General features: G+C 40.0%; 6 protein-coding genes across 16 annotated transcripts; 3 read left to right on the top strand and 3 right to left on the bottom strand.

Moving 5' to 3' along the window:
• Window positions 1-27,507: 27,507 nt before the first annotated feature.
• On the bottom strand, window positions 27,508-32,632 carry si:ch211-151h10.2 (uncharacterized protein LOC567699 homolog). Of its 4 annotated transcripts, XM_041993892.1 has the most exons (10): window positions 32,067-32,632; window positions 31,236-31,336; window positions 30,468-30,720; window positions 30,307-30,371; window positions 30,026-30,164; window positions 29,561-29,679; window positions 29,293-29,473; window positions 28,580-28,663; window positions 28,407-28,502; window positions 27,508-28,319 (listed from the first exon to the last, which is right to left on the bottom strand). In XM_041993892.1, exons 2-10 carry the CDS (start codon window positions 31,310-31,312, stop codon window positions 28,041-28,043), a joined length of 1,293 nt encoding a protein of 430 aa, XP_041849826.1. In that variant the 5' UTR covers window positions 31,313-31,336; window positions 32,067-32,632; the 3' UTR covers window positions 27,508-28,040. The 4 variants fall into 4 exon arrangements, with proteins under 4 accessions (XP_041849826.1, XP_041849827.1, XP_041849825.1 ...); XM_041993893.1 differs by lacking the exon at window positions 32,067-32,632 and having other exon boundaries at window positions 30,307-30,368; window positions 31,236-31,394; XM_041993891.1 differs by lacking the exon at window positions 32,067-32,632 and having other exon boundaries at window positions 31,236-31,393.
• Window positions 32,633-33,551: 919 nt separating this feature from the next.
• On the bottom strand, window positions 33,552-43,633 carry prdm10 (PR domain containing 10). 3 transcript variants are annotated; one of them, XM_041995395.1, is made up of 24 exons: window positions 43,598-43,633; window positions 42,364-42,496; window positions 41,987-42,148; window positions 41,722-41,781; window positions 41,345-41,449; window positions 40,841-41,015; window positions 40,383-40,624; window positions 39,800-40,000; window positions 39,612-39,684; window positions 39,366-39,483; window positions 39,154-39,274; window positions 38,790-39,059; window positions 38,653-38,664; window positions 38,125-38,469; window positions 37,765-37,920; window positions 37,498-37,677; window positions 37,314-37,424; window positions 37,035-37,235; window positions 36,791-36,931; window positions 36,433-36,603; window positions 35,939-36,076; window positions 35,600-35,774; window positions 35,415-35,512; window positions 33,552-34,347 (listed from the first exon to the last, which is right to left on the bottom strand). In XM_041995395.1, the coding sequence occupies exons 2-24, from the start codon at window positions 42,433-42,435 to the stop codon at window positions 34,162-34,164; spliced, it is 3,513 nt and encodes a 1,170-aa protein (XP_041851329.1). In that variant the 5' UTR covers window positions 42,436-42,496; window positions 43,598-43,633; the 3' UTR covers window positions 33,552-34,161. The 3 variants fall into 3 exon arrangements, with proteins under 3 accessions (XP_041851329.1, XP_041851331.1, XP_041851330.1); XM_041995397.1 differs by lacking the exon at window positions 43,598-43,633 and having other exon boundaries at window positions 39,384-39,483; window positions 42,364-42,724; XM_041995396.1 differs by lacking the exons at window positions 38,653-38,664; window positions 43,598-43,633 and having other exon boundaries at window positions 42,364-42,722.
• Window positions 43,634-50,856: 7,223 nt separating this feature from the next.
• Window positions 50,857-103,245, top strand: aplp2 (amyloid beta (A4) precursor-like protein 2). Of its 5 annotated transcripts, XM_041994134.1 has the most exons (18): window positions 50,857-51,149; window positions 77,892-78,065; window positions 79,829-79,958; window positions 84,459-84,571; window positions 86,557-86,768; window positions 86,970-87,169; window positions 87,476-87,643; window positions 89,856-89,989; window positions 90,390-90,464; window positions 90,790-90,948; window positions 91,981-92,109; window positions 94,117-94,216; window positions 94,943-95,116; window positions 95,783-95,818; window positions 97,218-97,300; window positions 98,297-98,374; window positions 100,781-100,936; window positions 101,209-103,245. In XM_041994134.1, the coding sequence occupies exons 1-18, from the start codon at window positions 51,078-51,080 to the stop codon at window positions 101,308-101,310; spliced, it is 2,295 nt and encodes a 764-aa protein (XP_041850068.1). In that variant the 5' UTR covers window positions 50,857-51,077; the 3' UTR covers window positions 101,311-103,245. The 5 variants fall into 5 exon arrangements, with proteins under 5 accessions (XP_041850068.1, XP_041850072.1, XP_041850069.1 ...); XM_041994138.1 differs by lacking the exon at window positions 87,476-87,643; XM_041994135.1 differs by lacking the exon at window positions 95,783-95,818.
• A 2,030-nt stretch (window positions 103,246-105,275) lies between these two features.
• st14a (ST14 transmembrane serine protease matriptase a) lies at window positions 105,276-121,549 on the top strand. Its single transcript, XM_041994133.1, has 19 exons — window positions 105,276-105,632; window positions 107,367-107,526; window positions 108,763-108,893; window positions 108,990-109,060; window positions 109,177-109,343; window positions 109,447-109,482; window positions 109,608-109,842; window positions 110,273-110,415; window positions 110,502-110,605; window positions 110,694-110,806; window positions 110,894-111,030; window positions 111,107-111,211; window positions 111,955-112,062; window positions 112,659-112,784; window positions 114,780-114,902; window positions 115,057-115,240; window positions 117,055-117,326; window positions 120,026-120,162; window positions 120,635-121,549. Exons 1-19 carry the CDS (start codon window positions 105,591-105,593, stop codon window positions 120,791-120,793), a joined length of 2,553 nt encoding a protein of 850 aa, XP_041850067.1. The 5' UTR covers window positions 105,276-105,590; the 3' UTR covers window positions 120,794-121,549.
• A 1,197-nt stretch (window positions 121,550-122,746) lies between these two features.
• On the top strand, window positions 122,747-132,134 carry dhx34 (DEAH (Asp-Glu-Ala-His) box polypeptide 34). The gene is made up of 16 exons (XM_041994843.1): window positions 122,747-123,776; window positions 123,952-124,263; window positions 124,357-124,611; window positions 124,700-124,802; window positions 125,053-125,270; window positions 125,357-125,531; window positions 125,919-126,112; window positions 126,189-126,290; window positions 126,375-126,641; window positions 126,798-126,971; window positions 127,075-127,180; window positions 127,377-127,483; window positions 128,028-128,282; window positions 130,380-130,568; window positions 131,540-131,684; window positions 131,770-132,134. The coding sequence occupies exons 1-16, from the start codon at window positions 123,075-123,077 to the stop codon at window positions 131,910-131,912; spliced, it is 3,447 nt and encodes a 1,148-aa protein (XP_041850777.1). The 5' UTR covers window positions 122,747-123,074; the 3' UTR covers window positions 131,913-132,134.
• Window positions 132,135-133,593: 1,459 nt separating this feature from the next.
• Window positions 133,594-139,199, bottom strand: spred3 (sprouty related EVH1 domain containing 3). Of its 2 annotated transcripts, XM_041994846.1 has the most exons (7): window positions 138,949-139,199; window positions 137,179-137,344; window positions 136,843-137,011; window positions 136,694-136,755; window positions 136,452-136,610; window positions 135,624-136,220; window positions 135,315-135,537 (listed from the first exon to the last, which is right to left on the bottom strand). In XM_041994846.1, exons 1-7 carry the CDS (start codon window positions 138,957-138,959, stop codon window positions 135,415-135,417), a joined length of 1,287 nt encoding a protein of 428 aa, XP_041850780.1. In that variant the 5' UTR covers window positions 138,960-139,199; the 3' UTR covers window positions 135,315-135,414. The 2 variants fall into 2 exon arrangements, with proteins under 2 accessions (XP_041850779.1, XP_041850780.1); XM_041994845.1 differs by having other exon boundaries at window positions 133,594-136,220.
• Window positions 139,200-143,485: the final 4,286 nt, after the last annotated feature.

The raw sequence follows: 143,485 nt of genomic DNA, 5'->3' as shown, positions 1-143,485 counted from the left end.
CCACCCTGATCTGTAAATTAACTATATATGTATGTTTTTTTTCTCCCTCAGCCTCTGTATCAACCTAACTTTTCTCACCACTCTTCATGAGGAAAGCTGGTGCACATTTTCCCAGACCTGAAAGCTTTCACCACCGTAATACGCTCTTTCCCTGTCCAATTAGTTACACTAACTAGCTTGTCCAATCTGTGAAGGCCTGATTTATTTCTTTCGTCTATGCTGGTTAATACTGGCAGAGTGTACTGTAACAATTCTAATTATCAAACCACTTGTTGCTCTGTCATGGTCCACCTTTCCACTGACCCTCAGCCCAAGCTCCATCCATTCTTCACACCCTCTCTATTGCTCTCTGGCCCTAACTCCAGGATCCTCAGCAGAGCCAAATAGCTACGAGAGCAGAGAGAGAGACCTCTCTTCATGGAGGGGGGAAAATGCTGAGAACAAGTCAGAGTTAGAAAGGAGGCCATTGTAGGGGGCTGGCCTGGGGACAAGTCACCCATTCAGATGCGGCCAGCCGTGTACAATGGCTAAACTAACATCACTGACATTTGGAGTTGCTCAAGCTTTAGAGCAAGAGGAAAGAGGAGGAGGAAGGGTGGGCTGGTGAGAGCAGTGGTGTTGGAAAAGGCTCCTCAGAGGCACCAGCTATTGATCAAAAATTCATGTCATTGGCTGGGATCAGACCAGTGTGCCCTCTGTTAGCTTTCATGTGCTGAAAAAGCAGGAGGAGGGGAGGATATCTGAGATAGGCACCTTTTTTAAACTCAGTCCCTACGGACCTTGTTGGACTGACAAAACCAGGCCACCCATGGCCACAGGGGGCCATCTGGGGCCAACAGGGTGATAGAGAACAGGCAGATGCTTGATCAAAGCAGTCAGATAACACTACTTGCTACTTGCTATAAACAGAGCTTTGATTAATGATAGGATGGGCAAATAAGTACCTCCCATGATGGCAATTAATGACTCATTCAGCTGCTCTTGACTAAAATGGATGCGGCCTGCATCAGTGACAGAAGAGGGCTGTGATGGCTAAAATTCCTTAAAAGGCTTAAATATGCCATAAGAGGAGGGTCCTTTTTGTCTCCTCCATGCTGGGGTTGACAATTCACCTGTTTGCTACTTGGCAGAACACTATGATATGCTTTCAAACCCTGTTATAGTCAAAATATGCCCAACAAATAAAAATCTGACAAAATTCTGAAGTATTAAGTATTAATTTTTTTTGTTTGTTTGGTTTTGTTTTGAGGAGTTTGTTTTCGCTCACTCCCTGTTTACTTTTAGTTGCACTCATTATTTTGGTTAAGTTGACTAAGTTGTCACAAAAACTTAGTTATGGTTTTGGAAAAATTCCCAGTTTGGCTGAAAAATCATCATTTACAGGATTCAGACTTAACAAAACATCAAGGATTTTGGGAGTGAGAGAGGTCGAGAAAGTTCCCAAACTGATAAGTAATTTAGACACTGCACGATGCCGCAGCAGTTTTGCTTTATGCAGATACACACATCAGCAACCAAATAAAAGCACACCGGCCATTTTGAATGTGCACCATGGCTGATTCTTCAAAGAAACGCAAGAAGACATTATCAGAGCAAGAGTGGAAAAGAAAGACATAAGAGATAAGACAAGAGTCAATATCAAACTAACTTTTACTGACTGGGGGGAACTCAGAGCACAGGTAGGATGCAAAATGCTGACGTAGCTGTTGTTAGGAGGCACCTCACTGAGAAAATTTGCCAGAGGTCAGTGGTACTTCTCCTTCAGTTATCTGAAGACTGAAGAAATACCTCTACCCCCCCAATTGTAAGCCAACAACATGAATAGGGGGCATTACACTGTACCATCCAGGTTCTGTTGAAGTGCAGGTTCAGACAATTATAAAATCTTCTATCAGTTCCCTAAGATATTTTTTCCATTACCTGCACTTTGCAGAACTGTTTGAACAAGGTTCACCTGTATGCAGCAGGTGACGTCTGTGGTGAAATCATAAAGAGCTGACAGTAAACCAGAGTAGGAGAATGCTGAATCGTTAGCTGAAGGATTCCCTTTTTTAGGATCCATATGGTTGTTAGAGCTGCCAGAAAACCAAGATTCTGATGCAGCTCCACCATCGTTTTGGCCCACAGTTATCTGCTCAAACAACCGGGACGAGGGGGTTTTTAGGTCTGACTTTCACAGCTGCCAACATCTCTCTTACTCCCCCTCTGTGAAGCACACAGTCAAGGATTCTCCATGAAAAGGCCACATCGACACTCGTCTGCCCAATGACGTCCACAGATTGAGGGAAGGCCCCCACTTTGTTTAAACAAGCTAGTGCGTGCAGCTGGAGAGGTAAACAAGTACAGACCACCTAGCCTGTGCTGCCTTCCCTGCCAGTCTGGAAACAGCCTGGCATGGGCTGATGGTACTATATGCCTGCCATTGTACGGTGGTGCCACTATAGAGATCCTTCTTCTATTCTCATTGTAGCTGCTGCTCCCGAGGAAAAAAAAAACCTCCATTCATGCAGTGGGCACTGTTCAGTCTATTGAATGCAATAACATCTGCTAAAAGCAACAAACTGAGAACCTGATATATACTCAGGACTGACCTCTGCTCACGAATCAGAGCCTGAACAGGAGGTACTTGATCATGGGTCATGAACACACTTCCCTGCATCTCTGCCTAACACACCAATGCACTTCTAGGTCACTCCATGAGCATCAAAATCCTTAAAGTCAGCAAAGGCAGAGTTTGTGTTGATTTAAACTGCATTTATGGGGTTTTCTTGACTCTGAAATGATAAAACTGTTGTTCCACAGTTTTTTTTATTTTTGAGTAATTTACTGTGATTCAACATTGGTTTAAAGAGAGTATATCACAACAATTTTCAAAATGCTCTGTTCTTCACAGATGCTTTTCATGAAACGTCCAATCACACAGCATGAAGCTGCTGATGTGTTAGCTGTTAGTATGTTTGGACAAGAAATGAGGGATTCGCATATTCTACCCTCAGAGTTGAATACACATATGCATGCTGTGTGTGTACAGATTAACACTTACTGCAGCCCGCATATCGGGGCCAGCGGTTAGTCATGCATTCTCAGGGTGCATCGCTTTCTGACAGCTGTGGAGGCCTGTTAACACCCCAATCACATACGTGATTATGACTCTCTTAAGATAGCGAACCACACGCAGCTCCTGTTGGACAAAGACAGGCTTGTTTCACACTGCCCAGTAGATCCTGACATAACCCCTGCTGGAACAGCCGGCCATTTACATGGGCCAGCATCCAGCTCACCTTTTCTGTCCTGGGAGGTGAGGTTCAGGGGGGGAGAGCCATATTCCCCTTGGCGAACATAGAAGTGGGGAGTTACAATCGATACTCACACTGTACACAATCTACACTCATAACATGGCACGGTGGGCCACCCCCTGAGCAAAGGCCACCCAATGAAGTCTGGATACAGATTCGAGTTGTTCAAATGTTTTTTCCATTTGTTGACATTTTTAATTCTTTGCAATTTGTGTGTCCCAGGATTGCAATGTGCAGTTTCGATTTAATTTCACTGAGTCCACATGGGTGATGGGAAATGGGTCTAACATCCCTGTCCTTCAGAAATGAGGAACATCCTGCCAACACCTCTCTTCATCTGGAAGAGACATTTCTGCAGCAGAGACTAAGAACCTGTTTCATAGGAAACAGGGAGGATAAGGTTGCAGAGCCTGCAGAGTGCTTCAAAATGAGAATCTCGTATCATCGGAGACATGGCTGTAATCTTGTACAAATGCGTGCCACCTTCTCAACTCTTGTACAGTTTTGATGCAACACTGACATCATGATATCACTAAAACACTCAATAGACAGTTTAACTGCTGGGAGTTTGACTTGTGTCATATGTTTTCAGACCTGTCACCATTTTTGCTTCATTACAACATCAGCAAAAATATATATGTTGGACATATTACAAATATGACACAATGACCACTAAATAAGAAGCTTGTGTGCACAATGTTTGCAGAGGAAGCATCAAGCAGATCCTTGCTAGTCGCTACAGTAGCTCAAAATATTTAAAGCAGCAAAAGAGAAGTAAACAAATCTTAAAATTCTGTACTTCTTTTTTTCACATTCCCAGGCCCAAAACTGATATCAATTAAGCTTCATATTGTCTTGCTTCAGCTACAACTGGATTAGCATGTTATTCCATGTCATTTGTGAATCCCAGGTTTAAGCAGAAATTTCTGACAAGTAAGCAAATAAAGTTCTTCTCAAATAAGTTTTTATTGTCAGTTTTTGCTAATTTCATGACAAAACTTTCAAAGATTTCAACCTTCTAAAAAGATTGACATCCAGTCTGTATGATACTCCAATACCATATACACTGACTTCATAGATATGACACATCCAGAGTCAGAAAAATGTATATCTGAAAAAATAAACTACTTTTTGTTTGTTTTGTCTTTTTGTGAGTGTTCATTGATTCTAGATAGTATGGTATATAAAAATATACAGTCTTATTATTATTTTTAGGTCCTTTGAAGATGCACCACGGAACTTTAGAATATTGTCTAAGTGACTCACTCCCTTAACAACAGCCCATTTTGCGTGCTACCTGTACTCTGAGCTCTCCCCATTCAGTAAAAGCCAGTCTGATGTTGACCCTTGTCTTATCTCTTGCTCTGTCCTTTAATCTCTTTCTTTTCCTTTCTTCCACTGATAGTCTCCTCTTGCATTTCTTTGCTGAATCAGCCATGGTGCGCATTCAAAATGGCCAGTGTGTTTATATTTTGTTGCTGATGTGTGACATGGTGCATGAAGTGAAACTTAACTACAACCTCATGCTTCATCCATGAGGCAAACGTTTTGAAGTACGGTCTTATTTCTGTAGATTTAATTATGTATGTCTATTAGTTGTAGAACAGTTAAACTTAACACTCATATCAGCAGATTCAACCACAAACATCACTTCTTTCTCTGCTTTATATCTGCAGTAAGACCTAATTGGAGAAAAAGGAAGTTGCCTGAAGCAGTCCAGTGAATCATCTCTTTCTGTCTGCTTACTCTCCTGTCTCTCAGTCTTAGTTCGGGCAGATCATACATCCCGAAATGTTCTGGTCCAGTCTTTGCACTTCCAACAGCATAATTCAATTGTCTTTTTATCCACAGGCGATGAATAACCTCTGAATAGTAAATCAGCTCTGTGGCGTCTCATATCTGGACTGGAGCGCAGCTCTAAATGGGTCCTCAGGGGCCTGGATGGAGACAGACCAAGCATGCTCCATTCCATCCCCTGCTGGTGCAAATCAAAATAAAAAGCCCTCTGAAAGGCTCAGCATGTGCTCAAGTCATCCAAGGCCCCATCGAGAATAACATGGGAGAAAATACTTGCCTGAATGTCATCCACATTCCGGCCGGCTGACAAATAAAGTGTTGTCTTGTCTCAAACGTGGCTTTTCTTAATCTCTGCGTTGTGACTTTTCATACAAGACTAAATTAAAAAATGAGTCTGTTCTGTTGTTTATTTTCAAAAGAGTAAGATGGCTAAAAAAGTTTTGTTTATCCTATCACGTGAAAAAAAAATGGGACAAGGGAAATGCAAGGATTTGGCCATTGGGTTAGTTACCATGTTAGCATGTGTGAGCCATACTTTCAATAATTGAAGCACAGTGGCCCTATTTATCAAATAAATGTGGAAATAAGCACACATCTGATCGGAGGAATGATCTTACAATTTGATCGACATGTCTTTTATGAAACATTTGTAACTCAACTCAGCTTTATTTATAGAGCACTTTAACACAACACCGGTTGAACAAAGTGCTGAACACAGCATAGAAGCAAAATATTTAAAAGAAAAAATATATACAAAGTAAAAACAGAAACAATAGCAGTAAAACAACAAAACAATTAAAACAAGAAAACAAGAGTCTCATGCAAAATAAGAGGCCAGATCATAAAAATGGGTCTTCAGGCAGGTTTTAAAATTGGACAGTGATGGGTCTTCTCTAACCTGTAAGCGGCAAGGAGTTCCACAGTTTAGGAGCAACAACCGCAAAAGCTTTATCCCCTCTGAGCTTCTGCCTTGACCTCTGTACCTCCAAAAGAAGCTCATCTGAAGCGCCGGGTTGGTGAATATGGGAAAAGCAGCTCAGAGAGGTACAGTTTGGCCAGAGCATTTAAGGATTTAAAAACAAATAAAAGAATCTTAAAATGAACTCTAAAATGCACAGGCAGCCAGTGAAGCAATGCTAAAATAGGTGTAATGTGGTCTCTCTTACACGCTCCAACCATTAGACAAGCAGCAGTACTTTGGACAAGTTGGAGTCGCGAGAGAATTTGTTGATATGGCTGACTCCAAGATAAATTGTGTTACAGTAATCCAGGCAGGAAGTGAAGGCATGAATTACTGTCTCAACATGCGGAGCAGTTGAAAATGATTTTGTCTTAGCAAGTTAACAAAGGTTAAAAAAGCTGGACTTTACCACCAATTTAATCTGGCAGTCTAGTTTAAAACCGCATTGAGGTTTGTTTAATAATTATTTTCAGGGTCTGCTGTGCTGCAGCGCTAATCCACACTGACTCAAACATGCATACACGATCTCAGACCGCATGAGATTTGATTGTATCCCGCACTCACGTCCAAATTAATAAATGCCAAGCCTTGCATGGAAATGGTCGTGCTGACAGATTTTCATTGTATGTTCATTTGATAAATGAGGGCCAATGTGCCTAAAACCAGTGTAAGCTCTCAGGCGGAGTTCATGGTCTTTCATTTGTTTGACTGTGAAAATTATTTTGTGCCCAAAATTTGTGTGCTACACTGTTCCACTCCGCCAAAAAAAGTAAGAAGAGAAACCAGCTGCATGACATTATCCCCATGTTATTCTAACCAAAGTTTGTCAGAAATTCCTTCCAAATTTCAGAAAAATGCTTTAACTTAACAAAATGGCACAATATGTCTCCTTATTTAAAACCAAGGAGAAATATTGGATAAATGTTTAAAAGTCACCCAGATGTTACAAATCCGTCTAGAGTGAATTTGTTTCAAGAAATTTAATAAATCAAATCTACCAATGGTTTGTTTTAACAACTATTGAAACAGAAAGAAATAAAAGAAATGATGGTTATAGTGAGGATCTTTCCTACAACTACTGCAATCCAGATACTGCATCTAACCCACTTAAATTCTATTTATTTATTATGGAAAACCCCTTGAGATGTAACATCTCGTTTGCAAGGGGGACCAAAAGAAACATAAAGACATAGACATAATAGTAGACAAAACAATATTACAATATACCAAGCATACTGTATAACACTATATATAAATGAAGGACAATACATGATACGACTAGCACTTGCTTGCTTTCACAACCCACTTCTACCAAAACTATATAGAAATGACATTAACACAGAGTTTGTGTCAGTTGCAGTTTACACAATTTCAGATTAATTGATAAACCATAAGGAGCCGTGTGGAAACAGCATTACAAGCACTGACAAATTGTTTTGAGGTGAGTATTGAGTAGAATTCTGAAATGACAATAGGATGTTATTGACCTCAAAGATGCAGGTAAATGGTTCCAGTCATTAGGGGCCTTACAGAAGAAGAACTGCCGACCTGCCTCCTTCCTCACTAATGGAACAATAAAGGAGAGATTTTCAGAGTTTCTTAAAGAGTAGGAGGACGAAAAAGGAATTAAGAAACTTTTTAAATATGGAGGTAAGTCAAAATAAGCACATTTAAAATTAAATTGAAGCCAGTGGCACCGTCTTCTCCCGTCAGGCTGTAACCAGTTAAGTTTCTCATATAGAGTACAATTATGAGTTCTATAAGGACATCTTAAGATGAATCTACAGTGAGTAGTAAATAAGATATTTAACGGTTTAAGATGTATATCATATGTATTTTGATAAGTTATGCCAGCATAATCAATAATGGGTAATATCAACTGAGAGACAATTTTCTTTTTTATTTCTTGTGTGAAACAGATGAACGGTATAAAGGCATTAAACAAGCGTAAGTTCTTTTGATTATGTGGTCAATATGTGGTTTAAATTTGGACCAAATTCTTGGTCTAAAAGAACACATAAATATTTAACAGTAATTTCATGATCCATTAATGCTCCATTATCAAAACCGATATTTACATTAGCTGATTGAAGCGGATTTCGGGTACCAAATAATATGCAAATGGTTTTCTTTAGGTTAAGTTTTAGTAAATTTACTTTTAGCCAGTTTTGAATTAGATTAAAATCGTCCTGTAGTAGTTTTTGTAAATTATATGAGCCAGACAGATAGATGACAGTGTCATCAGTATACACATGTGTTTGACAGTTAATATAGACTTGAAGAATATCGTTAATAAAAATAGAAAATAATAGGGGGCCAATAGTAGAGCCTTGTGGAACACCTTTTTCAATAATACAGTGACCAGACTGATCATCAAAAACAACAAATTGACATCTGTTATGTAAATAAGCACTGAACCATAAAAGAGCATTCCTATTGAGTCCAACTAAATACAGTTTATCTAGAAGTAAGTAGTGCTCTCCTAGCAGCCAGAATGAAAGCCTGATTGATTGGGCGATAAGATATCAAAATGATAAAGATAACTGTATAGTTGTTGGAATTACTAATAATTACAGGACATAGGCAGGTTTGTTCAAGGTCCATACAGATGCACAATGAGAAAGGAATGCATGGTATAAAGGTTTATATAGATTTTTTTTTTATGTAAAAACTACTTCTAGAAATTTTCTTGCATTAAAAACAATGGATCATGTGTAATACTTGTCATTATACTCAGAGGCTTAATCAGAGCCATGATACTCTTCATCTGGTGATGCCAGAAAGAAGTATTACTTCTGTATTTAACCTTGAGACTTGCCACTTGGAAAAAGTAGCAGTTTAAATAATTTGGGGCTTCAGCTGTACATTTAATATATTAATAGTTTGTATTCTATAAGTTATATAATTTTGAATGTAATGGACTAAAATGTATCTGATTTTAGGCTGAAAAATCTGCTCCCACACTCTGGAGGTGCAACAACAGATACTCCTACAGAGACTGAAAGACAGTGAACAGACTGTGAAGGTTTTGTCCTTAAGGTGTTTAGATAGGCACTGAATATTTTCTTGGCAGTTTTAATCACCTGCAGGATCATCCAATTTTGGGCAGCATACATCTCATGCAGCTTGTTTCCAGACATGATGCTTTTTACTATAATTCAAACAAAGTCTCTGAAGTTCTTTAAAAATTAGTCAATGGGATTTAACTCATTCAAATATACAGATTAGTTATAAAAGGTGCAAAAATCATTAGTTAATATAATTAAAAGCATTCAAATTGCAAATTATAAATTAAGAGGGATGTCTAAAATTACCTTTACTCCAGTAATGAGTTGTGTCACCAGAGACTTTTATATTTTACACAATGTATGTTGCCAAAGTCGATGTTTTGTTTTTCTTTTATTTGCATCCTATAAAGCTTGTATGTTGCATTTTCTTGGTCACCATACATACTGTATGTATATATCTGTGCCAATAAGTCTAAACAAAGTCAACTTGCTGTATGTAAATGCTTACGTTTGCATATGTGTGTAGTAAAGTGGGTGTCTCCCAGCAGCCGATGTTGGAGTTTTGTCAGAATAATTTGGTGGGAATTTTCATGAGTTCCAGAGGGCCACAGAGGGCCACAGCTGGGTTACAGGTGGGGAGAGGGGGGGGGGGGGGGGTTAAGGAGTGAAGAACATTGGACCCCTTCAGGGCCAAAAGCATCAGACAGTTTAACACACAGATCTAAAGAAATGGGATTTGGATGAGCAACAATTATCCAAATTACCATAGTGTTCATGTCATGTCTGGCAGTGCAGGTTTGCATATACTTTGGTTTCTAACCTTCTGTTATCTTTATGCATTTTCAATTTCAAGCATGGATGTACCAACTGACCACATTTAATGCATTCAGTTTTTTTCTTGGACCAACGACAAACAACAGAGATTTTAAAAAAGAAAGCAAGACAGAGTGGCAATTACCTCAGCTCTTGGCAGGGATTCTAATTAAAACCAAACTTGTTTCCTTCAGTGAACAAACATGACAGGCGCTGAGCAGAGGAGCTTTTTTTCCACCCCAGCCAAAATATTAAGTGAGTGCAGGTGCTCCAGGAATGTCTACAAGGGTGGGGGCAAGGCAGAGCTGACCTTTTTCTTTCTCTATTGTGTATGTGAGTCTCCATATATGTGTTTATTTATGTATTTGAGCATGTGTTTCCTCCAAATGCTGACTGTTTTCACGCATGCTTTGGTAGAACAGCAGAGCAGTACATGCAGCAGTTTGTCTTTACGCCCTTCTGGAGCATCACTGTTGAAGAAAACTGGAACAAAAGCAAATTATTTTTACGTTAGTCAGAAGAGGCTGGGGGCTGCCCTAAGCAGGACCAGATGCAAAGGTCCTGACAGCTCCTGGGCCTGATTGTAAGAGGCTCGGTAGCCCCACTGGAGCCTCTGACAGGATCCACAGAGGCTTGGCAGACAGGACAATTTCCTCTCTGCACCCCTTACAGCACAATGAATACAGTATGTAGCACCTGATTGCTGTCCAGTAGAAATGAATCTCTGGGTTTCATCTTAGAGGACCATAAGCAGGGATGTGATTTAACTAACATGCATTTTGCCAACAATCTAGAAAGAGAAACATGTCTAATTGTAAACCTCAGAACCATGGGGCCATCATGGTACCAAATCAGCCAGAAAGTGCCTCCCCCCAAAGAACTTCACTGCCAAACATGATTGAATTCAGGGCTGAGAGAAATGCTTCCTAATCACTATGCCACCCCACTGCTGCAGTAATTGTTCATTTTTCATTATTGATGTTCATCCATGGCAGTGATTCATTCTCATTAGCAAAGTTTCACATTTAAGGAGTTCCTGGAAGTTTGCAGTCACTGTAGCAAATCTTTCAGCCACCAGCAGGAATTGGAGGAATTGCAGACCTCCAGTGTGGGTGGGGTGGGATATTTTGATAACTTCCTGTGGGTTACACATGCCTCAGTAGAGGGGTGCGAGGAGTGGAAAGGGACACCTGGTCCAGATTGACACCTTGGGGCCAGGCAACCAGGTGATTTGCCTTAGGACAACTTCCTAAAATGAGACTGCAGTGAAGGTGAAAGAGAAGGGATTGGTAGTTGTGAGCTGTTTGAATAAACAGATAAAAATGAGCTTCTGCAGAATACTTTACCAGAAGCCAAAGGCCACAAAGCACAGTGCCACACTGAATGCAGCAAACAAGTGAGACAGTATTTATATCTGCCACTGAATTCAAGCTACATCCTCTGCTCCTGATGGTAAGATAAACTATGTTTACACTGGCTTCATTTTTCAGACATTTAACTGCACAATACTTACATAATAGCAAAAAAAACAATGGATTCAGCTTTCAATCTCTGAGATGCCAGAACAGCAAATTGCTGTTTGCATTTCCAAATTACACTGATATCATCTCAGTTCTTTAAAAAATGTTGTTTTTCCTTCCATCTTGTCACATAGTAACACTTTGAGAAGAAGGTCTTGATGAAGGCCTCGATGACATAAAATTACACGTATTAGAACATATAGTGAGGAGAGAGAAAGTAGCAAACAGCTGGAAGGAAAATAAAGCAGCAGCTCTTTGCTGCATTCACGCTCTCAACAGTAAATGCTCTGGAATATTTGCTGCTACGATCACATGTCGTTTCCCCGCCCAATTGACCAAAGTGTCCCGGACTATACTGGTGTAAATGTACCCTCAGACTGTCGTGTTACAGAATATGTAACATTATAAAGATTTAAAGTTCACTCCAGTCTTTCCCCAAAATGTCAAACATGTGTAATATGTAGTAGTTTCACAAAAGAGTCTTTAAAATTGTGAGGTGACAATGTTTTTGGAGATGAATTATCCAACACTCAATAAACAAAACTAAAATCTGAAATGTGACACAGAGATAAAAATCTCTTAAACCCAGTTGGATTCTTATTAAGACTAATTAATGTCACAAATAAAAATCTTTATTTTTCCACTGAAAAAGAAAATCTGTGAATTTTAACACTGGCCAACACTTTAGAACACATCCCCCCTCCCACCCTTTTTGGCCTTGGTTAAATGCTGGCTCTCCTGGTCACGTCTGCCTCTCACATTCCTCCGGAGTCCCGCCTCGTAGGGCCAGGCACCTTGGCACAGCGCTGACAGGGAATTTTCCACAGGTCGTCAGTGGAAGGGGCACACAGGCCTACCTTTGTTTGTGCTTTTACTGCCCCCTTCTCTTCACACACATTCATTTTGTATCTGCTATCACAAACTCACAGAGACTCACAAATATACTCACATTAAGCGTGGTCCAGATGTTGGCATTTTAAGTCTTTACCATGTTTTCTCATTCCATTCTCATCTATTAAGCCTCAAGTTGTATTTTCAGTCTTCCATGATGAGAAAAAATGTACAAACTAAAATGCATTAAATCAGTTATGTTTACAGCTGCACTGTTATAGTTGTGACATCACTGTTGGCAATGGAGACCTGAGAGTCTTGATGATCATTAGTGCAGCAGGTCTGGATATTATGAGGATAATCATCTTTTATCAAAGAGAATTACTATGCTTGTTTTATTCAAATAGACAATAGAAGCACAGCATTAATTTAAGCTCTTTCACAAGACTGTACAGATTCTAAATTGCAAAATCACATTAATACAATCAGACTGACAAAAATGGATGATTATATCACTTATACAGTATAGCTAGTTTTAATCCTCTTGTTTTGGGCTACATAGGGTATATAATAATTAGAAATAGCCACTGAGAATTCACAAAATAGTCACCATCTTGTTCAGTTTTAATCCATAAGTAACCTTATATGGACAAGATGCTTTCCCATAAGTGATATGTTTAATGTTTTTGTTGTCACTGTTTTTTTTTTTGTTTGTTTGTTTGTTTGTTTTTTTTTGTTTTTGTTTTCCAGATGAAACGTGAAAATTAAATATTGGTGGATGGTAATGTGAGCTCTTTTTGCTGTGTAAGCTACTGTCAGCTCTCTAATATAGAAATAATATGCTTCAAGAGTTACATAAGACTCAATTATATACTCCATTATGAATGTAAATGAATGAAATGAAAATTAAATAAAAATGAAAATGAAAAATATGTTTTTTAACCTAGAGGGAAATTAGTTCATCCTTGTTAAACATCGTCAAACAGCATGATCATTGTCAGTTTTTATAACATTATAGCAAACATGACGATGATGGGAGAGACCAGGATGATGCACGTTTTCAGAAAGAGACATAAGAAGAAGCAGAGCAGTGGACAGCGGCGGCCTCTGCAGCCATGGATATGTTGAGGCTTGATACTGCACAACACTGCCCCCAGTTTCCCAGTTGCACTGCTGTGTTTCCTTCATGTGGCAATGTATCCACAAGCTTTCTGAAAACGGACTGAAAACACATAAAATGAACACAGAGAACAAAAAGAAAGCTCCATCCATTTATGTATTTAACGTTGAGCAGAAATGAACCCTTAGTGTAATTTATGTATAAATTTATGTTTTCAGGGTAGAGCAAAACTGTTTGACCAATCTCACTCCATAGAAGTATGGAGTTACATCCATCCCGTAAAACCAGCTGCTTTTAAGAGAGGTGTAAAGGTATGATGGAAAAGGGAGCTGTTGTACTGTATCGTTGTGATATTTCAACCAAAGCAGATATTTAATTGTGTGAACACAAAGTGAGAGATAAGCAATGACTGTATGATCATTGGGTATGTAAAAAAGAAAAATCTGTGTCCTGGCTTTAGTACTACTTTAAAATGTTTTTTGAATGATTAATATGTAAACAAATATTATATGTAAACCAATAAAATTGTATTTAAAAATGACTAAACAGCAGTGCACCTGGCACTAAACCATAGCAGTCAAGGCTATAACGGCTGTCAAAGCTCAGTGCGAGTTGACCTGATGAGAGGCGCTCAGGGATTATTCCCATGTAAAGACAGAAGCTTTTCCCCAACTCCCTGCTTGTTACCCGCCGGGCCGCTTTGAGGCCCCCTGGTGGCAGGGTAATTAAAGTACCATAGCTCAGCCAAGCTGCAGTAACTCTCCCAAATCCACAGAGAATGACCAGAGCCATGGGAGCTCCTAATCCTGTTTGCGGCCATCGGGAACTACTTCAGTCCCAGCCGGAAGATGGGGAGGTCGGGGACCGCAAACAATAGTCCAGCAGAAAGAGGGGGAACAAGGGAGGGTAGGAAGGAGTGAGAGGGACAGCGAACCTGCATTGAACCTCGCCCCATGTCTCCCTCTGTTTTATCGCTTTTGTTGGTGAAAAGCAATCTGCAGAACCTCCCTCTTCCCTGTAACTTGTCATGACATATGTGACAGGCTCAACCTGATTTTTAATTCAGCAGGTTCACTGAACAGGATAAGGGCATGGCAGTAAACAGATCAGCAAATGACCCACCCAGTAATGATTCATTTTCATCAAAACTGGACATCAGTCACTCTTATGCTTTATAAGTTTTATCTAACTTTGCTCATGTTTATGGACGTTGTGGATGTAATCTAGATAGCAATAGCTGACCTATGCTAAATTATCCCTTTAACATTTATTTTCAAAGTAGAATTTGTGTTTCTTCGCATGACCTGCTCCTTATCTTAACAGGCTGAACTCTTGAGATGTTGTCTCCCCAGTTTCATTGCTCATATGGACAATAATCCTCCACCTTAAGAAGACAGAGCAGGAGAGAAAAGGGCACAATGGTAATCCAGCCTGCAGGTTTGTACCCCTCATGTCCCCTATCTTCAGGGGGTTCAAATCTGCCCCACCTTCTACTGAACAACCCAGCACCAACCCAAAAAATCCAATTAGATTCCTTCATTAACAAACCCAGCAGGAGTGGTAACAGTAGTGGCCCTTGCACAGACGAAAACACTCTCACATCTACATACATGGACTGCAATCTGCACCTGCACATTCTCCCACACTGCAGGGTGTAGACAGGACTGTGCACACTGTGGGTGCAGACAAGACAGTGAACACTTCTGGGTGTAGACAGAACGGAAGGCATGACAAATGTTTTTGGGAGTTTGTTGACTCATTACCGACAAGCCTGCTGAAAACTTTATGCAACATTCAGCTCTGAACAAGTTGCGCTTTATGCTCACTTCCATGATGTGATGTCCTCAGAGACAGACTCAACACTGTATCTCAGCATGACGCCCTTTTCCAGCAAGTGCACAGCTTAACTTCTCAAGAACTCACCAACTTCTCACTGACTGATCCAAATGTTACAAAATAGTGTCTGATAAAAATCTCAACTACAAAAAATCTTTTTGACCTAGATCTCATTCATTTTCTAGAAACCAAGGTTGAAGAGCAAACATTGCAGCTTTTCTTAAACTTTTATGTTAGCATTATTTATGACATCATGATAGCTACTTTTTAAAATGTTATCAACTTCTAAACTTCTTGTTTTAGGCTCAGTAGTTAATCTATGATTGGAGAGGAATCTCAGAAGACTACAACAAGAAAAACCACATGGGTGAGTTTCACCAAAACACACGTCCCTCTTCAATCTTAATTATCCACCCTGCACGCTCTGTTGCCTCTATGCTATAATGGGAAATCCAGTGTAATTATGAATAACTGTAAATGACCTAATTGCTTTTTTTGAACCATAATGAGCTACATCTGTCATTTGTATTGTTTATGGTGTTTTGTTCCCTTTCCAGGCTGAACCACTTACTTCTAAAGCAAATAAACCTCAAGTATGATGCTTGTATTTTATTGACCCAGAGTTTGCTTGGCCAGGATTTCTGGTGCTTGTCTGGTCCAAGAAATGAGCCACATACAGTACATCAAAACATGGGTTGGGTAGCTGTTGGTGAGACAGCAGGTTGGCTACAAGTAGAGCTGCTGGCCAGAGTAAACTGTGTATGGTAGCCAATCCCCAAACGCACACCCTTTCCTCTTCCTTTGTGTCATTCATTTTACTGACAGTCCAGAGTATGACACAAGATAGGGGAAAAGAAACATCCATGGCGCGGCTCCGTTGTTGAAGGACACAAATTACTTAATTCTTTTTCTACAAACTCAGCCTTTTAATCCAAACTGACGCATCCCTGAGAAATCACTTGGGCATATTTCTCTGACATTTCCAGACTGATTAGCATGTAAGTGGTGAAGTTTCTTGTCTTACCTCTCCTCCCATATTTGTACTTGTGCTTTGTCTGAAGGGTCAAAGACAAAAACTCCAAGGACTCTACAAAGTAAAGCGATGTGCACATGCTGTTTTAGTTCAGCAGACACCAGTACGGATATAGTTGGTTGCATAACTACAATGAATAAAATATTTTCCTGCTACCGCTTACAAACAGAGACATTTGAGAAGAAGACTAAACAAAGACTTCTTCCACATCATGAGTTCTTGTTCACGCCCATTTCCGCTTTGGTTTTTCATCCTGCTCTGAGGAGCTCGTTCCATCTCTCAGAAGCAAACCCCCACATTCCAGGAGAAATCACAGACTCAACAGGCATGAAATTCATTTCTCACATGGCCGCATCTGTGCCTCCTAATCATAACCTGGACTGACAATTCAATCCCATACTCCATCGCCTTCTTTCTCCTCCCCACTCACTCTGTCTCCTGTGAAATTCCCCCACCACCTCCCCACCTCCTTCAGCCTCCCTAATTGCATTGCAACACTCCCACCCACCATCCGCTAACCCCCACTAACCACCATCACCACCTCATTAGACCCAGCAGGAAAAAGAAAAAAAAAAACAATTAACAATGCCAACGATAATTACAGTAATGACCGTAAGGGAGTTAGTGACCTGGTTCCTTGTCATGGCTCCATCCAGCCAACCTTCCAGAATTACACCCATCTTCAGGCCTGTGGGATGAACAGCAAGGTGGGTTAGAGTTTGGGTACCAGATGTGGTGTCAAGGTCAGTCTGAACTAACTGACTAATGGCTGGTCAGAGCAGGTGATTAGGCTCTAAGTAGCTGAGAGGGGAATCCAGCTTTGTCCCCAGGCGGGACAAGGTTTCTGGGCTGTAATTTTATTAAGCACGGGCCAACAAATGCTTCAATTTATCATTTGTGAGCACAGAATGAGATAAAAGCAATTAATGCATATGGTCAGCTCAATGACTGAAATATCACAATGGTTGATTCAGCTGCAGGGCTTCCAGGATCCTACCAATGTTGCAGCACATGGCTAATCCCAGAACCTTGCGCATGCATGAGAGGGTGGTTGAGGGACAAGAGTATTGCAAGTTCTGGTCAATGTGAGCTCTTCACAGGTGAGTGTGCCGTCAACCATAAAAGCTTGATGTAAAATGAACTTGTAGGAATAGGAAGATGTTGGCTAAATAAATCAGAACTATGAAAAAAATACTAAATTATTTGCAACATGAATAACTTCTCATTACTACTGAGCTAAGAGCAGTTTAAGCTGCATGACTGCATGATTTTCAGCTAAGACTTTATTAGACTGTCTGCAAAATAGGAAGGTTCAGTGCTCAAAATGATCAACTTGTCTTTGGGAATCAGACATGTTCATGTTCCCAGTTGGAAAAAATTATTGGAATATACCCAAAAATGGTTCTTGTGATTGGGAAAGGCACAGAAACCCAACCTTATGATCTAACTGGGCTTCCCTTCACATAAAAAAATATAATTTCAATAGCAAGCTGTTTATAGAGAATGTGAAGGTATAACACACTGTTTTGTCTGTTTGTGAGGAATACGCTCCCATTATATCCATTTACAACCATCGTTGTCTAGTTAAATTTTGTTTTGGTTGCACTTTCTTTCAAAGGTCTGTTTATTAAGCGAAATATCAATTAAATTTACAACATGTAACATGTAAATCATTCCCTGGTTGCACTTTCAAATTTCACTGAAAATTGTCAATTCTATTGGAGAAGGTAAAACAAGGGTGTGTCATTAAATCTGTCTTACTTGTATTTCTGGTCAATAGCAAGTGTGGTCAGTGAGTACATCAGTATGCAAATCTTAATGGAATTCCACATTGAAACTGGATGTGGCATCATTCTCAGGCAAATGGAGTACAGCGTAAGTACCTCACACCACCCCACTTATATAATTTTGAATACCCCTTGAAAGTTGCATGACTTCTTGCCTCTCCAAACCTCTAGAAAGCAGCCACATTCATGGGAGAAACGCCAGCTTGAAATAAAGCGGAAACCAGCTCAGCCAAGGTGCTAATAAAGCACTTCTTTATCATTATGGCTAAATCTAAGCTGATGGTATGCTGCTGGTTTTACTAAGTCCAAGTCTGCTGTACTCCATTGTACAACACACTTCTTTACCAAGTCTGATCAAAGGAAGCATGAGTCTATTAGTGTGAGTGTGTGTCTTTGTGTGTACAGAGGGTGTTGAGTAGCATGCGTCAGTGCAGGCCAGGGTGAGGGTGCTCTGGCAGTCTGGCAGCACTGTGCTCCAGGCCCCTCGCTCCCTGGATTAATGCCGATTGTTTGGGAATGACTTGGAGCTCCGGACCACACAAGGAGACTGAGGGGGAACGCCGACCTGCGTGGGGGCTGCAGGAGAGGGAAGCGGAGTCCACGGAGACTTTTCAGCAAGCATCTCTCTTCTATATTTAACTGTTTCCGTCCGTTCTCCATCTTCCTCCACCATACACGTATATATTCTTTCTCTCTTTGTCTATAAATTTCAGTCTTGCTAGTCCTTTTTTTATTCAGCCTTTTAAAACCCAATGAGCTGCATTCATCCCTCTGCCTTCCTTGGGTCAAGATTAAACAGCATTTCTTTGGCTACAACCCCTACCTGCCCTGGTGTGTACATGTGTGTGTGCATGAGTGTAATGGATGTTTGTAGTGTTCTGTGGGAGGTCTGAAGTGCCTTGTGGGAGACGCAAAGGGAGGGATGTGAAGAGGACAACAATTCATCAAAACACAGACTCTGGCTTCGATTAGCTGAACTCTCACTTTGTGCATCACTGTATTTTTGGAGTAAGTTATTAAAGATGATCTCTCTGTAAATACATGAAATACATATATATATATTTATATATATATATATATATATATATATATATATATATATATATATTTGCTGTGTAATGAGTCAGCAAGTTAGCCAAACTCTCCCACAAACATGCTTACAGAAAGCTCTCTCTCTGCTTGTTCAGCCCTTCAGACCAAATTAAATGAAGAAGGAGGGAATAAAACACATGAGCTGACAATCAAAGGAGACACGAGACTGACAGCTGTGTTTGGAGCAGGGTGTGGGAGGCTGGAGCTCTGCAGATTCACTCCATCCAGAAAATGGCTCTGTGACCTGTCCAGATGCTCGCTGTGACTTGATAGCATTCATGCAGGGGAGATGTATATATATATATCAAAGTGTGATATCAAATTAGTTTTATTCATTGTCTGGAATGGATGAACTCACAGTCTGGGATGGTCGGCTTTAATTTCTGAAAAGATGGACAAAGTATGTGTGTGCGTGGAAAACACAGGCATGTATACTGGTGGTGGTGGAGGATAATCTGATTGAGAAAAGTCTTTTGATGTCAAGAAGCAACATTTGAGAAAGAAGCCAGACAAGACCCTGAGGGAAGGATGATCCTGGTGAGTTTGCAGCTGAGCACTTTTTTTTTTTTTTTTTTTTTTTTATTTGCACAAGACTCAGGCCTATATTATGAAGCAAGACAGAGAGTCTCTTCCTCCTACTCTTTAGGCATGGGAGGTTTACTTAGTGGAGGAAAATGACATGCTCCAGATATAATATTAAGGACTCCAACTTTCCATCCATTCATTCATTCATTCATTCATTCATTCATTCATTCATTCCTTCATTCATTCCAGCTAATAGGTGAGAGACAGGATACACCCTGGAGAGGTCACCAGTCCATCGCAGGGACTGGCGTGCACTAACATAAAACATAAGATGGCCAAGACATGCCAAAATAGATGATACATACTCATTGACTTTTACTGTATGTAAAAGATTCAAATATCCATTATGGTTATGGTGTCACCCACTGATTTTTAGACTCCTAACATGGAACCTGCAGTTTTAATTTGGGCTGCTTCCCCCATGCACCCCCAAAACCAGATTTTACATCTAGTTGGTGGATCTGACTTAGAAAAATTGTCAGTCACAAGGTAATCCTGGTTGCTTACTTTCTCTACACCTGTTTCATCCTATTCACGACCTGAGAGGGGCTGGAGCATACCTGTATGTGGTCGAGTGACAGATGTGGTACACCCCTGAACACAGTCTCTGAATGAATTAGTGGTGTCCCTTTAACATCCATTTTGTAAGCTTCATCCATTTTATTTGTATTGACTGGTCACCCTATTCCTGGGCGCCTCTTTTTGAATGAACATGCTCATAGTCAGAAAATCCGGGTTGACTCATTATGTCAGTAACTAGTATTGTCCCACTAATTAAAAAAAAATGTCCTGGACACATATGTTCAAAAAACAGAAAAATACACATGACAACAACTTTGAAGTAAAGAAAATTAATAAACATGTCAAATGTGACATGTTATATATCTTTAAAATATTTGACAGCTCAACTGACTTGACACTGATTGGTCATCGCAGAATGCAGGTGTTATAACACCAGCTCTGTCCGTCAGGATGATGAGTGTAGCAGAAAACCACAGTAGTTATGGACACATCCCAAATATTAAATATAACATCAGAAGACTTTAGACACGAACATCAGTTTTAATTTAAGTATGAAAGCCTGCCAGGTTTCTGTCTGTTCATGCTTCACCTTCACTGACACACTGCCTTACTTCCACACTCCCATGCAGACATGGAGCTTGATGGAGACCAGGTTCCATGAGCTCTCCTCAAAACCGCAAGAAAAACTCAGCCAGCAATGCTACAGCATCCACTTTCCTTCAGTTGCTGTTGTGATTTTCATCAGCAATAAACTCCCGCCTCTGGTTTTCTTTTGCCTTCTTTCCTCACCATGTCCAACCTCCTTTCCCCTCCACCTCTTCTTTAGATGATTCCCCTCGCCTCCGCCTTGTACACTACCTCCAACACACTACCCCCATGGCCTGCCTCTCTCAACTGAAGTTGCCAAGAATAAGACAGGCTGATGTGGGGGCCCCATGAGGGAGGCCCCTACACTGGTGAAATAGTGTTCTCCAGCCTGAACACTCACTCCGCTGAATTCAGCCACTTGGCTCTGTTTATTTAATATTCAGTCAGCTGTGGGGAGTGGGGTTAGCCACAGCTTATAAAACTCAGTCAGCATGACCAAGATATAACCCCCCCACCACCACCTCCATTCTTCAGCAACCACACTTGCACGCGCGCACACACACACTCACACACACACACACACACACACACACACACACACACACACACACACACACACATTCACTGATACATTTTCATCTATATGGTATATATCACAAAGTATGACAACAGACTCAGACTTTGTAGGTTTTATGCATATTATCCTTTTCATGCAATAGTTGTAACAATAACAGTCTTTATTTTTATAGCAGCGTTTTAAACAAAGTTATCATGTGTATAATTTATTTCAAGGAAGACTTAAATGAAGACCAATTTAAACAAGGAGGTAGCATTTGAGCACATTTTGCAGTTTTAAGTCATCCAAATGTCAACAAGGAAGCAGCTTTTTAAGCACATGATATAAGTGGAAACACCACACAAGAAAGAAAAGAGAAAAATTATGTGTGCTTTTTTCATTTTGTCCTTACGACACTTTTTTCACCCATGCACATCAAAGGGGATCTCAAGGACATAATGAGCTTAACTTTTTGACTGGCAGTAAGACGACTGAAACAAAGCAGGAAGCAGGAGAGACGTGAGCTACGGCGCAACCTCAAGAGGTGAGTTCAGAAGATGGTGAAGTGGACAAATATGGATTTGTGTGAGCAGGGATGGGGTGTGGGGTGTGGGATCCTAATAATTCTCACAGCAGCTCATATTCACCTCACCCTGCTGCGTGAAATCCCAGCAGGCTCCATCTATGGCTTGACTGGAAGACTCCATGGCAACCTCCAGGGTCAGGGGTCGTAAAGAAAGGTTGCTTTTATCTGCTAATGAGGTCGATACCTGGGGCTCCATGTCTCTCCACTTCTTTTTCTCTGTGTAGTCAAAGACAGAGGGAGGGGGTGCAGCGGTTGTGAATGCCTGCCAAGTGACACCAATGCCATCTTCACTCATCTCTGCTGTGCATACTTTGAGCCGAGGCGCTAGGCAGGAGGGGAAACTCGTACTGGGTACTGCACTGTAGGGAGGATGACAAACGGCTCTAAAATTGCTGTCCCCCAGTCTGACTCTTCATTGCAAACTGACTATCGCACTAAAAGTCACTGGATGATGGTGCCCATACCTTCATTTTAGGGCTTTGATTGATTGCTTGTGCATCAACATGGTTTGTGTCGCACAACACTTACTGTTAAAGTGGCTTGTGATTGATGTTGTGTTTTTTTGTTTCTTGCACACAAATCTGCAGCACTAAAAAAGTAGTGACACACCAGTCAAACAAACCATATGCTTAACACCCATCTTTCTAAAATCACTCACAATTTAGGAAAAGTCAGTGTACTGTCTGAGTTATGGACTGCTTTACAAAAGAAGGTTGTGTGAGACATTAGGTAAGCTGTTAATGCCCCTGGAAAACACACTTCACTATATCACTGGCCCATGTGCCCCTTCAAAGGGGCAAACAGGCACCTTCACCACCCCATCCCTCTCACACACACGCCCCCTGTCATGTCCGCAGAACTGAGAAAGGAGTCCATTAACTCTGATTTAGTGGCAGTGTCATGCAGTCGGCTTTGTGAGGAGGTGACATTCAGTGAATAGGAATCAGAACCTGCTCCCCTCCTCCTCCATCTTTCCTCCTCTTGGCTCCATGCACTGGCATGTGGAAGAGTTGGTGTGTCTCCGGTGGGAGTGTGAGGGGTTCACGGCTGTGTGTGTCGGGGGGTGGGGACATGGATTGAGAGGGTTTTGCTGCCACATGTCTGAGTGGCGGACTCTTTGTGCCTGGGCCAGCCTGTTTGTTTAGCCTTTCCTCAGAGAGCGCCTCACACATCGCTGCTTCATCCAGAGAGAGGAGTAAAAGTTGTGTGAGGAGCTGGTTTGAAGATCTAACAGCATCTAACAGCTTGGATTTCATGTTCCAAAAACACAAAAAAATAAAACCAGAGCACAACGTGTAACAGTAACTGTACACTGCGTGACTTTCATGATAGCACACATTGAGTTTACATGTAATGAGATGTGTTGTAGGCTTAATAAAAAGCGGTTATTGCTAACAACACAAAAAATTTCATATGTTAAAAAACACATTTCATTGCACACAAACAGAAAAATGCAACATATTGGAAAATGAAATATTCGACATATCAGTAAACAAATCAATATGTAAAAATATGCAATAGAAAACAGCTAAAAAAAATTTTAAACAGCATAGTTTTAAAGAATCATTTAAGAAAAAGAACATTTCAGAAGCATATGTCATGGTATTTCAGGAAATGCATCAAAATATTTAAAAAATATTCAGTAACACGATGAACTTAAACACACACTGCAAAAATGTTATTGAGTTTTCTCCTTCTTTCAGTCTTGTGTTGTATTTTAAAGTTGTATGTAAGTTTCTAATGTTTTTTCTATCTTTCTTTTGTTTTTGTTGGGTTTTTTTTTGGTTTGTTTTTGTATTTATAAATAAATAGATTTTCTCTTTAGTCATTTTTCTAAGATCTTTTTGTGTTTTCTGCTTTGTTGAGTTTCATGTCTCAAGTATAAAAAAGGAACAGTTTGGAACTTTAACCTCAATAATAAAGTAATTAAATTCTCAAGGAAAAAAAAAACTATTGTTAATCAAAGTTCCTAACTTTTACAAAGCCACGGTCAGTTTCGTATTTTCTGTGAAACTAATTATGGCCTAAAATATATTTTTGTAAGATTCTACCAAAGCAAGATTATAAATTTAACAGAATCTCTCAGGATTAATGCAGCCTCATAAACCAGAATATCTGAGACAAACAAAAGCAGGAAATCCAGAGTTCAGACTTTTATCATTTGCAGATGCTTCAGATCATTTCCAAAGAAAATTATTTTTTTAGGGTGGAATGCTAAGAAATCAAACTGTCAGTTCTTTTGGCAACACGATAGAAGATAAATAAAAGATAAAAGACAGGTGATGTAATGCATGCCAAGGTTTTAACAGTATTATTCCAAGAACCTGAAAGCAGAGATTTATCATGTGATATATAAAGTCACGGACAGCTGCATCTGGAATGTTCCTGTAAGTTTGTGAGATTTTAATCTGGACAAATAACTCAATGTGATGTTTAATTTTTCACATTTAGTAAAAGTCAGGTTCCTAATTTATTATGTAACTACAATGAACAATTATTAATCTAGATTGGGTTATATTACGTTCAGTTGGACATGCTTTAGCTGTCCACACAGTCAGCAGCTGCTTCTCGTGACCTCTGTAAGATCTTCCCGTCCGGTCTGAACTTCTCCCAGCAGCGGTGGAAGCTCAGGACTGGTTTCCACCTCTGGCCTTAGTGGTGTCAACACAGACGGTGAGCCACATCCATGTGATAGAAAAACAGGAGGGCAGGGAGGTCAGGATTGATTACTTTTCCCTGCTCTCTTGGAAAACAAAATGAGAAAATATTTACACAAACAGGAAGCTTAGCATTTCCTAATGATTGGAAACACGTTGAGCGTGGTGCGCGCTTCCTCCCCCCGGACTAATTGTGTTGTTTTCTCACTCAGCATGCACATATACACCCATTTTTACACACATGTACACACAAAGAGCAGGATGATATTTATGTCAGAACAGGGAACTGGCATTAAAGGTTTGAGAAAGATTTTAAGAGGAGTTAAGCTTTCTTTGACATTAAAGTCTGGATGGTGGGATGTTTGAAGCCAAACTAAAAGCCCATTAACTTGTTGAGTTCAGGCTTCCCTCCAGCCATGTTAGATCAACCATAATAAGTTGCAAGTTTATGGACCTTTTGCTCCCCAAATGTCTACCATGTTGCTAATTGCGCACATCTGTGACTGGTGTTTTGATGTTTTGTCTCAATGTGCAGCTGTCCGTTCCAGCAGCCTCTGGTTGGAAGTGGCTTGGCCCTCCGCTCTCTGCATTCAGGCCTTTAATATCAATCAAATGTTTACTTTTAATATAGGTGGTTTTTTTTTTTTTTTTTTCCTTCTTCGACCTGAAGCCCTTTGAGGTCTCGTTATATGAAGGGCAGTATAAATCCAGTGTTTTATTATTATTAGTTTTATTATCATCCATGAATGTAGTGTGTGATCAGCAGCATGGCTTTTTACACTTCAAGTCTGAAATTCAACTTGCACTAACGCTTAAATATTAGAAGTGGAATAAGAAAAAATTCTCTTTCAGCCTCCAGATGGCCAATGCCTTTTATGTAGTGTGTGATATGGAGCAGAGACATGTCAGGACTGATGTTTGTTCAGGTTTGACACACAGTTTATGTCTATTTAATTAACTTGTCAATCACGGCTCCATGAAATCATTAGGTAAGCTAATATTTAATTATAAATTCTCAGCCCTGTCAAGTTATTTCAGCCATTTTTGTTATTGTACTGAGGTTGTGGATTTCACAAACTTTTATTAATGCTTTTATTAGTATTGTTGCTTGTGTATTTACATACAAAGGTCTAATGAGATGTGCAATTTGAATACAGTCACTGTTATGCAACAACTCATAGCTGTCTGGATTTTATTAGTTTTTATTGGGTACTGGAAACAAACAGCTATCAAAGTCCAGTTTCTGATACAGTTTTATGTATTTTCTGCTGAATAAATACTTGTATGTTAACAGAAACAAGAAAACAGTGCAAACCTGAGTGAGTTTTCTTTCTTTTTTTCATACTTGTTGCAACTTTTTTTCACATTATCCATAAAATGGATCTTATTTTTTCCACTCTTTAGATGTTGACATTCAACCGCAACACAGTAAATGTCTCTGACATTAATTTGAAAGTAAATCTTGATCCCATTCACCTACTTACTGTGTAATTCTTCATAGATTAAATTCTCGTTATCTCTGTTCTTGTGTCTCAACTTTCCAAAACTCCTTTTCTGTAATAAAAACTTTCACGTTTGCTTTGTGTGTTTGTCTCTGAAACAAAGTATCCAAAGAAAACAGATATTGACTGGTAATGAGACTTTAAGGTGGATTTTAAACAGTTTATTTAACTGTTCTCTCAAGAAAGTTTTGCGACAAGGTCTGGAGTTTGTTTATATCGGCTATCACTTTTACTGCTGTGTGGTGTCTTGCAGTGCCATCAGAGGAGGGATCAGCACAAAAGTGCGCTATGTGTACTCCAGTGAAATCTGATCTTGAGTAATTGTCAGGATAAGGCGAGGGATTGACCTCTGCCATGAACCATATTTTCTCAAACAACACACACTTGAGCTGGCTTTGAAATAGCCTCTCCTGCAGGACCAGAGTGGTCCATGAGGAAGCTAGTCATCAACGTTTTAGTGTAGCTAAACAAAGCCCATGGTAATTTCATTTGCTCTTATTCTTACACTCCCAGTGAGTAGCTGATGGCGTCACCTCCCCCAGTCTCCATCCCTCTGCTGGTCATAACATCTCATACCAGCAAGGTGAGGGATGGCTTCACACTAACAAAACCAGCTCATGAAACAAAACTTTTCTCTTTTTTTATAGAGTGTGTCTCCTCCACTTACAATAGCATCAACTCTTCCCACTGTTTTCATTTATTAAAGCAGATCCAAAACTGTCTTTGGTTTGTCCTCTGACTGATGAATGTGCTCACTGTTATTTATGGCATCAAAGACCATTACATTCTGTGTTTTCCAAAGCTATTCATGCGACTTGACAAAGCAAAACAATTTTTAATTCAAATCGTCAAACATTCACAGCCGTGTCCAGACATAGTGTCTTTGGTGCTTTGACATTTCAGATCCTTTAGAGTTCAACTCGCATTCCTTTCATCCCAGATCCCCCGGGAGTCCACCCCACCTCTCCCAATCACTTCCACAGTGTGAGGGAATCAGACAGATGCATGATCTGGCAGATGGTAGGCAGGTCAATGTTCAGATGACATCTATGGTATGCACACTGTACAGAGTCACCACAACTGGCACTTAACGGCTGCCATGAATGCTCAGATTCCCGCTTGAGCTCCTTTATACTCCTGCTTAGAAGGTTAGAAATCTGTTTGAGCAAACTATGTTGATGACACGCTGTAGGGTGACTGAATATGGATCACAGACATTTGCGTCTTTTGAAAAGGTCTAAAGGGCTGCTCAGTTTTTAGTAATAACAGGAGGGCTTCCGGTGTTGACCTCCACTGCCCTCTTCTACCTATCTCTCCCCCCACTCTGCCCTAAACTTGAAATCCCTGCTTTGAAGGGCTCAGGCTGTTGCAGTCACTTAGTCTGACAGAGAGACACATAGAGAGTGGAAAATGTCTTTTAAAGAAACAAAAATGTTTTTTAATATTATAATCTGCATTTAATCAAACAAAACACACACACATAAGAATGTAGCAATAGAACAACAATCAAATATCCAACCATCAATGTTTCCTTGCAAGTAAAAAGAAATCTAATAATCAGTTAAGTTAACACAGATTTGGGCTTTGATAAACTTGTCCAAAGCTTTCCTCTTACACAGCAGAAAGCAGCGGGAAAATGCAGGCTGTGTTCAATCACTGCAAAGCTCTGAAATAAACAATCTGTCAATTCTCATAGAAACTGGTAAACAACGCCCCCTTGTGTTTGAATAATCCTCTTTTCTGCTCATCAACTTACAAAGTGAAGGATGGATTCAGAAAAAAAAAAACATTTTAAAGCATTTTAACAGCAGAGTGTAGTCCCAAACAAAATAATAAAATAAACAATAAATATTCAAGGTAAGGCAACAGCAAATAAACAACATTTGGAAATACCTTATAGTTGATATTTACAAAACTCTTCAAGTCAAAAAAATGTACATGTGATAAAAATCACTTCCTCCTTCCAGATTCGCGCAGGCGTCCAAAAGTGGAGGTGAGCTGTAGCGCCGACCTCTCGCACAGTGACAGCGGAGTGTCTGCGGAGGTCAGTTCTTCCAGTGACACATCACTAACATGTTGGGAAGTTTGTGGAGAAGCTGAGCCTGAATGTGTCCTGTCAGTAAGAGTGAGAAATCCATCCTGATTTCCTTTTCCAAGACCCTCCAGGTGTGCCTGGAAGGTAGCAGTCTGTTGTTCCAGGGAGCTGAAGCCCTCCTGCACCTTGTCAAACTGCAGAAACAGAGATGTTTCCAATCCTGCTGGGTTTTTAAAATCATATCTGAGTGTGTTTTCTCCCACAGCAGAGTTTTAGTTTACCTGCTCAATGTTGGACTGAAGCAGCAGCTCTGGCCAGACCGACTCACTGCTGCTGTCCACCCTGCTGCTGATGTGAGTGTGACTCCAGGTTAACTCCTGAAGAAGATGAGTATAAAAATTAAGACAACAGTAAATATCAGAGATGATTTTTTCCTACATGAGGAGAACTTTACCTGCAGCAGCCGCATGCTGTCCTTCAGATGAGCCTGGCAAGACTGAAGTCTGCTTCTGTAGTGACCCAAGACTGTAAATAAAGTCTTTTACAAACACACAGACTTTAAAGGCAAAGACAAAAATTAACAACTCCAACAACAACTCCATTATGTCAAAACATTACACAAAATTTGCACACCTGCACACCCAAGCAAGAGAAAGTCAGCTCCAAAGATATCTTTGGATCCCTTTTTTGCCTTTTTAGGAGGTTTTTAAGGTACAGTGTGTAAGAATTACTGACATCTGGCAGTAAAGATGAAAATATCCATCATGGTATCTAGTGGTGAAAATATGGCAGCTGATATTTATGTGGACCCTCTGCAAGTAGATGTGATATTCTTGGTTTTAATTGTTTTAAATGATATGTAGATTTTTTCTGATATATTGATTTAGACAGTCTGCACCTTTACATGTTGGCGTGTCATTAAATTAAGCCTCCATGTGCTCTTAAATCCACTGTTTGTTTGTAGGTGCGGTTCTTTAAAGCCTGGGCTTTGAAAACCACGACGTAACATAAGCAAGTGAGTCTGGTGTTGAACAGAGAGTGAGGCCGACACTATCCGCAAAACATCGAACTCACCAAACACTTGAAATTTAAAAAAAAAAAAAAAAAAAAAGGAGATGTTTGCATGTCTCTTGGTGTATCAGCAGACAGATTTTCACACCTGCTTACCTCTGCATCTGTCTGGGCCGAGGCCAGGTCTCTGTGGCCTTGGCCCTCCTGTTTGGTTAGCGTGACCCCAGCATGCAGCTCCTCCAGCTGGGCCCAAAGGCCATCAAGGCCCTGAAGCATGTCATTCACACTGGCCTCAAAATCTCCCTGCACTTGGACGAGGGTGCGTAGGGCCTCTAGCCTGTCAGAGGGGAACGTGTGATGTTAATCGCACTAAATTAGGTTTCAGAGGCAGCAGATTGCATGTCCTCTGGTGGCTGAACCTCACCTCTGCTGCAGATAGGTGCAGATGAGCTTGGGTTTGTCTTTAAGTATGGAGCCTCGATCCACTTCTTCAAATATCCCCACTGACCCAACATTAACCTTCTGAAGTGTGTGAGCCACTGCCTGTAGTTAAAAGGAAAGGAAAGAGAGGCTATGGTTACTGTTTGAGGTTTGTTCAGCTAAGAAGGAAAAGAGACAAAACATCAGAAATATTCTCCTCCAGTAAGTCATCTAGTTAATTCACAAAACAGAAAGCAGCAGCTCTGTGATTGCATGTGTTGCCTGCGGCTACAGTATATGTGTATTCCTGAGAGTAACGTCTGATCCCTGTAATATTACCACCAAAGACTTCAAACTGATCTACATGCAAAGACCAAGGAGATAACTAATTCTGCTAGAGGCTGCTGTGTGTTTGAGAGAGAGCAGAAGGCTGCGTTTTCTTTGTTTAAGGTGGTTTTCTCCATCTAACCTCCAGTCTGGAGAGGAGACCTTCAATATGGGGCACACTTGGGTCTGGAATAGGCTCCTGAAGTACACAAAGCAGCAAGCTGTCAGTCAGAGCAAGGATCAGGGACACTAGGAGGTCTGAGCTCTGAGTTTGAGACATCCTGGAGGAAAATGTGTAGATTTAAGAGATTCTTTGTAAATTAGTCAGAATTTTATTTTCCAAAAACAACATTTTCTTTCTAATTTCTCCCTATAATCGAAAACTTGATTGAAGAAAACATAATTGAAATAATTAAGTCTCACCATAAATGCTGGTTATTCTGGCTTTCAGTGGCAGGTTCCTGCTGTTTCCTCTGTGGAAGCTCCTCCTTAAATTAAAGCAAATTCACTGAACAAACCAAACTCCATTAAATAAACCAAAAGGGTTAAAATGGAACCGGCTCAGCTTATGCAGCTGCTCTCACCGGGGATTTTCCTGGCCGTAGGCAGCGCTGCAGGGCATAAATACAACCCCCCAGAACAATCCATAGCAAACAGACTAACAGCAGCCTGCAGCACACCTCCACCGTGGACAGAGAAGGGTGCAGCAGCATCTCCAGCTGACAGACTGACCACACTGCAACCACCGGAGCAAAACTGTACCAGGGTCTCAATGTCCTCAGGCTCTGGGACCAGGACATGTGCTGGACATGTCCTTCATCTGGTTTTTGATTTGAACTTAAACCAAACAACAGAGATTAACAGTGGTTAAACGGATTTACTGAAAATAAACAAGAACAACATGAGAGGATTTCAATTTTAACCCTAAATTTGTGCATCCTTGTTCAGGTGTCTTTGCATTGATATCTTTGGCAAAACTGTACCTGAAAATCTCTGTAATCAGTTTTATATTAGGATAAGTTATTGTATCAGAAGTCCAACACTGAAATATGAGGCGAAAGATGTGGCAAGAGATGGAAATTTACAAATAACATGTCCATCTCTCATGTAATCTAAAGTCCCCAATAAAATTTTTTAAATTTTAACTAGTCGATATTTTCTTTCACAACATCCAGTTCCTGTGAAATGCCATCATCTGCTAGATGTGAAACCTGTTAACACACACAATGACAGATATCCACTTAATGGTTCAGAAAACATTTGCTTTACAACCATCATTACACACATAAGCTTCTCTTCCTCAATCAATCAGATTAAAAGTTATCTGTTTTAAGACACAAATGTCCACCTACCTCTGCTGCTGTTGGTTCCTCTCCCCGTCCTCCCTTACCTCCTCCATCCATTTGCTGGCCCAGTCCCAATCCCCCATCTCTCCCTGTCCTGCTGTCCTGACCTTTGGGGAGGACAAGAGTTAACCGAGGCATGACACAGATACAAACATGCTGGTTGAAACTGCAGCAGAGCCATTAGGTGCCCATAGGCGCCTTGCAACATGACAAGCTTGTTTAACTGGTTGGGCTGGAGGATCTCTTTTATTTAAGTAGTGACTTTTCCCACATTTCAGCCATACAGGAATGTGTTAAACACACTAATCACAAGTGTGTAGAGAACAAACCCAGCTCCACCCAGTTAACCAGGAGCAAAAAAAAGCTAGCAGCATGCATTTAGTCCAACAAGTAAAAATGAAGGCAGACTCTTTTAAATCATTTGTACTCAGACAGGATTTTAAAGTGAGAGGTTGTTTGACCATTAATGTTTACCAACTGCTCTTTAATAAGCTGTGAAACCGGTTTCTGCTCTTTGAGATGATGCTGCCATCTAGCGGCTAGAATAAGAATAACATCCAGGTGAGTCAATGGATCTGGACCTGGACACCATCATTTTGTATGTCAAACACTTTCATAATGAATTTAAATGAGCTCCAATAAGAATCAACCATACCATGAAACAGATCATGTCATTCTGACAACAGAATACACTAACAAAACCGACTGTTGATAAAAACTCATTTATAAGTTATCTGACATCCCTACAATTTAGAAATGTTTTACCAGAAGGTTTAATCTCCCTTATTTCTCTCATCTTTATTACTTTATAGTTATCCATTCTTTCATTCTCTATACCTTTTATTCTAATTCAGGGTTGCGGGGAAGCTGGAGCCTATTCCAAAAATTTGCAGGCTTTATAATATAACTTTTTTCTTCTCTAATGAACCTTTTCTGTCTTTCAGCTGATTATCGCAGCCCATTTTGCAGCTACTGTCCATCAGTTATCATTCAAAGAAGCTGCTTTTAAGGATCAGTCTTTAGTTAATTAGTTTAACCATTGGATTCAGATGGTGCTGGAGATAAACCCCTTTAACTTAGTAAAGCCCCCTTTAATGAATCAAAATTGTGTTGTAATGATTGTAAGAAAGAAATGAGCATGTACTTAAATTTCTATTCTTATTCTATCTTCACTGAGTCTGGCTGCTTAAAGAGAACAGGAGTGAACAAATATTGATTTAGACTGTTCAGTCATCTGAAACTTGTCTGGAGGTTGCTGCTGCTGACCAGCTCAGCTGCTAATTCAATTATTGATCGAAGGAAACTTGGTGACCTCAAACAGTTGGTGCTAAGGTCTTACAGGCATGGTATTACTTGTTCTACCATTTGATCCATTTCTGTTAAAGCTTTAAACCGCAGAGAGCAGCTCATCAGTTCGGAATTTAGTTTTCTGGGTGCGGTGGTTGTCAAAAAAAAACAAAAACTATATATATATATATATATATCTATATATATATAGATATATATATACACACACTCACATGCACACACACACAAATATCTTTAATCTGAGGTCTTCAGGTGAGGGTCCGCAAAGGAAGTTCCCTGCTTGAATTTTTGCTTGATTAGACTATTTTTTATTTATACATTTCCTCAATAATTTATATTTATATAGACCTGAATCCAACATACTGTATTAAATGAATAAATGGAGGCAGACGTTATCTTTCGGTTAAAAATACATACATTCAACACACACAGGAGCTGTGTACAGCTGGGCGCCACTTCATTCACTACTCAAGATTGACCTAGACCCTGTCCCATCAAGCCTCCTGCACACAAAGAGGAGGGCCCTGTTGTCACTGTTGCTTTTGTGCCAATAACAAGGATGATGTTACATGCCAGCTCTGCCAGGTTCCCAGTGACTGGCTAACTGTTGCGAACTGGGCTTCGTTATGAGAAAAAAATGTGACTAAAAAACTACATGAGCACGAGAGACACCCTCCATCTCAGAAAGTACAGCTGCTGATGTAGCCGATTAAATGTGAGAAAAGAACTGAAAATATACATATAATTATCTTGAGTTTATCTTACCAAAATTTTCTCAAAGCTAAACTAACAACAGCTTCATACAAGCTCACAATCAGCATGCCATTCAGCTGAATGGTTGTCCCTGCTCCATTTCTGCATCTGTTTGGGGGTCTTTGGCCTGAAAAACATTGAAGACCCCTGCCATAAACTGGTAATATTCAGTAACTGTGAATAATGGGTGCAGTTTTCTTTTTCTAAAATTTACTATTAAAACACTGGTGGTTACAAACCTCAAAAAATCCTTGAAAAGAGCTCATTCTAAATTTTATGAAGTAGATTCCAGCATGAAAAATGAGAACAACCCTCCATATTGCACAGAGGAAGCTGATGGAGAAAAATCACATCACTTATCAACACTGTACTGTAACATACAACAGATGATGCATGACAATTTGTAATAAACAAGATCATGACCTGACATTTTATACTGTTCTCCATATTTGCAAGTCATTTACAAACACAATAATTAAAGAACTGTCTGTAACATAATATGCAAAATCAGCATTCAGATCTGTACATGACTGAGCTCCCATCATTCCACTGCATCAATATGTTGATGTAGTTATATTTTACATTCCATGTATTCAAAATGAGTGTTTAGATGATTTTTTATTGTTTACATATTCTGTTCAGAATAAAAACTTCACATTTTCTCTCTTCACTCATTTTATTTTCCTCATAAAGTTCTGGCAGCTTGCAAGGCAACAGTTCAGACACATAAAACTGTGCTGGTCTGTTTTATCTCAATGTACACAAATCTATACCCGTACGGATTTGGTGGTGTACTTTATAATTCGTGTGCGTACAAGCTGCCGAGGGGGGAGTTGCGCATGATCAGTCTGCAGGTCTGGACTTTCAGAATTCACGGTTTTGTGATGTGAACTTCACTGGTGCCGCTGCCGTTGGTGGTTGTGGTGATGATGTACTGTGTGGTGGTTTGCTGATTCTCAGGTTGCTCCAAATGTTCAGTCTGAGCCTGACCTGTGCTCTGAGAAGCGGTCGGCTTAGTATCCAGGTCGCTCTGACCCTCAGAGATGACGTAGTGCGTCTGGAGGGATGACGACAGATTTAGCTTTAGCTTGTTCTATTTAATTGTCTAGGATGCAAACATAATCTGATAACGATACAAACAGGTATATATATGAAGACGCGAACTCAACAACAAATGATTAAATCAAATCAACTCAATTGTCCTTAATCACATAAATGCTCAAATACATTTTAAAACAGCTTCTAGAGATATTGTTTTTAAATAAACTATAAATTCTTACATAAGAAATGTATTTTCTGTAGAAATTCTGAATGATTTCACCAAAATAGTTTTAGACAAAAATACAAATAAAAAAAAGAAAGAAAAACAATGAAAGATGTAAGATCGTGTTCCGGTCATCCGCTGTTCATTACTGATTTAAATACTTGACTCCTCTCTATTTATAAGCCAGTCATGTAAATTACATAACACACTTGTCTGACAGTAATGCAGATATTGTTATAGGTGCAATAATATGTTGTTTTTATGCTTTATAAGATTTTTAATGCAAATCAGCTCTTCCTCTTCCTGAGAATGGCTCACTGGCTCTGATATCTAAATGGCTGACTCGCATCAATACTAGACCAATGAAAAGTGAGTCCATCTAACCTGAGGGGGGATTTAATAACTACTGGAATGGGTCCTTAAGATTTCTGCAAACATCTGAGGGTACATCAAATCTTAATTTACTTTTTTTTCTTACTTTTAACAAGTAAGACTTGCCTGCTGCTTGTTTGTTTTGTTGATATTGCTGCCTACACTTAGCTCAGCATTGGCAGGCAAATGCAATAATCTCTCACTATTATACCAGTGGCTCACAATAGTTTTAAAATAACTATATTATTTATTCTGGGACATTATATCGACTAAACAAAAGTAGATATTGTGATACTGTGACAGGTATATATGTTCAGTACCTAAAACAAAGTGATCAAGCTCTGCTGGAATAGTAAAAGTGAGAGGATGTGTAATTATTTTGTAGATATTTCCTTTCTGTCACCTCTCAATCTGAATTTTCACAATCATCAACATTGTTCTTGCTCTGCAGAATTCTGAAGCGAGGACTTCATAAACCAATCACTCACCGTTTTCACCTGGTTACTGTTGACTCCAGATACAGGGGTGCTAGCTTCAGCTATCACATACTGTGCATGAGGTAGAGCCATCATTTGGATCTCAGATGCTGGAAGAGTAAGATGTTTAATTATGTAGCAGAGAACTATTAAAACATACAGGGCCTGGTTGGAAATTAAAACAGTGTAGGACTTACAGTAGCCTCTGTAGTTCCAGTTTCCAGGTATGTAAGCATGCTGCACAGTTCCCTGCTGCTGGGTGCTGTTAGCCTGGAGGGTGTGACTCTGAGCTAAAGTGACAGGGGTCAGCTGGGCAGGACTTAGCTCCTGATTGGGCTGCTGAGAGGTGGGGCTAAGCGGTTGGCTGGTACCCTGAAAGAGTTAAAAATTATGCTAGTTTTACATTTTAGAGATGGCAAGGATTCATCAATGAGTTCCTTAGCATGCTGTGATTTTTTTAGAGCTAACAACTGGCTTTTCAGATTGTTTGGATACAGAATGAAAATTTATTAAATGAGTGAAAATTGTGGGTTTACCTGGGTGGCACCTTGTCCAGTACCTGAGGGCTCTGTGACTTGGATGTGTTGAACCTGGATGGAGTGCTGACTGTAGCCATGTGGGTCATGCAGCTGGCTCACATCTACAGTCGGGGCCTGAGAATGTGGAGAGGAAGCCTGGCAAACACATGAAAAATAACAAACACTGAAAACAAATTTCCAAAGAACAGCAAGAAATGAAATGTGGTTTATATGCAGAAGAGTCTGAGCTTGAGCTGCTTGTTAAAGAAACAGCAAAAGCAGTCTAATTTTTATAAATGGGCCACATGTTAAGTGTAAAGATGCAAAGTGCTTTGTTTTAAACCTCAGCCAATAGTTGTACTTTTAGACCCAATCTGTATGTTATCCATCTAAAGCCCTGTTGGCTTCCAGGAAAAATACTTGTGCACATGCCAAAAAGTTCCTACTAATCAAAGTGTGCTGTAAAGCTGAGTGATAGTCCAGATGTTGTGATGCTCAGTCTGCTTTCTTACCGGAGCTACCTGGACGACCTGCAGCTGAATGTGTTGGGGTTGAGACAGGCTACCTCCAGCCTGTGAGACGGGGATGTACTGGATTCTCTGGTAGTCTCCCTGCGCTGTTCTGTAGTCTGAGGTGAGTGTTTGTGACAGTTCTGTCATGGCTTGGGTCAGCAGGTCTGTGGTCTGAAGAAAAGAAATCACATGTTTATCTTATACATATAAACATCTCATATATTTGTTGACCTTAAATTGATCTATCAAGGTATTTGATTCATGTGCTCCAAAAGGACGTCTCTTATCCTGTTATTTACAATTTCAGAATCTACATTATTGTAATTTATGTTTAAATATTTACAGTATCTATTCCTACCACAACAGCCTCAGTGGTACCATCTGCAGTGATGACAGCAGGAGCGTTACTGATTACAGCAGTGGTCAGAGGAGCCTGAATACTGTTAGCCAGCTGGGCAAACTCTGGGTGTTTTTTCCTGATGTGCTGAACCATCTTAGTCTGAGAAAGAGGCAAATTGTTATGAAAGTTCTTAATAGTGTAAATTATTGCTGCTTAATTAATCTCAATTAGGGGATTGCATATTTAATGAAGTCAAACTAACCTTGCTGCTGTACTGTTTGGCACAGTGAGGGCAGCAAACTGGTGCAGTTGCAATGGTACCAGTCAGCTGGGTGTGTGTGCTCAACATTGGGTCTGGCTCACCAGGAGCAGCTGGACGCAGTTTCCGGATGCTGGGTGGCAATTCTGCCCCAGGGTGGTTTTTCAGTATGTGAGCTTTGCGCTTACTGGCACTCTTGTACACCTGAAGAGACAAATTCATTTAATAAACTAACACTGCAAATTACTTGTTTCACTGAGGACCAAATGGGAAAGAACAAACCTTGTCACAATACTGGCAGAAATAGTCTCTGTTGGGTTTGATAATTGGCAGGGTTAGCTCAGGCACATCATCGATACGCATGTCTGGATGACGCTTGGACAAATGGTTTACCTGCAGACAGAAAAACTGAGGTAAGAGTACTTGAATTCAAAATAAGAATAAAAGTCTAAGAATTACAGCTCACCAGCATTCCTCTGCGCCGAAACCCCATCATGCACACTCTGCATTTGAACACAAAGCTCTCGAAGTCGGTGGTGGGGACCTTCATTTTGAGGGCTTTGGAACGGTGGATCCGATCAGCCTTCTTGGCTTCTCTGTCTGGATTGTGCATGCGCTGCATATGCTCCCGCAGCTTATCTTTCCTCTGAATTTTACAAGAAAATAAAAGATCACATATGTATAATGTAACACTATGCCCGTTTTTCCCCTTTGCTCTCCTTATTCAATTTACCTTGAATTGTTTGCCACATGTTGAGCACAGGAAGTCCTTGCGATCTGAGTGGCGCAACATGTGCAAGCGTAGCTTGTCCGGTCGACAGAAGGCCTTTTCACAGTCTGTGCACTGGAAGATTTTCTCTGAATGAAAGCAGCGAATATGCTTCTTCACCTGCAGAGGAGTATGTATTTACATATTAAAATATTTAGTAAAATATTTGAAAATTGTATTTCCAGGAACATCCAACTCTCTGGACTTTAAGTCTTTGACTTAAACCCTTCAACTTCCAGGTTCTTCCCCCTCCCTCACTGCTGTGATCAAGTTCGACTTTTAAAGCCATATAAGGCTGTCATTAACGCACAGGCTAGCACTAACCTGGATGAAGTCGCTGAATGTCTTCTTGCAGGAAGGGCAGGTGAAGCAGCCGTTCACAGAATGCACCTCTACGTGATCTTTTAGCAGCTCTAGCCTTTCAAATGTTTCTGGGCATAAGAGACAAGAGTAGGAGCGGTTCTCTGTGTGCACCAGTAGATGATCCTCCAGGGCCGAGTCACTCACGAAGCTCTTGCTGCAAATGTGGCAGGAAAAGTTGTAAGCGTCTCGGCCGTGAACCCGCAGGTGCTGATCCAGCTTGTCTTTTTCCCGAAAGGCCTTGCCACAGTGGGTGCATTTAAAAGGACGGAAAGTCTTTCTGATGAAAAGGTGCTGCAACGCTGCGTTCTGAGACGGAAAGGATGTGGATTTATTAGCAGAAAACCACAATATGCTTTCTGGCAAGTATTCGTTGAGACACAAGAAAAGAATGATAGAGGCACTGCAATGTAAAGGCAGATCCATTTCCCACATAAACATAAGAAATCTTGAAACCTTATGTTTTCCAACCATCCTCCAGCTTTCACCTACCTGTACATCCAACTGTGAGGGAAGCACACAATGAGGAAAAAAGACACAGCTGTAATGCGCAGCATGAGCACATTTACACCCAATACACACCATTAAAAACTTTGGCCCTGTTTAGTGGAAAGAGTCTCTGGTCTCACCCGTATTCGCTTTGCACGACGCAAGTCCTGTGATGTGAGGTGGGAATCTGATTGGCTGCTCTGAGATGGATCCTCCTTCAGTGGAACTGGCAGGTCCGCACTGGAGGGGGGCGTTAAAGATTCTGGGACTGGTTCCCCAGCAGGCAGCTCAAGTTGACCCTCTGTTTCAGTCCCAGTCTCCCCGTCTGTCTCCATCTCAACCTCCTTCAGCCCATTCTGAGCTCCTTCCACCTGCTCATCAAGTGGCTTCTCTGTCAATTCCAGCATTTCCTGAATAAAAAGTTAAGTGAAACATATATTTTTTAAATAAAATTATGTTCAACTAGTCATTTAATCAAAACAACTAATATAGATGTTTCCCAACTGTTGTCTTATCTCCACTGGCATCAACTGATGGATCTAAACGTATAAATTTGGGTGGACGTCCGGGTCTTCTTCCTGTCCCAAATCTCTTCCTCCCTCTTCCTCGACCCCGACCTCTGGATCTAAGTGAAGAAAGTCATTGTGAACAGGTTTAAGGAATGTGGTGGAAATAATGAGAGATAGTATGAGTTGAGGCGGTGACAGTGTTTTAACCTTGAAATAGAGCTTAACTTGTCATCATGCATATTGAGGTGTTGCTGCAGCTGCTCTGAGCTCACAAAGCGGCGGTTACATTCATAACAAGGCCAGTTCTTCTCTTGCTCCCGGAGCACTGAAAAAAGAAAAAAGAAAGAAAAATTGAAGATCAGGACTAACCAGGACTACTGAATGGACTTTTTAAACAGTTAATAACACAAAGCTGTGACACTTTTGGTAATAAGTAAACATAGGAGTGCTTACCTTTCCTCTCCTCTTCTGTAACATCATGGATCTTCTGATTTACAAACTCTGCATACGAAGCTGCATACCACACCTGCAAAATAAAAAACTCATTAAAAACTTCTTTGGCTCCAATAAAGTGTCTGGAAGGTGCAGCACCTACAATATGAAGCGGGACACATAAGACTGTTCCATTAATATTCACTGACCTTAAGCTCTTGCTTGGGCTGGATGTTCTTGATAGTTGTGTAAAATATTTCAGAGCCATACTGATAGGCCACCAAGTTTTGCTCCAGGTGATTCTGAGCAGGTCTCACAAACATCATCCAGTTACAGTTGTCTTCATCAGAAAGGTCCAACCACATGTCATTAGGCTTCTCTCCATCCTTCTCTGAGTCCAGCATGCACAGCTGAAACACGGATGAGGGCAAAGTTTATTAAATATAATTGGAATACCTGCAGAAGAGCGGATTGTGTACAAATAAAAACTCCCTGAGATCTTGTTTTCCCAGCAATTTCATTCACAAAAGTACACTTAATTTTTTACATTACAATTAATATTCAAATTACTAGAAACCGACACTTAACATTTTTGATATGACTGTATCAATAATAATATCCCAGAAAGAAGTGAGAGACTTTAAGTTCTCACTTCCTGCAGCCAAGAAGTATCCCTACCCTGTATCATACCTACAAGCAAGAGAAGATACAGTAGCTGTCATAAGAAAGTCAGTTTTATCAGTCAGCTTACAGCAGCCAAAAAGAAATTAATGTTGCCCTGTGCTGACTTACTTTCAAGTGAATGTAATGGTCCTGTAGTTCACTCTGTGGAACTAGTGGCCCTTCCACGGGGCCAAACTGTGTACGCTTTGGGATGCGTCTCTTGGAGAATACCCCACCCAGGAAGCGATCGATGTAGAGGACTAAAGGCAGACTGGCCCTTGCCTTGGACATCACTGGCCGGTTGGGGATGGGATGCAGCGGGCCGTGAGTTAGACAGACTGAGGGGTTGGCCGTGTTGCACTCCTCACACCCTGAGATGACACAAAGTATTGTTTTTATCCTAAAATATTTAAAGTTAGTTGTTTCGCGTAACAAAGTCAGCCACCACAATTGCTTGTTGCATTATTTAATTTTATATTATTTCTAAGGAGGTGGGGATTAACAAATAAAGATTACCCGTGTTTTATGCAAAAATCAGCTGTAACATCATGTTCTATTGACAGACGGTAATGGAGGATTTCACTCACACAGGCTGTGAGGGCTGAAAGATTGAGGCTGCCGCAGCTCCCAGTCATCCATCTCAGAGTCTTCGTCCTCATCTTCGTCCGAGTCATCCGTGGAGTCTGTGGCTCCGAGCGGGCTGGTGGGAGGATCTGAGATGTCGGCCATAGCTGTGAGCGAGTTGGACACAGACAGCTGCTCCTGTGTGTAAGATTTTTACAGTTATCTTCACTCTGATGGTCTGTTAATCTTTGTAGAAAACATTGATTCTGAAGCTCAGCCTTGACCTGTTCACATTTGGAAATACAATTCATATCTAGGAGGAAAATATTTTAAAAGTTAAGATACAAACTGAGCTTTTTGGAGGATCGTAGTGCAGACTTATGTGCTTATAAAACAACATTTTTACTAGGATTTTACTTTTCAACTGGAAAACGCAACATATCATGACATAAAGTAACAGTAAACAGCAGTTATATATTCCCTTGTTAGGATAAATAAACAGCCACACAAGAACAACATCTCTTCACCTGGGAAACTGACTCCAGGAGGGCTTGAGGAGCATCTGCTACATTGCTGAGCACATGCAGATTGGCGGCATTCATGTTCTGTCCACCAGGCAGCAGAACTGTGACCTACAAATGAGATTCAATATGTTGTAAGGATCTTTAAAGCGATGTGGCACACAGTGAGCTAGCAGTGTGGTAAGTATGTACGTAAGTAAATTTTATTTATATAGCACTTTTCACAGGTTAAAAGCCACAAAGTGCTTTACAGAGAGCAAAGAATAAAAGCAATCACATATAAGTACATAAAACAACAAGAGAAAGAATAAACATAAAATATAGCATGAAAACATAGTAGTAGTAGTTGTTGTAGTAAATATATTAGTGCTTGTTAAACCTACCTGCTGAGTCGTGCCGTCCTGTTGAATATAAGCCACTTGTGGCTGATCAGCAAATACAGTCTGAAAGAAAGTTGATGGCATGTTAATAACAAATTATCTTTGAACAAACTACCTTTTTGTCTAATAGGTGTCTAGGATACAATCTCATCCAACTAAGATCCTAGTTTTAATACAACAGTGTTGTGTCCAAATGAAACATTGAACTCCACATGCTCGTCATAGCAGTATAAACAGATTCTAAACTCTAGACAAGACCCTACTTCACCTGAGATCCATCTGCAGGGTGTATGTAGACCAGTGTGTGCTCTGCAGACTCTACAGAGGTATAGGAGTTTCCATCTGCTGTGTAAACCACCTGCTGCTCTCCCCTGTCCGCTTGATCTCCACTGTACACTATCTGGGCCACAGTGCCACCTTCAAAATGCACCTGCAACAGGTGTACACATAACCCAAACGCTTTAAAGCATCTTCAGCAATTTTCCAACTTTTAGTGGGTAAACATATAAAAAAAAAAATGAAATTCTATTTTTTTAAATATCTCTGCATATTGACTTTATTTAGCAACAAGAAAGAACATTTCCAGACTATTTTGAATTTTTAATGGCTTTTCATACTAATCTTGCTGTTCAAAGGATTGCAGACCTGTGTGGGGTTGCTTGAATCATTATTAACACTCTGACTCCATACAGTGGATGGTTCCTGCTTCGTCTCCATGGCAGCACAGTACCAGGCCTGTCCAGGCACCTCACTTCTCTCCTGAGACAGCTAAGGATGCCTGAAAAGCACAAACATAAGATGAATTATGTCATTTATGGTAATAGCACATATCATTGTGATGTTAATAACAATTCACACAGAAGTAATATACAAGCCTTTGATCCTAAATGGTAAAATAGAGTTATTTTAGTTCAAAACAGAGATTTTAATCAAGGATTTTTCTTAGGAGTGTATCTGGGGAGATTTTTGAATGGGTGTCTTTACTGTCACACTTTTATCAATGACATATTTTATTACTGGACTTGTACAGCAACAACGAGGGACTGCCGCAGCCATCCCAGCTGAGCCGATCTGAAATCATCCTCACGCGCCATATGAAACTAAGATTCATGCATCTCTGGCCCTAGTTTCGCTCGGCTGACAGTGCACGCACGCCAAAATAAACCAGCGTGTTGCTTGGTGTACAGAGCCGTCACACAAGACTCTCAGCGGGGGTACGTGGGGAAAGCCGGTTTGCTCACGAGGCCGCCGGGAAAACGACGTCCACAAAGAACCGCATCCCGGCACAACAGCCAGGATGAAAAATCACGATTTTGTACACTCATTCAAAATTTTAGTTGGTATAATCAATAAAAGATTAATTTCCCCCCTATTTTAACCCCGCAGGTGCTCAGTCCCAACCGGACCATACCACAAAAAGCAGCGCTGTAGAAATCCGGGCATTTACTGCACTGCAACATTAGCAATACGGCCGTGTAGCCCCAATGTAAGGCCGCACGTTCAGACAAACTCAACTTGTCAAATCACAAAAGAAAGGCCGCTTTTTGCGATTTTTAACAGCACTAACAATGAAGGGCTAAATATCCTAATATTTTGGTTAGACCCACCCGTCCCCCATTTCTAGTTGAGCCCAGCCCTTCAAGTCTACGGTGAACAAGGAAGAACGGGCTCCATTTTGGGTGGGACTAACAACAACAGCTACGTCCAAAGAGACCTACAGAAAATAAATACATCTTTTACCGATACACACACACTAATACAACCTACACGTTTATTTTACGTTAACTCAAATATTAATGGACGACCGAGAGACAGAACTATTCGTTATTTAATCCCTGTTAATCTTACATGATGTAGAAAACGAGCAAGTTGTTCTTACCTCAGAATGGTAGCTGCAGAGATGGCTGCATTGCATATATTAACATAACCTGCCTAGCAACACGCATGAGCGTGGTTTCTGATTGGTGGTTAATTACTTTGGCGCAATTGGTGTATGCCTTAAAAAAAGATACACTAAAAAAACACAAAAACAAGTTATATACAAGCAACTTTTATAATATTAAATTTTACTGTGTTGTTTCTAATCATAAGACAGCCCAATTTTCTTCCAATGTTTAAACATTTAAAAGTTAGATTTCACATTTACAACCAATCACAAAAATTTCACACTGAGCTCGGCCAGTTGAATTCAAGATGTTTATAGCTTAATGTTGACAGACAGACAGACAGACAGACAGACAGATAGATAGATAGATAGATTATATATTTTGGGGGTTTATAGTTCTCTTTGGTGCTAACTATTTTCAAATAATGGTTGCTGTTTGGGTTACTCAATTCATGTTTGGATTTATGAATGTAGGGTTGCTCAAGGATGAGAGTATTGCTGGATACAGTAAACAGAGTAATAACCATTTAATTGCTTTGTATTTAATTTCTTTAGCTCTGGGATAGATTACAAATTTGAGTTACTTTGGAAAGAACAGAGAGACTGAGTTAATTAAAGGTAATACATCTTATGAAATATATTTAAACATATTTATTAATTAAACATATATTGTTTTGTTTGTTAATTTAATTACGAAACCAGTCTTATTAATTATGGGATACATCAAAATTCCAATATTTTAAATTTAAATGATAAAGGAAAAGCATTCAAATTTAACTGAATTTGACATATGACTGTTGTTTTTAATTTAAAAAAATGATCATGTGACAAGACACAACCACTATATATCCAATAGATGTATCGACCAAATGCCTTTCTCCATCCATTTCTCCTTATTGAATAATGACTTGTTCTTTATTGTGATGGATCTATTCTTGTGTGTTATGTGGGGTGTAGTTGTTGTGATACATCAGTTTTCAGTATAGCAATACCTGCTGGTGAAACAGTGACAGTTTGATTGGAAAGCATTGATTAAATAACATACATTTTTCTTAACTAAATATAATCACAGACTTAAATTTGGTCCTTGTTACTGTTATTAACTTCCCAACCTATTCATTGTTATCAGTTTTTTAAACAATTCTGTAATAAACCACAACACTAAATAACATGGCAGGCAGTTTGCATTCTGAAAAGCACTTATTTAAAGATGTGTTTTTTCATCCATATATACATTTTCTGTACCACTTAGTCCAATTCGGGGTCATGGGGAAGCTGGAGCCTATCAAAGCAATTAGCAGGTGAGAGGCAGGGTCCACCCTGGACAGGTCACCAGTCCATCCCAGGGCCAACACAGAGAGACAAGCAACCATTCACACTCACGCTCACTCCTAGGGAGAATTTAGAGTGACCAGTTAACCTAACATGCATGTCTTTGGACAGAGGGAGGAAGCCAGAGTACCTGGAGAGAACCCACGCATACATGGGGAGAACATGCAAACTCCACACAGAAAGGCCAAAGTTCAAACCTCCACCAGCTGAGGCTCGAACCAGCGACCTTCTTGCTGTGAGGCCGCGGTGCTAACCACATGCTTTAATAACTGTTTTTATCCAAATGTTACCGGCATTTATTTATTTATTTGTTTATTTGTTTGTTTGTTTGTCTTTTTGTTTTACAACTGTTATCAAACTTGTCACAATCAAAGAAATGCTATTTTTCTCCAAAATTCTTCTTAAAAGGCAAAACATACCTCCAGTTTACATCTTTTTTTTGTCAGAGTTTTTCAATATATTGTTTTTTGTTTGTTTTTTGTTTTGTTTTGTTTTGTTGTTGTTGTTGTGTTTTTTTGACTCTGTATTTATAGCAAAAGGTCAAGTCTGTAAAAACGTGAAGACGGCTGAAGTCCAGTACTGACCAGATTGACCAGTATCTTGAGTGGATAGTGCTCCCTAACAGTGAAGAGTGTAACTAAACACTCTCAGAAATGACTGTGAATGTCCACTTCCACTGTCCACTTGAATACTGTCTAAAATAGTCGCCAAAAATGGTCAGATCAGACCATCACTCAAAACAGAGAAAAAATACAAGCGTTATTAAGCTTTTAGACTACTTAAATTTAAGTAATATAGTTTGAAGGTGATCGTGAAAAAGCTGGAATCCAATGAGCTTATTAAAGGTGTAGTTCCTTATTGTTAACACTGAGGGGCGCCAAACATTCATTATTTAACAACCCTGGCAGAGACAAGCAAGCTTTTAGTTTACATTCTCCTTATTATTACAACGCACAACATTTTAAGAATAATTTCAATTTAATCAATAAATGTAATACTTTAATTTTAAATTGAATTATTAGCAATTTAATAAATTTTAACAATACAAACTATTTTTAAGAAATACAAAAGTCATAATTGATTTAAAAAAAAAGGATTTTATTGATCAACTCAAGAAGCTCTGGTAAAAATGAGTCACTTTTATTTTCAAAAATTTTCAGGCCCTTTTACATTTTGACACTTTTCATTGTAAGTTTCATTAAAAATCAATTTCACCCTTTCAGTTAACGCTAAATAACCAGTTATGCCAGATAAATAATAGAGTTTTAGACACTTTAGCACTTTATTAGAAATGGACTCTTTTATGTAAAGTTTTCAGATCCAAAAACGCTCAAAACCAAATTGTCAATAAATTAAGGGTAAATGATAAAACAGTGGTTAACAAGACTTTATGGTAAAAGTTATTTTTTAGAAAGGATTTAAAAGAAGACAGAGAGTTTACTTATCTAACATCATTAAATTACGTAAATTTAATTTACGTAATACTTTACAGCCACACTCGGCCCTGTGGAGAGAACAGCGGTGTCAGCTCTACACAGATAATTTATGGATCCTAAACTGAGCATACCCGTTTCTGGTTTTATGTTACCTGAGAAACTGAAAGAAAAATTTCCCAAAGTTGTTTCAGGGGTGTGAAGGGGAGGGGACAAAACAACATATTTTAAGATTAATTTGCAAATCCAGCGTATTTCAACACATTTAATAAATAATGTTACAAAACAAATAGACTGGTTTCAAAGATTAAATTAGCATGATTTTAACAAATCAGAGAAAATTACAAATGACAGAAAGACAAAAATAAAATCATAGAAGTGTCATGCTATTTGGTGTTTGTGTGTTTAGTTTAACAAAGGCAGTATAACGCTTATCTATCTGACTCAGAACAGAAAAATATCCCTATATCTGGTTCAGCTCTGTGGTCAGACATGTGTCCTGCACAGCAAAATCAGCAGTGTCAATTAAACTCTAATAAAGTTATATTCAACACTTTTAAAGTGTCTATATTGGTCCACATTAAACCGAGTTAATTTAACACTATTGAAAGTGTTAATGACTCTACACTGTGTCAGAGTTAAAACAACACTTTCAGGAGTTGAAATTTAACACAGGCCGTGTTGAATTTACACAACAGTAGTATAGAGTGTCAAAATTTAATTTTCAGTGTGTCAATATTAACACATTTTTAGATTCAAAACTATGTTAACACTATAAACAGAGTGAATTATAACTCTATATTTAACTCTTATATAGTTAATTTCTATTTTAAACAACACTACTGGCAGTTAATTTCTATTTTAAAACACTAGTGGAAGTTAATTAATAGTCCTAATTTCACTCCCCCCAAAAAAATTACATACTACTAAAAATGATAACAAATAAAAAAAAAACACACAATACAAAAAACTTTATACTTTGAATCAGCCTGTGTTGACATTTTAACATAACAGCACTGCCTTAGCTATAACGTCCCGACAACAGAAGCGCTCCACAACAACAGATTACCCAATATGACAATGTGGCACAATGTATGTTTTCTCATCCATCGCATTGGAAAACTGTTTGTCATAGGGCCTGTAATAAATCAACTCATTTATAGAAAAAACAGCAAATGAATCTGTCCTGTCCTCAACAAAGTATGCATTGAAGAGATCATCAAAATAAAGAATGTCCACTCTGCAATTCAAAATAAAAGCTTGATCAACATGTATAATGATATTTGTAAAAATAGAATTTCCATATTTGTTCTAATACAAACAAACATACCTAGTAAATATTCTGTTCCATAGTTTCTTAACCATGTTGTGGTTGACACTTCAGAGTATGCATTCACATTAAAAAGAGCACTTAATATGTCATATGACCACCGTCCAAGCTGTGAATGATTACCTTCTTCACTGGACCACACTCAAATCTTTGAAAACTAAAATTTTCCCAGTGGTAACCTAGCTGTCTTTGGTGTTGTTTTACCAATGCTTTTGTAATATTTTTTTAAATTCTACACAAATCTCTTAAAAAATATGTTTGGCATGGAGATGAAGTAAACCTCATGCACCATACATGAAGGAGTGGACCTATTTTATGAATGCAGCGCGGATAATGTATCATAAGGTGATGCTTTGGAATCAATCTTTTCTGAGGAAATAAAGATTTGAACAGCTTGTGGTGATCACTGATCAAGTGCTTCAAATAGTATGTCATACCCTTAGTTACAATTTGAATCAAGAGCAGGAGCAGGTTCCAATAACTGTTTTCTCTTTCCACAACATCACCAAAAATTAGAGGAGCATTTTTCACAAGACACCCCGACTGGATTGCGTTGAGTCCAAAATCCTTACTTTCATCCACCTTCAATCCACTTGGTCTATTTTTCTCTGAGTAGAATCATAGTTAAAGCTTTGGATCCTCTGTGACAATGATTCCATAGACAGACACTTCTGGTTGACCAGGTGCTGAAAAACACGTTTCAGTTCATACTGCACTACACCTTCAATCAAATCATGCATTACGTTAACTGCATAATTATCAGAGGTGTGAAAAAAATGCAATGTATTGAATAAACATGTCTTTTTTACACCAAATGTTGAACCCGACACAGAATTTTCCTGTGCAGCTGCACAATGTTCTGAATGGATTTCTTTTGTACGAAAAACCATACCAGGGTCATCTTCAATGAAGACAGCTTGTAGCTCATCCTTACTGGTTAAACAAAATCTACAGCAATATGTAGCGCTAAAGGACTCAGCAAAACCAGATAGTCCATGTAAACCTAGGTTATCACCTGTAACTTGGACCACAGAACCTAGCAGTGGTGAGTCTGAAAAAGGCACTTCAGGTCCTTGTGTTTTAAATGTTTTAAATTTGTCAATGAGAGGCTTTAGTACATCATCAAATCTATATTTCTTCAAGTCTTGTGAGTGAAAGAGTGCCACAACATAAATATTCATCAATACAGAATTATACTTTGGTGGAAGGTTTCTTAAGATAAAGTAAATGCAACCAAGTTTGTGTATTCCTTTCTTTGAACCTAAGGGATGTGCAGTCTCAAACTCATCAAAATAAAGTTGAATCTGTAGAGCGTGTTTTTTCTGAGAAAACAAATATTTTTGAAGTATGAATGTCTTTGTAAATGCCCTCTTTGTGTTGTTTGGCTTGCAAGAAACTTTCACATAATTCATGGTTCTTGAAGATAGACTTTAGCGTTCCCAAGATGGGAACATACATAAATTTATCTGTAACAGGGATCTGATGTAAATTCCTGTTGTTTGACCTCTGCGCAGGTCAAACCGTACTCCCAGAACATATTCAACAGGTTCTACTATTTCCCACTTTTCCTCAAAGACGTTCTGTCGTTTGACTCTTGTGTTCAAGATTGAGAAAGAATTTTATAGTTGATCAAAACAGTTTTCCACCTTCTTTTCCAAATCTGTGTTTTGAAATTCTGAAGTACAGCTGAGAACTGCTTCTCTCGCTTGACTGTGAAGGTTCTTTGTAAGTGCTTCCACAGACTCTACCATTGATTGGACTGTGCTCTCAGCGACAACAGATGCTTGTAACTGTGCTACAACAGAACCACACATGTTTAACACATGACGACTGACAACAGAGAACTGGTTAGTAATTGGTGTAAACAAGTTTACTTGTTATTAAGTCAGTAAATTGCACCTTTTTTGTCAAAAAGGTCTGAATACATCTTCTCTTTTCGCCAAGTATTAAACATCCCATGTATAATTTGTGAATTCAAACAATCCAAGCAGATTGAAATGAATAATCAGATTATTGTTTTTCTAATTTCAATTTGTGCACACTGATCTTTAAAAAATTCTCTTTTGTGTCGATAACATTGCCACCTAATTTGGGAAACAGAAGTCACATTTTCCAGAGGTCAAGATAATTATACCAAAAAGTAAAATTTTACAATTATCAATACAAATCAGACATTCATACCTCAGCGTTGGGTCAGGGTTGCTGTGTGAACTTGATATATTTCATTCTTGAATTAAAATGCATCAATATCTCATCATTAGTTTGCTGCAATTAAACAAAAACAGACACATTTAGCCCAAGATTTATTCTAACCAAGAAAAAAACTGAAAAAGCAGCGTTTTTAAATCATATTTAACTTTATTAAGTTAATATTCTGCTTTAGTTTAGAACTGCATTATGGAATTTATATATAGTTTATAAACTTAGTACAAAAAAGTAATAAAAAAAAAAGATAATTGTACTCTGAACGAAAAAACAGCACACTCGGTCTGTTCTGTTTTTGCTTCTCATCTAGAAGGATGGAGGTCAGAGATGATCATATTTGTTCTAGAGAGACAGCAAGAGCTGGCAGTGTCCTCCAGGAAGGACAGAGGGCAGTCTATTGTATTTTCAGCTGAACTCATCAGTCTCTGCAGTCGCGCTTAGTCCGCCACACTGATGGAGTGTGTCAGTCAAGACACTGTCGATGGTGGAGTAGTAGAAGGTCACCATCAGCTTCTCCTCCAGCCTGAAAAGGTGGAGTCTGCTGGGACTTGTTTGCTGACCAGGACAGCTCCACTGAAATGTGAGTCCCAAAGGATTTTAAAAGGGTTAGCGGTTTATAATTAAAATCACGTGGACTATTACTCAGAGATTCATAATTCATTCTAATAGCACGTCTACAATATTTATTTTTGCTTTCTACTGATAAATAATGGAGCAATAAAATGACAATACTTGAGAATAAAATGAAGGGCCTAAAATGAGTTTGTGAGTTGATCATTCCAGTCCAAGCATGTCTGTAAATAATCTCTAACAGTTTACAAACCATGTCTGGTTTGTGTTTTGCGGACGGTGTACGCAGCGGGCCGCCTGGCGGCGCAGTGCGCGCGGCCGCGGCGCAGATCAGATGAAGCAGAAGAGGGAGGAGGGAGAGCAGCCGCGCCACAGACACACACAATCCACATTTCCAGAGGAGCCCGACACTCAGTCCCTTCCAACATTTTCTGTCGAGCTCGGTAAAGAAAACAAGCAGCGCAGATCTCGCCTCGCTCTCCGGGATCGACTCTGAAGTTAGTCCCAGGACTTGATTTGCTCCTCATTTTCCTGGACGACTGCTCACAAATCCAGCTGAGAGGATATAAGTTATTTCCAGCAGCAGATCCGGAGCTCCTGGAAGATGGGTTCAGTCCCAGCTATATCTGTCCTCGTTTTAGGCATTGTGGTGCCAACGTTGGCCGGCTATATTGAGGTATGTGTTATGAAACATTTGTGGGCCAGATTCTCCATTTAAATCCGATCATCGCTGCGGGTTTCTAATGGAAAAGCAAATGTTTTCGGCTTCATTATTTGTCCTCTACTCCCATGAGGTACTTCTGACTTAGCAGTGATTTCCTGACAAATGTTTGATCAAGCTTCATGTTAAACATATTGATCCAGCTGCTGCCAAGATTCCCACAAAGTGGAACTGATCATTTCAGTGAGTGTTGATAGAATGGTTGTAATTGCTCTAAAGGTATAAAATATGACCAGCTATATTAGATCTAGTTAAATATTAATCAATTTGCTTCCAGGTCATTCTACACCTCATTCTTGAGGAGAGAGATTGCAGTTTGTTGGTGAGTTGGACTGTGTGGGTCCGGAGTGTCATGTGAGCTGGAATTATAGCAGGGCTTGCTGCAAAGATCAAACGAAAGACAACTGGGGCTTAGTCAGGCCTCTTGGGACACACAGGACCTCTGCAATGGATCACAAACTGTGTAAAGCATGTTGGACATTAGGAAATCCTTTACCTAAGGACTCAAATTGTGGCTTATCCTGTCTCAACAGGATGGCCTCCTTCACACCAGACAGCTCAGCAGAGTCTCATTTTAATTAGCTTGTAGTGTGATGTATTTAAATTAACTAAAATCACTTAACAGCTGGTTTCTTAAGCAAGAATGGTCCAAATTCTTAATAAACACTAGTCAGACATTTAACTTAACTGATGTCCTACCTCTTTGTGCCTTCTGTGTCACACATATGTGTCCCAGGATAACAATGCACACATTTTAGAGCAAACAGTCCCACGCCCCTGCACCCACTCAGAGGGTAAACACAAGTGCTTTTCCTCAACATTTTTAAGAAGACGTCTCCTCCTGGCTCTATTCTGCACCAAGCCAAGAAAGTACATATCAGAGAATGGGTTTCCCCCCACCCCCCATTCTGCTTTTGCGACAAACCTCGGCCATTTTGAAGCAGTGTCGGCTGGCATTGTGTGGAGGTAAATAATAGTTATTATGTCCCCAACAAAATCTTTGCATCTGCACTCTACAAAAGACCTGTCCTCCCATGTAATGATTTCCTCGTCAATCAGCCTCCCTAGCCACACAGACGTGCCGGTCGATACTGTACAGACTCTCCTGAGATGATTAATGGATGAAATCAATGGATTTTCCTGATCAGTCACCCAAATTAAATTGAGAAATGTTGGTTTCTGCTGTGCATCATGACTGTAAGGTTTCCTGTGGTTTAATTAGTTGCTGATGTGAAGGACAAGGCATTTTTCTTTGTTGAGCATATACACAGAATATGGATTTTCATTAGCTGTTTTTTTTTTTTTTTTTTCTGCAAATAGATGCTGACAAAAAACAGAATTTTTCACTGTTAGTAAACCAGCAGCCAAGTTAATTTGTTATGTATTTAAAAGCTAGAGTTGGAGATGGATAAGAGTAAAATCTTAATAATTATAAATGTAAAAAAATGTACTTCATAAAGGTTTGTTTCAACTCAGCAACAAGTTGAGTTTGGAAGTTTTTCTTACTCAAACATGATGGAAATAAAGACAAAGCTGTTTTGTTGGTACTTTGGATCATGCAGAGACCAGACAGGTAAAATAGTTTCAGTCTGTTAGTGGCAAACTGAGGCTGTGATTTTACTCACTTAACAGGCTTGACTGTACTTCTGAACTTTGAGCTTAAGTTTATAGTCAGGTGGGAGCTGCTCAGGTGGTCATCCGCCTTCCATTGTTCCTCATGTCTTTCTGTCCGTTACTGCAGCTCTTCTCTTGCTATTCCTCTATTTTTAAGGACTTTGAGATTAGCCAGCTACTTCAGCTGTGTAAACAGGTTTTGTTTTGTCAGATACCTGCGAGAGATTGTTGTCTTTTTGTTTCTTCAGCTGGGTTTTTACCCCTCTTATCTGAGCATCTGTGTCACAGGGTTTTCAGGTTGCACTGATTCCCGATGGTTTAATAAAAAAATAAGTCTTTTTTTTTTTCAATTTTTCTAACTTATGAGAAATCCAGAGTGGGCCGTTGGATCTTATTAGGAATTAATTTGAAAATGGGGTGCAAGCTAGAACCACAAACAGGTTTACCAAGAGAGTTGCATCACTCTGAGGCATTTGCTGATATGGCTCCCACTGGATTAATGGAGTGCAGAATATCTGGAACTGTTAATGCATACAGTACATTTTATTCTCTGCTGACTTAAGCAAGCAGAGATTATCACAACGAAGGAAAAAAAATTTACGCAACAGCACATAACATTTTTTAGCCAGTCATAAAATCTAAAAAAAAAAAAAAAAGAAAAAAAAAAAGTTCATTTCCTTTCAGCTGGCTTTTGCGTTGACTATATCAACATGTGTCTACATTTAAGGCAAGACTGTGCTTGTATGTTAGAGTGCAGACCTAAATCATGCTGGTGGGGAGACTTTGGTCTCGAAGAACCTGCATGCAAACATGCTGCAGCCAGAGTGGCTGCAGAGTAATGGAGAGGAGAAACGCTGGATAATTGTGCACAGGGAGAAGATTTTTGCAGCAGAGATGACTGTGGTGTTGTGCTTGTAGCTGCTCAGTTGCAGCCTTCTTGGAGCAACATTTTTCCACTCATCATCCAAAGTGTGTGTGTGCTTCTCTTTATGTGCGCCTGTAACCGAGCATTGATAAAGCATACTGCTGTATGCTTTTATATTTGTCTTTGTTTTGGATAAGAAGTAATGGTGAGCAACTGGTTGTGATTGTTCAGGGTGGGTGAATTGAATCTCTGTGAAGGCCTTTAGTGCTTCCTTGAAAGGAGACAACCCAGGCTGTTAGAACCGTACAGAGGAAAAGAAGAAAAGAGGGCATGTTTCAATCCGATCAGCAACATTTGAATTTGATATTGATCTCTAAACATTGTACAAGCCTCCTGTAGCCCTTCTCTCAGCTGTTATGCTTGCAATTTCCTTTACACTTTCTGCTGTGTCAATCAAGTTGACTTGAGTTAAAATGTGTTCAGTCTCTGGGAAATAAGCCTGAGTCGCCATTGAATTTGTAGATTAGAGCCTAAAACCTTGCTTTCAGTTGTTGGGACAGCCCTGTATCCTGCGAATCCTCTTAGCGACAAGAAACACTGGGTGCTTATAGATCTGCAGAGAGAAAGGTACTAATCCTGGAGCCCTGCCCCAGCACACACTCCCTCACGTCACCCACCCACCCACTCAGACAAACCCTCATTTCCACACCCTGCAGAGACAAACTGACTTCAAAGTGGCACAGAGCACAGTGACTCACCTATGCGTAGCATCAGTGGTGTAGCCTGATTTGTGCTCTGTGACTAACAGTATGAAGGGATGTCTGATTGAATCCAAGCCTTTAATCTTTGAGCTTTCATTACCTCAAAGATACCTTCCTGCCACTCGGCTCATCTACAGATTTCTGTCTACATCTGTCCCTGTCTCCTCCTTAAACTACCATGGCTGCTTCTTCGTCCTAGCTCGTGCATGTCTCCTGGAGTGATTCCATCGACAGACACACTCTGGGCTCATCCCGAGGATTTAAATAGAGAGGCCTCATCATGCGAGCCTTGTTCTCACGATGCCAGGCTTTGTCTCCCAGGCTCTGCATGCGCTCTAATTATCCCATGTGAGGGGAGTTGTCTCCCTTTTTTTAAACTGCTTGTGTGTTCGTGTGCAGATATATTTTTTGAATCCTCTTGCAGCTTAGCTCATCACATATTTAGCTCTTTTTTTTTTCTTTCTTTCTTTCTTTCTTTCTTGGCAAGAGTTCCTAAGCAGCTGGTACTTGGGACGGAGTGAGTGGGTTCAAATCAGCGCACCCATGACTGCACATCGTTTAAGTTGCATCAGGCCTGCTGCCATATGTAGGGCAATCTGCATAGCCATGTCAATCCTCCTTGTGTTTTGTGCGCGTGGCCAAGGTGAATCCTGCTACACCGGAACCTGTGTGCTTTTCATAATAGCTTCACTCAACACTGATTCTCGACAATTAGATGCTCAGCTTGAAGTGCAAACACCTTCCTTTACTGTGCTGTGAGCAGCTCCCTTACTGCGATAACACTGACAGTAACTACCTACTGTAGCTAATTCGGCAAGCATCTCGTTAAATGGAGTCCTGCCATTTTGGACTTTATTATTTAATGTATTTTCTGTTTGTCAGTGTAGGTGGGTTAAACCCTGTCAACCCCCTGCTCGCCCTGTAATAGTGTGTGTATGTTGGAGAGTCCCCATGGCTCTATGAGTCACTCTCCCTGCTTCAAATTTTATTCCTATGAATAAAATATCTGCTGTGCTATCTATGAGTTACAGTGCACTTGTATCTCTGCTTACGTCCCTGCCTGTCTCACCCCCGGTCCCTGTTTGTCCATATGTGAGGAGGAATTTAACTGTTGGTCCCTCTTGGGTTTTGCTCTCGTTTTGGAAGATCAGTGAGTCGTACTCGGGCTCAGATGAGGCTTTTGCGCTATACATATACATATATATATATATATATATATATATATATATATATATATATATAATTTTTTATTTTTTACATTGTACATCAGGTGTTCCCTATGATTAGCAGGAAAAAAGGAAATAAACAGAATTTTAAGCCTTGTAGACCATTAGGGATTTTTTTTTTCTTTTTTTTTCTTTTTTTTTTTGTCCCTTCAGGTAAATTTTCCCTCAATTTCAAGCAGCCGTTGTGGTTGTGTTGCTCCCACTAGGATGATTGTTTTTTAGAAAATATTTAACTTGAAGAACTTTGACATTTCAATTTAAGTATTTCTTAAAGGTCAACAGGACCCTGGGGACAAATTTACTACCCTGTCAATGCTATAAAATGAACAAAAAAAAACAAAACAGATTAAAAAAATTTCACTTTTATTTTTACTCAGATCTTTCAGTCAACTTAAGGCCTAATCAAAAATACTAAATATGTAAATATTTAAGTCATTTAGACTCTTTACATGCCCCTTTGTCTACAGGTCAATGTTTTTATGAAAAAAAAGTTATTTTCATATAGCGTATGTTGTCGGGGACTGGGATTTTATTAAAGGTTGAAATCAAATGTTTTTACTATTTTTTTTAGTAATTAAAGATTGATTTTAAAAAAGAAAAATGCCCCAGCTCCCAAGCATGTATTTTATGGAAAATAACTCATAATTGTTTTTGTTATTTTTGTTTGTTTTGTTTTGTTTTCCATAAAAAACTGTTTCATGTAAATAAATCATATTTTAAAGGGTTGAATTTTTTTTAATTACATATTTGGTGGTTCTGATTAGGGTTGAAGTTGATTGGAAGATTTGAGCAAAAGAATGGAAAGCAGTTTTGGAGGTAGGACATTTTTTACCTCCAATGAACCACAGGCAGTTTTTTCTCTTCATTGAACCATCACCAGCTGAATGGTGTGAATCTTGTCAGATGAGTATTCAAAATGAAGTGCAGATTTTAACAGAGGTGGCACTTTATTGTTATTATTTTTTGTCTTTTTTTGAGTGCATCTTCCTTTTAGAAGTATACCTCTCTGTTCACAGGTTTCTGTCTTTATTTTCTCTGGCTGTGCATGCAGCATGCTGGGAGGCTGTGTCATTTAGGACGATCACAGACACAATGTCTGTTCTTTTATCATTTGTGACGATCTGAGGCACACAAGAAGTCATGTTTGATTAGCTTCTTCTCTCAACTTACCCTCATGTAAATGTAGAAAAGCAGAGGCCTACAGTTTTATGGCTAACTGGGGAGGGAGGTGGTGCTTTTGTCTTGATGAGCTGACTGAATGACTGGCAGTCTGTTTTGCTGAGGAGCGTTGTACAAATACTCTGCCTCTGCCAGTGAAAACATGCATGTTATTTCCAGCTGCCCTTCTGTCCATTTGCCTGTCTACTGAACTACATTCACATTGCTGTCCTTTTTCTGTGATGGAACTGGTATTATCCAGACTGCCAAGGGCAACCTGGACTTCCTGTTGTGTCTTTTCCTTCTAAAAGGTGATCATCTTTTTTTTGTTTGTTTGTTTCTCAAGAGAGGAGGGAAGAAAATGTCAGAGCAGTAAGAGATAGAAGCATTGCAGTGTAACTGTATACCCCCAGAGAGAGGCCTGTACTGCTGCTGCTGCTGCTTGGGCTGTATGATGCCCCTGTTAGCAGCCTGTCTGATACAGCATTTTCTCAAGGAGAAGGTGGCCAAGGACAAACAGCAGTCCCACAGGATGGTGCACTTGGGACTAAGACACAACAAGAAGAGATTTCACTCAAAACAGAGGGACAGGGGAGAAGCTGGTATTCTGAGGCAAACCAGTGTTTTTGTTCTGTAAAAGAAATTTGATGGAAATTTCTCCTTTTAGCTTTTCTACTAAATCCTCTTTAGGCTCATTCCTTCACGGACCATATTTAGTTCAGTCATAGGTGCTCATGCATGATGAAGGTCGAAATCCAGCAGACTCCCTCCCTACCCTCACAGTTGTAATAAATGATGTTTGCGCATTGTGTAATTTTGGGAGAAGGGGAAACAAAAAGGAGTTGCTACACTCTGAAGTGATGAAATTTGGAACTTTAATGGAGCCTGAAAGCAGCTGCAGAGAAAAGACGCAGACTGACAAAGAGGAATTTGCAGTAAATAATTTTAGTGTGAGGAAAGCAACTACCTACCCTGGCTGAGTTTGATATCTTCTGCATCCAGTGCTCTAAAATACAGTTTTAAGATTTTATCGCAAACAAATCCACATATATGAGATGCTAATTTATTATTATCTGCTTAATAGCCAGTAATTTAATTGTTCCTTCAATTTCCAAACACTTCACTGCAAATTTTCTATGTCACTGATGTTCAGAGCCAGATTATCGGCAGCATATTTAACATTCTGCACTGTAACCCTGGTATGATCCACATAGTATTTCTCTTTTTAATTCTCTAACTAATGACCAGTGGAGATTTTCCATTTATCTGTCACAAGGAGTTATTGTAGGCTACTTTTTCACTTACACATCCATGAAATGACACCTGTAGTCACAATACTCGTGCATCAAACCATGAATTCACCGTGCTGTCGTAGGAGGAGTTGAAGGACCATCATTTGACATCACTTTTCACTAAAGCCTTTTTCCATTTTGTATAACAGCCGCTAATGAATGCTGCAGCTGCACACCTCCATCAGCCATTCTGATCCGAGATAAAAACCAATCAAGCACTCCAGAGAATTCCATTAGTCTGATGAGATATGAATATAGCTCAGAGCATAAATCTGAAATAGTCTGCTGTTTTCAGACAAACCCATTTAAAGTCATTTGATCATCCTCAACTAATTATAGAGGCTTCTGAGCAGCGAGCTGCCTCATCCGGACTCCACCCCTTTAATTCCTCACCTTCTTTTCCAACCACTTCACTGTTCATCACATATAGTTTTTATGTTTTATATTAATCATCACTTTTCTATTATTGAGCTGCTGGGATCTGAAGCCGCTCCCCAGTTGTGTGAGGGATTTGTAAGCATTGTAGTTGCTGTCATGGTGCTTGTTTGGATTCAGGATCTCTCCCTGACAAGAATCAGGATGCTGCAGAGGGGTCTGACTTGCTGCACACTGTCGGGAGAGAAACAGGAAGTGGGGGTGCAAGGTCAGACAACTAACAAAACCCAAGAAGTCTGGTAGAATGGCTTAGAGATGGATGGTCCTGTTATGAAGCCTGCATCTTCTCCATGGAGACATGACTGATTAGCTGTTGGCCTCAGCGTGTCTCTGTAGAGTTATATTCTTCACTAATCTGATTGAAACCCTTCTGCCCTCCCCCTGCTGAGAGACTGAGGGAGGGCAGAGCAGGGCTTAATGACAGATAAGCATATCTACATTACATCCATCATGTTCCCCCAGTAAAAATGACCTCCTTTGTGATGCCTGGAGCATCTCAGAGTGAAGCAGAAAAGAGGGTTGTAGCTGCTTCAGTGCTTATTTTCTGCAGGGGGGTAAAATCAGTGCACAAATTCATTTCAAAACAGCTTGCATGGTTGTGGGAGAGCGACTCGGCATGCAGGAGCTGGTCTCTGGATTAATGTCCTTCTATTCTATCCAACTTGAGTAAGTTGGTGATGAAAAATCATTTTAATAAAAAATGTTAAACATTGAATACATTCACAAAAATTAGTTTTGCAAGTTGAAAATGGAATTTAAAACCCTTAAAGAGTGTATAGTAGATGCAATTTGATGGTTGTCTCAATGTCTTTATTGATGAAAATGTGAGATTTTGATCTTTCAGTGACTCATATTTGAGAAACAGAGAATATTTAGTGATTTGATGAATGACCTGATTTTTTCCCTTTCTTGCCTGAATCTTTGTACAGCTATGCCTTTTAATGAAAAATACTGAACATCCAGCAACTAGAGCCTGTACATAATATGTTCAAGCTAGAATGTTTATACAGAAAAAAATACCTTCTTTTAAGATTAAGAAATAAAAAAGAAATCTCATTAATTTTTATTCATTAAATTAATAAAGAAATTAAAACGGATATTATATATCTGTGAGATCTTTTGCCCATTCCTCAGATTTGGGATGTAGGTGAGTTTGTTTTATCATATAGTAAAATTATCACCTATGTGTTTTGGGTTGTTGACTTGCTGCATGACCCTCTTTCTCCAAGCTTTCTGCAAGCTGTCAAGCAACAGATCCAAAGAGAAAGGTCCTTACCATGAAACTACCACCACTATGTTTTACAGATGGAGTAAATTTCTTATGGTGGACGGTAGCATTTTGCTTTCCTTAAATTTAAATTATTTCTTTTATTTAATTGTATTCAATCAGCTATCTACAGATCCTTTTTCCAGCAGCTTTCTGGCTTATTCACATGATTTTTTAAGCTGGTAACTGCAAACAGCAACAAGGTTATTTTCATAGAGCAGTGTATTTCTCCTCACTTCCCTGCCATTTCAACCATCGATTGTCAATGTCATGCTGATGGTCGACTGATGGAGTGTAAACATTAGCCAATGTGAGAGAAACCTTTAGTTGTTCCTTAGTAACCTGCCGTTTGTCTCTGACCTCACAGACTCTTGCACACCTTGCTCTTAAAGCAATCTTAATTACTCAACGTCTGCTGAGGAATTTCCTCCCTTACACAATCCGTCTGAGTGGCTGGTGGATGGTAACCTCTTCTGAGGTCCTCAGAAATCTCCTTTGCCTGTGCAGTGATACACCCACCTGTGTTGAGAAATCCCACCTTTGAGAGATCAATTAATTTCCATCCAACTGGACGAAAATACCTGACTTTAATGCCATTTTTTAAACTGTCTCATACTTTCAACTCTTGAGTGTGTTTGAACTAGATTATTTTCCTGTGTATATATCAACTTATATCAGTCTTTCAATCACCACTGTGAGCATTTCCTGATATTAACAGTTAAAAGTTGGTCTAAGACAGATAAATGATAATAGAAGTGCATGTTCAGAACTTACTGTCAAAAGAGATGCTTGGGTAATTTAGAAATGGTTTGTTCAGCATAGTGTTTATAATCCTCTCAGCACTGTGAGCAGAAGACTTATCACAGCTGAGCAGATGGTGATATGAGCTTTTAATGCAGCTCAGCAAACTTTGTACGACTTAAAACGTGTTCTGAATCCCAGCAAAATAAAACTCATCATATTGTCAAATGAAAAACTGAAGCTTGTGAATCTTTCAACCATCAGCACCATTTAGACTTCTGGGATTGTGTTGGTATCCAGTACAAATATGTAGGAAATGGATGAGTGTGTCTCCTTTAGAGCAAACATTCACTAATTGGTTTTAATTAAAAATTTAAAAAAAAAAAAAAAGAAAAAAAAAAGCAAATCTTTCATAGTCTTGCTTTTGCTTTAAGGTTGAAAGAAGATTTGCTGCCACCACTATACATTGTGTGATGGGGCTGGGTGGTCTCCCGTGTCCTCCTGTAAACTAAAAAACTGTTGTAATTTTTTTTATGTAACTACTGTTGGTGTGCTCCTAACTTATCTGGAGGTCTACAATCACCAAAAAAGTACTAGAAGTTACTGTTTTTGTTCTGTTTCCTTTTATCTGTCCCCAGTGTCTCACCGCTCTGGGATAAATGCGTTTAAATATGCTGCTTTTTCTGTTTGGGATTAGAAGCAAAACCACATGAAATAAAAGGAATTAAATTGTATTTTTGGTTTGAAATGATTAATCGTTCTGGCCTTGTTTGGCCTGCTTTGACTGTGGGGATTAAATATTCTGAGGTTTTTAGTTTTCTCAGCTTTTGATGTTTGAATTTCAGATATTTTATCATTTATTTATACCATATTTTTTGTGTACAGTGTGTGCTATGTTGTGTTATTTAATGTGTCTTGATCTGCAAAATTGAAAAAGAGACATTAAACCTTAAGAGTCTTTTTTAAATTGAGGTTATAATAATAAAGGGTTGTACAGAGTCAGGCAAAATGTATAGAAGTAAATAATAGCTGTTGTTGTTTTACCTTTTTATTTATAATGTATGTTATAATCTAAGATAGTCAGCCATTATGTGAAATATAATAGTTTTTTCTCTTCAGAAGTGGGTTTTGGCGCTGGTCTCAAAACCTATCACCTGAGCCTGAAGTCTCAGGAAGAATAAGTAAATCAGTCCACTCCTGGGAGAAAGTTGCTGCTGCTAACACAGTAACCTGCCCATCAACCGTATATATATGCAAATGAACTGAGAGGATCTGTCCTAGTAAAGATAGACTGCTTGCTGTGGTTTTGTTATATTGAATCCAAACATGTGGGAAGTTGTGGCTTCAAAGTCAAACTAGTCACAACAACTTTCCACTGTCTCCTCTCTGCTTCAGTGCTCCCAAGCAGTAAATCTACCACCTGCTATCATCTCACGTTGTCAGATAATTTGGAGACATAGCTGCGTGTCCTTTGTCTCCTGTTTCCTGCAGACTGTTCTCCTGCCCCACCATAGCTATGTCTGCCTTGTAGCGAGGCTATGTGATATTTCCATGTTGTCCTTGAAACTGCATGCTTTCAATGTCACCTCCCACCAAGCACCACACTTCTCCCCACAGCTCCTCTGATTTAGACATGGTGTTCTTCCTTCTCTCTTCTCTCTCCTCTGATTGTTCTGAACCACACATTGTAGGACAAATTGGCTATTTTATGTTTTACTTTGTTCACGGGAACATTGCGTCCTTTCGCTTCTTTCACCGACATCTCCTCTCAATATACTACCTCTATTACATTCCTCGCCTCATGGCGAGTTTTGCTTTCCCAATTTCTTTTTTGCTTTCTCAACAATTATGTGCTCATTAACCGAGAGAGTTCAGGCTGCTGAGAGAGACGTCAGTGACAGGGCTGGAGGTCTCACTGAGATGCCCTGTTACCGTGGTTCCTTTATTGACAAGTCAGCCTGCTTGTCTGCCAGCCTGCCTGGTCCTGAGGAGCAGCTGTGTGGAGCTGCATGCTGATGAGTGTAGTCATCCAGCAGGAAAATGAAAAAGTACAAGTGGGAGTGACGGGAGGAAGGAAGGATGCAGCAATGTTTTCACTCAACTTTGAGGATATGAGAGGAAGGGAAGGACAAGAAAGGAAAGTGAGCATAGGTCATTTCTCTAAAATCCTCTCTCCTCAGCATGAGAGATTATATGACTCTGCTCTCCAGCAGACGAAAGAGAAAGGCACACTCCTGTGTCTAATCCTCCTCTTTTAAACTGCTGAGAGTGCAGTACAAAGTGGGGAGGGTCTGTGTCCACATAAAGTGGCCTGTGGAAAACACAGGCACGTAGTTTAAAACTAACTGAGCTCCACCTAACAACTGCTTAAGCCCTAAATCTCCAGTGTAGCCACTCCCAGTCCCCACCACCCACGTTTTCCTGCTTGTCGATATGCCCTCCCTCCATCACATAGAAATAAAGCCAGCAGTGTCAGAAACATCCTTCCAACCCTCATTAACTTCTCTTAGGCAGTCGCGACACTTCTACGCTTTCTGCACTTCCCTCTTCTTCTCAACTCACCAGCTGAACAGACCTCCCACCCTGCTCAGAGAGGCTTTTAATAAATGGGCAGGCGATGGGCAATTTAATCATGCTAATGTGTACGTTATGGGGCATTGCTTCGGCTACTTGATCTCCATACTGGCTCAAAGGAGGCTGCAGGTGGACAAATTCAATTTTGGTTTGGCCAATCATTTACACAAACAATTTTATTTTTCTTTAGCTAAAACAGATGCTTCTCAGACATAAACAATAAAATCAAGGCTAAATGCTTTGTTTGACTTGAGGGTGAGGCTAGTTGTTGTGTCTATTTCAGTCATAAACATCTGGCATAGTGATGTCAAGAGTAATCCGCTCCACACCACGTGGACTGTAAGCCTGGATAGAGATGGCTGAGAGGGTCCCTGGTTCACATGGATCAGAAAGCTGGTGAGACAGGCTGAGAGAGACATAGGGAAGCTGGTCTAGAAGTAGATGTGTAGACAGTTGAGGTAAGAGAAAATAGCCTTGTATAGAGATGATTTCTTAAAGTGAATAAAGATGAAAGAAGGAAGATGAAGGATGGATTGAAGAGATTTCTCATGCTGAGAGCTTTTAGTGGCCAGAAGGAAAGAATTGGTGTTTGTACCGACAGCAGCTCTGCAGGAGAGACACACATCTATGATGCCACTGAAATAAAACATTCACCTGAAAATTGACCCCGGCTATCCTTGTCATTAAGTGCACGAATGAAAAGCAATTATCCTCTTCCTGAAAGAAACTGTTAAAACTCCAGCTCCTTATTTATGCAATCATGCACCTGCTTAGCTTTGCCAGACAACAAGCTGTGGGTAAAATCCTCTGTGTAATTATCTCTTTATCGCTGCAATACACATACTTACCGGCTATTTCTCTCACAAACTTCTCCCTACAGAGCAGCACACAGCTCTCACTGTGTTTGGGTTGGCTTGGCTGTGTTTGCATGAGACATTTGATAATAGTCTGTCAAATTGAATTTGACAGTCAGAACAGCAGATAATAAACAGTAATCAACATTTTGTGTAAATTTGTGATGTTTTTATTTCTCACTTTTTTTTTCTTTTTTTTTTTTTCCAACCTTTATTTAACCAGATGGAAAAAAAAAACCCATTGAGATCATGATCGCTTTCACAAGGGTGACCTGGCCAAGAGGTCTGCAGCACGTCATAAACAGACAAACAAAACAGTATGAGAACCAAAACGAAAAAACAAAACAAAATTAAAACATACAATATCACCAAAGCAATAGCATTTTCAACATTGAGTGCGTGTACTATCCAAGCAATTCAACAACAGACAACGAATTAAGATTTATAACACAGGCACTGTCCAATAGTCTCACTCTGTCTGTCCTTTAATATAGAGCAGAAAGCTCCAAGAGGAATATGGCAGATTGTATCTATTCTTTATGAGTCAACAAGCCATATCATTATGGAGATTTTTTTTTTTTTTTTTTTTTTTGTGGTAGTTTAGTTAAAATAATCCACTTAATAAACAATTAAATTTGATGTGAGATGGTGTAAAGATGGAAGTAGATGACACTTGCGGTATGACAAAAAGGGGGTCAATTGACCCTTTAAATTAACTGGTACTGTTTCTGTACTAACCCAATTGTATATTTTTCTTCAGAGATTTGTAGGTATAAGGCTGCTTTCTCCTCATTTAAACCACAGTTTTGCAGAAAATTAGGAGTCAGTCGTGCAAATGATCTGCATGCTAACCAAAAAAGAAAACACTGATACATTTATTTGCCCAAACAAACATAAATAAGGGAGAAACATTCAGTGGGGGTGTGTGTATTTCACAAATACTTGTACACACATTTTTTGAGCAAGTCAGGCCTGAAATCTTTCATTACATATGATGCTTATGATGTTTTTGTTGTTGTTTGCAGTTTCCTGTACAAGTACACATTACCTCTAACAACCTGCCATGTAAACGCTTAATTTTCTCAGGCCTGTTAATTAGTTTGTTTATTAAACTGGAATCACGTGTAAGCTGCTGGACGAGTGTACCAACATGTTTGTAGTCTGACCATTTCCATAGTTACAGCCCCTGTCTCCAATCATAGTTTTCATTCTGTTCATCATTTTTTAAACCAATCCTGCTAAATAAAGCACATTTTCTCTTCATTTTCCAATAAGTGTTGGAGCCTCACATTCAGTGAAACTTTCTTTTTCTTTTGTGGCATGCCTAATGATTTGTGTTGCAAACAGCTTAATACCTGCAATGAATTTTTTTGAGTGAGTGTCCACGCTCATTCATGAGTGGGAAAATGGAGAATCCTGTGCAGCAGTCCTTCATAAATCTGGTGAATACAAAGCACATTTCTGATTTTTTTAATAGTCTCAGTTCCTTTTCATTAAAGCTTTGACCTAGAAGTAGCTTCAGTGACTCATGTGATATGAAGAAACAACATACCCAAACCTATTTTAATGTTACTGAGTTAGGCAGACTCATAGGAGAACAAGATCTTGATGGTTTGGGAACCAAATATGTTTATATTTCTTGAGAAAAATATAGCTGGGCACAGTTTAGCTGGTGGATGTGAGTTTGAACTTTTAAGTGCCTCCTTCTTTGTTGCTCTACTTTTTCACAGCATTTCTTGGTACTGATTGAACAAACAATGACGCTGATGTCTTACTTTAACTATTACTAAAAGTACTGCAAATAGCTTTTCCTGTGTAGAATTAAACCAAATCTTCCTCCTTGTCTTTACTCTTCATACCGAATGCTTCAAGCCGCCGCCTCATCCTCAGCCAGACAGAAACCAATCTGCCACCTCATCTAACCAGGCCAGCAGGGAAAACCAAATACAATTTTTATGATTGCTGTGAATGACCCTCAAGGCAACGTGTGATTGTGCTTGGGAGGTGAAACCAGGTTGACACATCCTGCGTGAAATCTGTGTTATGAGGGGCTGTGGGGGAAATGGTTCTCCAGTCCTGCTCTGCCCTGTTTCCTGCTTCACAGGCAGCCACTGCTGTCAGAATGAAAGAGAGAATAATACAAAGCATGCAGCAAGCATCCTGACGTCGACCACCAGGCACTGAGCGCATGTTCACAAGCAGTAGCTCTGTGTTTCAGTCTGGCGTGTTGCAGATAAGAGCAAAGAGAAAGATGGTGACACCACACAGTATTGACACGGCTGCCTGTCTGAAGGAAGACGGATGATGGATTTGTGGCGAAGCAGAAGTATGTGATTATAATTGGTTAAGCTATTCATACAAGTGGCTACAGTTTTTGCTGCTACATTATAAATATATGATATGCACATTTTGAAGAGTTAATGGGTTCATTGGTTTTTCTCTGTGTGAAAATAGAACAAAAGTCACAGGTTTTCCACAAAGACTTTGACTGGTTTAAGTTTTTGTTCACTGTGCAACTACCAAGAAAAATATTACCTTTTCTTTGTTATCAGCTCCCTCCCCATCAGTAGCTCCTCCAACTTAGACCACCATGCTGTAGTTATGAAACAGGTCAGGGCTTGTGTCCTTGCAGCTGCACAACTATTTGGCCAAGTTCAAGCTCACATTAGCCCTGCATGAAAAACACACCCTTGATATTCTGTTAAGTAGATCCAGTCCATCAACACAGCAAGGATAAAACATGAAGGGAGGAATCGCAACTGGATTGCATCTGGCAGGGAATTGCGGCAGCCCTGAAAGTATGATTAAATAAGGTCACATCGCTTTTTTTTCCCCGGAGCTGGATCTGTTGCACAAATGTCCTGGATTACATTCAGTCATATCAACTGAACATGAAGCACATCAACACAGCCCCTTCAGCTGATCTCTTGTTGCTCCAAGTAAACCCCCCACTTGTTGATAAAAGTACACAAAGCAAGAATGAATATGATGTGTATTTTGCAAACAGATTATGCTGCAGCAGATTCTAATTAAGTGATGCTTTCACCCCTAGTCTCCCCTCACAGGACAGAACAAAGACCACCTAAGATGAACAGACTAAAGGAGATTTCTGGTCTAACTTTAGAGAATAATTATTTCTGTTCATACGCTGCTTATATCTCTTACCCAAATCTAGATGCAAGACACAGATTTTTCCAGGCTCTTGCACAATCGTATAAATCAGGTATGAGCTGGTTAAAATGGTTATTTAAGACTAAAACTGATAAAATCCCACATAAGCAGGGTATTACTGGATGGAGTTTATCAACTTTAAATCTATTTTTCAATTTCTATTCCTTGAAGCCCTCAGTTGCATAATACCTTGTAAGACGAAGCATGCTTCCAATCAGCATAATTTCACTTGATAAAAAGCATTATCCTTGTGATTCCAAGTGTTTATTTCTCTTTCTGAATGAGCTCGACCACAGTAAGTCTACGAGACAAGACTCCACCAACTGCAGACTCTCCTTCTCCCCAATGAAAACACTGAAAAAAACACTCCAACATTGTTCTAAATAATAATGTATTCCTCTTCTTCTGGCCAATTCTTTACTTACCTAATTTTACATTTTCAGGATTTTTCTTGACTCTTGTGCTGCTTAAAGTCACACAGAATAATTGGTAATTGTAACAAACAGTCAACAGTAAGAAGGGCAGCAGCAAAAGTGCAAAATACCATAATCCTGATACAAAGATTAGGAAAAGAAATTCAAGTAATACAACAATGACAAAGGCTTTTTTTAGATGAGATTTTAATGAAAGACATGACTGAATAGTGATAGGCTGACAGCAGAGTTCATCTGGAAGAGATGTATTTTAAGGCTTGAACAAATGTGACAAATATGACAATGTGTACTGAGATGCTGGAGGAAATAAAAAGACCAGGAGTAGTAAATCTTAATAACTGTGTGTTAACCATACTGCATTTATGAAACTCAGACTGCTTGAGATCTCTTCTCACTCCATGAAAGTTTGACTTATGTTTCATCTCTTTTTCAAAATAAGGCTTTTGCAGTTTGCGACTTTTGAACATAATAAATCTCCAATTTCACTTATTTCTATTCAGATCAGTTTTGTTTCTGTGTCGAGACATTAACAACTTCCTTCCAGCCAAACTCCAGAGCCTTTCCTCACAAAGAGACAAAGAGAGAAAAGACGAACATTAATATTAATTTTCAGATAAGAAGACCATACGAGCTGTTGAAGAGTGTCCATTAAGGTTTTGATTTCAGTTGAGTTTGTTTTGGTCTCAGTAAAGAGGATGTAAATCCTATAAAACGAAGATTTTCATTCCCCTTTTTGTCAATAAACAAAAGCGTCAGTATAATGGGAGAGCAATTATCCCAGAAGGGATTAACCCTGAACCTTAATGTATAGAGCCAATTTGCAGTTGTTGATAATGAAGACACCTCCGGGATATGTTGCCTGCATTAATTAAGCAGTGGAAGGCTTTTCCATTGGTGCAGCTGTAACCTTGTAGTATGAGCGTTGTAGTAGTTCTTATTTCATATTGATGGATAATACAACTGAAACTAGGTCACCAAACTGCACACTTCACACTGCTAGGGTCTCACCTGGAACTGTCTTTGTAGCTTAAATTTCACAACATCTACATCTATACAGCATCTTTATGTGTTGTTCAGAGTCTTTCCTGGAGTCTAGTGGACAGAACTGGGACTCTGGGGCTTGTGAATTGTTCTGTGTCCTAAATTCAACCACAAAGTGTATTAGAAGTTATTTTTCATGCAGTATTCACTGATCAGGATTTCTCCCAGAGCTCACACCGTTAAATATTAGCAGAGAAAAGCAGCAGTGGTCATTGTAATGTTTTCCTGTAATGGGTATGGACATTGCTGAACACAGTGATGCTCACTGCCATGGCAATGGGGAGATTTTTTTTTTTTTGTCTGCTGAGCACAGACGTGGCTTTGTGTACAGTATGCCCGCTGTGTGCTCCAGCAGAAATGTGTGCAAATCTATAGAGCTGAGGGCCATTTTTGCCTTGGTACACAAGGACACAGTGATGCTGAATGCAGCAAAGCGTGCAGAGCAGCTGTTATTCTGATTGTTGTCTCATAGCCAGTCCCTCGCAACCTCATTCCCTTTTTCACTATTATTTCTTTTTCTTCTTTAAATCTTTTTTCCCCTTCTTTTCTCCTGTTCTGTCGCTGTGGGCTCTTGATGATCTATCGCCCCACTTTCCTCCTCCTCTCCTTACACTCTTGCTCTTCAATCTGTTTTCTCCTCTTTCCTATCCCCTCTCTTTTTTCCCATCTCCCCCTCTCTTTCCTCTGCTGCCTCAATGTTCCTCTGCATGAATAGCTGGGATGCTTTTGTAGATGGTTTCCATAGAAACGAGCCATTTGAACAAGTCGTCATTCACGTCCGTTTGCTGTAAGCTGGAGAGAGGCCATGCTATCTCCCCTTGACACACTGGCAGACCTCCGCAACTCAATCACAACAGCTGGAAGACTGTAGCCAGCAAATTAATTACGAATGCTGCATTCAGCTCCATTCACTGATCATGTCAACACTACTGCATTGTTTCAACAGCGGAGCAAGAAAATGATTAACATTGGTGAGTAATTACCACAAAGCAGGATGTATTTTGCTTTGCAGTTAATACATCACTTATTAAACTGTTCATAACGGCATGTCTTCCTTAAACTACCATGCCTGAACACATCCTGCGGTCGTGGATAAGATGTTCTCTGTTTCAGGTCAGATCATTGGTCTCCAAAAATATCATCTAAGAAAACTACTGAAACCAGAACTAGGTTGTGTTCAACACATTTTCAAAACCTGGAAGGATAGAGATGATCCATCATTTATGAGAAGAAATGTTTGAATGATTGGATTTGGAGTTAATTCAAAACTGTTTTAAAAAAATAACAAGAACTTGTAGCAATGTTTAAGCATTTCCACAGAAGCTGTTGGATCAAATTGTTGAAATGCCTGTTTGATCAGCTGTAAATATTTGCCACTGAGGCTAGTTTAAAAATAATGATGAAGCTTTCAGTTTGCTAGAGCATAAATATTAGAATCTAGAGCAATAGATGAAGATCATGAAGTCTGATGAATCCCGATTTACCCTGTGTCTAAGAGATGGGAGCAAGAAGAAGTGTTGTATCCATCATGCCTTGTTCCGAATGTACGAACCTATAGGGGCATTTTTATGATCTGGGGTTGCTTTAGCTCAACAAAGTTGTACGCCCAAGAAATTCATTCAGCTGCCTTAAAAGTACACATGAGCAGGTTTTTCCATCAGTATTATTTCTTCATTCCTGTTGGCAGTAGTATATTCCAAGAAGACTCGAGCTGTGAGAGAGTAGTTCAAGGAACATTGTTTTCGTGAATGGATTATCCACCACAGAGTCCAGACTTTCACTCCACTGAGCTTCTTTGATAATGTGCTGAAGAAAACATCCCGCTCTTCCATCATCATTACAAGATCCTAGCGAAAAATGTATTCAAATCTGGATGGAAATAAATGATGAACTTTGAGAATAATCTTGATCCATGAAATGAAATATAGGACACATTTAAATCAGTGGTATTTCCATTGTTTTGCATATTGTAGCCTCATTAACAAAGACCTGTTCAGTCGAGGGCAGGTTAAGCGGAAAGGATTACAAATAGGCTTACAGTCTGAACTGAGACTGGTACAGGCGTGTCATGGCCACGCCATTGTCTTCCAGGGTGGGTGTTTTGGAGGATGTGGCGACAGTTTTTTTTCCACTCCCCTGTGACAGTTTGGTTCTCTCCTGTCTGCTCCGGTCTGGTCGTGAGGTTAATGAGCCATGCAGAGGTGACCGCTGGTGAACAGGAACATGATGCTCAGCTCCCTGAGGAGCATCTTCCTGACACACACACACACACAAAGAAGCACAACTTTTTCTGTGTTACAGCTTCACTTTAAATATTGAAAGAGAAAAAATTCAAACATCAATTACAGGAATTGATTTTCACCCAGAACCTTCCCTTTGACGCAAGAGAGTACATTTTGGAAAAGAGAGTGGACATTGAGTGCTTTTTCTTTTGTAAGAGAAGCGAGAATCCCACACAGGGGTTTTATGTGGAGCAATAAATTTCCCAGCTTTTAGGTTTTGTGTTTAGAAAGAGGCATTTACTGTAATCCGCTGTTCTCCAAACTGTGAGAGCATTTTTCAAACTGAGAGTTTGGAGCAGTGACTCAAAGGGCAATTCTAAGGTAGTCTTAGACAGAGAAGACAAAAGGCCATGTCGCTCAGACACAGGGGCTCATTTGCATCCTGGTGAAGAGGGTTGCCCTTTTAATTAAAATTCTTAGAACATGACAACTTCTTCCTTTTAATTATTCTGCTTTTTGGCACTTCTCTTTTTGAGGACGGGGGCTAGCGGAGGTGTTTGGTCAGTAGGAAAATGTCACCATGTCACATCCTCCACCCTGTCATCTGTTATCTATTTGCTGCTGAATGTTTTTTTTTAGTGATGGTGTCAGTGCCTCAGGCCATGGCCTTCCCACAGGCTTCACGGCTGGAAGAGTCACACTGATGTCACACAGCCTCGCGTGGCATGTGGATTCCAAATAACTGACATAAAATGTATTAAAGTGGCGCCTTCAAAAGAGGATAAAAGCTTTTTGAAAACTATTCTCAGGTCTTGTTACATCATCATACAACACAAGATCGCACAAGACATAAAGTGCTTTAGGCTACTCACAAAAATATAATCTATGAATAAATAAGCAAGTTATTAAAGTACAAATATTTTTAACACAGCGCAGAGGAAGATATCACTTTTACAGCCCGGGGGGGAAATCTGCTTTTACTTCTGTATCGCTTATAAACAGCAGCACCGTGGAAAGTCCGAGGCTGGTGAGGATGCAGCTCTCACCTTCCTCACTGATGCTCCAGAGATGAAAATCAGCATCTGGTTGGTTTTAAATCACGCACTGCAGATGTCCTGTTCTGACCAAAATTTGTTTACTGGAGCTAAAACTATTCTTTTCAAATAAAACTTTTGTCGAAACTGTGGTGTAGTCAATACTCGAAGTTACAGGTGGCAGAGGTACACATTCACTCACAACTGAGCAATATAGGTTTTCAACATGACATAAATACATCCAAGAATGTTTATTTATCTATGAATAACATAAACAAATTTAAATAAAATTCAGCAGAGATAAAATATAGTCCAGCTGCACTTTACAACAATTTACAACAGTAATAGGTCAAATAAAACACTCTTCAACCTTTTTTTGTCCAGTGTTCTGGTTCGGCAGTGTAACAAAATAAAGGAGCCATAACATATAAGAAATAACCACCAAGCACCAATGTTTAAAAATAATTTTAATGTAACCAAAAATAATAAGGGAGAAGGGAGCCCCAGTTAAAAGAAACAAAACATGGGAGCATGCCACAAACCAGCCACGCAGTGGGCCGTAGGATCTGGGCTGCTCCCACCAACCTAAAGTCCAAACTAACCTATAAGACACCAAAACTGAAAACAGGACAACAGATGACTGTCAACTCAAAGGCAAAGAAACCAAACAGAGTTGCAACAGTGCTGGCATTGGTGGTGGCAGCCAGGACACCAAGATCCCTCTTTTGGCTTTATACCCCCACTGGAATCTCTCCAGCCAATCACTGAAGAGGAAAACAGAACAAGTTAATCACACACACAAGGAACACTCATGCTGACAGAGGCACACATAACATTGTTTTCTTTCTCTGGCCTAATTTCATATCTTCCACAAGAAAAAATCCTCGCAGACTGTATTGATGAGGACTGTTCGTGGTTTGTGTTTGTGTTTAAGACTGTATGGATTCAGCATCTCAGGGAAAGTCGGCTGTCATTATCGCCATGCAGGTTGTAGTGTTGGGATCTTTTTTTGAGAAATGCCTTCCAGGAAAATTATGGAAAGTGAACCATATTCAGTGTTGTTTGGTTTTCGCAACACAAATGAATTTGCTATCAGAATGAGAAATGACCGACATTAAACTCCATTTCCAGTCAACAAACGTCACTGCATCTCTGTATCAGTGTATAAAAATGTCTCCCTTTTCATCTTTTGAGAGCACCTGGTGAGATATTCATTGATCAGCAAGTCAGACTGAATGTATCATTTAGTTTTATTGTTGAGAGGGAAAGCACTTGGTATTATACACGAAAATTCTGTTACAAAGACACAAAACCACAAGACACAGAAAAAAATCTGCTCCACTGAAGCTGTTATATAAAAGCTATTATTGAAGCTTATATAAAAATATAATTACTTTAATTTCCCTCCGCCACATATTAGTGATATATAATAATTACAGTAAACCCCACTTCTTTTTTATTGAATGCATTAAGAGATAAGAGTTCTTCTTTATGCCTGTAAGTTGTACCATTACTCCAGTACATGTGTTTGTGGATTTCTTCCTACTTTCTCACAACTACATCTTGTTTAAGCATTAAGTCACCACAGAGAAGGATTAGGTGGATTATTGATGCTAGGCATTTCTCTGTAGTCACATGGACTTTAAGCATGCTGAGAACCCATGAACTGGTGCCTCATTCTGGAGCTGCTTTAACTTTCACCATACCCCTGCCAAAATTAGACCAGTTGCCACCCCTCAGCAAGGCCTGCAAGGTTTATAGACCAGTTGACACTGGAGCTGATTGCAGTGTGGCTGTTTTTATATGCACCATGGGCAATTTACCAGAAAATGTGTCAGAGATGTCGGCCAGGCGCCACCCCCTTCATTAGCCTGGTCACAGAGAAATTTTATGCTTTGGTTTGTTTTGGCAGATTTTAAGTTACAACCTGCACGTTTATGCTGGTGGGCCATCGGTGAGGCTCAAAACCTGCTGCCTAAAGTGGTGCAGCTCTCATGTATTCATTTCCACTTTCCCACTATTCTCCTGGTGTGTGTCCTCAGCTGGCACGCTGCAGATTATTCTGCCTTAAGTGGTCGACCTGAGACCACATACACACATTTGTTTATACACACACAAGCACACACAAAGGTTGGATTAGCTTCTTTGGAGTATGCCCAGATGCTGTGTGGTAGGTCTTGTAATACTTGACTTCAACCCTTCCAAGAGGTTTTTTCTGTAACTTCATTTATAAGGGAAATAAACGAATTTCTTCTTATTTTTCCTTTCTTTTGTAATTCTGCTGGTTTGCATCCAGTCAGCATTGTTGTAGATATGAGACTTGGATCCCTTGCATTCAGAAATATTAATGGAAACCATTTTGTGCCTTTCATTGCAGCTTTTTTACTCCTTTTTTTCTGTGAATTGATTCATTTTCATTCCCCTCACTGTCACAAACAATTATCCTGCAAAGATTTGATATTATTCTTACATCTCCATGTTTCTAATTCCTTTTAGGAGGTCTGTGACCTTATCAGGGTTGTAATATTGACAATAAGCATGTACTACATTCATTTTATAGTAATTTCATTGCTCTTTACAAAAGAATTATACAAGCTTAATTCAATCATGTTTAATATACAGTCCATTTCTATCACAAAGCAGCATCATACCTCTGCAACAAGCATCACCAGGTACTGTTGAACACTACCAAGGCAGAGAAATTATAGCACCAGACTCAGACAGTATTTAATTCCTTATGAGAATAAAATTAAAGGGGGTGTATGTTGCAACCCATGCTTCAGGCTTTATTTTACAACAAGCCCTTTTGTGTCAGCTTGTTTTCTGCCTAACTTAGCTCAGTCTGCACCGAGCAGTCCAATAAAAGGTGTTTGTGTACTGGAGGCAGACTGGGAATGCGGCGGTATGCTGGTGTGTGTTTGCAGTAAAGAGAGAAAATGAGCTAAACGATCTTGAGCCCACACAGCTTTTTGACAAGCGTCTGTGGTAGCGGGCTTGTCTCTCCTACATCTCTTCTCGCCTTTCTTTATTGCATTTCAGTCTGAATTCATTTGAGAATAATTTTCCGACCAGCACGTCAGCACCAACGGTGCACGCTCCCTGCTGCTGCTGCTGTTCACAATGTTTGCCCGAGCTGTTCTCCCTCTCGCTGCCTCTCCCATTTCCAAACTTCCCAACTTCCCCTCCCACTCTCACTCCTTTTGTTTCTCCCTCTGTAGCTAAACCTACACACAGTAGCAGGTGTTCGCACTTACATGATGTTTCATCTCACAGTGAGTCAGTAATGACAGAGGAGGCTCATCATTAGGCGTGGCAACAAATTTTCCGTATCGTGTTTGTTTGTGTGTTTCAGCAACACAAAGACCAAAAATGTGAGCTAACATGTCAACATAGTTTAGATTTTCAATTACTAAGATGTTTTTATAGAACCTACATCATCATGATGACTTGAAGACAAGAGGACGATGACATAAAAAGATTATAAACACATTTATTTAAAATCCACATTTGGATTCCATTATTCCTTCTGATGAAATGTTGTCTATGACTCAACTGGCATATCCAGCAAGGCTTTCCTGCCTCATAAAACCTCAATTTCTTTCTAGCTGTTGCACGAGTCTTTAGATGTGTAGACCTTTGTTCTACAGAATGTTCCTTTTGGGAAAAGCTGCACTATTATTCATGCTCTACTGTGAAAGAATCACTGCTCAAATGGGTATAAATGGTTTCTTCAAAGCTCATGAAATATAACAATACTTTAGCATAGAGATTACACACCAGTAGAAAGTTTTTAATTATTTTTTTTTTGTTATGTATTTTTGTTATTGCTACACTGCAACATTAAGGATTTGCATTATTATATTTAATTACTATAATTATCTCTAATTTTTCTTTTCCTGTTTCCACTTTGTTGCTTCTTGCTGGGTAACAAGGCTCATCATGGATGGAAAACAGCAATGTTTTTTAAATATGAAACCAAAGAAAAAATCATGTTGCCTCAAAACCAAAAACTATCTATCTGTCTGGTTCAGGTAACCTTTGATGACTGGACAAGGCACGTGAACAAGCTGCTAATCCTCCCCCCTCCCAAGACGTGCCTAGCTCTCGGATGCCCTCACATGGCACTTCTCTTTGTTCAAGTCTGGCTCAGGGCAGCTCTTTTCTCAACAGCTAAACAAGCATGTGACTCCAGATTAAAGGCAGTGGCATTAACTTCCTCCACTCTGCCTCCTCCTCCTTTGTTGCACTTTAAGAAATAAAGACATTTCGAGATGTAGAAGGAGTCTAAGTAGAGTCTGGACAGCCCCATTTTTTGTTTTTTAATGTTATTGTCGTGGTAAGGCTCTTGCTACCTCCACTGTTGTCTCTCCCACCATTTCCACCTCTCTAATTCTCTGTGACTGTCTCAATAAAAAGAGACAAGGAGATTAAACAAGGCCATTTATTTATGATCATAGCTGCATATAAGTGAATTCAGCCTATGACCGGTTAACTTGTGGGTGTAAATACTGTCAGTGCAGGTGGGTGTATGTGTGGCGAAGCTGGATTCAGAATATGTGTGAGTGCAGACTCTGGCTGGCTCTGCAGCTCATCACAGACTACAGCCAACTGCTGATTACACAGCACTTGTTTTGTTCTCGCTCTTTTCTGTTCTGCAACTGTTGTCAGCACGTGAGCCTTTGCAGAATTAGATGGAGAGCTTTGTCAAACACATTGCTACTCAAGTCTCCCTCTTCAGCTGTTTTGTCCTTGGTTTTATGCTACAGAGGATACCTCAGTCTGCTCTTCCTCAAGGCCGAGGACCTAGCAAAGGGTCAGACATCTGCTCAACAGTCCACACTCATTTACTTGATCTCTCTATGGGGCTAAAGCCTGTTTACTCAGCCTGATAACATAATGACAATCAAGAGGGCATCAGTTCCGTTTCACTTCCTGTCTAGAGGCTCCTTAGTGAGTGTTCTGGGATAGTTTGGAATACAGTGATGGATCGCCTCACTGGTTAATTAGAGATTCCCACATTGTAGTACCCCTTGCTTCATGCAAGTGTTGGCAGGCCATGACTTTATTGTCTTAGACAGGAGCTGATGCTATCACTTTTTCAAGTAATTTAAAAGCCTGTCACGTGAAAGCTGATTACAAAGTAGTTTTGTATGTATCCATTCTGTATGAAGAGCAGTGAAGGATTGGAAGAGTTCATTCTTCCACTCTGCAGTGGGAGGGTCTGCATAGCTCAGTAAATAATGATAGGGAGGCAAAGATAGCAGATTTCCTCTCAAGTTCAAAGGCTGCTAGATGAGCATTAGAAGGAAGAGACAGAAGTTTCCTATAAACCTACAATAAGCCATTCTTTCTTGTTTTTACGTCTCTGTAAAGCTGATCAAACGGTAGACTGATTCAGCTTTTTTTTTTTTACCTTGAAGAAAGTAAATGATGTATCTTTTGTGGATAGACTTTGCTCCCAAGAGGTCTACACAAACAAACCTCTGTCCTAAAGTAGGAATGTCCTGTTTTGTGAGGCATGACAGACTGCAGAGTTTTCTCTCTCTCTCTCTCTCTCTCTCTCTCTCTCTTTCGCTCTCTCTCTCTCGCTTTCTCTCTCTCTCTCTCTCTCTCTCTCTCTCTCTCTCTCTCTCTCTCGCTCTCTCTCTGTGTGCAGTCACTAAATGGGCATCAGAGCAAAAAAAACTTATGCACAAATCCCATCAAAACTCCACTCCACTTTCACCACAAACCTAGCCAAACATTCCCTTTGTACATTCAATTCATCTCTCCTCTCTCAGTACTGCAGCACTGGGTTGCAGTAGCAGCCACAGTGTGCAATACCAATATCTGTGCAATGCAATATCTGTTGCAGCTTGTGAGCTGAATCTGCTTCATGTGGAATGATTTCAGGGTATTTGTGATAAAAAGAATGCATGGCTGAGTTACTTGAATCTGTCAGAATATTTTGCATCCTTTATGAGCTTTATGATGATCATTTTTCTTTTTCCTTCCTTCTCCTACTGCAGGCACTAGCTGCCAATGCAGGAACGGGTTTCGCAGTGGCCGAACCACAGGTAGCCATGTTCTGTGGAAAACTCAACATGCACGTTAACATTCAGACTGGCCGCTGGGAGTCCGACCCGTCCGGAACCAAGAGCTGTGTAGGAACCAAAGAGGGCGTGCTGCAGTACTGCCAGGAGGTGAGTCACAGCGACACAGACTCATCTAAGTTCAGTTGATGTCATACAGTAGATGTGCTGAAATCCACGCACCATGGTCCGTTGGATAAGAGAAGTGACTATGTAAGTTATAAGATATGAGTTCAGGGAAAACTAAGGGTGGAGATGTTTATTTAGATCAGTATCCTCCTTTCCTTTTATCTTACCTTTGATGAGTATGCTAACGGGAGTGTGATGTTTTTTAAATGTGAGTTTGAACATGTCGAACAAAATAAAACAGGATGAATGCAGCATTTTGTAAAGCAAATCATGCTAACTTTAGTTTCCAGCATAGATGCAATTTTAATTAAATCTGAATGATAGATTGTTTTATAAGATGATTAAAGGACTCAATTGTCGGTTGTGTAGGGACGTCAGATTTAAAGGTGCAGCGCGTAACAAAATCAAAGGTCAATGACAGAAAAATATAAAAACTGTGTTACTATTGGTATCTTATCACTTTACTGAAATAACTGTTCTAACATCTACTTGCCGTGGGTCACCATTTTTACTGTGGTGTCACTGAATGGACAAACAACTCTATATGAAGCAAAAACCCTCCAAGCTTTAAAACTGAAGTACCAGCTTTATTTGATAGGTGCACCATTTGAGATAAGGAACACCTTAAAAGGCACATAGAAGAAGATAATACACATGTACACAATGTTGAAGTAGTTACCTGTACATGTAAACGTCCTGTAAATGTACCACTGTCCATTCACATTTGAAGTAATTTCTTTTTTTAAGGATTTTTGGGCTCTAGTGGCCTTTATTTGATATTAGTTGGACAGGAAAAAGAGGCAGATATAGCGGGGAAAGACATGCAGGGCAGGACCTGAACCTGGGCCGGCTGCACCAAGGAGTTGTAGCCTTTGTACCAATGGGGCTATACATAACCCCCAGAATTAATTTCTACATCCATCTTTACCACTGCTAGTAATTCTTTTACACTGTAGTTTTTAGGCGCATAGTGGTCATGGCCACCCCTCAGCTCCGCCCCTGTAACCTGCACACTGGTGTTCAGTCTAACTGGTCCAGTTTGCAGCTAAATGTTACTAACTTTAGAAAGTACTTGCTGCCGTGCTAATGAAGTCTAGTGGGATGTCCTGCAGTGTTAAGGGTAGTGTGACATTTGAGTTAAATGCATATCTACAGATAACCAGAAGACAATGGATGAGGCAAACAAGATATTACATTTTAGTATATTTACAGGTTGAATAAGTCTGTTATTCAAGGTTAAAGATTTCATTTTAGTGTAATTTGTCATCAGAGAAGCAATTGAGCTTTTCTGGGAGGATGTATATTATTTACTGTTTCGTGGGTGGCATTTCAATTACCAGACCCTCTGCCTATCATTTTCTTGACTACTTATAAAATTAAGGATGTGTTTTTACACAATAATGGTTTCTTCACGCTTACTGGTTCCTCACACTGTATCTGCCAATCCAAGAGGCTGTCACGTTTTACCAGCTGTCTAAGGTAAAAAAGCAGGTCTACACATTATTAAGCATCTGTCCTCAAAAGCTTCAGTTTCATTTTCCTGATGACATTTGGATGGCATTTAGAGAAATTTTAAACTGTGGGCTCTTTCACAGTTGAGCAGATGGCATCTACAGGGTATAAAATGTGGATTAAATTAATCCTATTGAAACCCCACTTAGCGTACCCTCCTACTACAACAACACACACAGATAAACTATCTATCATTATTTAATGTGCACTGTTTTTTGTCTTTTTTTCAACAGATGTATCCTGAGCTCCAAATCACAAATGTGGTGGAAGCCAACCAACCAATTCGCATTGAAAACTGGTGCAGAAGGGAGAAGAAGGTGTGCAAAGGCCACGCCCACATTGTGGTGCCTTACAAATGCTTAGGTAAGCTTGTGTGGAGATTGGTTGTTTAAAAGCTGGGTGTTCTCCTGATTTAATGTAAAGAAAAACAAACTTTTGAGTCCTCTCTGCCTTCAGCGGAGGTGACACGAAGTGATATTGGAATCTGAATTAGTTGACTAATTCTGGCCATGAGCTGCAGACTGAGAATTGTTATTGCTGGGGAGGCTTGTAGAGCAATAAAGCACAATCTTATTTGCCCCCTCGACAGTGGCCATAAACTCACACAGACGTACAGGGTCAGCAATAGAGGGCTCTGAGAAAGCCTGTTTTATTACTCTTCTTTTCTCTATTCGCCTGCTCAGTCACAAACATTTCCCTCCTCTGTCCCCTGCAGCATCGCTATAATCAGCAGTGGCAACTTGGCTATATTCTGCTTTATGAAATGTCACATACAGCCTCGGACATTGCAGGCCACACGGCTCAGTTTCCCCAGACTTACAAAAACACAACTCGCTCTTGCTTCCTTTGAGAACCACAATAACAGGAGAAATGGAGTCCTGAAACAAAGCTTCACTTTGTGTTTGTCCAGGTATATGAGGAAGAGAAACATCTACCTTCATGCTGCAAACACTTTCTGGCCCCTTTCATTAGTCCAAAAGCTTCTCACTGATTGAGTTGTGCTGATTTCTGAGATGAAAAAACCATTAGCAGTTACACTGGACTGTGAAATAGGCAACCATCCAAGAGCATTTTTGGCAAATGCAGACAAGAGGAGGATTTGGGGGGAAATCATTGGACACCAAACACACAACCTAAGCGACTACTTAATAGCCAAGATTGGAATGTAGATGAGACGGCATAACTAATCCCCCAAACTTTCCCTTTTCTTATATCAGGACATTACAATGCCAGCGGAAAATCTCCTGATGTGTAGAAGTTTTCCGTGTTTTCTTGTTTCAGATCCATCTTAATATGAATTTAAAGTGATTAAACTGAATTTTCAGCAATTAAAAGTTGAAGTTCAGTTTTATTCTTCAGCTGAAGTGTCTCCAGGTATTTATTTTTATCTATATATTTTTTTGTATTTCTACCTACCTCCCACACCTGTTAGCTCCTGTGGCTGACTGTTGCATCTGTCAACAGCCCAAGACCTCTCATTATAGTTCAGCTGCAGCGACGTGACTGCCATTTGATTAATACAATCCCAATTACCTCCTCCAGATTAATTAAATAGCGTCATTGCTTGCTCCTGCACATTTTCTGTCATCATTGTTAAAGGTCTGCACTCTCACGCGCTGTCAAATGATAGAGGCCTCTGCTGCTCTGCTGGCTTGCAGATGAGGAGTCTGAACTGAGGGAGCAGAGGAGACAGATGGAGGAGGACAGATAAACATAAGGTGTTGGCAACAAGGAAGGTTTCTGCCTAATTATGTAATGGAGCATGTTAGGAGCTTAGTTGGAGGCTCTGATCATATGCCATGAAAACCATTGTGGATCTGACTCCCCCGCCCCCACCTCATTTCTCTAGTCCATTATTTGTCAGACTGCCCTGTCAAATCAAACATGATGACAAGCTGCTGTAAATTATTCATTATTTTGGATGTCCATCCTTATCTTGTAGGGACGAACATCAGAAGTTCTTCCGCACATTCATCACAGAAGAGTAATTATAGTTGAATTAAAGGGAGAAAAAATGAAACAGGATTAGGGAGGTGGGCTACAGCTTGGAGTATATGATTAATAGGGTCAAACCTGCACCCATGTCAAGTTAATAGGTTTAGATGAATAATGCAGGTGCTGAGGAAGGGGCTCTTGCTGAATCCCATCTCTTCATGCAGAGTAACAATCCCTCCATGTTTCCTTTTCCCAAACAATGACTCTGCAGATGAATGTGATTTTTTTTCCCCTCATTCCATGGCTCTGTAAACAATGTAGCATGATGTCTTTTGTGAAACACCAGTGGATTATTTTAATATGATATGTGGAGTAGTGAGAACAGTGTGGCAGATGTGCGACTCGGGCACTGGTTGGTGTGCGTGGTGTTGGTTTTGACACATCAGCAGTCTGCAGCACTTTGAGCTACTTTCTACTTCTGTTTTCTGTCTTTCCTGTTGCTTTTCCTGTTGACTAAGTCTGTGGTTTCATTAAAAGGCAGGGCACACAATGACAAACACTGCTATCATCAGCAGTGCTGAGTGAATAAGTTGATAACAAATTCAGGCTTGTATCAGAACACCGCACCTCTGCCTGTTTACATTCCTTCACCCCTTCAGAGAAGTTCGCTGCTGAGCTGTAAACACTGAATCACATTGTTGTGGATGAAAGCAATCAGCAAGCAGAAATGTAAGTTATACAAAATATTAGGTAATGGCCAGACCTGGAAAAATAACAGTTAAAAATTATACACAATTGCTAAAAAAAAAGGAAAAAGTTCTTAGCGTGAGCTGGTATTTGAAACCAAGCTTTAAATGGTAATTCGGTTCCTATTATGCAACACTGACCTCCAGCTTAATTCATGCCTGCTAAGTAATCCTGTCGTCATGGCAGCAGATCAGATTTCTTCACAATCCATGATGCAAATATAAACAAAAAGGTTAGCCACAATGACGGAAATCAAATCACAATGCTTGACATTAACTGCTCAGTCTGCATTTTAAGTCAGTATTATCCTGGATTTTACGTCTTAAGTTATCATATATCCTACATATTGATTATTCCACTCACTTTGTTATGAGTTTACGTTTGCAGACATTTTCTGGGGAGCCAATGAAATACACTTACCTTGCACTTGACAAGCAGATCTTGGGTGTTTTTTTATTATTATTATTATTTACCACCTATCAGAGCTGAAGGAATTCATGATGCATTGGCTATATTCTTACCTTCACATGCATGAGACCCTTGTAGTGCCACCAGTCCGCATATTTTATAGTGTTAGAAAAGTTATCTGAAAGATGGAAGGTTAAAAGAGAGGTAGGTGGAGTAGGTGGGGTCACAGAGAAAGTAGTGCATGCTGTCACCCACAGATGAACAGGAGCAGGCATTACTTGCAGTGAAGAGGGCACAGCTGTCCTCCAAACACCTCCATCCATCACCCACTGCAGTGTGACTGTAGACGGCTTCTGTTTGAAATCCAGTCCACCTCACGGCTAAAGGAATGTCAGCATGTGAGTGGAATGGGATGGACGGAGGTGTACTGTGGGCAGTATATGGAGCTGCAGGTTAGTGGGAGCTATGACACCCTTTCTTGAGTATTCTCTCAATGTTTGTCTTGCTGCTGAGAGACAAATACATTGCCAGGTTATACAATAGTTGGGATTCTTATCATCATCTGATAAATGTCATTTTACTGTACTGCAAAGCAAATGTTAAATTTTTAAATTTCATGAAAACACCAAACATAGAAACACTCACTTTTCAGAGGAGTGGTGTTCAGACTGATTTTTAGGAGATTATTTTAAAGCTTGAAAATTACTTGATTACTGATTAGTCAATCAACTGTTTGGTCGCTAAAAATGTTGGAATCTGTTGTATTTTCGAGCTTTGGTGTCACACAGCAGACAGACATCGGGTCTGTGGGGGTCGGTGGGGGTTGTTACTGTACCTCCTGGGCGGAGATGAGAAGCAGCTGCTGAGTCCTCTGCTATTTCCAGCTCTCGTTTCTTCCTATCCTACCCTCTCATTTTCCAAAACACTGCTTTTTTACTCTCTGCCTGCCTCGCCTGTGCTCCAGCAGCGCCACTTCAGGCCCAGGTTATGGCGAACCACTAAATGAGCAGTTACACAGTTCCCAGGCCTCTAGACCCTCCTTTGTTTGTCTTTTGTCCGCCCATTCTGACCTCAGCCTGGACTTTGCACTAAAACTCCTAGTCATCCCTCCCTTTCTCCTGACTCCTCTCTCCTCTGCCTGGCTTTCCTTCTGTTTCTACCTGAGCACCTTGTCACACAGCCAGCCAGCCAGTAGTTGCTGCTTCATTTAATTTTCTTCATAACCCCTGCACCATATTTAGATCTCCAGTTTTCAACCTGAAACTATTCATAGGAAGTCACAAGATGCCTTTCAAGGCCTTTAAACCACCCCCGGATCTGCTTACTGTCAACTTGCTCTATGAATACAACATCTATGAATTGAAATCATCAAGCAAATGATATCATTGAGTCACAGGAGGAGGTTTGACTACCTTATAAAAGTCACAGTGTGAAACTTGATTTTCTCCACTGCCATCTCGATTGCTGAGCCACAGAAGCTACAGAAGAGGATGGATGAATCCCTCTCTGCTTCGGGTGCTCACACAGGTGTTCAAGTGTCAAACACCCGCTCTGTTATACCACTGTAATGAAATTTAAAGGACCAGGCAGCTATGAATTATTAAAGGTTTCCCTTTCTGGCTCATCTCATCTGCTATTCTCTTTTTTAGTCCCATCAAGTGATTTATTGCTTCTAACCCTGGCAGTGTTGTAGAGGAATGATTTTTGTAGGGGACAGATTGGTGGTGTGACTAACCGGCATATTGGTCGGTCCATGTGATTTTTCTCTTACAGTGGGCGAGTTTGTGAGTGACGTTCTCCTGGTCCCAGAGAAGTGCAAGTTCTTCCACAAGGAACGTATGGACATGTGCGTCAGCCATCAGCAGTGGCACGGTGTGGCCAAAGAGGTACAGAAATAGTGACTTCATAAGAAACAGCGGGAGTCTGCTCATCGGAGATTGCAGAGAACTACTTAACTTTTCTTTTAGAAATGAATCTGTATAAATTTTAAAACCTTCTTTCTGCCATACTGGTCATACTATTCTGACTTTACACCAATCTTCCCTCTTGAATATCTTTCCACCTGTCTCTCTGAGTCTCTAAGGTCCTCTGATCACAAGCTGACTTGGAGCCCTCACATTTCAGCTCCTAATCAGATTAGTGTTGTGGCTGTAATACAGCTAATCCCCCTCGGCCAGCTCTAGAGCCAGCCATTAGGGGCCACTCTGACCATGGCAGTAAGAACAGCAGCTCCCATCAAGCTTTCACTCTCATCAACCCCTGCTTGTTGCCTCCTGACTTTTCCTCGACACATATTAAACGCGTCACATCGTGAACATCGTCTGCAGGCCTACGTCCAGAGGTGCCAGCAAAGTGCAGTCGGAAAGAAAATGTTTACACCTAAGAGTTGATAAATCATACTGGTGGGAAAACACTGTTCGTCTCTTGCCACCTGCCACTGTTCTTAAGCAGGGCAGCTAATCCTCCAACCCTCCAGTGGAGTTTCTCAGCAGCCATCAAGCTAAGCTTGTGTCCGCGTCCTTCTAGCTGCTACATAAAATGAAGCATTGTCAAAAAATGGCAGGTTACTTAAAGAGCAGCATGACTTTGTGAAAATGCAGCACATGATTCATGTTAGTAAACAATACAGAGCCAGCTCTTTGTCCTGTAGCTGGACTGACACTCTCACTCTTACCACACTACCAAGAATAATGAAATTGAGGATGAATAATGCTGATTTTAAGCAGATTTCCTCTGACTTAATCATTTTTCCACCCACAGTTTGCAACCTGTAACCATATAAACTTAAGTTTAGTCTTTTCTTTTTGTAGGTGACTAGTACAATAAAAGAGGAAAAGTCATAAGATTGTTCGTTTCTGATATTATTGTATGCTTAGCGATTAAAACTATGGCTGTAATTCAACTTTATTCCCCAAAAGAATAAATACAAAATGCCTTCATATCTCTTGTTCCTGCAGTATTGAAGGAAAAAGGAAATTAATACATCTGTAATTTTGTTCAAGATGCTTCTTACTCATAATATAATATTGAGAAAAAAATATCATTTATATTGCTAAACAAAGCAAACAAACTATGTTCTAGTGTTGCTGATTGTCAGCCATCGTTTCTTTGGTGCAAGACATTGTGGGTTATTTACCATCAGTTCTACAGTATTTTTAATGGTGCATCTTTGGAGCGCACTATATATAGCACTGTGTGCTGATCAGCAACATTTAAAGCATTATCAGGTAGTGTGAATAACTGGACTTAAAGGAAAACCCTCCATTATAATGTTCATATTATTGAGCCCAACTTCCTCAACTTGCTTACAAACCAGTCTAATGTGTAAGTAATGTAGTGAGTGATTTCATACACAGCCATGGGCTTTTGATGAAGCAGATAAACAGACTCCTGGATATCAGTCTGGCCTCAGTGGGGGGGCTGCTCAGGGCAGCCATCATTACATTGGCCCCCTTTCAAGTTGAATATGGACTGAAAGCAATCCTGCATACCTGCTGGAAGATACTTTCTTCAGCTAGTAAAACAGAAAGAAGTCAGTGATCTTTTATAAAGGAGAATACTCCCAACACATGCTGTACATCCAAGGTCTCCTTGGGAGACTCCTTCAGTGAAAAGTTGATCATGATGGAGAAAAACTGATGATACCGAAAGAGGGATGGCTGCGCTAAAATTTATTTATGTCCATTTTTTTGTGGTTTATTTGTTAGATTTACTTCATGAATTTGGGTGGGTTAAGAAAATAATTCTTAATTGTCTAAGGGCAAACTCGGATTCTCTTTGTCAAACCTTCAGATTTGAGTTTTAATACTTAAAATTAAGTGAAATGATATTTTCCAGGTTTAATCTGCAGCTTTTTTTTTTACTTTCTCAGGCCTGTTCCAAGAGCTCCATGGTGCTGCATAGCTATGGCATGCTGCTGCCCTGCGGCATTGACAAGTTCCACGGCACTGAGTATGTGTGCTGCCCTCCCTCTCGCACCGGAGAGTCCTCCCCACCTTCCATGCCCTCTCAGGAGGACGATGAAGAGGAGCAGGTAGAGGATGAGGAAATTGACCTGGGAGAGGATGAAGCTGTAGAGGACAGGTGAGCAGATGTTTGTATTCATAATCTTTGAAATATTGAAGCGCGGTAGCCGCACCGCTGAGAAGGGCAGGTATTTCTGGCCGTTGGGGCGAATTAAAGTGTTGCGACACTGATCTATGGCAGCTGCTCTGCCTCTTTTGATAAATCTTTCCTTTTTCTGGCTTCAAACCTCTTCACTCACCCATCTCCTCCCCTCCTCAGTGAGACACCAGTAGAAGAGCAGCAGGCACAGAAGGAGAAGCAAGTGGATGAGGATGAAGATGAGGAGGAGGAAGATGAAGAGGAGTACCACTATGTCTATGAGGATGAGGAGGCAGATAAAGAGGATGAAGATGCGAAGAAAGAGAGCCGTGAAATGTCAGAGAACCGGGGTGAAGATGAGATTTTAAAGGAAGTGAAAGGTTTGTAATGTATTTTATCACATATGATCCTCCTTCCTCTGGGAGCAGATAAGTGTATCCATCAGCTTTACTCTCCCATCTCACCATGATGTACTGTTCTCCTTTATCAGAGTAAAAAGATAGATCATCCACTTTATTTGCAGGCAAGCTGCAGATAAACTCTGCTCATCATGCACAAAACAGTTCCTCTGACATGTTTAATCATAACAGGTCTAGTCATGTTAATGTAATGGTAGTTTGTAATTGACACTGGATTGAAGTGCTGCCTCTAGTGGGCGGATGATCTAACAAGCTGTCCCCTGGCAGCGGTGTGCACCCTGGAGGCTGAGACCGGCCCCTGTCGCGCCTCCATGCCTCGATGGCACTTCGACATTAGCCAGAGGAAGTGTGTGCGCTTCGTTTACGGAGGCTGCGCCGGCAACCGCAACAATTTCGACTCAGAGGAGTACTGCATGGCCGTGTGCAAACGCTTGAGTAAGTCCCACATGACAGAGGCCTGTGTGACTGCACCTCTTCCGCTGACTGTCTGTGTCTCTGCTGCAGACTCCCTGCAGATAACACCTCCAGATCATGTAGGTTTAGTCTCACTGGCTTTTTAAAGGGAGCACCTGTTCTGCTCTGCAGTCTTCAGCTATCACTAATCAAATCATCTCTATCACATCAATGAAAGCAGCTTAATTTACTCTAAATTATTCGGTTATGGTGTTTTTGGCCAATGAGTTAAATTCCCAAAGCAGACAAGGACATTCCTCTAACTCCATCCACCATTACATTTATTAATTTTATATCTTTCAGTCAAACGTTTTTGTTTAAGTTCAAATCAGATCTTGATACTTCTCCATGATGTACATTTTTAATTTGTTCTCCAAATTTTCTCTTAATTAAATTCATATGAATTAATATGAATAAATGAGTGGTTTCAGGTATATATTACTCAATAATAGTACCTGGCATCTGTTAAGGTTTTGCATTTTTTCCACTCACTAGTCCTTTAACCCCTCAATGGTTAAATTTACTTCCAAATATACAAAAACAAAATAAATACACTATAAAAAGGGGGGAAAAAACAATATGCAATTCAATGTTAAGTTAATTGATAGCAATTAACAAATAAAAAATATTAAAATGAATACATAAATAAATTAATTAATAAATAAATAATAGCAAATACAATAGATATAATAGCTTAATTAAATAAAAAGATATCATTAAAAAAGGCCAGACGTGGTATGTAGAAAATTTACGACAAAGACGTCAACTCCTGACAAACTATACAAAGTTGAAGGTTTTTGCATTTAACATAGTAAAAGAAAAGCTGATATTAGGTTATTAGGATATCATTATTTTAGGGATTATTTTATCATTAAATAATCTGTAACTTCTTAGATTATAAGACCAAAAAAAGTAGGTACTCAATTTAGTTGAGATTTTAACTTTGCTCTAGCAGCTGGAGAAAGCTACATATACACATCTACTCTACATCTACATACTCATATACTCATACACCTGTAAAGCGCAGAAAGTACAAAGTAACATAATAATAAATGGCTGCCTAGTAGCTAGTATGGCATGCTTTATATAGAGTGAGGTGCTGTCTTTCACGCTGCCATCTTTGACCAGTTAGCTGACCAGTTCAAGCATGGGAGCAGGGCCTTAAAGAGACAGCAGCTAAAATTGAGCGTTCGAGTTAGAGGCTGACAACAAAAGCAGAGTTACGAATGTATAAATTAGCATAATATGATATTTAAATAGTTCCTTCTTATTTTTTAATGTAAAACTTAAAATATAAAGCACTATTTAGTTATAAATTAATTCAAATTAAATGCAGGAAAAGCAGTTCTAACATTTTGCATAACCTGTTACTTTTCTTTTAGCATTCATTCACATGCATGCTAACATGAAACACACATTCTTGACTTTTGTCTTCTTTCTTTGTCTGTTTGCTTTTGTCATTTATTCACGTTTTTGTTTGCTTACAGCTATTTTATTCTTAATTTACTTTTTAAAGAAACCCAACCAACCATATTACAGTGTTATTTCTCCTCTTTCTCTGAACTGAAACAGTTAATGGACACAACCAACTGGATTTTCCTTTCTATTTCAAATCCAATGTCTTATGAGAATTAAGAGTAAAGTTTACAGTCATGACAGTCGGTTTATCTTAAAACGAGCCTCTTTGGCTGTGATGTGCAATGATGAACCCTACACCTGTCTGCGGCCTGGAGCATTATTCTTTTTGCAAGTTGGAGTGATGCAAGGAGTCGGTCCTGTGCGACTGTACAGCGAGGAAGCCAGAACTGAGCCCCCTGACCCCGCCCCAGATGACCCAGCTGTCAAACACGGAGATGCTTCCATTAGTGTTGGAGATGCGACCTGTCAGCAGAAAGCCGATGAGAAGATGAAAGAAATTCAAACAGAAAGACTGTCAGCTTCTCTCAGATTTATCAGACGTAATATGGGGGGAAGAACACCAATGAGAAGAGTGCTTCTGTGAGGATTTTGGTTCAGCTTCCATCAGCATTCCTCTTTCGGCTCTCTTTCTCTACATGCCCAGTTGTCTGTCTGTCTTTGTCGTACTGTCTGCCTGCGTCTGCTTGGATCAGCCGGTCTGCCTGCCAGCCTGTCTGTACTGCCTAATAGTCACTTTCCCTCCTTGACCACCCACCATCTGTTTCTGAATCGGCAGCTCTGCCTCCGACTCCTCAGCCCACTGATGATGTGGACATCTACTTTGAGACTCCTGCTGATGACAAGGAGCACAGTCGCTTCCAGAAAGCCAAGGAGCAGCTGGAGATCAGACACCGCAACCGCATGGAGAGGGTGAGGAAATGAGCTGAATAAACAATAAGATCAGTCATCTGTCAAAGTGAATCTGAAACATTTTCCCCGTTTTACCCTAATTTGTGATAAAACTGAGAGAGCTGTAAAACCTTGGAGACTAAGATAAAGATTTCTTAAGAACAAACATGAAAATTTTATAAGTGCCTGCTGTCTGAGAGATTTGTAGGACAGCAAGTGTGGTTGCTGCTTAAAATCTGAAAATGGTTAATACAATATTGCAACCAGAAGCAGATTAATGCTTTAAGTGTCTCTTACCTTTTTACAATTAAATTCTTTCTACCATTTACCAAAATTACCATAATTTTCTGACTCACTGAGTGAATAAATGCAATAAAACCTTTGAATTTCACTTAATTTCCTTTACTTTCTGTCTCTCCAGGTACGAAAAGAATGGGAAGAGGCTGATCGCCAGGCTAAGAACCTGCCCAAGGCTGAGAGGCAGACATTGATCCAGGTAAGACGCTGATCCTTCCCCCTGGGAGTCCCCCTTTGTCCCTTTGTTTGGATGAGATATGACGGCTTACAGGCTCTTGGTCCCTGTTCCATTAAAGATTCTTTTTCACCAGCTGCTCTGTCTTTACTACTCTAAGGCTAAATTAGGGCACTGTCTGAGTGGGGAGAAGTCTAAATGAGTCCCTAACTCCCCTGACAAGCCCGGAAGGCGACAAGACTGAAACTGAGAGCTGTGTGTTTTTATTTAAATAGAAGTTGCATGTTTGCCACATTGGTTAAGGTTCATATATATTCATGTTTATATACCTTTCTGAATTTCTTTACAGCACTTCCAAGCTATGGTAGAATCCCTGGAGGAGGAGGCAGCCAGCGAGAAGCAGCAGCTGGTGGAGACTCACCTTGCCCGAGTGGAGGCCATGCTGAACGATCGGCGCCGTCTGGCCCTGGAGAACTACCTGGCTGCCCTGCAGGCCGACCCCCCCAGGGTAAACCGGCACACTCCAGCCATAGAGAGCATTCTTTATCTCCTACTTTCACCTGTTTCTTTTTCCTATCCTGAACCAAATTCACAAACACACATCTCTGTCAGACCAAACTGAGCTTTGCACTACTTATGGCCTGTGGCTAATTTCATATCCTGTCAAAAGACCCTCTGTCAAATTTCAATTCATCATGAGGGGAATGGATTAATGGACCAAGAAAACACACATACCAAAATCCTCACAAAGCACAAAGTCAATCACATTTTAGTCTGCAGATGTAATCCCTGTGTCATGTTTTTTTTTGTTTGTTTTTTTTAATTCCTTTCATCTAATTGTCTTTTGATCCTTTTGCCAGCACAGGGTCTGGCACTCTGATGAAAGTGTGGTCATATCCGTTTCTGAAAAGAGCAGAAGGAAAAATGTGAATTTACACATATTTCAAATATAATAACATTTCATGATATGAGAGCGGTGACTTTTGTTTTATCCTGCTTTTATTATTCTTCTAAAATTAGTATTCATCATACGTGCTGTAAGTTTTATCTTGTTTGCAATGAAATTTTACTTAGCAGTGGGTTGTTTTGCACCTCACATGTGGCAACAACCTTCTGGTCATCTTCCTGTTCTGACATACAGAGGTGTATATATGGTACTTGCATGTTTGTTAGAGACTGAAGCTTAAAGTGAGTATGTTTATGTAGGATAGTTGAATAAAATAAAATATAAAAAAATAGAATAAAATTGAATTGAATTAAATACAAAATAAAAAATGGAAATTTTAAGTTTTTAAGTTTAATCAAATTCTAAAAATTCTATTAAATTAAATATCAAACAAAATAGAAGATTAAATAAAATTACAATAATTAAATAAAATTATATACAAAATACAAATTTTAAATTAAAAAAATTATTAAAGATCAAAGACATGAAATGAGAAATAAGAGTATGATCAAATTGTACCACATCAAATAAGAAACTTCTGTGGGGAATATTACAAAATGAAAATTAAACAGAAACCATGCTTGTCCTCCTCAGCCTCACCGCATCCTGCAGGCCCTGAGGAGGTACGTCCGTGCCGAGAACAAGGACCGCCAGCACACCATCCGCCACTACCAGCACGTTTTGGCTGTGGATCCTGAAAAAGCTGCTCAGATGAAGTCACAGGTAGGTGAAAATGACCCAGCACCCAAAGTGAGCTTATTTGATTCATGCAGTCTATAATTTTTCAACTCTGTCTGGCTCAGTTTTGTCTGATTTCATGTTTTTTAGAGTACTGGTTTTGGAAAAAAAAGACTGTTGGTTAAATAGAAACAATGTGCCAAGCCTCTTTAAAATCTCACAGAAGAATAATGATGTCTCAGCCTGCTTATACTTGCCTGTTTGTAAGTGTGTAGGAGGTGGAAAGAGTGTGCGTCGCTCTGAGTTGAAACCCAGGAGGAGCGAGCAGGATCATCTGATGCAGGGAGGATGGCTGTTTCATTCACTTAAGCCTCATCCGAGCACATCACTCAGGTCTTGTGTAACTCTGGACTCTGAGCTGCTGCACAGGGATTTGGCTGGAAGCTCCTCAGTTAGATGCACTCGTATGCATGTGTTGATGCCCTTTGACACCGTTTATAGTTTTCCTTCACCATTACAGATAAAGCAGCAGATGGATGAAAACATTGAAAGCGGGGGGGAGGGGAAGAGATGACAACTGGAGGGTTTTTCTTTATAGATATAGTGTGGGATCTGGGAGGAAGCAAACCTTTGTGCTCAGTCACAAGAAGCTGTGCTCTTAGTGTTTTCATGTGTTCAAGCTGAGTATCTCTGTCTTTCTTCAGTCACATAATCCCACATTTCAGTCTGTGGATTTGACACATGACCTAGAAGTGCTCTAAAAAGATCATTTGAAGTGGCAGCATTGCTGTGCTTTATGTGCCTTGCAGCAATCAAGGTTATTCTCCTTTTCTAACAGCTTTCCTGTCTAAGTTCAGCATGTTTGCTTGATGCATCGGTCGCTGTTCCAACACTGAGATGTGTAATCTCTCATAATGAGGATTGTTTTTCCAGACGTGGACAGGAAGGAACCACCAGGGCTGCAGCACGCCTCCAATGGGAGAGGTGCATTATTGCCATCTGTTGCTATTTCTGGTGCACTGCAGCAGTGTGTTGGAAGATTAAAACCCTCAATCATCAAAGAGGGAAATAAACACCAGCCACCTGCCAAGAGCTGGTCAGCTCTGTCAGAAGCAGCTTTTCACATCATGCCAACCAATTTGGAAGCAGAAATGTGGAACTATTTCTCCTCTCCAAACACCATGGTGATAGCAATACTGGTAATGTTTGGGATGTAGAAAGTTTAGAGCCATTTCTGTTTGGTGGTTGTCAGTTCAGATAACTTGTTTAATGCTTGAGTGAATCTGAATTTATTTGAATTAATTTTGTCTCAGAGATGACATCTCTTTGACTGAAGACTTAGCTGCCCTCATATTTGTCTAACTATTAATCATATTTCAGGACCATACTGATTAATAGAAGCACTTATGTGTTTTTATTGCACATGTGGCATTGCAGTTTATTTCTCTTACTGAGCTAAAACGGTTATTTTACACCTCCTTACCTGTTTCCTCTGTTATTTTTTGCCTTCATCAACTTTGAGTTGGATTATGTCTTCTGCTAACACATTTCTTATTATTTTTAATCTGTAATGCATGATGTCAGTAAGCCATTTTTGCTGGTTACTAAACTTCCCCAGCAGCAATAAAAAGCCAGATTTTCTGGTAAAAGCATCAATTTCAAGATTTTAATAAATATACTTTAATAATGTCTCCATATGTTATTGCTGCAGGATTACTGTGAGGATAATAATAAAGATTATTTTGTTTGTTTAGTGCCATGAAAATAACCAGCTATCCTTCAAAAGCTTTCCATTTTTTTTAAAAGAAATCTTTCCTCTCCAGTAGAGGGATTTCAAGCTTCTTTTCTTGAACTTTACCAGTTATATTGTGTTAGTAATTGGCTGTTAACATGCTGAGCTTTGGAAACTTCTATTTATTATTCAAAGTCTGAAGAGTAAAATACATCATCATCTGCCTGAAGAGGAGCAGTTTCACTGAAAAGACGAAAAAATTCAAATTTTATTAGGATTTAATTTACATTATTCCTTGTTTTTCTGTTTTTCAATACTAGGTGATGACCCACCTGCGGGTGATTGAGGAGAGGATGAACCAGAGTCTATCTCTGCTCTACAAAGTGCCCTATGTTGCTGATGAAATTCAGGATGAAATTGGTGAGTCATGTTTGAAAGCCCCCAGGAACCTCTGCACAGCAGCAGCTGTGGTTGTTTTGTATTAATAAGAATGAAGTGAAATGAAAACTGTGATGGAATTCACCCATAATAAATCGGATACATTTCATTTTCTCTAGTTTCTCAGGGACGTTTTTTTTGTGTCTCTTGTAGACTATCAAAGTGGGTCTTTGAAGAAAAGTAAATACAAATACAAGACAAAGACATGCTAGACAATAATGAAACAGTGATTCTTTCATTCTCAGTCCAAAGTTGCAGGAAAAATTTTATGCAGCTTCTTCTCATGGTTTTAGGTGTTATTTTGCTCAACAGCCCACATTTTTACAATTATACCCACATGACCAGTGGTGCAATTTAAGTCGGTTCTTTTAAATATTTTCTAGTTTCCTCTGTTTCATTAAAGGACCTACAGTGTGGTGTTGCAGCATAAATTAAACTGGAGCCAGTGTAGTGACAGAACTGGGTCACAGTTTTCATTGTGCTGTATTCTTTAGGGAAATGTGCAGATTTACATAGAAAATAGCTCTAAGAAAGTACTAATTGGAAGTTAGCAGAAATGGGAGCGATTGTCTCTCATCAGCTCAATACTGTTGAAAGTGGATGTTAACAGTAATTGGTAGCACTCCATTAGCATGTTGTTGCCACGAGCAGGGTTGGCGGGTAATAGCACGTGCAGGGAAGTCTCATACTGCCTGTTCTCTTCTGCAGACGAGCTGCTCCAGGAGCAGAAAGCTGACATGGACCAGTTCATGTTGTCCATCTCTGAATCACAGCCAGATGTCACTGTGTCGTCAGAGGAAAGTGTGGAAGTTCCTGTGTCCGAGGGCAAGCCTTACCGTCCCATCCAGGTCACATCCCTGGGTTCCCGCTCAGAGACAGAGGGTGAGCAGCTGCAGCCTCACGCAGTTACAAGCGGCATCGGAAACAACACTGTGGCTGTTTGAAAAACAATAGGTCATGCACAAGTCTTTCTAAAGACACTGGTGACTTAGCACGCCAGAGCTGCTGATCGCAGAGGGAGAATAGTTTACAGCGCATTGTATGCTGATGTGAATGTGCTGTGGAGCCATGGGGTGGAACTTATCTGTGCTTGCACATTTCCCCGAGGCCAAGCCTTTAACACAGCACTACAGTTCAGATAAAACTGAGCTGAAGCCAGAAGCTTGAAGGGAAAATGAGCGTTTATGGTTCTATTCTCCATCACATTTGTGCCAAACAAAAGACTGAATCCTTTAGGAGAAAGAAAAAATTATGGCTAGAGTGCTTCCAGCGAAATGGATGACAAATTACAGTTAAAGCCCCTGGGACCATTTCATGTACATGCCAGAAACCTGGAGTGCTTAGACAGAGCCTGCCAATTCTGAAAAAGCTCCTTTTTTTTGAGTTCTCAAATTTATTTTCACACTTTTCCTTGCTGAACTTTTTTCCTCTAATCAATTAACATAGCTTGATAATCCTGCCTTCTCTTTTCTTACCTAAGTTTTCTCTCTTCTCTCCTTCCTCTTTTCTGATCTTTTTTTTTTCCGTTGATCATTTTCTAACACCAAGGCGATCTATCAGACTCCCCACGTGCCTTCAAGAAAGGTTGGTGCCTCTGTTGCGTTTTGTTTTCCTGCTACCCTCCAACCTCCCAAACCATTTCCATCTATTTTGTCCCATTTATTTTCCTCTCTCTCTATCCCACCACCTCTCTAATATCTGGAGCCACCTGCCAGTTCATTTTCTGTTTGTTTGGTTTTTTTGTTTTTTGTTTTGTTTTTTTTTCGTAATTGTTCCTATGCTTTTCATCATACTAGGATTATCACTTCATGCTTAATAGAAAAGCCAGTAGCTTCAAAGTCTAAATAGCTAAGTCGCGTCTCTTTCTCCACTCAGAGAGACTCCTCAGTCTTGTGTTGGCTTGCATCTAGTCCTCAGTGCATTTGTCAAAGCACCTTGCTTAATTATTCCACCACCCACGTTCATGCCCTCCTCCTCAGTCGACCTGTTCCTGATAGGAGCTGTGAAACGTAGTTTCCAAGTCTGAGGCTCAGTGTTTCTGCTGCTGACCCTAAAATAAATTCCTATCCTTTGGCCCCCAAGACCTAAGAGGATACAGGCTTAAATTTGATTTTATTCATACATATATCTTTTCTCTATAGATGTTGAAATCCCCTATTCTGCAGTCATTTAGCAGACGCTTTTCTCCTTACATCTGAGGGTGGTTAGGCAGTAGTGTGAGGGTCTTGCATAAGAACAATTTTGCACATCCAAGTCAATTCATTACTGTAGAAAAAAATTGATGTCAACATTATTACTTTAAATTTGACACATATGCTTGATATGTAACTTAAATGATTAGTTGACAAATCAGATTATAGACTTTTTTTAACACCCACTCAGCTTTATGCAAATGAGAGGTCTCTTTGCTCTCGTAGAGGTCGCTGTGCCGTTACAGCTGGCTGAAACATCATGTGCACTATCTGACATCACTTCTTCTTAGTAGGCTCGTAAATGCACTTCATTGTTTCTAATTTAATCAAAAGATCATCTGAATGAATCTTTAAGTGTTTGGTACGACTGAGTGTCTGACTGACAGAAGGAAATAAGCTGACGCTATGCTGTCCTACCCATTTCAAATCTGCAAGTCTCAAGCATATTTTAAGATTAGTTGATTAAGAACAACCAAGATGGGCAGGATGGAGTTTCATTTAGTAGGTGAATTCATGGATGTGGATGCTTACAGAGAAGTCTCAGCTATATGCAGAACCCCACTTTGAGAGGCCCTTTGTAGAAGGTCAGCGTTCCATTCACAGTGCTCTCACTGTGCTGAACAGAAGAATGGGCTTTGTTGTCGCCAGTGCACCGAGGAGACCGATGTGATGAGGAAAGGAGCTGGATATCTGTGTGCAGCTGTCCACAACCAACACCACCATCCCTGTTTGTTTGTATGTTTGTTTGTGCTCATCTGCCGTCACTGACTGAGCTGCCTCACCTCTTCCAGGCTCTGCCATGGCTGATTTAGATGGTCTGATTGGTGCTGAGGAGAGAATCATCAACAGCAAACCCAAGATTGGCGAAAAAGTGGTAAGAGCTTCATATCATTGTGGCTTTATGTTTCCAGCTTGCCTAATGTGTGAACTGAGAGCAATGTTGTTAAAGCTGAACACAGGAGAACAAACATACTGAGTTTAATTTTATTACTCCAACTTCAGACTGTAGCACTTGTGCTTATGAGTTAAATGAATGAGGAGTACACACAGTGCTTTCACACAACTCTCTTAAGTTCAGCTTTAAATGTGACAGTAAGTATGTTGTCATAGTTACAGCTGTCTCCCTCTGGGCTATTCGAGTGTCTGTGTGCGGCTTCTGCCAACTGACCCTCATGCAGATCGGTTCCACGCTTTGTTCGGCAGTCACTGCATGTTACTTTTCTTTGCCCGACTCACCAGCCCTCTCTGTGGATTTGCAAACGCTGCTTGGCCTCTGAATGTGTCTTGTGTTTTGCATGCTAAACCAACACCAAGTACAAAGCTGTGTATTTGTATTCGTGTGTCATACAGGTTTGCGAGTGCATGCATTTTTCATTTCAGGAATGCTGAAATGAAATGGAGCAATTTGAGAATAAAAACAATAGATGGGTGTGACAGCTAAAATGTCTACCGTAATTATGTTGTGTAAGAAACGCACCTTGGACTGCCCCGTCTCGTCAAACAGCAGATTTTGCTTCAGCTTCCTAGACACACCCACTCTACTCATAGCACTCATTCCTCAGATTAGAGCTCTCGGTAATGAGAAGCTGTCTGTCCGTTTAGAAAAAGAAATGTTCGCTGTGTGCCTAGAAGAAAATGTTGATGCTTGCAACCCCCCCTCCCCCTCCCTCTCTCCTTCCAGTTTGTACAAAACAGCTTCAAGTGTATCATCACGCAAACACAGATAATCCTTGCAGTTTACTTCACTGCACTTTCACCTCCTCTGGCTTTCCGCCTGCCTCTCTCTTCCTCTCTTTCTCTGTCTCAAACATGTACGATTTCACGCACATTGTGGTGAGTGTAACCTGGGCTCCCCTGTCTGTGTTGACAGGTGATTGATGAGTCACTGGATGTTAAAGAAGTGGTTTACAGTGCAGAGAGAGTCAGCGTTATGCATGATGATGAGCTGGTGAGTATAGCAGCCCTCTCCACAAGGCTCTTTAGGAAACTAGTTACCAGTAATGGGGAGAAGGTAAAAGAAGGAGGGAGTGTGGGAGTGTGCAAAGATGCTGCACTGGAACAGACCCCCCCCCAATCCCCCCCCCCCCCCCGTCCCCTCATCCCTTGACTTGATTTTATTTTAAAGTTTTCTTTTCAAGCTAGAAGATTTTGGTTATTTCTGCATGGGTGCATGTTTGTTATGTGAATGTATCTGAATGTACACGTTGAAAGTCTCGGATTGTTTGTAGAATGTGAAGCCACACAAAGAGTGTTTATGTGTGAAAATGATCAGTGAAGTGGCAGTCCACGTATGATCAGATTGCGTCATATGTGGCAAATAAAATAAGTGTGAATGGCTAAAATAACTCTGATCAGGCAAAACATTAAAACCACCAAAGCAGTTCAGACCCGTTAGGCTATGGATTTCTGGGGATGTCTTGAGGTGATCACCCAGCCAGCAAAAACTTTTTGCAAATTTCTTGGATTTGAATGAGGTTGTAGACTTTGGCTGAAGATAAACTTGCGCTTAAATACATATTTCTGGTGGCTCCCTCTATGATTCTCTGTTTAAAGCATCATTTGCATGTGCAAGTTTCAGTCTGCAAACAACCAGTAGAGGCAGTGTAGGAGCTAACATGACTAGATGTCCAACTTTTTTCCTCTGTGATCTTAACATCAACAAGAAGCTCATCTTGTTTGTTTAATTTCAGTCTGATTTGTCTCCTCTCTCCTCCATCCCCCTACCTGTGACCTGGAAAATGTTCACTTGCATCAAGAGAAAACATTATAGTGCAGTGTGCTACAGCAGATCAGTGGTTAGATAATGCAGCCGTGCCACAGAGTTAATTGACATTAGTTAAAAATGACAACTATGAACCAATGATCTAATTTAGTAAATCCCTGTCACATCATCCTCTCTGTTTGTATCTGGTAGGAAGAACTCGAACACAAATGTAGGAGTTGAGTGAACTGAATGTGTGCAAACTAGTAAATTGGACATCTGAAGTTCTGCATGGTCTTAGTTTGCTGGTTTGGTCCTTAAAATGTGTTGTGCGCAGGTGAGTATGTAAACAGTTATATTAACAGCGGAGCCGTTTGCTTTCTTGAGCATGAGATTACAAAGCAGGTATGTTCTCAGCCTATTAACTGTGGCTGCCTAAACTCACAGCTTAAATCTGAATTTTCTTTGGGCCAAATGTGGCCCGTATCATTGTTTGCTTAGGACACAACATATGCAGTAAACCAATATAGACACAACTTTGGGTCATGTGCTCACATAACACTTGCCAATGTTGACCCAAAAGTAGCCAAGATTTGAACAGAATCTGTCTACTTTGGTGGGTCCAAGTGTTTACTTCTGTATAGGGAAGGCCACAACTACCACTGATTATTGTCAACATGAAGGCGTTTGTTTAAGCTTCAGTAATATTTAGGTGAGAGGTAACTTTCACATTAATACCAGCAACTGGTTTTCTAGCAGAACTCTGCAGTCGCCTGTGCCACTCCCTTCACCTGTCAGTAGTTTCAGTATTGTGGCATTACACAACCCTCCACAAAGACAGTGCATGAATGTGTACTCACTGAATAATGCCATAATGCAGGATCTTCTGCCAAAGCTTCTGCAGTCGATTTATTTACCCACTTCAAAGCAACTTTTGAAGAAATTTTGATCTGTAAAAACTACTTTTCTTCATCACTGATGAACAAATCAAGACCTAGTCAATGTGCAGAGCATAATCGCATTTGAGCCACGACACAGTTATTTTTCCTAATAAATAAACTGGAGTCTTTGGATTTAAGTATAAACTCATGTATGAGTCTGGTACCTTTCCATTATTACTATTGATCCTAAGTATACAGCTTCCAACAAGAACCAGTGAATCCATCGTGCTGCATCGATTGGAGGAAGTAGAGGCTGCTTTCTTTAAAAAAAACATAAATATATATGTGTGTGTGTGTGTATATATATTTATAATTAACTGTAATCATTCTGAATAAATCTCTGTGTCCAGTTGCAAGTAAACACTAGTAGCATTGCATTGTAGCATTAGTGTAAGGTTGGCTCTCTGCACAGTTTATGTGCAGTCAGCACAAAAACAAAATAGCAACAAAAACAGTAAAAAAAAATTGCAAAATGTGGTTCATCACTGGTCATAATGGAAGTTAATATTATGAGAGCAAGAGTGAGAATGATGGGATTTTCTCTCAACTGAATGGTAATGTTATCAGAAATTGTTCAGCAGGGAAAAGAAGTCTCTCACAGCCAAAGACCTTTCTTAAAAGTCTTTTCTTTGTTTCATTAATGAGATGTTTACCTGTATCTCCATCTCACCGCCGTTTGTCTCTTCCCCTCTCGCTCGTCTCTGCCTGTTAGGAGTCCTACCGCCCTCTGGGAGAGGACTTCAGCTTTGGCAGCAGTGCACTGATTGGCCTGCTGGTGATCGCGGTGGCCATAGCAACTGTGATTGTGATCAGCCTGGTGCTTTTGAGGAAAAGGCAGTACGGCACCATCAGCCACGGCATCGTGGAGGTAAGCCACCTGTTACGCAGAGCACACTGACGACCGAGAGAGAAGCTCAGACACAACCATGCCCTCAGTGAACTGCTGCTTGTCGTTTTACAGGTGTCACAGCTATATTAGATTATTGGCTTTTATGTAAATAAAGAAGGAGTAATGCCAGGAAAATTAGATTTTTTGCCCATGCAGCATTTCTACATTTAGCACACACAGCATGTTCTGCCCTGTTTAGAGGAGCACGCAAGCGTTGCATCATGTTGATGTGCGTTGTGTCTGACTTGCAGGTTGACCCCATGCTGACACCAGAGGAGCGGCACCTCAGCAAGATGCAGAACCACGGCTACGAAAACCCCACCTACAAATACCTGGAGCAGATGCAGATCTAACCAGAACCTGCAGGGGGTGCGCTGTGGAGTCTGACGGAGGATGGCAACGAGGGGGAACATACTACTGACCAATAACACATGATGCTATTGTTAAAATCATTTTGCATACATCCAAACTCCTTTTACATGGTTTGTTTAAAACAATCCTTAAGTAATGCTACTACTTCTACTACTGCTACTATTGTACTATAGAGCTCTTTTATGATCATGTTTCTTTCGAACACGTGATGCATCTGCCAGTTTGCATAATGAAAAATGTGATTCTGCAGATTTCTCTGTAATTATCAATATGGATCAAGATGTATAACATTTCTTCAGACATATTTTTTTTATTGTCAGGTGAGAAGCAAATCAGACTAATGTTTCTAAGTAGCTGTCGTGGAACCGGCACTATGCTTCTGTTTTCCATCATGCAAGTGTCATTCATGCAGTTTCTGATGGGTTTCTTAAAACAAATTGGTGTTTTAATTTGTTCTTTTTAATCTTGATAGATTGCTTGTATATGAAGGTTCTTTGTACCAATTAAAATGTTTAGTGAAACAACAAATGAGAAAAAATGAAATCATTAATTATTTACTTTCTTTTCTTTGATATAATAAAAGACAAGAATATATATATATGCGATTTAAATATATATATATATATATATATATATATATATATATATATATATAGATTTAAAGATTAGATGTATATAAGATTAGATTAGATGTTTTTATTCCACCTTTTTTCCCAGGGAAGAGGTTTTGAGTTGGTTTAGGGTTCTTCACTTGGTAATAATGACTGTTTGCTGGTGTCGGGGAGGGTGAAGATGTGCACAGGCCCCCAGCTCAAACACATCTCTCAAAATGTACTCTGAGTCCTTACTGAAATGAATGATCATATGTGCCCTCTTACACACAAACAACCTTGTATCAGTAGGGAAATTGTACAAATGAGTAGATTACAGTGTGTCATGTAGTTGAATGTATTCTGGAAACTTTTCCATATTATGTAAATGACAGGTTCCCTTTTAAAGCTTTGATTTTAATGTGGTGATGCAAACAGCTTTTTTTTTTATTTTTTATTTGGAGGGTGATGTTTCTAACCTATTTTTGCACATATTATCCAAAGCAACAAAACTAAGTACCAGTAAAAACAAATTTGAGTATGATGTACTCCCACACTGCAGTGTTCAGCAGGCTGATGGATCAAAACAGGGCTGTCCCGGAGAGACAAAAAATATACTGTACCCCCAAATTAAATGATTGAACATGATGGAATTACTAAGAACCCCCAAATGGTGGATGAAGTTTCCCTGAATTGTAACAAAAAACTGTTTGGTACTAAGACTACTTTGTCTGTGAGACTTTATATGAATTTTGTGTTGTGGATTTTTTGGATTTTTGTACCCTAAAAGGCTTGGGCCAGCCCTGGATCCCAGCCACCCGTGTGTTGTTGGAGCTGGAGGGCTGTGCAGGCAGACAGAGACACGCAGAAAGAAAAGGCTTGAAGAGCTGGTTTCTGAAATGCAAAAAGCTGATTTGTGTATTTTTACAGGTAGAGAAAGACACGAGTAAATCCTAGAACCCTCTCTCGCTCTATCTTAATATTGTCTTTGTATGCCTGTATAGTTGATGTTGCAATCATGGCTTTTTTCCCCGGAGGATTACCTGTGGTGTGGATTGTTATATGAAATTATATGATATATATTTTTAAGTTGTTTTCTTGTTTTCTATTTTTTTCCTTTTCCTGTGACAGTATCTCTGTATGTGACTGTCTCACTATGCACCCAAACAGCTTCAACCTTGTAACTGCCTGCTTGATTGTGGGAGGGGACTGGTGACTAATGTAAAATGCATATTAGTGATTAAAAAAAAAAAAAGGATCAACATAAATGGCAACAGATTTAAGGTTACAATGGGGATACACATCAATAAACTCACAACTTACAAATAGATGTGTCAGGGTTTATTTTTTGAGGAATGGATGGTCCTGCGATGGACTGGCTACCTGTCCAGGGTGTGTCCTGCCTCTCACCTGCTAACTGCTGGGGTAGACTTCAGTTTCCCCTCGACCCGGAATTGGAATAACCGGTGTAGAAAATTAAATGAATGGATAAAATTCAGAGTAGGACATTCTTTTATTATTTTCATTATCAGTTTATTTGCTAATTAATTTAGATATTGTGATGAAAATAAGACATTAGTAAAGTACTTAATTGAAACATCATATGAAAAAAGCAGCTTTCTATTTTGGTTTGCACCTTCATTCTTCAACACATCCTAATTCCTCTTGGATGTTTTCTTGTCCTTTCTTTAAGTAGTGTTCATGGAATGTTCTCCAGGATCCTTGAAGGATTTTCCAAAGCTCTTTTTTAGATGTTGCCTCAATGCTCTGGAGAGGATTCATCACTCAGACTTGTTGCCACTTATTTCAGTCCAGTTCTTGTGATATTTGGCATACCTTGGCTTTTTTTTTAATGTTTCCCTACATGGCTGATTGACAGCTACCCTGCCATGGAAACCATTTTTGATGAGGTTTCAGCCAACAGTTTATGAGTCAACAGAAGGTCCAGATGCATCTCTGAGGTTCTGTCAGGCCTTTCATGGATTTGTTCCTATTCCTTGAGGACATCACTTTCAAATACTGTTCATCTAATAGATACTTCTTTTCGTCCTCTTCTTTGCCAGTTTCTTCCTCTTTTATGAGGACACACTGCATTCCATGCTTATGCCAAGTTTTCAACTAAGAGTTCTTTGGGAAACAAAGAATCTTGGAAATTGGAAATTAGACTGAACTGAAAATGAGTTACCATAAACAGTCAAATGTTTGAAGAAAAGATAAGAAAGAAGTTCTAAATAACCTGGAGAACCTTTGCTGGAGGCCATTTCAATCATCTCGGTTTCTTTGAAGCAAAATCAAAGAAACAAGAAGTGATTCTGGACATTTGCAGAGTATTTACTGGAACTCAGGAGAAACGTATTAGAGGATCACAGTCTGGGTTGTATGGTGGTAAAGTGGTCATGCCTCACATCAACAGTTCCACATTAGAATCACAGTTAGTCTCTTTCTCTGATGAATTGCATGTTCTCTCTATGTTTGTTTTTGTGCGGGGGGGTGGTTCTAGACTTCCACCCACCATTTAAAGGTAAAGGTGAGGCACTGCAGAAAGTTTTCATATTCTTAAAAAAAAAGTCTAAGTGAAATAGGTCTACTGTATTAAATATTGTAGTCTGTAAAGTGTAAACTGTATTGAAGAAAGTATATAAATATTATAACAGGATGAAGCCCACTTGAAGTTCTGAAAGTAAAACTTGTGTGTTGTGTTGTTTGTGTGTGTGTGTGTTGTTGTTGTTTTTATCACATCTGAGTATAATCACATGCATTCGTGAAAAATCAAGATTTTACTCATTTTTAACTCGTAAGTATCCAAGGCAACGTCCTATATCATATAAACGTAGAATTACTGACTCATTTCCCTCGCTGATGTGTGTGTTTGGGGGAAGACCTTGTTTTCTCAAACTGAAACCGATCACTGATGCCTCACTGTGAATGTAAAAAAAAAGGACGATGAAACTGATGAACTGAGTCATCATCGTTTCAGCAACACGAAAGTGATCATGTCACTGATACTAAAAATAGTTTGTATTAAATGAAACCCTCGTTATGATTATTAAATCCATTGAGAAAAACAAACCCCTTTATTTCATGTTTATTTGTTTGTTTGTTTTTTAAACTGTGACCCAGCTGAACAAGAGCTACGTGGTGTGGTACCAGCCTGTCTTTATTGTCTGTATTGACCTGACTTTATTCTGAAGCATCACAAAAACATAAATGCTTATCTTCGGGTATTGCTGTGATTATAAAAAGTTGATTATTCAGTATATTTCGACGTTTATTCCCAATTGTGGCAGGTAAACAGGAAGTCTCTACAGGTGTACGTAGGCAGGAGACACGCCCGCAGAAACCTGCGGGATCCGGAAGAAAGTTCTCTCCTTTGCGTAACGCAGTTCGACACATTCAGATCTCAGGTGGATAAAGCGAAGATCTCAGACGGAAAATACTCGTTTTTAATCTAACTTTTACTCTCAGGTGAATTGATTAAAGTCGACATTTCTCTGTTGGTTGCCAGGCCTGCAGGTTCACCTCGGATATAAACATACCGTTGGTACCAGCAACTAAAACACTAAATATTTAACGAGAGGAGGAACGGTGGACAGAGGTGTGGTACTTTTTCTCTTTGGGGCCTTTTCTTTGTTCATTTTCTGTCTAACTGCCAACTCCTGGATTGACCTTTGATGGACTACATGGATACTGGACCGAAATACAACATAAAGAGGGTAAGAGGCCATGGGTGGTGGCACTGATTCCTTTTCCACCTGTTTGCGTGTTGATCAGACTAGTTACGATGTTAAACCCCAGCAAACCTGTGAAGCATGAAAGTCACCTGTGTTTTCGCTTTACACATTCAGAAAGCAATTGACAAAATTACGCTTGCTTTAAAAAAAAAAAAGCTACAGAATGAGAGAAATTCAGAAGGTTGTACCATAAGTTCAATTTGGCCATTTGTGAAAACATCTGTCATCTTTTAATGAATCTTTTCTGATGTTTTCAGTCCTCGGGTTTCATCATTCTTAATCAAAGAAAGTCTCTAATCTTCCTCTAGATGGGGATTAATTCACACACTGAGGAGCTTTCAGGATCCATAACCCTGGTCATATCTTTAAGAATGAGTGGAGCGGTTCTTCAGAAAGCATAAATACCTTAGTGAAAAACAACTTCAAGTAGCTACTGGTAGAACTGCTAACTGAATTTCCTAGAACTACCTTGTAGAGACTTGTCCTCTGTCGACTAGCAAACCATTGAAGTTATGTGATATTATCAAAAGACTGGTCAATGCAAAAAAAATGGCTTTCGGTCTCAAAGGATTTGTCCTCAAGGATATAATGGACCATCAGAGTGCACTTTTTATGAATATTATGATTTTACTGTTTGTGCATATAAGCCTATATACAATACTGCTGTCCACAAGAATAACGAGGGTTTATTATTATTATTATTGTTTGGATTAAACTACACTGTTAAAACTATAAAGAATAATTTCTGGTTATTATGAAAATGACTTGTTGCCAAGAAAACTTCATCCTGTTAATAAAGAGATTAAATTCATTTGTTAATTGGAAGATTGGACTTGGATTGGAAGATTAATTTATGTGTTTTACAGTCTGTGAAATGAGCCATAAAATTATGATTCAACCTGACAAATATGAAACTCTAGGTATAGACACTCGAGTCGAGGGCATTGTTGTTGTTCAGTGTGAGTATCAGGTTTAAGCAGAAAGACAGCGCTCCCCTCAGTTTATAAAACAGTAAACAAAGTTATAGTTTTCCAGTACACACCTTTTAACTGTAAAACTGACAGGTGTGATGTCAAAGTTGATTTAATTTTAATGATGATTGAACCACCCCAAACCTGTTAATGATGTGTTCAGTACACTGTAAAGCAGTGGAGATTTGGAGTTTCGTACAGTGCTACAGTAAACACTCAGGAACTTTTTGTCTCAGTGCTTTGCTCCCAGCAGGTTTGACAGGATTTTACATGGTGAAACCTTTGTACTCCCTCCGCCTCCTCTGTCCCTAACCTCTTATGACAATCCCAGAGACGTGACTCATGCATAAAGCTTCTTCCTAACCACTGAAACTATTTAACTTGACTTTTTCCAATTGAAAAATAGTTTGTTTTGTCATATTTCAGAACAATATCACAGACTGTAATTAAAGACCATGGAGCATTTTTAGTTTAGGAATTTTAAATTTTGTATTTAGTGTTTTCAGTTGATCACCTCAGCGCAGAGGAAGGAAAAAACAGCTATTTTATACTTTCGCTAAAAAACATCAAATTAAAAATAAATAAGATGTCAAAATGCCCCTTTGAAGAAATACTTTTTCATCTTTATGTCCATAAATGTCTTCACCCTCCATAGTTAAAACAAATATTTTAAGGCAGTTATTAATAGTGCTTCTGTTTTTATAAATGGTTCTTTCTTTCATCTGCTGAATTGTCCGTCCTCCAGGAAAATGAGTGGGAAATGTCAGAGCATTTCCTGCAGGCAACCGATAACAAAAAGCTTGAGAAGAAGAAGGGTCCAAGGAAAACTGGTGCTGTGATCGGTGTGGTGATACTTGCTGCTGTCATTGCGCTGATGATCGGACTGCTGGTCTGGCATTTTCACTGTAAGAAACTCTTCCTTCATTACGTGAACGTTTGAACCGATTGTACAAATATGTAGGTACTGAAATAACATAATCATATAAACAGCCCCATAAAGAAAGTAAATGTGTTTGTATGGATTTATTTAGATATGTCTGTATGTATATATGGATATGGAAGGCAGCAGTGGAAGCTAAATTTATGTTTTTTGGGGTTTTTTTCTGAATTTGAAAGGGGCAGGATTAAATAAGTTAGACTTTTTACTACTCCTTTTTGGACATGATGAATACAGACTTTCTTGTGAAACACAATTTGTTATTGCTCACTTCCTTTTTAATATGTTCAAATAAAAAAGTTCATTCAAATTACCAAAGGTGCAAAGGTGGAGATATCTTTATATTCTCATTGATAAATTTATGCTAAGAATATAATTTTGCAGAACAACATTGTTTCCACCGGTTTGTTGGAATTTTTTTTGTGCAGGTGAAAAGTCAGTGTTCTAAACAAATACTTTATCTTGTAGATGTTTTTGTCATTGACATCTACAGGCAGGTTTGGAATATCTTGTTAGGAAACCTAAAGAGAAGGCATGCATTCCCCTCGTCTTCTTCAAAAAACAGAGGTCAATTACAAAAGAATATAATATATCATTAAAAACTGGGTTTTTATTGGTATCTAATCACTTTAGTAAAATAACTTATGATTTTGATCTCTTAGAATGAGACCTTAATACCTGTGGATCCACATACATGGAACCTGCCATATTTGTCCCACCGTTTTCATTACGGTGTCTTTGATAGTCGCATTGATAGGTGCTAGAGCACCATTTGGGATTAATGATGCCTTAATGTAAACAATGTTGAAGTAGTTACCTGTGGTGCAGTCATTGCTGCACCTGAGGCCACTGGATCCACTCGCAGATGAAAACATGTTTATGTCTGGAAGAAATTTGGCCACTGATGGCCACCATCCATTCAGAACTATGGTTGGTATTTGAATTCATTGCCATGTCCACCTTTACGACTAAATGCCAGTAGATCTTATACACCACACCTTTGAGTTCCTTCTGATGAATTATAAAAGCACAGGCACATGTGCTTTTGATATGTAATTAAATATAGACCCTAAAAAAGGCATTAAAAGTTCAGTTTAAAACTTCTCAGCTCAATGAGAGAAGAATAAGTAAATGTGCTAACAAAGCCAAATCAAATGCTGCAGTGACAGCGGAATAATAGTGTGTTTTTTTGTGTGTTCTTAAGTCCGTAAAGATGTGCGGGTGAAGAGGATGTACACCGGCTCAATGCGGATCACCAACCAGGTGTTTGACAACGCCTACGAGAACTCCAACAGTTCTGAGTTCAAGGCACTAGCGAAGCAGGTGGTCCAACAGGTGAGACTTCTTCTTCTGCCTGGTTTTCATGTTTTTGTCTTTTTTCCAAGGAGCTTCATTCATGTTTGGTTCTGCTTTTGCTGTAATCTGTTTCAGCTTAAAGTCGTCTATTCCACAAATCCGCAGCTGCGCAAATATTATGTGGGGTCTACAGTACAGGCTTTCAGGTATGACAGAGATGTTGTTTTCCACTCCTGTTTGTCATGTAGACATTGATGTTCAAATCTGTAAACGCTTTTATTATTATTTTGTTTACACTGCGTCATTGTGTGGTTGCTTCCAGTGAAGGGAGCGTTATTGCCTACTACCTGTCAGAGTTCAACATCCCCACCGGTCAAGAGAAAGCTGTTGACAGTGCTATAGCTAAATTAGATCAACTAGTCAAAACTGAGCAGAGATCCATAGCAAGAAAGTCGGACACCCTGGTTCTTGCAGATGTTGTGTCCTCAGGTAGGGGCCGCTTTGCATTTTGGTTATTGCAAAAATCAACGAATGCATCCTGTGTGGTTGTTTTCCCAAAGTTTTCTTGACAATATCTTTATTTATTTCACAGCTCTTGATGCCCGCTTAGCTTCATCATCTTTCAGCAGTAAGTTTGCTCCAGTAAATCATCAACATGTTTAGCTTGAATTCTTCATATCAGCAGAATAACATCAGGATTGGTTGGTAAACATTTTCCAAAGTAAATTGCTCAAAGTATTGTTTTCATCTTAGGAGTCATGAAGTTTTCAGATCATGTAAAGACAAATTACATTGGGAAGATCAGGTCCGCTGGCTTCCCCAACAGTCCGTATCCCCCCGACACCTTCATGCAGTGGGAGTTGCGAGGAGACCCCAACCACATTCTCAAGCTTGAGTTTGATAGCGTGCATCTGGAAAAGGACTCCAAGAATGACTTTATCAAAATCTACGACTCCCTGGTAACCATTGAGAGCCGAGTTATAGGAGAGTGAGTTTACTTTTTGTCTTACTAGCTGCCAGCTGATAAATAATAACTTACCTGCTCATAAGTCATTTCATTATGGTGACAAACTGCTTACTTTTAAGCTTAGATGGAATGGAGTATGGTTTCTGCTCGACCCTTTGCTGGTCAGACACTATCTGTGAAACGTTAACTGGGTTTAGACTGATGTTTAAATAGAAGCACTTTAATCAAATTTAATCAATTCAGCTGAAAATGTGAGAATTTAGCTCCTCCACCAGAAAAACAACACAGCCAGAAAACTATTAGTATGCCTGAAAGAAGAACTGTATGAGAAAATCCTGCCTCTGATTCTTGTTGTGGAGAGAGAAGTGTCTCAGAGCATCCAAACTAGAAGCTTATCTTGTAAAACTAAAATCTATTAAAAAAATCATAAAGGTAAAACTTCTTTCTGCAGGTTGTACGGGTATTATTCTCCCAGTGTGCCGCTGACATTTCTCTCTTCTGGTAATGTCATGCTGGTGACGATGGCCACAGATAAAGAAAGGAACAATCCTGGTTTTCAAGCACAAGTCTCACAAATCAGACTTGGAAGTAAAGGTAAGGACGGCTGCATAGGTGAGGGATGATATAAACTTTATCTGTTTTAAAATAAATGTTTAATGTCAGTCCAAATTCTTTTACAGAGCTCAGCTGCGGCGGCCAGCTGACGGACACAAAAGGCAGTTTCTCATCTCCAAACTTCCCAAACTATTATCCTCCAGATACAACATGTCACTGGTTGATCAAGGTGAGGCATCAGCATTGACACATTAACTAGGGATGTGCCTCTTATTCTGCTATGTCATACAGATAAATAAATATTTTCTTTGTATAAGGTCCCCAGTGACAAAGGGGTGAAGGTGACCTTTAAAAAGTTTCTTTTGGCTGCACCTGGGCAAGAAGACAAAACCAACTGTCAGAATGACTATGTGCAGCTTAACGGGATTAAGTGAGTTGAGGGTTTGCCATATTTAAAGAGAAAAAACAAATATGGATCACATAAGCAATCAGGTGTGCTTGTATGTCTCATCCTCAGACTGTGTGGAGAACACCCTGATGGAGTGCTGACTGAAACCAGCCAAACTAACGAAATGACTGTGACGTTTATTTCTGACCGCTCCTACGTGGACAGAGGTTTCCAGGCAGAGTTTGAAGCCGTTGACGTGAACGACCGTAAGTCACTCAGTTTCTTTTAGATTGTCGGTCACAGTTGGAGAGGTGTTTCTCATGTTCACGGTGTCGTCCTCAGCTTGTCCAAAACAATTCCTGTGCAAAAACCAGCGCTGCATCAAACCTGTGCTCAAATGTGACGGCTGGAATGATTGTGGAGACATGAGTGATGAGATGAACTGCAGTAAGTGCTGTTTACTTAAGCAATATTCAGACTGTTATTCTGAGGCAAAGGTAGCCTTTCCAGACACTCATGGATTACCAGTGTCACTACACCAGTTTGAAGTAAATTTTAAAGTAGTTTCCTAACTAGTCATCCAGTCATCCCTGTACAAGTACAACTACAAATGTTATGTAAGGCTATTAACCTGATGTTAGCATGAAGCTATGTAGCAGAGCTCATCCAGTGAGATGGTGGCACTAAATTGGTTTTAAGATAATGTGAGGAAACCCCAACAGCTCTCAATAGGAAGCTAGTCATGCAAGTCATTGTGGTCAGACACAAGGTTCTAGTTTTACCAGATAGTTACCCAGAACTGCTAGGGGGAGAAGTCATCGGTTCCCTTTACTGCCACATCATCTCCACATACTGCACCCCAAAACAACCAACTCACCCTTTTTATGGACCCTTTTGAGCGTCTTGCAAATATTTCCACTTGGTTATCCAGATTATTACTGTAAAGATGTTTTATTTCTCATGTCTCTCTAATGTGTTAGCATAACTGTGTAAGTGTTAGAGGGAGGAACACAATAATCTCCTTTGTTTGTATACTACCCCTGATAAATAATTTTCTACCCTCTGGCCACCCCATGTACGCCATCTACCGCTTGTCTGCCACTGCTGTAACTATTGTTTTAAATTCTACATTTTATTATAACTCAGTTATTTAAAAATAATCATTTTTTTCTGTTGGTTTTCTCCTCCAGAGTGCACTTCAGATAGCATCACCTGTAAAAATGGACTGTGTAAGCCCATGTTCTGGAAATGCGATGGTGTAAATGACTGTGGAGATAACACAGATGAGATGAACTGTGGTAAGGACTATATGCTGAGAGGTTCTTCACTTTTTGTCTTTTTAGTTCAACTTCCTTATACATAAACATATATATATATATATATATATATGTATGTATGTATATATATGTGTATATGTATATATATGTATATGTATATATGTGCAGGAAATCTAAACTAAAGGCACTGCTGCTACTCAGATGTTTATTTACATCTATGTAGTTAAACACATTTCATATGTAAAGTCAAGATGTATGTGGCAAGTTTGACAAGTTGAATAGGCAACTATGCTTGAGTTGAAGCTTGTGGCTGGAACGCTCATGCACAGCTACATTTTTTAACCTGTATTTTGCATGCAAAGATTAAAAGTTGATAACAAGATATAACAAAAATAATCTATTTATGGGGTATGTTTGCCTTTCTGCTCATACACAGGAAACTAAAAACAGAAGTATAAGTGAGAAACAATCATATTTATATGTACACAATCTGAAATTAAAAATAATACCTGAACTTAAGAGTAAACGATCTGGATGTGACGCCTACAAGGTGATGTTTTATATGTTAGCAGGGAGATTTTCAGTCAGTTTTTATAGGCTGTCTGTCTTCTTTTAAGGTGGCTGTTTACCTGGAGAGTTTATGTGCAAGAACAGCAAATGTGTGTCTGAGAAGAAGCAGTGCGATGGCATCAATGACTGTGGGGACGGCTCAGATGAGCTTAACTGTAAAGAAAGTAAAGGAGGTAAGACAAGTCTGCAAAAATATACTTTGATTTATATTTTAATCAAGACAAGTGGAGCAGCTCCATCTGGTGTAAGAATGTTTTAAAACAGATACTGATGGGTTTTTTTTTTTTGTTTTTTTTGTCTGTAATTATCATAAATACTTTAAATGCATATTATTTAAGATTATTTAATTGTGTTTATAATCAAATATAGAGGGTATCAACTCTCTCCTAAAGCACCCCTTGTGATTTCCTACTACAGGAAACAAGATAAGCTCAGATAAACCTACAATATGTTAACTTGTTGGCACACAATTGGCAACCCACTCTAAAGGATCTTCATTTAGCATCTCAAAAAACATACAGTTATTGTAAGAAGAAAATACTGCACATGTTTACATATCAGGGCATATCAGGTCTTGAAATGAGATCATTACAACCTCAGATGAACAGTGGAAGACGATTGACAATTGCAGTTAATATATTTTTACTAAATGCAAAAGCAACGAAAAAATAGGATAAGAAGCAAACTATACTTCCATCAAATAGTTTGGGCTTAGTTCCTTAAGCAGTAAAAAATTGAAGTATTCATTATCTGCATGATATCAGTCTGTCACATGGTTTCATGCTGCTTAGTTCTTTTTAGAGAGAAGAGGCTTTCTCCTGCAACCCATTCAAACAAGCCATACTTGTTCAGTCTTCAGTCTAATTATACTGTTTGAGTTTTTTTTAATGGGACAGTGTATACCCATATACACATATAATGTGATTATGCAAGATTATAGCAAAGCTAAGTTCCATCCTTAGTCCCCTGGAAGGCCAACACAATAAAATAATAATCAGAATAATAAAGGAAGAAGATGTAGGTGCACAATTATAAGGAGAGAAGAACAAAATAAGATTATTATTAATCTGAAATCAGAGTGTGTTCCCCATCAGTTAGGATCTAGGTTGAGATGCTAAAGTGCAGATTGCTAAATTACATCACATGATGTTACATCACATGATGTTAAAGTGCAAAGTGCTATGTGTGTTACATGATAAAGTGCATTGGTGACATTGCACAATGCCCAGATTTTGATGTATTGCCCATTTTCCGTACTGATCCTATAGGTCACATGGGGTCTCAAATCTAATCTGTTTTCAACAAATAAAAATACACCTAACATTACAAATAAGACAAAAGATATAGAAACAATAAGAAACAAAGAAACATGATTTTAGATGTTTAGTAAACAGTCCGAGGGTGGGAAATGAACTTTAACATGCTAACTGAGGCCTGGAGAGTCAGACATGTAGCTTCAGGGTTTGTTGCAGTTTCACTGCATGATCTCAACTTGCTGAGACGTCCACTCTCAGGACGATTGACAGCTTTCTTGAATGTTTTCCATTCATTTCTCTCTGCAGGGAACATGAAATTGAACATGACTTTGTTACCCTTACCAGCTTGATGCGCGGTACCAGTATTTTTTTCTAAGACCTTTGCTGATGTCTTTCCTCCTTGGCAATGTGCTGACACACACCTGAATGCTGCAGAGCAGCAAACTGGCAAAACTGCTGCTTTGATAGAGGAGCACACATTGATTATAATCAATTAATCAGCACATTGATCAGCAGCACCTGGATGCTTCTGACCTACTTATACCTGTGGAAGCAAAAAGGGGTGTTTTTAGTTTTCCCCACTCTCTGCATTCTAGTTATCAGTGAATAAAAATGACATTGTGTAATATCACATGTTTCACATTTGATTAATTATCTGACATGGTAAGAACTGACAGGTGTGGTTTTCCTTTTGCTAATGACCGTGCCGTAGATTGCAGAGCTGAGGTCTAATCATGTGGACACAAACATCTAAATGAATCATTATTCAGTTTCAGAAAAAAATCTTTATTTAAACTTCTGTTGTGTGAAGAGCATTCTGCCCGTGTAGCTGTGTAGTTAATGATGTTCCACATTGTGAGAATCCATACAGGTTGTGTATAATTGATTGTTTTTCTCATCTTCCCTAATTAGATGTTGGCGTACCCTGCACTGATGTTAACTATAGATGTAAAAATGATAAATGCATCTCTAAAGTCAACCCGGAGTGTGACGGGACGAGTGACTGCGCAGATGGATCTGATGAGGAGAACTGCGGTATGTCTCACATAAAACTTGACTCTGATTTCAAAAGTCTTCACTATTTTCATGTACATTGTTGAGCTTGTTTGAACAGCCAGCAATCAGCTTCAGCCGATTTTATATGAAGATGCTCAATAGACCCTCCTGTTACTGACTTTTTAAAATGCAGATTGTGGGACGCGCATGTTTAAATCCACGCGTATTGTGGGCGGACAGGATGCAGATGAAGGAGAGTTTCCGTGGCAGGTCAGCCTCCATGTCAAAGGCTACGGTCATGTATGTGGAGCATCCATCATCAGTCCTAAATGGCTGGTCACTGCTGCCCACTGTGTCCAAGATGATGGCAAGACAAGGTAGAATATCACTTCATCTTTTTTTTTCTTTTTTTTTTGCTGGCAACTCCGGTTCATTTTTAGCATCATGTGACCAAGGCATAACTCTTAATGAAAGCTCTGCTAAAAGAGAAGTGGTATTCATTTTTTGCAACTTGATTTGATGCTGAAGGGATTCTGTCAGTTTGTGGGAAATTAACTTGATTCAGGGATAGTAATTCATTTTTATTATTTTTATGGCCTTTGTAGATGGTATCAAGTACTTCTGAGTTAAAAAAAAATAAATATAAAAACTTGGGGCCAAGCAGGAGGATCATTTTAAAAGAGTGGAGTGATGCACGACTCCACTCCACCCCTTCCTAAATCAAAGAAATGTTAAAATTAAAGTTAAATATATTTTATCATAAAAGGTGTTTGAAGTTATTCCCCATAATATTGTTTTGGAAGGGTGAAGACTTGGGTGAAGCTGATACAATATTTTAAAATTCCTTAAGTATTTTTAATCTCTTAGAGCTCTGGTTTGGCTCTTATCTTAGATATGGACTAGGAACCCCCAGGTCAAAATCAGAGGCGTTGCTTGCCTCAGCTTGAGGCCCTGACACTGTTAAGGGACAATGTGGAGTGTTTGCCATGACAGTGGTCGACCAGTACAGAACTCCCTAAAGGGACCCCATCTACACCTGTGTTATGCCACTAGTAGCAGTCTGTCTTATGTAAACAAACAGGAGAAGTTTTCTATGTGGCAGTGACAACAGAAAGATATATATAAAATAAACATGAACAGTAAAGTAAAGAGACCAAGACAGTGATAAGTAGTGCAGATAATCCAGAAGCTAATTTAGCTCAGAGCAGCTCAGTCTGTCCTCCTGATGGCTACCTGGTGTCACAAGGCTGAAAATAAAAACTGATAACTTGGATAATATCAAATTAAAGCTGTCTAGTTCAGCTTAAGTATAAAGCTAAGAATGTTAAATTATAGAATTCATGGGCAAGACATCTGATATTTACTACTAAAGTGCATGAATGAAAGTGGTGTTTGTTTTATTTTCCATGTCCAGTAGGATTTATGCTTCTGAAAACTACTTACATATGTGCTGTATTAGCTGTAAATGTAATCCTAAAGGTTCATAATGCAGGTTTCAGCACATTGTTTAATCTTCTATATTGGAACTAAATTAAAATATATTACCCCTGTTTAATTAAAATAGTAAATAATGAAGTAGAAGTCAGTAGAACGAGTGAAAGTTGTCAAGAACATTTAAAAGTTGCAGTTAAAGAATTTAATGCTGTAACAACGTCTTAAAATATAACAAATATATATATTAACATGTTATTGTCATTGTTATAAGTATACAGTAGAGTAAAATGGCAATGAACGCTGCTCAAAATCAGAAACACTTCCCATGGCAGTGAAGAATGACTGAAGTCCTGTGGGACCCCCAGCTATAGGCTGGCAAAATTATAATTGCCAACCAACTGGACTCTAAGCAGCAGAGGAAAGTTGCTGTGGTTGATGGAACCACCCCATGAGAAAACAGGGAAAGGCAATAGAGAAACTGGCAAAATACAAACGGCTCAAAAAAGAAAAAGGGGTCACAAAACAAAAAAAAAATTGTGAATGCCAAATAAAGACTCCAACACTTTGCGACCCAACTGAGGAGGTACACAAGAGATAAAGATCAGACAAATAAACCAGCTGTTCACTGAACCAGCCACAGTGTCAGAAAACTGACATGTGGATGATCCAGCCGTAAAATCAGCTGGAACTGTAAGACTCTTTTTAGAGATTCTCAGGAATTAAGAATAAACCCAATTTGTTATATGTGTGTCCTCAGTTTCTCAAAGCCTGGCACTTGGGAGGCTTACCTCGGTCTACACGCCCAGCAGCAGATTGGGCCTCAGGTCGTGAAGAGGAGCCTGAAGCAGATCATACCCCACCCTTATTATAACGCGTACACGTTTGACAATGACATTGCCCTGATGGAGCTGGACAACCCTGTCGCATACTCAGACCGCATCAAACCCATCTGTTTGCCAGCCCCACAGCATGACTTTCCATTTGGGGAGTCAGTGTGGATCACAGGCTGGGGTGCCACACGAGAAGGAGGTGAGTATGCACAAATAAAAGGACTAAAATTCAAACATTTCAAGATTCAAAGTGTTTATTGTCATTTGCCCAGTAAGGAAACAAGTTTCCTTATTACTGCTAATGTCCAACATTTCAATATCTAAAAATACTTTTCACAATCCCTTTGCATTTGGTTTGTTTTTGTTTTTTTAATCTCCTGAGGGGTATTGCACGAAACCAAGATAAGGGATTAAGCCGGGATATGATGGTTATCCTGGCTGAATTTAGCCCTAAGTCAGTTGCATGAAAGCAGCTCAAACTAAACCCAGCCAAGTTACTGTGGTGATTTATCCGCTGCAGCTAGCCTGCTCCAGACCAGGCTAACTGCCAGAAGATTAATCCTAGCGAGTCACCTGCATGTCCAACGTCAATTCTGTGAGGAATTAATGTGTTTTACAGCATGTCCATGGTCTTCCTAAGTATGGCGCGTCATTTTAATCATCCAGTATTAAAATCTTACATATACAGTAACTGTACATTTAATCGAAATCTGTTCGTAATCGCAACAGCCTTTTTATATGGATTCGAGTTGCAGTATTATTACTCAGGCGAAGTGTTATATTGCTATGCTAATGAAGACTGCTCGTCAAATTGCTGTCAGAGGTTTTATAAATATGTGTTTTATTGCATTAATTGAGATTACAAAACACAGCGGATGAGGTTACAAAGGTGTATTCAAAGAAAGCCGTGACGAGGGCAATGTAGAATATTTAGGTCCAACTCCCCTTCACCTGTTCCCTCTTCATAATGGCTTGCCCTTTTTCGGAGGATGTGCTGGACGAGGAAGCCCGCATCCTCAGAAGAGCATTCAGACGTGAACGAGTCTTCAGGGACATCCCCTGGCCTTTGGAGATGACTATGTCACTGAGAGATACAGATTTTCGGTTACTGGATTTCCAGGTCCAGTTTTCTGAGTGTCCGGCGTTTAATCTCAAGATCCAGCTCCATTCCTTGGAGCTTGCTCTTTTTGAGTCAGATTTTAACATCTGCCAGCTCTCTCTCTCTCTCCAGGTGCCCTGAATAAAGCGTTCTGACAGTTTGTGAAGTCTGTAAAGGAAATGTCAGTTAGCACAGCAGGATTTGTGCATAACGTAGATTTACTTTAGCCAATACTCACAATGTTACCAGGCCTCTTAGGAGACTGTGCAGCATCCGGGTCCTGTTACACATTTTCTATTAGCACCACATCACTGACTTCATATCCTTCATGGAATAAATAAGCAGGCCAATCCCATAAAACTGACATGCCTCAAGCCTTCTGGACTCCACTGACACAGTCTCCTCATCTGCAGACGTGCATTCTGCAGCTGCAGATGTGCCTTCCCCCTGCCGTATACATGCAGCGAGAGGACTCGGATTAAGATTTCACAGAACATACCAAGCCTGTGATTTCGAGACACTGTACTAACCGGATCATCTTCTGGTGGCTCCAAAAGTGTAATTGTGTTCCCAGACACTGCAAGGTTATCCAAAGTCAGACACTATATTATATTTGATTGTGTTCCATGTGCAGTAGAATTGCCGTACTTTGTGTACCTTGTATGAAGCGGACAGTTTCTGTGGCTGGGACAGAGTCAGTTATTGTCCCTCCCTGGATCCCCTCCATCACTGGCCTCCCTTTATTTAAATGGAGTGCCAGTTCCTCTGCTGGAGTCACATCCTGGCTTGGTGGGCCGCCCCCTGTGCCAGTTTATAGGCCTTTTTTTTAACTGCTACAATCATACAGACACTGAACATGTCAGCAGACACCTCATTTATTCACCTCATTTGTTCACGGTTATCTACTTTGGAGTCACTTACCAGCCTGCAAAATGTTCTTATATTTAATTTTTTTCTTGCTGCCAGGTCCTTTTATGGCCAGACAGGTTTGTCCTTTATGAAGGACAGAAAGATAAAATAGATAAAAACGTAACATGAGGAAAATAGATTAAATGACACATTGTGGATGTTTGCACCTAATCATACTCTACATTTCCTGAGTAACATGCACCTGCTTGTCACTCTTAAAGTATACAACAGTTAGTGGATTTGAAAAGTAATCCTTTAATTGTAGCCTAATTATGACAGTTCCAGTGGAGCACTGTTTATTAATTGTACAGTTTTTGACCACTTACGCATTGAGCCGGTCGGCTATTGTCTGCCAGGCTCTTTCGCGTTCTTTACTTATGGCATTGGTATTGCCTTTTTTCCTTATAATATCCTTAACTTCGTCAGAGAACTCCGTCAGGAGCTGTTGTTCAGCGGCCGTGACGTAGGACGCGCGACTTTTATCCATTTCCCCATCGGTGATTCTGTGAGCGATCGCGAGGTCTGCTTCAGTATGCCGTGCACACGCACTTATCCCAACTATCTTCACCTGGCTTAACCTAGCCGCACCTTCTCATCCTGGCTCAGCAAACGTGCAATCAATTAAGCCAGGATAGGCCGCGCAAGCTGGGTCAAGCTGGGCTTGCTTAATCATCCTGGATTTCTTTATTCTGGTTTCGTGCAATACCCCTCTGGTTTATTATAGATTTTCAGTATTTGTTTATGGACCTGTTGATACAGGAAATAGAATATTTATTAACTTTGACATCCATAATTGGCTCTATATGGCAATTACAATTCCCAACGTGTTGATGTAGCATTAAGAGCTTAAAATCAGTGTGATGGTGACCTTCACTGTGTTTGTGATTCAGGATATGCTGCAAAAGTCCTCCAAAAGGCTCAGGTCCGAATCATAAACCACGATGTGTGTGACGGATTAATGGGAGGGGTCCTCACATCCCGGATGTTGTGTGCTGGAGTGCTGACAGGAGGAGTGGACGCTTGTCAGGTGATGATCCTTTCTATTTCTTTTCCTTTCTTTATCTGGAATCGTGTGGTCAATATACATTCAAGATGAGATTCAGCCACAATAACCAAATGTATGTTTGGAAAAGAGAGGGTCTTTGAAGTTGTAGAACCCAGGAGGGGAACTACTCCCCTCTGAGGCTGTTTGGCAACATGAAAACCTCCCTGGTGATAATTGTAACTGATGTTTTTTAAGTTTGTGGAAAAAATAAATATTTTATTCGACTTTAAAGATGTTTAATTTTGTTTAATGTTTGTCACTGGGTCACTAAACAAAAACCAAGAGTTGTTTTTTTGTAGAAAACAAATTATAAAATATTTTTTTATTAGTAAATTGTGAGGTTTTTCTTTAAGGCTTAACTGATAACACAGCCATGAAAGAAAAACTTCAGAAATGGTTCATGTATCAATGCTAACACATGCACTGTATATCTTTGTGTATCTGTGTGTCTTAGGGAGACTCTGGGGGTCCTTTGTCAAGTCCGGCAGGTAATCGCATGTTCCTGGCAGGAGTGGTTAGTTGGGGCGATGGCTGCGCTCGCAGAAACAAACCAGGCATCTACACAATGGTCACTAAATTCCGTGGCTGGATCAAAGAAAAGACACAAGTCTAAAGCCACTGCGAAATGCTCAAAGGAGGCTAAAAATAAGGCTGTAAACATTGACTGATGACATGCATAATAGCACAGATGGCTGCACCAGTAAAACTTCACTCTGACTGTCCAGCTGATGCAGTAACCTCAACTCCCTGTTGCAGCTGCAGTGGAGAATGCACTGATGGTCGAACAGCAACGGCTGCACATTTTACACCTACTGTGATGTTTTAGGGGTTCTTTTGTTTGTTGTTTTCTGCGTGTTGTTTTTTTTTTTTGTTTTGTTTTTGTAGGATGGGGTTCATGAAATATTTTTAAATATAAATGAATGTTTTGATGGACATTATATTCTGCAGAGAATATAGTTTTTAAGGTGTGATTGTTACATGTGTACATATGAAACATACATTTTTACTGTCATGTATTATGTGCTGCCGTTCCTAGAATTTTTCACAGCTGTCTATTTTCTTTTTTTTTTTTTTTTTTTTAATTATGTCAATTTAAAGCTAACCTGACAGCAAGCTTATTCTGTCTTACCTCCTATGGATTGGTATTTTAAATTCAGCAGAAATCCCTGTAAAAGAAGTGATTTCGCTCTTGCAAAAAGCTAACATGTCGGCTGCCCTTTTATTTCCAAAGAATGCAATCTGCTTTTTGTAACTATGAAACCAACGAACAGGCTGGTAACAAGCTTGTCAGTTTTATTGGTCTCAAATAAATGTAAATGTGTATTTTATGGCAGATCTCTCTAAATAAATGATTTTTTTATAACCTCCAGTGAAAGTTTTTGTTTTTTGTTTTGTCTGTGTGTGTATGTTTTTTTTCTTTTTCTAAACACGACATTGATTTTGGGCCACTTATTGGATTGTGTCAAATTTAAGAAAATATTTTCATATTTCGTTGAATTTAAGTGTAGTGTTGGTCATAACTGACTGTAGAAACAGGTCAGTCTGTCAGATAATTTGCACTGTTTTTTATTTTTTGTCTCTATTTCTTCTGTTGACTACAAAGTGTGTCGGCCCTAAGGTGCAAAAGACACGGATAAAGCCAAAAGCATCAAATTTTGGAAATCACATCAAACACAACTGATCAGAAAGTCTTGACAGTTCATTTACGCTTGACACAAACACACTTAACATATACACTGCAAAATAACTATTTTTTTAAAAAGAAGTTGACTTTTTATTATGGTGATGATTTGCGTAATTACCTGTGAAATTGACAGATTTTCACCAACAAGACGCCCTGTTGAAAATTATTTTAGGACCGCAATTTTACCAGTGTTGCGTGTGAGATCCGTCCCCCGTCCAGCTCCGCGACCGTCCATCAGAACGTGTCCTTTGTTACGATAACTGTGACCCAAATATGACCCGGAGGTATGAAAAATTAAGGATTTATATATTAAAATGTAACAAAATGAGCAGTATTGTGTGTCAGAATTGTGAAACCCGGTCTTCTCCTAAACACAGGGCAACTATGTCCATCAGGATGTGTTGCCTGTGACGTTATATTTCATTTTAAAATGACATATGTGTGGTGCAACCGTTTTCACTTTAAAAACTGCAACGTCAATTATATATGATGTGCAAATATCATTTATATCGGTGGTGTGCGCCACAGCCTCACAGCAAGAAGATCGCTGGTTCGAATCTCAGCTGGGGGGAAAGTTTCGAACCTCGAGTGCAGTGGACTTTCTGTGTGGAGTTTGCATGTTCTCCCCGTGTATGCGTGGGTTCTCTCCGGGTTCCTCCCACCGTCCAAAGACATGTTCGTTAGGTTAATTGATGACTCCACAGGAGTGAGTGTGAGTGGTTGGTTGGCTCTGTCCAGGGTGTACCCTGCCTCTCAACTGTTAATGCTGGGATAGGCTCCAGCTTACCCGCGACCCGTAATGGACTAAGCGGTACAGAAAATGCAAATATTCATTTTACAAACACTTTACCGGACCGCTTTTAAGAACGGACCGGAAGCAGTCCTGTCACATTACTGTTCCCACATGACATCACTTTCCTTGTGGGTTTGTTGTCTAGATTTTTATCAGCGCCAATTCATTTATTATTGTTGTTACGTTTAATTTTGGAGTAGCTTCATAATGAAGCTGAGAACTTGTGTTTGGTTTCTCCCAGATGCATACATACTTGACGTAGGGCTTTAAAGTGGACGGAACTTCGTTAGCTGCTCTATAACATGCCCACGAAGCTGCACGTTTGTAAGGTCGTACACATATGTATTCTCTTTTTTAGTATTTGACCTGAATCCAGTTTTCAGGTGGTGGAGGTGGGTAACTGTACTTACAGAAAATATGGACTCAGATAGGAGGAGAGACAGTCGGAGTTGGGACTGGAACAGCCCACATTGCCGAGCCCTGCTGGACGATATCTTTTTCCGTAAGCATGATTATATCCAGGCTGATAGCTCCGAACATAAGGAGTTCTGGGCTTTCTTTGATCGCTTTCAGAGGTTTAAAACAAAGAGGGACATGTCTGCCTCTGGACTTGGCCACAAAGAAGAGAGAGATGGGAAACACAAAAGAACTGGTACTAGTAAGGTGGATCTTGGTCTTCCTAAAGAATATGATGCTCGCTACCGGATTAATGTATCTGTGTGCACCACGGACATCGAGGAGCACTTGGGAAAGTCAGATCACAAAAGCAGACACAGATCCTCAGGGCCAGGCACTCAGGAGATCTCTGACTGCCGCCTGGCCCTCCTGCATTTCCTGGACTTCAGCCAGAAACAGAGCTTTGGTAAACTTGCCAAGCTTCGACGGGAGCAGAAGAGTCTGCCCATCTTCCAGTACCGCGATCGAATAGTGGAGCTGGTCCGCCTTCACCCGGTGGTTGTAGTGGCAGGGGACACAGGCTGTGGTAAATCCACACAAGTGCCTCAGTATCTTCTTTCAGCTGGATTCAGTCACATTGCCTGTACTCAGCCTCGCCGTATTGCCTGCATATCTCTTGCAAAGAGAGTCAGCTTTGAGAGTCTCAATCAGTTTGGCTCAAAGGTTTGTTGTGGACATTCATATATAGATTCTTTTTCCTGTTTAAGTGCTGGTTATATACTCATACAACACATCGTAAAGTACATAATAAGGCAGTTGGACTTGTGGAAAATTTAATGCTTTAGATTCATATTTCTAGGGGGAAAAGGCAACTACAAAATGTATTTAAAATTTTCAGGTAGGGTACCAGATTCGCTTTGAGACCAGTCGGACCACAGCCACAAAACTGCTCTTCCTGACGGAGGGACTGCTGCTCCGACAGATCCAGCAGGACAAGTCACTGACTCAGTACCAGGTGGTGATTGTGGACGAGGTCCATGAGAGACATCTCCACTGTGACTTCCTTCTTGGGGTCCTGCGCTCTCTCCTGGCTGACCGCCCAGACCTTCGCCTCATCCTCATGTCAGCCACCATCAACATCAAACTCTTCTCCAACTACTTTAATAGTGCTCCTGTCTTGCAAGTACCAGGCAGGTTGTTTCCCATTCAGGTACACAGAGAACAGCAGTAATCACTCATGTAACTGTAACATTTGTAGAATTTTCTTCAGGTGTGTTTTCTAATACTCTATTTCTTTAAACAGGTAATTTACCAGCCCATTCCTCCTGAGGAGCAGTCGCCTCGCTCAGAGAAGCTGGATCCCAGACCGTACTTGCGTATCTTGCAGGGCATTGATCAGCGTTACCCTCCAGAGGAGCGTGGGGACTTGCTTCTCTTCCTCAGTGGTGTGGCAGAAATCTCCACCATCCAGGAGGCCTGTCAGATTTATGCCACACACACACGTCGCTGGATAGTCTTACCTCTTCACAGCACGCTGTCACTTGTCCAGCAGGATAAGGTGCGGTTGGCTTTGACTAGATTAGAAAAGATAATAAATTTTTGAGTTTAATAGCTTAGCTCTAATAACTTACCATGTTGTTCCTCAGGTGTTTGATATTGCTCCTCCTGGAGTGAGAAAGTGCATCATCTCTACCAATATTGCTGAGACCTCAGTTACAATAGATGGAGTGCGCTTTGTTGTTGACTCAGGTATGAAACTAATAGTGTACTTGTAGCAAGGCATTACCTTTAGTTCACCCTCTGTGCATCTAACGTCTCAAACCTTCATTTTATATCAAGCAAATATCTCCGATGTTGCCATGGTGCTGAACTTTTTGGGGGCAAAGATGCTGGTTTTGAATATATGTTAAACAGAAATAGTAGACATGGACAGAAATTCTGTTTTGTTTTTTTTTTTCTTTTTTTTTTTTTTGTTGTTTTTTTTAATTCTTGTTTATAGGAAAGGTAAAAGAAATGAGCTTTGATCCAAAGGCTAAAATGCAGCGTCTACAAGAGTTCTGGATCAGCCGCGCTAGCTCTGAGCAGAGGAAAGGTCGAGCCGGTCGCACGGGTCCAGGTGTGTGTTACCGCCTTTACGCCGAGTCAGACTACAATGCTTTTGCACCGTATCCTGTGCCTGAAATTCACAGAGTGGCTCTGGACTCACTCATTCTCCAGGTGGTAACTCTATAGATCACAAAACAATTCTTCTATTAAACTCTGTAATAAATATTCAGCTTTATTGATGATGCTGTGTTCCACAGATGAAGAGCATGGGTCTTGGAGATCCACTTTCTTTTGTCTTCATTGATCCACCTCCAACTGCCAGCATCCAGACTGCAGTTACTTATCTAAAAGAACAGGGGGCGCTAGACAGCTGTGGTGAACTGACCTCTATTGGTAGTTTGCTGGCACAGCTGCCTGTTGATGTGGTAATAGGTAAGATTATCTATACCAAATTTGTAGGTCAGTTATTTTCCTGCATTCCATCTGTTTTTCTTTTTGTTTGTTTGCTCTGCCAAAGCAGAGGTCATGTATTCGGTGGCATCTGCTTGTTTGTCTGTTATTTTTTAATCGTGTCTTCATCCTTCATTTATTTTCTTTACTCTTTACCCCATTCATTTTAAAGTTCAGTAGTGCTTCTTAAAATAATCTTAATAAGAATCATCAGTTTTATACTGTGCAAAAGTAATGAGTCATTCAAGGGTTTTACACAGAAACTTTATAAATCCTTAAAAAATTCCTGGAGAACTATTTATAAAGACCACTGTAAAAGTTTACCAGAAAGTCTGGCTGCTTGGAAACAAAATGTTTGCCTTCTTCCAGGAAAAATGCTGGTGCTCGGGTCTGTGTTTAACTTGGTGGAGCCTGTGTTGACCATCGCAGCTGCCCTCAGTGTTCAGTCACCCTTCCTGCGCAGCTCACAGCATAATCCAGACTGTGCCACTGCCCGCCAGCCCCTGCACAGCAACCAGGGAGACCCCTTCACCCTGCTCAATACCTTCAATGCCTGGGTGGAGGTCAGTAAGGGAAAACATTATGTTATAATGGCTGTAAATAGATATGATGTATTGTTAAAATATGTGAACTCAACAGGTAAAGGGAGAGAGAGGTGGTGGCTCAAGGAAGTGGTGCAGGAGGAGGGGTCTAGAGGAGCAGCGACTATATGAGATGGTCAACCTGCGCAGACAATTCAAGGCAGGCTCCTCACTGAGTAGCTCAAGCATTAAAAAGATTTATTTATTTATTTAAATGACATTAATCACAGTTGTTGGTTTGTAGGACTTGCTCAGGAGCCATAGCCTCCTGGAATCAGAGGACAGCACTTCCTCTGGTGGTGACCGCGGGCAGCGCAGGGAGAGGCTAACAGAGAGGAGAAAGCTCCATCAGCTGAAGAGAGATCATGAGCAGCAGGAAGGGAGCAAACGTAAAGTCCTGAGGATGGAGGACGGTCAGGAGGGGGAGTTCTCCTCTGGATCAGACACAGAGACAACTGGCAAAGGCAAAAAGAAGGACAAGGAGGGACCAGAGCAGAATGTGGACATACAGGTGTGTTATGGTTGAAGTTAAACAATAATAAGAAATTAGGTATAAAAGAGAGACCATATGGTATCAAAGTCAGTTGAGATCACAGGGTTGGATATGTTTGTGTTTTTGGGTTCCATTTGGATTAATTTCAATGTTCTGCTGTTTGTTCTGAGCAAGGAAGTAAAGTTCAAGTTGCGTCACAACGTGTCAGAGCTGCAGGAGGCAGTCGGCGTCAGCCAGGACTTATCTTCCCGCCAGCAAGCTTTGCTGAAGCTGCTGCTGTGCAGAGGCCTCTACCCTCAGCTGGCTCTGCCCGACGAGCACAACTCCACCCGCAAAGACTCCGATCAGGTTAGACACCTTGCTGCAGCAACCAGGGAAAACATCACATCAGGAAATATGCTGTTTATATGTAATTTCATTGAAAACATGGCTTGATTTTTACACTTCAAAGGTGTTTCACACGAGAAACAAGCAGGGGGTGGTGGTCCACCCGACCAGTGTGTTCGCAAGTGATCCTGAGGTGTTACACGTGCCTGAGGATGACAGCCGTGAAATGGGTAAACCTGCTGCAGGGCTACATGTAGCTTATGAATTTCAAGATTTTTTTTAGGTATGAGCCTATTGTCAAGAAGAGAAAAATCATGCATTTTTTATTTTATTGCATTTTTTAAGTAATCATTTTGACTTTTTTAACTTGTGTTTCTTTTCTCCTTTCTGATTATTTTACATTGTCCTCCCATGTATTGCCTGCAGGAGCTGAAAGGAAGGACAGCAGCAGGCACCAGCTGCTTGCCTTCGTCACTCTGTTGGAGACAAACAGGCCATATTTGTCCAACTGTGTGCGGGTTCCAGCCCTGCAGGTTGGTGACAGATGTGGGGAAATTCCTATTCCCACTACAGATTGCTACGTCCTGTGTTGTCCACATGGCCTAATTTTAATGTCATTACTGTCTCAGAGAAGGATAAATATTTATTGCTATATACCGCTTTGATTCTGGCTAGAAACTCACAACAACAGTGTAAGATTAAAGGATTAATTGGGAAAGGAAGAGTTGGATAAAGAGAAGGCACAATGGGACTGAGGATGTGGACATCTTATTTGGCCAGTTTGGGACATGTTGACATTGTGTGAAGAGGGGAGATTCAGCGGGGGGGTACTGTTACATATAATGCTTTGGCAAACCACTTATGGGGCCTGGATGAATGGGTGAGAAGGGAGGAAAGGAAAAGTGGAGAAGTGATGGGTCAACCAAGTTGAAACCAGGTTGAAGTTGGCTTAATTAATTTCTTAAAGGCGTATTGCACCACAAACTTCCCGAATGATGCTCCACTATCGCTGTGGGAGACAAATAGTTCCCATGAGATGCAGAAATGTTCATTTTTTGATCAGTAATTTGTCTCTAGGCTCTGCTGCTGGTCGCAAACTCTGTGGACACCAACGCTGACTGTACACGGCTGGTGATGGACGGCTGGCTGGAGCTGGAGCTGAGGGAGCCTGAGGAGGCCCTGAGGGCCCTTTCCACAGCTCTCACCCTCAGGGCCGAGTGGGAGAGGCTGCTGCAGGCCCAACTGGGGAAGAACGCAACAAGCCAGGGGGTGTCCCGTAGAGACATAGAGAGGCTGAGTGAGGGCTTGGTCCGCTTCCTGCTCTACACTGAGGTACTAATGGCACAGCCTGGTGATTATTGTGTAACACACTGCTCCAGATGAGCCTTTGCTTTCGCTTTTTAACACAGATGAGATTAAAATAATTTAGAAGTTTGAAACGTAACTATTGAAGGCATGTAAATAAAAAAACAATATTATTGGGTAAAATAAACTTCTTGCTTTGTTTTTTATTGCAAAACAAAAAAGAAGTAAAAATAGGTTCATTAACTTGAATGCAAATGTTTATTTAAATGAATGTGTCTGTATTGTCATTAATTTATCCGCCTTGTTAAAGTCTCATTTACATAAGAAACTACAGGCATAGTTTTTTTTTCAGTGCTGAGATTCTTTCATAACATCTTTCAGGTTTGGTCGAACGTGTCCAAAAAGCAGTTTTGTTTTATCTTAGGGCATTTCTGATAATACAAAGCCTCTTTTGCATATTTAAACTTTTAGATCCAGAAAACGGGAAATAAAAAGGGTTGTTTTAAAGAAGCACTACTGAACTTAAGCAGATTTTCTTAGTGAGGCATCCTCTAACCCCTGACAGCTATTTCTGGATCCATCTTGCATCCTACCTCTATTCTGATTTCTCTCCAGCCAGTTAGTCATGTTGATGTTCACTCTTGTCTTTTCTCTTGCTCTTGCTCTGTCTCTTTCCCTTTTTTATTTTCTTTCTTCCTTTTATAATGTCCTTTTGCATTTCTTTGATGAATCAGCTGGTGTGCGTTCAAAATGTCCGCTGTGTTGATATCCAGTTGTTAGCATGTGACGTGGTGCCATGAAGCGAAACTCCGCTATAATGTGATGCTCCAGGAAGATTAAGTTATGAAATGTAGTTTTCTCATCCTCAGGAACAACAGCTCCAGGATTGTACATAATAAATGTCAGTGTGCCATCAAAACACGTCAGAAACATATTTTTAAGGTCAGAAAATTACACGGGGCTACTTTAATGTAAGAAGTCATTTAGACCAAGAGCCAGTTGCACAAAGCACCTCAAGTTCTTTCCTTAAGTGTGACATCTTGGACTTAATCTCTCTTAAGCTGAGAGACTCAGGGTTTTACACAGCAAATGTGTCCTCAGCAGAAGAAAACTGTTAAAGCGTTTACTGCCTTGTTTTCCATTATTTTAATTTTTTTCCTGTTTATTAATAAGCTGATTTTTATGTTCTGTGATGTGTGCACTGTCAGTCACCACTGCATACTTTTGGAAACCATGTGTGATACAGTCTTCTCCACATGTTGTTCAGCCTGAACTTCAACACGATGTTAAAAGGTTTATTAGCAAAATACCTTCTCAAGGCTCTTTACAGAAACACAACCGTCCCTGCTGAGTGAGCACTTGGCGACAGTGTGGAGGAAAAAACAAAAACTTAACCCTCCAACAGAACAAGACTCTGGCAGGGGGGCAGTCTGTGACACAGATAACAAACAGCAGGTAGTTTGATCAAGATGGTAGCTGCAAATCAGACATGTACAGTTCTGCAGCCAGAAATGCCTGCAGAGATTCAGCAAGAGAAAAAAACAAACTACAGAAGAAGCACTAAGTTAGCTGCATGAATACATGTTTTCACAAAAGGGGTTTGGTTGTTGGGGCATCTGTAGCTCAGGTGGAAGAGCAGTTGTCTGCCAACTGGAATGTCTGTGGATTGATTCCCAGACAGTATGTTGAAGTGTCCCTGGGCAAAACACCGAACCCCACGTTGCCTGTCGTTTAATAAATGTGATAGATTAGCACTTAATATAACAAACTATAGAAGTGCTGTGTGAATGTATTTGTGGGTGTGACGTAGTGTTAAAGTCCTTTAAAAGTACAATTCATTTACCAGTTAAAGCTCATTCTGATATACAACTTTGTATCTGTTCAGTCTTTGCAAAAGTGTTTTTCTTCTTTGTGTTTTGGGAGCACCTGACTTGAGATCTAAAACAACCCTATAAAGGCCTTTGTAACAGTAGTATGTCTACAATAAAGGAATAAAAAAAGAATCCTTGAATCTAAATTTACCCAATTTTGGCTTCTAATCGGGAAAAAAAGATCAATCTTGTGTCACCAGAGAGACGTTTTGTGGTCTTTTTATACTGTACTGCTTTACTTCTTCCCTTCCAGGTCAGTTACACCTTACGACGACTCGCAGCTTTCCAGACCCAAAACCTGTACATCGGCCCACAGTGTGAAATAGACTTGTCTTATAAAGCTCCAGATCTGAACCCTTTGTTTCCGGGAGCAGAAGCCAAGCCAGACCCCATCAAAGGAGGTCTGCGTGTGACCAACTTCTTCACCTACAACTGCCTGACTGTGAGTTTATCTGAAACTGTGGCAATCCAGAAAAATATCTTATTAAATCTGTCTTTTTGTCTCTTTTAAGTCTGAAAAAGCAGAAATAAATCTGCACATCCTGAGCTTGTCACATCACGTGTAAATGTGTTTAACCGCACAACTGAGTATGATTAAAATAAAAAAGTCTGTAACATTGGCTTATAAAATGACGAGGAAATGAGCAGAACTATATGCTCTGAAATGCTGCTGGAGATGAGCGCAAAAAAAGAAGCCACAACAATCAGGCAAATGCAGTTCTTTAAACCAAAATCATGAACACACAGCATAGATATGAAATATTTTGGTCACCTTCCAGTTGTGGACTAAGTTATCCACATTACTGAATTGGGCAGCTCAGTTTGTAAGTTGGGCATTTCCTGCAGATGATGCAGCCAAGCTGTCAGTGTTAGCATGCTAGCAGGAGAAGGGGTAACTCAGTCTGGCTGTGAGAGTGTATAACACAAAATCAATCCTCCAAGACGCATTTAACTGTTGGTTCTTCATCAAACAAATCCACTGTGTTACTCCAGTTACTCCTTCAGTTCATCAAGCATAAATCTGAATCTCTGAGCTGCTGTGTCGCCCCCCCCCCCCCCCCCCCCCAACATCTGCAGTGCCATCTTTCATCTTAATCTTCACAAAAACTAATCCAGTTCTTCCTCATTTCATTACTCCCTTCTATTGTAAGTAGGTTTCAAAGCACTTGAGTAAGCTAGCTAGTTGTCAGATGCACAGCTAGACAGCATGGTTGGGTAGTTGTGTTGGGTAAGCGTGTATATAACACTACTGTTTTAGGAGTAGGGTCACCTTTTCCTCGCTTTAAATACCCGATTCCTGCATCAGACCCAGCAAAAAAATTTTTGAACAGATAACAGAACAGTCTAACTCTACAACTAAGTCTTTTAACGGGATTCAGGCTGATCCCCACACCTAAAAATATATCTGTTCAGGATTCAAAGGATCTCTACAGTGAATGTTTACGGACTTTCTGGAGCTGTCCTAACTGTGACCTCTACATGCCTCTGACCCCACTGGAGCGCATGCATCATGAAGCATCCTGCAGGCCTGCTGGAGAAAAGCAGCAGCCAGAGGAAGGTCAGGAAATACTGATAACTTTCATATGTGCACCACCCAACTTTAAGAGGTTGACACTAATCGAGATTTGTTCTTTGAATTCCAGACGCAGAAGGCCAAAAGGCAGGCTCCTCCTCAGTTTCTAGTCTCACCAGAGTTTATCACTGCGACGTGTGTAATAAAGACCTGACCCTCACCTCCACTGAAATCCTCAAACATAAAAGGCAGCACATGTATTCTGCCACGTAACTGAGCACAGCACCCACAGAAAGACTGCTCTGCACCAGAAAAACTGTTTGTGGAGTCAATATTTTTATAAATGTTTCACTCTTTGTCTTTGCTTTTGAATTATTTTAAGCCCTTGTAGTCATTTCCCAGTGTTTTTTTCTTTTCTTTTGTTTTTTTTTAAACTAAAAAATATATTCTGTTGTAATTCAGAGGGAAGAAATAACATAAATCTTGATTTCAAAAGAACACATTTATAGAGTGGACCCTTGTTTTTTTTCCTCTCTTTGAGTCCTTAAATAGCAGTGTTTGGGAAAAGGCACAGTGAGTTAATGACATGCATATGTCAAAGAGAAGGAAACACTGATTTAAAATATAGAGTGAGGGTTTAATAATGATACAAACCCACGATATGTAACACCTCAAAGCAGCACATTGGCACAAAGTCAGAAGTAAGACAGCACAGAAGTTAAAAACCTGTCTCAAAAAAATAATCAGAATAAATATCTCAATAAATAAATAAACAGATAATATCTCATTAATTACTTTGAAACTAATAAATACGTACATGTGAAAATATGCACATTGGCAGAAATTAATAACCAAAAAAAGTAAATAGTAGTTAATACAGAGTTACTTAGAAATCATAAGTTATTGATTACTCAAATCAAAAGGCACATTTATTAAGATGTAAGAATGGGGCCTGCAGTTGTGATCGCATGACTGTCAGTACTGTACTCTAACACCATTTCTGAACCAGAAGTAGCAAACTGTGTGCAATGGCTTTACTAGTTCTGTATATCTGCACCATTAAGTGAACACTTATGTGTTTTGTGTGTGCGCAAGTCTATGCATTGCAAATTTGTGGGGATTGTGTGTGTGTGTGTCGTACAAACATTTAACTCAGGATAAGGGAATGGCAGTCTGGTGAGTTTGAGTTCCCTGCCTCTGAGACAGGATGTTTTTTGTTTTTTTTACCCCCTCTTTGAAGTGGACAAACATTATTGGCAGGCCAGCCTACATTAGCAGTGAGAATGTGGTTGTGTTCGTTGCATGTCCTGACTGAACTCTGTCACCTGTTTGCTCCCTTTAAGTCACTTTGGATAGAAATTCTTGGCTAAACCTAAATGTAATGAAGCTTCTGAAAGGTTCATTCTGCCTTAATTTTACAACAATATTACTCAGATACATCTGTCACATTTTAAATGAGAATACCCTTAGAGTCTCATAATTTTAAGTCATCAATCTCTATGAATGGGCTAGTTTGCTATCCATAATTTATAAAACGCTCTACTTCTGTCCTACCTTCATAATCCCTGTGTGGCTTTATTTTCTTATATTTCTTTATTAAATCTTCATTTGAAGTGTGTCACAAATTCATTAAAGTTGTAGCTATATTGGACTAAACTATTAACCTAACTTCATGTTGCTGCATTGAGTTTTTGGCATGAGGCTTGTAAAACTGTTGTCTCTGCCTTTAATATGCATCATGTGGCCAACACAAAGTGGAGGTTGTACAAAAACAAAGCTCCTTACTTATTCTGAGACTGACATTAAAATTGTGTTTTTAAATTATTTTTAAATATACATTAGAGAGGTGACTAAAATAGCAAATAAGGAAAATAAGAGAAGTGCAGGGTGCATCAGCAGACAGATCTTGGGGTGAATTTGTGTTCAATCCCAGCTGTAAACCTGTTTTTAAAAAAAATGTTCGTGTGCTATTTTGCATTTTCTGCATCTTGATTGGATTAAAATGGAGGATCTTTTCTGATCCTACTGAAACACCTCAGGTTTCTTAGAGGCAGTCTGACTTTTTGGATCAAATAGCGTTCAGGCAGCACTTCCAATAGCAGCTTCTGGATTTTAGTTAAAGCAACATGACTGCCTCTGTGGTCCAAAATCAACCCACCTTCACTCATTTTTTTTCAAGTATAGTTGCCTCTTCTCATCATAGGGTCAACAGTCTGCAGCACACACGATTACAGTATCGATTATAACTGCGAGCTGCTGCTCAGTTTTGTGTTCCTTTTCTACCTTTTATGCTCGATATCAAACAAAGTAACACGCTACCCTCTTCAGGTCCAACACTTTTCCTGTTTCAACTAAATTATTCCTAAAGAGAACAACTGATACAAAAATACTCTTTGAACACAGTGTTCATTGCACTTCTTTTTTCTTTTTTTTGGTCGCATCTCCTTTAAAGACCTAGACGTATCTGCAGGCTAATTAACACAGGGTCCCTTTTGTTTTTCTTTGGGGAGTGTGTGGTCATTGTGTATAGAAGGTAGAATAGACTCACTCAGAGGCCTCAGTTATAAGCACCTTGTCTGATTCAACAAGTACAGTGGTGGCATGTGATGTTTTTTATGATTAGTATTAAAAATACATGAAAAAAATGGGAGAAAGATGTGCAAAGTGAAAGTGTTTACTACGGGACACACATTCTCTTTCCTTTTTCTTTCCAGAAAACATAAGTAAGTTTGGTTACACAGGACCATTATGGATCACAATATGACTTTAAAGTCTTTGTGGTTGTCATTGCAGCTTCCCTTAACGATAATTGTCTCTGCTTTTGATAACCTATCTCTCACTGTGGTACTTTGACTAATGGACAATACTAGTAGTCTCAGATGCTTTTCTTTAAAGACTGCACACACTTGTGCTTGCTTACTCCAAGCCACTATCTCCGTTTTTTCCCCATTCAAAGCCAAGTTTTGAGTTACATCTGAGGTAAAATTAGAGGTAAAGGGTGACGTCTTTTCATCTGACCGACAAACAGGCCAACATGAAACAAAAATCTTCCCCAAGATTTCATGTCTTTGAATACGTGGATGTGTGTGCCATTTGGGGACTCTGTCAATGTGTTTTACATTTAATAAAATATACCAATTAAAATTTTAACAATCATATATATAAACATTTTTTTTAGATTTTCTCTGTAAATAAAAAAACAAAACAAACAGACATTTGAAACAGTGTACACATTGTTGCCACCATCTTTCTATGATAGTCCCAGACAGCTAACTCTAGATCAGCCATCCCTCAGTAAATCCACAATAAAGGTTCCAGCTTACTCCCACAGAGCCTGGTCTGAGAGCAGTGCACCTGCAGCAGGCGTGGACCAGTGAGGAAGGCCCCAGGTTGAAAAGAGAAAGAGCTCAATGCAGTGGAAGGCTTTGGGGCTTTGGAGGGACACGTCAGAGGTCTGGGTCTGCTGAGAGATCTGTTTTCACCTACTTATTGCCACCTTCTTCACTACAGATGCTTTCGTCTCTCAATGTCCAAACCCCCTGGTCCAGGAAACCCCTTTCACCCCCTAGCCTGGTCTCATCGGACCGCTTTGTGCTTTCCCCCACAGCAGCCACACCTCTCCCCACATCGCAGGCAGGCGCGCAAAGGCAGGTAGCAGCACATGCAGGGCACGAAGAGTGACAGGGCCAGGAGGGCCAACCAGCGAGCACAGCAAAGGGGGTGCGGGTGGCCCCCCAAAGAGTCATCACACGAACATGGCTCCCAGAACTCACCCTCAGAGTCTGACATGCAGTGGTACAGCAGACTTTCTGCACACCACACACAGGTCCACTGGCGCAGGCAGTGCAGGGCTGGGTCCGGGGCATCTCTGCAGCGGCCCCGCCCATTCTCCGAAGCGCTGAAAACAGAGCGGCAGTACACACAGCGGGATGAGCATGAAGAAGAAGCCTGAGGGCACGAACTGTCATCATCAGGTGAGATTACCCCCGGGTCACCGCTGCTGTTGGCCCCTCCTCCTCTCTTACGAGTCCGGGAACGAGGCGTGGCCATTGAGGTGTGGATGCAGCAGGGAGAAGGCGAGCCTTTGCCCGTCTCCTGGGGTGAGCCAGCACCTGAGGAACCTCCTGACACAGCGTTGGGCATGGACATACAGGTAGGCGACGATGAGGACAGACGCTGAGAGGCTTTACTGTCCAGGCTCACAGTCACCTCACAGCCTGCCGTCCCCACACCCGCCAGCTCCTTCTCAAAGCGAACCACACACAGCTCTGACTTGTCCTGCAGACTTCCTCCACCACCAACAACCACGCCGCCCGTCAGCCCCCCAACCATAGTCCTTGTTGCCCCTGCGCGTCTGTAATCCTCATAACCTCGAGAACCCCACAGATCTTTGCAAGGGTCCACACTGCGCAGATCTCCCTCCTCTAGCAGCGAAATGGTGGGTGATAGGGGGGACAGAGGTGATGAGGCTGGGGGACCAACAGGAGGTGTAGGTGGAGCAGGGGGTGGGGGTGGGGGCGCTGGGGGATTCAACACAGTTGTCATTTGTGAGAGCTGGTGCTGTCCGGGCCTGGTGTGGATCTGTGGAGAGGGTGTAGGATTACACAGTGAGTCAGGAACAGTGTGTACTGTGGCAGTGGTCACAGATGGCTTTCATTAAACAAAAAATTGGGCTTCAGGGCTTCAGTGACATTCTCTAAGATGTTAGATTATTTTGCTGTAGATGTGGATTTAGGGGTCAAATAAACTAATTTTGGGAGGATGTCTGCTTTATCACTGTGAAAGGACTCGAAGAAGAGGGTGTTGTGCTACCTGAGCAGGTGTGTGAGTGGTAACAGCATGGCTGGATCCAAAGCTAAACTCCTCCGGCCGCACGAAACAGGTAGACGAAGACTCACTTGTCACTATGGTGATGGGTTTGGGAAGCATCTCCTTTCTGCTGTTGGATGAAGATTCACTTCCTGTATGGGACTGACAGAGGTTGAACGTCACCCCCACAGTTCAAAAACACCCAGAACTGCAAGAATAAATGCTCAAAATAATCTGATACTCACAGCTTGTCCATCATCCTCAGTGTCTGCTTCTTCTGGAGTGGAGGATGAGGGCGAGTCAGAGCCTTGATAACATAAAAAGAGGTTTAGATGTTCTAAAACCAGTTCTAACAGGCCACTTTAATGAATTTGAGGGTTATATATATGTCTACCTCTGTCAAGCTTGTCTATGACAGTCTGCAGTCCTTTCTCAAAGGAAATGGCATCAGCAGGACTCTGGAATGTAAGGCCAAACTTTCGATCTTCTACTCGCCAGTGATGGAAGATGGGATTCACCTTGTTATACACTAACCCCCTTTGCACTGCACACTCCAACACCGGCTACAAACACAAATAGCAACTTCAGAGGTCATGTAACCAAGATGTGGCTACTCCTGAAACAATACCACACACCCACCCGCCCCCACATAGCACATAACTACAGTCTTTAGGTGGTGTTGACAAGCAACGTGGCACCAAAGACAGCCATGACACACGCACACACTCACTGCTCGGTCTCGCAGTCTTTCTCCACGTATGATGTACTCTCTCCGCCCCCTGCCGTCGTGACTCCGCCCTCTACATATGACCACATGACTGAGGCCGCCACCTCCAAGGGGCACCCAACCGCCACTGGAGTCGTCACGTGTCATCACCACGGCACGAACACGCACACTGTCAGGGACGTCAAGAGAGTCAGGGAAGGCCCAGATTATGATGATAATGACTATGATGATTTAACAACGTCACTTGAGCACTTCAGCTATATACAAAAGATCACAATTCTTATAGAAACGTAAAAAGTGATTTGTGTGTGTGTGTGTGTGTGTGTGTGTGTGTGTGTGTGTGTGTGTGTGTGTGTGTGTGTGTGTGTGTGTGTGTGTGTGTGTGTGTGTGAATGAAAGAGTGCAGCATGATGAAATTCACACAAAAGAAAAGCTGACTACTGCTGCCTGAAAGGCGCTGCAACATGACAGCTCAAAAAGCCCAAAATACTAGTTGAGTCAATTTCTCACGTGACAAAAATCAATCTGATTATTATTATTGCATTTAATCTATTGACGACCCTTAAAAATCAACATACAGCTCAGAATTGGGGAACATTAGAACAAATCGATAGAAAGAAATCCAGGAAAGAAATGGCCAAATGGGAGGAGGGAGGAAGAATGAGTGTTTCCCACATAGACGTATCAATGAACGCACCCATTCGCCATCAGAGGCCTTGGCTGGCATTCTTGCAAAAATAAATAAATAAATAAATAAATAGACTGCACTCGCCATTCGGCTGAATAATTCAGCACCGCAGTTCGACATGTGCATGTAATGCAGCATTTATTTTGTTATTTTTAAATAAATAGGTTTTAATTGTTCCAATTATTTTCCTCCTCTCCATTCCGCCCCTGCTGCACGCACTCATTAACATACCCCGATATTCTGCTATATTTTTTATGAATGGGACGGAACGAAACTGGAATCGTCTTAGCTTTGCGCGAGATGCATTTCGCCGGAAAAACATATAAGGCCTAAACACAATGTAATCGCGTGTAGGAAAAAAGGGGGAAGAAGGAAAAAAAGAAAAAGAAAAAAAAAAACGAGTGGGTGAGAAGATGGTGAGGAAACGAGAGATGGGGGAGGGGCCGATTAGAAAGGGGAAGGAGAGGAGGGGTGAGGACGAGGGAGAGCGAGAGAGGGAGAGAAAAATCACATTTCATTCATAAAGTTTGGCTTTAAAAATCATAATGAAACCCCGAGACACGTTGATAAAAATCACAACGCCTCCATCCCTCCCTCATTTTACTGTAGCCTTGTCTTGAATGACGCGATGTTGGCCTCAAACTCGCCATATTTCGCCTTTTTTTCTCCCTCCCCAATACATTTTACACACTGACTGATTTCGTGATTGTTTTTACCAATCGCAAACCACGCATTTTGAATTGTTGCATTCTTTCAGATGCCTTTTTTACATTTCTGTTCATTCTCCATTTTCTGCGTGTACTGTGTGCCAGTAATCTATACGCTCAGTCCACCTGGATGTGGCTTTACATTTATCACATATTGGCATGGATATATCGGAAATGGGGTGTATGCTGTTGATTCAAGACTACGTAATGGTGTTTTTATTCTCGGCAGCCTGCTAAGCTGTGGAACACCGACTGTGATAATAGTCCATGTTACTGGATTTGTGTAACATTAATGGTGGTGGCAACCTTTCTATCATCTTTTTGGCGTATTGCTGAATATTTATGTGCAATGGTAAAAATGAAAATGTAAGGACTTACTCGCCCTCCATGGCTCGGTGTTGCCCGCCGCTTGCAGCAGCCCACCCCAGGGTCTCCTCTCTCCCTTCTTTTAATCCTCCTTTCAGGAAACACTCAGGCTCACTCACATTCTCCCTCCATCTGCTCTCATTTTCCTAATCTTCCTCTCTCTTTCTCCGTCTCTCTCTCTCCACCTTGATGTCGTTTCGGTGTATCAGGATAGGCTTGAGGTTGCAGCAGCCATTTTCCGCTGGCAGCATCCTCCCTCTCTCCCTCCTTCCCTCCCACCCCCCTCCGTCCCTATCACTCCCTCTCTTATTCCTTCTCTCACTCTACCTGCCCTGTGCCAGCACATCCGCACTAATCATTGACAGCATCGCGGCTTTAGGTGGGCCATAGGATTTGTCAATGTAACCATGCGATTTTAAATAATTGAAAATGCGCACTGGTGTGGGCGTGAATGAAAAAGCCGGTAAACCATCAATGACCTTTAGTCGCTCCTCTGATAATTACTGGGAAATCCTTTTCATGTAAAGGTAGAAAATATTTAAGGCTCTAGAGATGCCCTTCTTTAAACTTTTATATTACATAACATTTAAAGATTTTTTTTCAGTGCAAAAATAGTCTTACTTCAGAAATGTCACATTAAAGGGTAAAATATTTAAGTCGACCATAATATAAAGGGGGGGGGGAAACACCTGTTCCCATTTGTAACAAGGCCCAAGCCGCTGGTTGTTTTCAGTACCATGGACAGCAACCGGTATATAAACGCCTTCAGTATTGCGCTCTCTATTGCGGCTGCGCACTCCGGACTCGGGTAAGTTTAAATTTTACATGGATTTGTCCTCAGGTTCTATCTGATGTTTCATAATTTCTTACATTTCGGCATAAAAATAACTCCAAACCACAGAACCCCATATTTTTACACAAGTTCCAACAGTTACTGGACATTTTAAGTAATTAGACCAGAATATTTCTTTTTTATTATTATTATTTAATATAAATCATAATATAACTGTATGAGGTGTGTGGACCTTAAGAATTAGCAGCTAATTTCAAGATGTAACTGGAGTCATTTGCTTTCCATTAATAGGGCAATAACTGTAATCTAAGGAGGAGGCTCTATCAAAGAATGTATTATAAAACTGTCAGGAGTTTGGACTCCACAAATACACAGTGAAACAGACAGTATAGAAAAAAGTCATTGGTGTCCTCCCCCAAAGTGGTCAACCACGATCAAGGGCAGGTCAATAGGAGAAGAGGGAAAAAGCCACACAAAGTTGTATGTTAAATGTTGTGCCCACGTCTCTGTGTAGTGTTAGCCTCTATATTTTATTCTAACCCTACAACTCAGGGAACCCCCTTGTTGGAAAGTCTATCAATATTATTCATGATATTAAATTTAGTAAAAGTAACACCAACAATTTTACAACTAGAATAAATTGGTCTTTTTAGTAGCAATAAAACTGAGTATTATGTTGATGTTTTGGTTTAGTCCAAACATCTGGTACAGTGGTGTTCTAATAACAACTTCGACTTGAATATATAAAAAAAAACGTGGAAAATATAATATACTTTTGGAAATCCAAACAGACTGAGAACTCTGTACATGATATCTGTGGAGAGAGAGTGGAGAGGTTGCACTGTTTCAGATACCTGGGAGTCTACATCATGGCTGGTCTCACCTGGTCATCAGATTTCAAGTGGGAAAAGTCCAATAGACGCTCTACTTGCTCAGGAAGTTGAAGCAGTCCCACCTTTCTCAAAATCTCCTGGTCAGGTTTTACTAGGCCACTATATGTCCTACTGCTGCGCTGTGTGGTTCGCTAGCTGCACAGCAGAAGACAGGAAAACTACAGCAGGTAATCAGAAGGGCAAAGAGGGTGATAGGTACCAAATTACCCCCCTCTGTCTGAGATTTACGCTGACCAACCTCACAGGAAAGCCAGCCATATCTCACCCTGGACACCAACTATTAACCCCCCTCTCCTTCTGGAAGGAGATACAGGACATTGAGGGCACACACTGACAGACTGAAAAATAATATTAAACCTCAAGCAGTCAAATGTGTGAAACCTCTTCCAAAATGCACATTACCTTGATAGTTACAACTACTGCTGTTTTAACCCATAAGAACCCGACGTGACATATTTGTCACATACAGTTTCAGAGACATTTTGCTTCAATTTATGGTTTGACTTTGTGTTCAACAGGATTTTGAGCAATCTGATATCCGTCTTCTGTCCCCTAATAGATACCCAGAAGCAGAAAACCATATTATATTTTTTTAATATATCACATGGTAATAAATAGTAGACCCCCCTCCCCCCAAACCAAAAAAATGTTTGTTTTTTTTGTTACATTTTGTGAAAGGGCCAAATAAATATTTAAAAAATTGGACTTTTCTTACCATTTTGTCAACCCTTAACGGGTTAAATCTGCATATTTATACTTTTACTTTTATATATTTTTAAGGACTTTTAGGCTTAGTTTTTATATAGTCTTGGTTCTGTTTATATGTTGTCTATTTATTAAATATTGATTACACATATATGCATATGTATATACATGTGTGACTGCTGAGCAAGAGGTTACTAAATAGTTTTATCATTGTGTTGCAACGACAGTAAAGTTTATTTAACTAGAAACATCAACAACTCTGACAATTATCAAGAACTAGTCTGAAATTAACTCAGGAATGGCAGTGGTGCACTGCTGACAAGGATCAACCAGGATTCTACATTTCAAGCCTCTCCAGACAGACAAAGCAGTCCCAGAACTGAATATTTCACAAGATGCTGACCCAGTAATAAACATCCCACACATAGCTCAGCTGTAAGAATGACTTAACGGTATTCATATGCCATAAAACTCACGAATAAAAACATGTTTTCCAAAGCCATTGTTCCATATTCCATATATCAATATACAAATGTCACAACACAGGAAGGAGGGAACTGTCATTACAGCAAACTGTAAGGATTGTTGGAAGAGCAGAGGCTTTGCATAGTTCAGATACTTTCCATGTCCATGTTCCAGCACAGGTGCTGTACAAAGACACTTTGCCTCAGGTAGAAGGCAGGTGAGTTGATTTCTCTGTAGATTATCCATAAACACATTTTATAGAGTATATTTGCTTTAGTTTTACTGGTCTGGTATTGTCAGTGTTGTGCATCAGCATTTCAGACACTTGTTTTCTGAATTATAACAATATTACATCCATCTAGACTAAAATGTGCAACTATTAACTTTGCCAGGATTAAAATGAGAGTAACAGGTGTTTGCCTCATAAATGTAGCATCTGCATCACATGTGTTGACACATAGTCAGAGGTGATTAAATAATTCAAATTTGACCATTTTCATGCTTAAGTTTTTTATGTTTAAGTAAAACAAAAAAAGTCACCAAAAAGTCCCATTTCTTGATTTTTTTTTTTTATTTCAGACAAAGATTTGCATCAATGAGATTGAGTGAATAACAATCAAGAGAGGGAGAAGAATTACTACAAAAAAGAAAAAAAAAAACTAACTTCAATGCAATTTTTTTTTGTTGTGGATACAAGGCAAGCCAATACAATTGTGTTAAGTATTAAGGATAAAACTCTGTATACAAAAACCCTGTCTAAATTTAAGCTGAGTTCTGTTGGTAGTAGACACTGGAGCCTTCAAAAGGCCAGAGATGTAGTTTTTCTGACCCATAAAAAGCTCAATTTTAATGTTGAACAGAGGCATCATGAACAAATTAATTACCAGTAACACTGAAACCCTCAAATGTCTTCAATAAAGAGACAGGGAGCAACTCAACAGAGTGTGACTCTTTCACCTAGGTTAACCATATTTTAAAATGAATGCAACATCTCAGACAGAAAGACTTCCAGATACATTTAAGAAAACAGGGAAAATATTAATAGATTTTTCATGTTTGGTAAATAAATCAACCACTTTGGCAATAAATGGAGTCGTATCCCTCAGTAAAACTGTTTCAGCTGACTGGATGTATACTGGATCAGTGTTGTGTTTGTCTGAGTGTGTCTGTACATGGTTGAGTGTTCCTGGAGGCGGATTACACAATCATTTCCAGCTGTCGTGCGTATTCGATGACCTGTTGTGCCAGCTCCGTGGAGGGGATGGTCACTTCTTCTGTCCGCTGCTGCTGACTGGAAAAAGAGTAATAACCATCTGGGCTCTGAGTCCAACCTCTCTGGAATGAAATAAGACAAAATATAAAGATTATCTAATCAAGATGATCACATTAATGAGTCTATTGCTAACAATGCAATTTAAGTATTCTTTTTTTTTTTTTTTTTTTTTTTTTTTAACAAGAATACACAAACCTTCTTTGCATACTCTGTCATCTTCTTTGGGGAGCTGAAGAAAAGCACCCTGGTCGCTTCACTGAACTGAATCTGCTCATACGCTTTCTCTATGCAACCTGCAATCTCGTCACTGGAAAAGAAAATTAAAACAGACCACAGATCTAGCTGAAGCAATCTTTAAAAAGAGAAAAAGAGGTGGGTAAAGAGGGTCAGGATCATATTCATTTCTGAAAGATGAGTTTA

The sequence above is a fragment of the Melanotaenia boesemani genome, chromosome 9 (assembly GCF_017639745.1).
Source record: "Melanotaenia boesemani isolate fMelBoe1 chromosome 9, fMelBoe1.pri, whole genome shotgun sequence".
Classification (NCBI taxonomy): Eukaryota; Metazoa; Chordata; class Actinopteri; order Atheriniformes; family Melanotaeniidae; genus Melanotaenia; species Melanotaenia boesemani.
The sequence above is the reverse complement of the archived record's forward strand: the minus strand, read 5'-3'. Positions and strand labels throughout refer to the sequence as shown.

Coding starts and splice junctions, on each gene's coding strand:
- si:ch211-151h10.2 (XM_041993892.1), bottom strand. CDS start 31,312: ATGGGGGATTGGGACTGGGCCAGCAAATGGATGGAGGAGGTAAGGGAG. Junction 30,372..30,467: donor TACGGCCAGGAAAATCCCCG/GTGAGAGCAGCT, acceptor CTTTAATTTAAG/GAGGAGCTTCCACAGAGGAA. Junction 28,320..28,406: donor TTCAGTCCAACATTGAGCAG/GTAAACTAAAAC, acceptor CTGTTTCTGCAG/TTTGACAAGGTGCAGGAGGG.
- prdm10 (XM_041995395.1), bottom strand. CDS start 42,435: ATGGAGACGAAGCAGGAACCATCCACTGTATGGAGTCAGAGTGTTAAT. Junction 37,678..37,764: donor CATGTGGCAAACAATTCAAG/GTAAATTGAATA, acceptor TGTAAAATTCAG/AGGAAAGATAAGCTGCGGGA. Junction 36,604..36,790: donor GTACCACTGAGGCTGTTGTG/GTAGGAATAGAT, acceptor TCTTTTCTTCAG/ACCACAGACCTGCTGACCCA.
- aplp2 (XM_041994134.1), top strand. CDS start 51,078: ATGGGTTCAGTCCCAGCTATATCTGTCCTCGTTTTAGGCATTGTGGTG. Junction 87,170..87,475: donor GATTTTAAAGGAAGTGAAAG/GTTTGTAATGTA, acceptor GTCCCCTGGCAG/CGGTGTGCACCCTGGAGGCT. Junction 89,990..90,389: donor ACCGCAACCGCATGGAGAGG/GTGAGGAAATGA, acceptor CTGTCTCTCCAG/GTACGAAAAGAATGGGAAGA.
- st14a (XM_041994133.1), top strand. CDS start 105,591: ATGGACTACATGGATACTGGACCGAAATACAACATAAAGAGG. Junction 112,785..114,779: donor CTGTAAAGAAAGTAAAGGAG/GTAAGACAAGTC, acceptor TTCCCTAATTAG/ATGTTGGCGTACCCTGCACT. Junction 115,241..117,054: donor CAAGATGATGGCAAGACAAG/GTAGAATATCAC, acceptor GTGTGTCCTCAG/TTTCTCAAAGCCTGGCACTT.
- dhx34 (XM_041994843.1), top strand. CDS start 123,075: ATGGACTCAGATAGGAGGAGAGACAGTCGGAGTTGGGACTGGAACAGC. Junction 125,271..125,356: donor TGGACTCACTCATTCTCCAG/GTGGTAACTCTA, acceptor TGTGTTCCACAG/ATGAAGAGCATGGGTCTTGG. Junction 127,181..127,376: donor GGATGACAGCCGTGAAATGG/GTAAACCTGCTG, acceptor TATTGCCTGCAG/GAGCTGAAAGGAAGGACAGC.
- spred3 (XM_041994845.1), bottom strand. Junction 136,611..136,693: donor CTGAGGATGATGGACAAGCT/GTGAGTATCAGA, acceptor AACCTCTGTCAG/TCCCATACAGGAAGTGAATC. Junction 136,221..136,451: donor CCACTCACACACCTGCTCAG/GTAGCACAACAC, acceptor CCCTCTCCACAG/ATCCACACCAGGCCCGGACA.